Source organism: Apteryx mantelli, chromosome 2, assembly GCF_036417845.1.
Source record: "Apteryx mantelli isolate bAptMan1 chromosome 2, bAptMan1.hap1, whole genome shotgun sequence".
Taxonomy (NCBI): Eukaryota; Metazoa; Chordata; class Aves; order Apterygiformes; family Apterygidae; genus Apteryx; species Apteryx mantelli.
Window position 1 is genome coordinate 31317141 of NC_089979.1, and position 121896 is coordinate 31439036.

Here is a 121896-nt window from a genome sequence, read left to right on the forward strand (position 1 = left end):
CATCCATTGTGGCCCAAAGCACAGAACACCAAGGATGCAATTCATTCATGGCATAATAGCACTAACACACTCATCTAGCCAACTGTCACAGAGTTATGCTAGACATAAATTTGTCCAGGGAGTTCAAAAGTAAAGAATCTAGATAAAAGGAGATAAAGCACATACCTCTAGCAAATACTTCCCTCTCCATGAATTTCATTCTGCTTTGAAATCAGAACTGTAATAACTTATCACAAGGAAAGGAGAAAAGGCAGCAAGAGTTAGGGCCTTCATTATTAAACATCAACAGTAAAACAAGACAAAAAAAGGGTATATGTAGCTAGTCATCTTTACTGGAGTTGCTAAAAGGTAAGAAAATATGGAAATATGAGTGTAGAAAATCATATTCTTAGTGAAGTCTGGTGAACAGAAAGAACATGAGCATCATCAGAGAAAGCTTCCATCGCCAAACAGGGTGTTCCTTTCCTTGTTTTTTCTGGGATCGTATTAGACTCTACAAATGTTCTTAAAGATGACAGGATTTAAAAGTGGTCATTACTTGGTGAGGGAGACTCTAAGTATTCACATCGCCTTCATTTTTTGGGACTATAAAGACAAATGAACCTTCCCTCTTGTATTCTTATTCCAGTTCTTTTCTGCTGTCTTTTAAACTTGTTGAATCTTGTGTAGAAACTTCAGTACAGGGACAATATCTTATATGTTCCTTGACTGCATAACATATTAGTGTCCAGTGCTAACTGAAATATCTGAGAGGTGCAGAAAACAAATAATAATTCTGTATAACCTATGGGCACCTCTTGTGCACAGACCAGTTGACAAAGGTGTAAGTGGCTGCTAGAATGTACTACTTTACCATCAAAATCATTTCACTACAAGATTTTGCTATTCAGATTTTACCCAGCATTAAAACTACAACTTATGTCAACAAGATTATAGGAGAGATCTCGTCTGCCCTCTTCCATAGGTTAAAATTGCACGATTTATTAATATGATCAAATTTTCACTGGTTTTAGATTCATGCAAAACAGTAGAAAAGCCAATCTGACTCCACTGGAAATAAAAAAAAAATTAATCTATTGGACTGACATAACTGTGCATCAGCCTCTGAGAAGAAAGAAATCTGGAATCTTGATTACTAATAATCAAAACATGCAAAATTTTAAGGCTACTTAGTATGATGTGTATATCTGTTGTATGCAAATAATAATGTAGGCAAAGTTCCAATAAGGAACAACTTGCAGTGACTAATCGATGCAGGAGTATGTGTACCAGTAGGAGCAGGCCAGTTCCTCACTCAACTGTCAGATGGCTGAGATATTTTTCAAGGGATAAATATGTACAAGAGTGATTATAGCAACAGATGCTAACTTTAAGAGCTTGGGCTTCACATCAAAATGTTGATCCAGCTCAAATCAAAATGGCCAAAGCATTTCCAAAGGGAGATCTGACATCTCCTGGGCCACATTTCTCAGATCAAGAGTGGGTATATTGATAGCAGTCCAGAGTGTCTTCTGTACAGGCAGGAGCTATGCTCTCAGGGCCTGTAATTTCCCGAAGGTCCAGCCACTTAAAGCATTCAGTATGGAGAGTTAAAAAAAAGAATCTATTCTCTCTTTGGAAGGAAGTACGCTATGAAATTATCACAGGAAAAGTTGATTCAGTTCTTCGCTGAGCACAAGAGTTTGTGGCATCAGAATGTTTTCCTTGGTTATGTATAGGGCTAGCTGCAATACTCATTTCAGGTTTAAGGGTGTATTGAAACAGATCAAAACAAACACACCAAACAAATGAGACTCTGGTTCCCTGACTGCCATGACAACTGAATGAGTAAAAGAAGTTTGTATGTAAATGCGTTAGGGAGAGATGTAAATCTGCCACCCAACCATATTTGCCTGTGGTCAGACTTTCTATAATTCTTCCTCCAAGGAACCTGCCTTCAATATTGCTAAGCCCCAGTGCTCACAGATCACAAATCAACACTACAGAAGTCATGGGATTTTAGAGGTTCTCCACTTTCTGAGTCTTTCTGGCTCATTTCATATTCTTTTCAGCAACCATGAACCTCAGAGAACTTTAAGATTACTGCAGAGCAAAGGGAAACTGTTCAGCCTCCTGCTTCTAGTAGCATGGTCTCTAGGAAAAAAATGCCAAATGCTGTGAGAGTCTGAGATGAGATCCTCTTTTCCTGATGGAGCACTGGAGATACAGCTAGGAGAAGAAAAGGGGAAACTTGGGACAGCTCTCTGAGGTGAGCAAAGTGGGCATACAGTGCAGAGACCCTAAAACTTAGAGACTATTTTGGGAATATGTGCAGAGGATTACTTGCAGTGAGGAATTAACATACCATGAAAGAAGAAGAAAACAGAAGAGTTGTTAACCAACATTGCAGGGCACATGATGACTCTTGGAGACATCAGCTCTTTAAGGGGAGAGGGAGCATCATTTGGTCCCACAAATTTGTCCGCCAGAAAACCTGCACTGAGACAGTACCCTGTTCCGAACATCAGAGCCTAAAGCTCCTATCCAGATCTTGAGCTAAGGAAGGACCCCCCTTCCTTGATTGTACTACCTCCTCTGTCAACTTCCAGCTATACTAAGTTAGTAACTAATCTACCACAAGAATCCTTCTCCCTCCCCTGCCTGTTCCATATAACATAACCCAATGTACATGCTTTTGTCTGTACATATATGCACAGATGCACACACAACTGCACTTAAAATGAATTATGTATGCTTACTATAAATCATTAGATATCAGATTATTGAGTTTGGGATGAATTACTTTGATTTTCATAGTTTCCAAAAAATGACTGAAGAAAAGATTAAATGCCACAAATTATTTTAGTAAAGATAAGTGACATGAGTAATAATACCACACAGGGTCAAGGAGAGTAGAACGGGCACAAACTGCAGTTCTCTCCTCCTTTTACTGGACAGAGCCTACAAATTGTGTCAAGTTGTGTGTTGTTTTTGTGAGATGATGAAGTGATTTTTGCTGCCTCTGAGGCTGACCATCCCAAACTCTTTTTGCATTGCAGCCTAACACTGGGTTGAAAGTAACTGCATTTGCAGGGATGAGAGGCACAGTGCCACCTACCTACTGGCTGCAATTAAGAATGTTATTTCTCACACATTTATTTCATGAGGTGAAAACTAAAAGCGTGTTAGCTGTCTTCAGTTATGGATATTTTTATGTGGAATGCTGCTTAGATTTAAAAGTGCCGGATTAGACTATCAAGCACCTTTTGACAACAACAGAAAAGATGAGGGTGCACTGAGGAATACTAATACTGGAAAACTAGGAACATCTTGATTGTTAATTCTGCTGAAGTTAGCAGAGCAAAGCAGGAAAAAAAAAGTCTTTTTCTTTTCCTTTTCGTAACCCCTAGGCGTCATAAATGCATCACACTTCCTTATTGTCTATTTGCTCAGGAAATCACTGCTGACATCTCACCTAAGAATTTATTATCATTTCAGTCAGGCTGTCTTTCACTTATTTTGAAGATTTCTTGGATTTTTACCAGCTTTAAATGATATTGAAAGTGAGCAGATGAACATTAAATTAAAAGGTTAATTGAAACTGAAATATTGCACTGGCACAGTTAATTTTTTCAGTTAAAAAGTTTTTTAGCTTAATTGAATACTTACAGAACCAAGACAAAAAAAGCTGTACATGTGTTTCCACACACACAACAATAAATATACTTGTGTTCCAAAGATAAATAGCCACTAGTATTCCTTTAAAACAGTGGCCTAGGAAAGTGTGTTTCCAAAACAAGAAACTTTTTTCTGTACCCAAAGGCCAAATCTTTTATGATTTCCCAAGCAGTCACCAATTTCTTTTAGAATTCCCTAGGATTTATATGTACACTGAAGTCTTGAAAGGTGTCACAATGAAGAGTTCACCTCGTATGAATACTTGGGCCAGCAAATACTCAAAGATCTTCTGCTTGACAGACAGTGACCAACTATATGATTCACTCGTCTTCTTACTGGACTTTCTGAGACTGACCAGCAAGATACCCATGAAGAAGAGTTACTAGAGAAATATGTCTGCTTTTTTTTTTTTTTTTTCCTGATTGGAGAGGTGGTCAAGCTCTCCTAGTGGAAGGAAAGGGAAAGAGCCATTCATTTCTGCTTTCCTGAATGAAGCCAGTTTTCATGGTGGTTGGCTTTTCTAGGGAGCCTAATTTAGCAGCACTGTCAAATGAAGATTTTTGTCCTTTGAAGTAGCTGTATTCTTAGCCTGGGGGGCAACCTTAACAGTAGTAGTGCAACCAATATCAAACTGATCAGATTACCTTTATGAACTCAAAAGTTTTTTAGCCAGAGGAAGTACTTGCAGTATATTCCAAAATAATGAGTAATACATGTTATTTGGAATATGTTTAAACACGAGAAATGTGCTTTAATTGGATTATTTTAAAGAGGTTTGTGTTTGAAAATATCTAAGGTTAATAAAAATTATATTGTGTAATTTCCTATTCAAAGAAATGTTATGACCCTAAATAGCAACAGAAATAGAATCTTTTAGGCAATATCTAATAGACAGTATGTTTTAAATTCTACTTTATCCCAGGTGCTAGTTCTTTGACAGGATTTCCATCATTAGGCTTTCAGGAATACAGTTAAATGCTAAGGTCTTGAAACTATGGTAATTTTTAATCTTTAGCAAGCAACCAGTTAGACTTCATTGGCTTTATAGCATTTAAACCTCTCTTCAGATTTTACTAAGTATTTTGCCCGTTATAGCAACTGCCTCAGTTACCTAGATGGATACGCCAGGACCAGTATCATACCAAAAACACCAGTCTGTGATAAGTGGGAAGCGTGCTTTTATCCCAGAAATGGTTTTATGCATTTAGCTGCATTAGCATTTTGCACACTGCACTGCAGGAGTGGAGACACTAGGTGGTCTGGGGCATCGAGGTGGATGGACAGGTCAGGATGCCTCCTGTTTGTCTGGCTGGAAGTGTTGATAGTAGCTCTCTCCAAAAAGAGTTTTTCCCCACCCATTAACTAGCTGGGTCAGTTTTGTGCAACTTAAATGCCCTACCTCATGTGGCTTGACAGGTGAAGCCTAGTCCTTTTTCTTTTAATCAGAAAAGCTACTGTTTGATTTTGATCATCTTTTGTAAGCCATGCCATTCTCTTTCTTCATGCAGCGAACAGGCAGCTCCCATATTAGCAGTTGCCCGAGAGAGACTAGATGTCCAAATGCTTCTCTGATGCTTTGCTTGAAACTGATGCATTGCTTACAAGTAGGCTGTCCTAGAGTCCCTGTTATTCAGGTTTTATTTCATGTGGCTAGAGTATCCATTCCATGTTGGAAACATAACTTGCAAGCTCTGAAAACCCTCTGTGCAAGGGTGGAAATCAGGGACTTCAGTGGGCTTTGAAGAAAGCCCTTATTATCTCAAAGTGAAAGGGATTGGTATGTACCCCTTAACTTCAAGACTGTATGTTCATTATCTTTTCCTGCTCCTCCTGTATTCCTACTGTCTTCCACTGTCTGCCATACTATTCCCTTCTCCTATTCATCATGTCTCATTCCCCATTCTTCACTCCTTCCTCCACCCTCGCTCCATATATGCACTTTTTTGCCTCTGTTGTGCTATTCCCTGGAGCAGACTCACATTTTCCAACTGCCAAATGTTCTTTCTTCAAATCCATCCTTTAATATTTGTGCAGTGAATCTTTTTCTTGCTCTCATCACCAATAATCCTTGCTCTTTTTCATTCCTTGAATTGTTTCCTTATGTCTTGTCTTATGTTTGTCCTGTCTGCAGCGGCAAGTTTTTTGTATGTTCGTAAAGCACAGTTTAAATATATGGTTCTGTACGAATGTTGATTATTATCAGCATTCTAGCTGCAAATATTTCTATGCTTTATATGGAGGTATTCAGAGATACTAACTGGACCTCACATGCGCTCATTCATATCTTTGTCTTGTCCTGGTAAAGCAGTCTATTTGGTTTCCTGTGTATCTGAGTGAAATGAGGCTTCGCTGAGGCCCAACTTGTTGTCAGTTAGGGAAAAAGTGCTGAAACAGGGGAGGCGCTTTCCCTGTGCCAGAAGTCTCCTATAACGCAGCCCCCGTCACTCTTGAAGAGAAGCCGTTCCTTGGAGAGGCTGTGACCAAAGCGTACTCCCCTGAGCTGTGTGCCTGGGTTTGCGTGGCTGCCTTGTGGACATCTCCGGGTTGCCGAGGGGTGACAGCTTTTCCAAGTGTGCCCACCTGGCTACAAAGGGCGTTTCGAGCTGTCGGCATACTTGGACACACAGAGTCCTGCGTGATCGGGAAGGTGACATCTGGAGATGCCAGGGGCAGTGGCACCAGGCCCGGTGTCTGAACAGAGTCTTGTCTTCAGGGCAGCTGTCAAAGGGCAGTAGAGAGATGCCCTAAAAGCACTTAAGTTAAAAAGTCACTTATTTCTGAAGTGTCCCTAAGTGCTAGTTTACTATAAACTTGGAAACTGCTTGCCTAATTACTGAGATAATGCAAAATAGGAAAACGAGCCCAGTGTCTGCACTTTGGACACTGAACGATGTTTTTTTGGAAGAAAAAGTGTGTGTATGGGCGAATGAGAGAAGGTGATGGGCAGGTTCATGGGCACAGAGACATGGGACTCCCTATTTGAAAAAGAATAAACCTGTGGTTGCAGCTACACCATGTGTAAGGAGATGAAACCTGCTCCTGCCGTGCTTCTTTTTCCTGTCGTTGCTGCACCTCACTGCTGAGTCCCCTTTTCAGAATGATTTTATTACAGTGATATATTAAATGCAGGAACATAGTGTAATCCTGAGCCATGATTAGAAGCTGAAGAAGGAAGATGTTTTAAGCTAGCCATTAGTAGGGGTTTCTTCTCCCAGTTGGCAATGTAAAAGTCTGTAACTCACATAAATAACCTAAAAGACTGAAAGCAGAATGAAATAATTATTCATTTTGGGTCAGGTTTTGATTTTAAAGAGCCTAAGTGTAATTATTCTGGCACCAGGGACCTTCTAATGGTTTTAAGGCAAACAGAGCTGGCTATAACAGGAAACCTTGTGTCTTCAAAACAGAGAGCAAAGTGGTGAGGCTGAAGTCCCATTAGCCAGAGCTCCACCAGCTCCGATTTGCACTGGGTCTGGGTAGTTGCAGGACTGGATGAGCTTAACTGCCTTCCTGACAGTCTTCCAGTTGTCAGGGGAAAAAAATTGATAATTGAGCCTTTCACCTCAATTTTCTTTAAATGCCTCTAACCCACCAACTTTTACAGCAGAAATAAGGGTTCTTAGACAAGAGCTTGAAGAGAAAATCTCCCTTGCAGCAGACATTTTGGATCGACACATTTGGATTGTGTCAGGCAAGCAGTGAAGTGTCTTCTTTGAAGGCTTTTTTTTTTACAGACTGCTAGCTGCTCCCTCTCAGTTAAATAAGGGGCACATCTCAGCATGTTTAACTGAATTGTGCAGAGAGAGTTAAGTGATTTAAAACTATTGAAATTGTAGGAGTCATTTTTTGAAGGCAGAAAATGTATCAGGTAGATGCAGGAGTAGATCTTGCAGTTCAGAAATATTTTTGAATGGCAGAATATCCTTGGCCCTTAAGTTCTGAGCAAAGTTCAAGGAAATCCTTCCAAAAAGCAGATTCAGAATTTAACCAGGACATTCTGTTCCCTTTTGTCTTTCTAAAACCTGGGAAATAACAAGCAGTTCAGTCAGCAGTCCAGCACTGTAATTAGTGTAAGCTCAAAAAATGTTTTTCAGCTTCTCAGTTCTCTGGATAGTCCAGTCATGACTGAGCAAAGTAGCGATTATCTACAGATTTGAGAATAGTGACACAAGAAGCAGAAAGTGCTTTTGCTTCCTTTTGTTAGGTTCACATCTATATATTTGAAATCTGTCCAAAATGCAAGATAATACAAAGTTATAAATAAATTAAGGACAATGTTGCAATGATCTCAGGAGTCTGGAAAAAAAAATTAACCTTTCTGTCTGTATATTTATCCACAATATCCTGCCATTGTCTGTAATATTCACTAATCAAAAGTATTATGTATAAATTATAATTTCTGATAGAAATAAAATACTCTAGGCAGTGTATTTTAAAGTGAGTGCTGTACCACGTGACAGAATATTTCTTCTTAATAATATTACTGATCTCGAGTTAATGTCAAGCCATGAAATAAATATTGTGCTATTGTACAAGTTGGAAAGAGAAAATAAAAATTTGAATACCCATTCCAGTTTCTGAAATTCTCATGTTTTAAGGAAATATCACTAGGGCTGTAAGAGCATTCTGCCTGGGAAAATGCTCCCATGTTGCTTTCTGCTATGACTGGTGAGATACAAAGAAAAGGATCCCATTGGTGTGCTGGAGACAGAACAGAGCATAACTCTGCTGTCTTGAACAGATTCCATCTGTCTTTGGAAGCTAGTTGCAAAGGGCAAGACTGTGTGAGCTATTGCTAATTATAGTCCTGGCCCTTTAAATTCCTTTTGTGTCAGATGAAAAACTGGTATGTAAAAATACCTGCAGGACAGGAAGAAAATTTCAAATGGTTATGCCTGCATTCTAAAATAACTTTTTTCCCCACCATGATTTCTTGCATAAAAATAGCCAATATTTTAAACCTCTCTCCATTCTGAGAGTGTCCCATTCAATCTCTGTGCTTTTTCGTGCTCTCTTTTCTGTACTCACCATTTAGTAGATACATTTTTCCTATCAAAATTCTGTACAGCTAAGGAATAGATTACTTTTATTGGAATCAGTGACTGAAATTATTACATCAAGGTCATTAGGTTAATTTCCTATCTTTGTAAAACAGCGTATAATTTTAAATCCAAGATTATCTGAAGTGGATAAAGATGGAAAAATGAGCTGGTATAATGATGCATGAAATCTCCCATCAGCAAGCATTTCACATCTGCCACTTAAGGATGAACAGGATTGTGTCATTTATAACAAATGCCACTTTTTTCATTGAGAATCTTGCAATAATTAACGAAAGCGACTGTCAATCCACACATCACCTTAATTCACTGTTTACCAACTATTTTTTGTGATGTTGCCATTCTGTTGTCTTGGTTCTCTCTTGGTTGTGATCTCTTCATATTACAATTTAACCTTGCAGCATTCTAATTTTAACACTGCAACACTACAAAATATACAAACATACTGACTAGACTGTGGTTTCAATAGAAGGTATATACTTTTTTTGCCCAGCTTGATTTTAGGGGGAGAATGAGATCTCTTCCATATGAAAGGTAGACACCTAATGGACGTCTTTCAATATGTGCAGAAATAGAGGTAACCTAAATCACAGGTTGCTTTTGAAAACATAAGCCGTTATGGCTAAAATTAACTGTAGGTAAAATCCTGGCAAAATTGACTTCACTGTCATTAAAGTCAATGACAGCCTTCCATTGATTTAAGTGGAACTGGGATTATACTCTATATTTTATACAGAAGAAGAGGAAGAGCTTTTACTTTTTCTTGCATACAGACACATGCACCCTTTCTGTTCCCTTTTCTGCTACAAATGTATTGTGCTGGAAAAGAGCCACTTAAAGTTCACAACCTTTACGAAAGATGTCATGCCAGTAGCAGAGAAGCATTAATCAGTGAAGGACAAGTATGGTTGTATATGTCAGCCAATATTTTTCATTCCAAAAAAAGAGGGTATTTTGATTGACAGTGCTGCAGCAAAAAACTCTGTAGATTTTGTGCTTTAGCTTCAAAAGGCTTCCTCTCCCAGTTTTGAAAGTAGAAAATTCAGACATATTTACTGAGGCTTTTGAATTCAGTGCAAAACATTTTCCATAAAATGGTATGCAGGTTGCATTTGTGAAAATAAATTGTTACAGCAATTTAAAACAATGTATTGGATATCATCTTAAGGGAATATGTCTGCAGCCAGCTAAGCCAATAACGGCCTGTAATACTTTTCGGAATAAATGGCTTCTCACTCTTAACCATGTGTGCTTGCACAGACAGACTTCAGTTCTGCCCCTTCTCCATGACAGAAATCTGAAGAGCAGAGAGAGGTGTCAGGTCTATCTTGTTCCAGGTGTTTATGCTGAGAAAGGTTGCCTGTAGACCCAGAAGCAAAGGAACAACTAATACTACATTTTACAATGGATGACTTTAAGAAGCAGGGGTTATACCAGGGTGCCTGCCATGTTTTCAAAATAAAATTTGCTGTGGTTGTTCCAGCCAAGATAAATTTGTCGCAATGTTTTGTGGCCAGGAGTCTTCAAATGCAAGTCTCCCTAAGTCTGTTGTACATTGTTCTAGGCAAAACTGTGTTCCAGCCCACCCAAAAAAACTAAACCCCTTGTTTTAAAGCGCATTTACCTTCCCACAGAATTACCTGCATGGAGTACAAGAAGGCATTCCAGTTTACTGAGAAAAAAGGAGTAAAAGACATTTTTCTTTTTCAAAGCCACCCTTTAAAAGAGATGGAAAGTATAGGCTAAAGCCCCTTTCTTTACAAATCTGTATTTTTTTTTCCTCATAAATATCAGCACAAACAGCTGCATATGCTGAAGTTTGCATTTGCTGCAGTAGACCCATGACTTGAAGAACAAGTGAAAAATCTTTCTGCCATGGGAAGAGGCAGTCCAAATGCTGTGTCTCTTCTGTAAGGACAGGAAATTTGACTAGAAATCTTTTTCAGAAAAGGTTATTCTGAGTATCTGTTGCCCCCAGGAAGCTTAAAGGTTTACTTTTAAAGCATTTTCTATCCTATATGCATTCAGGTGTTATTTATTTTGAAAACAGTATTTGCAATACCAGGGAAACATATATAAAACAAACCAGCTTTCATCCTGTTATAACCAAATGTGTGTAGATGTGACCTATGTTTTTTCAGTGCGCATGAGGAGAATGGGAGGAAAAAAGAAGTGCTTTTCCCTTTTTTTTTTTTTGTTCTAGAAGCTATCTGGACAGAAGAAATATAGAGTTTTCAGGGTATCTTTATCATTTTGATAAAAGATGAGTGGCAGGATGGAGAGAGGTGCCGCTTCCCTGGGAGGAATATTCAGTGTGGTATGTCCCTCTGTAAAAGCGGGAAGCCGAGCGGCTAGCATGGAAGTATTTCTTCTCTGACACAGGGGTGTTAGAGAGAAGTGCTAAGTTTAATCCAGATGTGAGTGCTTTTCCTTTTTGCCCACAAGAACTGTAATAGGAAAAAAAACACTCTGTTCTTTGGACATTTGAGAGATTACTGTGTCTGTTTTGTTCTAATCCTTTGCTGTATGGAAAACTGAGCAAGCAAGACAAAGGTGTGTGATGTGTATTTCTGATCCTGGCAAATACATATTATTCAAGTCTGCTCATATAAAAAAATTTTTGTCTATTTTCACCTAGCTTTTCTGTTGCAGTCTTAAAGGTGAACAGAAATCATTCACATCTGAAGTCTTAAGAGCAGCTCACATAAAACAGTTCAAGGGGCTCAGTTCTCAGTACTGTTCAAGAGTTTGCTTCATGTCATTGCTGTTGCTGGCAGATGCAGCAACTTCCAGGTGCATCAGAATGTTGATTCTCCAACTCTTTCATTTTTATGTGCATTAGTTTATCATTTTTATGCCTATGCATTTTTACAGTGGTATAAATTTATATTGTTCTAAATTTTTTAAAGTTTTTTAATGTTTCAAATCTCCCCCTCCAAGACAGTAACACCTTTTCTGTTTATACAGTTTCAGCAGATCACTCAGAAGAAAGCAAATTTTGCTGTTTGTGTCTCAACCTTGAGTAGTTTTCTTATATAACTAACATAATTTTCAAAAATACGTATTGGTTTTCTCCCTAATGCACAATCTTAGACACAAATAAAGTTTGAAGGAAGGGAGCCCATTAAATTTTTTGTCCTCATTACTTTGACCTTCTTAATGCCACAGGTTATATATAGCTCCATGAGTGCTATGTTTAAAACCTTTGCAGGCAGACTGACTCTGTCAGGAACTGGGGGTTGCTGCTACTTTGGAGCATGATCTGTTCCAGCCTGGTCTCTGGTCGATCCTTTGATGCTTCTGCCCTTAGAAGCCCCTCTCATATGACCGGCTCATATAACTGACAAATACTTGTCACCAGAAGTGCTACTCTGTACCACTTTTCTACATCAACCAAATCTCTGTGACATTATGCAGGAAAACGCCAATAGATGATGCTACTTTAAATGGCCTGTTGCTGATACTGTGAGGAATGACTGGCACTTGATACATACGAATGGTCGTGGCACTGGGGATTGCCAGTGGAAGTCCTTTCAGTACTTCTCCTCAGCTGAAGAAAAATGGGGTATAGACAAGGAACACCATCAAAATGCCTTTCTTTGCCAAATATTTCAACACCTTACAGCATGTAAGGCCATTCCTTGGAAAGATACTTGCGCACTCTGGCTGTTATACAGATAAGATCTGGTGGTGAAAAGTAGAATTTTCCAGAAGAGAAGAGGACCATATTCACCAATTTGCCATATTAGATCACTCATTTTGTATTGTCACAGAGTTACAAGAAACAAGAGATTCAACCTGAAATAATGAAGCAAAAATTTATACAAGAAGCAATTACAATTTATTTTTTAAAAATTGTAAATGCTGGAGAAAAAGTCTCTCTGCCTCTTTCAAGTTAACTTCCCACCTCATTTGTGTTGTAAAACCACACTTCCGCAGGGCTTGCTTGTAACCAGACCTGCAGCTAAATATTTACCCAATAGATTTTGTTAAAGCTGTTTCAGTGCCTCTGGAAATGAATTCACGTCTCTAATTCCTACATACCATTTGCCTCTGGGCACCTGTAGTGAAATGTGGATATTAGAAGAGCTGAAATAGAGTGGAGATAACCGATAACATGAGTCAATAGGTAATGAATTGGGAAAACAGAATGATCCTTTGTCTCTCCAGGGTTTGTAAACAGACATTTTTTAGCAGAAACACCAGACTGGACTGGGGTATTTTGGTTCCCTCACACGGCGCTTGAGAAGTAGTTTCAGTTGGATGTTGTCAGGATTTCTGCACCTCCCAGTTCACCTCCGGCTCCTCCCAATTTCAATCTCTTGGAGAGAAAGCGATGCTTTTCGGGAAGTGCCGCCAACACCTGCAGTGATGGGTGAGGTGAAAAAGAAAGACAAGCACTTCTGGGGGGATCATCAGCGGCACACAGTGACAGCCCACGTTGCCTCGCTGTATCTGGAGCAGGACAGACACTGTCTGCTTGGGAAGTGCCGTGGTCAGGGGACAACACAAGCCCCTTGTCAACCACTGAGTGTAAGCAGTCTGCTTGGCACAACAGGCTGCAGCAGGCCAGATGCAGTCTGGAGGGCCTGAGGGTTGGCCACTATCCCCACCAGAATGTATGCTGGATAATCCCACCAGTTTCTCTTGGCCACTTGGCGTGTTACATCTGTGTTAATTCATCTCATCTGTTAGTCCTGCCCTTCTGTGCTTAGTCCTGGTTCTCCTCTCCTGAACTGATTTCTGCTCCTGCTGCTGATTTTGCTGCAAATCTGTCTTGCCTCTTGCCTTGGATCCTACTGCAAAGGACTCCCCTAGTTTCCTGAGGCGCAGCCCCACCTCTGACCACATGTATCACCCAGAGCTGGGACACATTACACTCCTAGCTTCTCAGATTTCTGATCCTGACTGGTTTTAACCTGGCTGCCTGAATCCAGTGTGGTCCTTAGTTCCTCCAAGCTGATACCTCTTAATGCTACCTCGTGACTGCAGAGCAAGGCTGACCATTGTTTCTCTGTCTGTCATGCAGAAGGTTTGCCTTCCCCTTGCACATTGCAAAGGCCATCACTGAAGGCCAAGGCCAGGGGCAGTTCTCTTGCAGAGCGCTGGGCTGGTGTACCCCCGTTCAGGGGCAGGTTTGTAATCGGAGAATTGGAAGAAGCTGCTCCAGAAAGTTCTGCTGTGTTGGGATTCTGCGTGTAAGTCGAGCACCCTGTAAAAACTGCCAGTTAATTTAGCTCAGTCCAAGAAATCACCCTGTCAGAACATCTTTTAGTAGAAGATGAAGAACATCTAATGAGGCCCTTGTCTGAGGGTTTCACCTGCTCCCTTTTACGAAGGAAGAAGCACCTTCTTCACAACACTGCCCCTACTCTTATTACCCTGTGTCTTCTGTATGCTTTACTGGTGCATAATGTATTGCCTTCTCACAGGCAAAAGGAAAGTTATGCAATTCTTTAGTCCATTTCATGTTTCAGCCTTTGGAGTCTGCTCAGCTCGAGGAGGAGATCTGAGCCCAGTGTCCAGAACGCAGCTGTACCGTTTGCTCCACTCCTTTGCTCTCCGTTCACACTGCAGGCTGGGACAAGGCACAGAGTCCTTAGCTCTCACTGAGTGAATCTGCTGCAGACGTCACAACTTTGTGATATAATTCAAGGGAAATCTGAGAGGCAGAAATCATCAATAGAGGCGATGTGGAGGGTTTGGGAGAGAAGGGGCAACAGAAAGGTAATAGTGAAGGCAGAAGGAGCAATGGGGGAATAGGATGGGTTTGATGTGCTAGTCTGTTTTAAAGGCTGTACATTTAAAAAATCAGAATATGAAAGATATTCCGATAAGAGGAAAGATGGGAGGAAAAAAAGCCCTTTTATATGTCTAGATAATGGAAGATTATCCTCTGCTGATAAAACTCCGCTACATGCTACTTTATGCAATCTGAGACTCTGGCCCAGAAACGTTCTTAGAACCTCCTTTTCACCTCATTGAAAATACAGGCTTGGGCCTACAGTACGTATTGTAAAGATTTATTGGGCTAGTTTTAAAAACCACAGCCTACAGGGAATTTACCACCTCTCTTGAGAGACAATCCACAGCCTAGGACATCTTTCACTTCAGAGTTCTCCTGCTGAGATCCAACATTTTCTATGTTAAAATATCACTCCTTTGTTCCTAATTAAACCCTGTGCATCACACCTAATAATTCAGCTCTATCCTCAACATTAGCAGCATACAGCTATTTGAAGGATTTTATTCCTGGTTCATCAATGCTTAACAAAACTGTCTAGATTTGATTGTATTCTCTTCCCAGAAATGAGGCCCTCCAGTCTCCACCCTCTGATTATTTCCCCGTCTCTCCTCCCAGCTCCTTCCATGCTGTCGATAGCTTTCAGACAACCTGGTGCCTAAACCAGAATGTAATATTTGAGTGTGGTTGAACCAGAGCCAAACAGAGGGAGAAAATCTCTTGCTTCCGGCTCTGATGTGATATGACATAACGCAGACCAAAATACACTGCGGCTTTTTTTGCTAGAATAGGCAGAAGAATGTTAGAGATGGTCTGAGAATTAAGCAAATGGCACTTGAACTTATCCTTGTTTGCAAATACTGTTAAGCAGCTTAGTTTAAATCCACTTATTACCAACTTAAACTACTTCAATTTAGATGCCTTTGTACCAATTTAAGTATCTGCTCCATCTACCAGCAGGGCTCAAATTGGACCTGTTTTTTCAGGGCAGTGTTGTGACGCTTCTAACGAACATGGAGTTGTTCTCCTCGATTTCAGGTGGTGGCGTTCTCTGAGGTAAATGGTTGCCGTTTTGAAAGTGGTCAGTCATTCTGCACACCGTCAGAGCATCATGCCAGCGAGCTGCCTCCTGGTTTAGTAGAGGATTATAAACAGTGGCTCTGCGAGGAAAAGTTGTCTGTAGCTACCTGGTGGCTGTAATTCCCCAGATAAATGTGCCTCTCACCTCTTACAGTCAATTCAAGTATGTCTTCTCGTCAGAATTCAAGCCTAGAGAGATTATGGCTCTCTGAGAGGATTCCTATAATACTCGCGCTCTTGTGGGCCCGGTTTGCTCTCCCCTTGTACTACCCGTGATTACTGCAGCAGGTCTCGCTGAGGTGCAGCTCCTCTGGATCTGTGGCAGGTCATTAGAGGTGTCCAGTAGCTATTACTGAAAGAATTTATGTAATGTTTTATCTACTCAGAACCAAATTTCAGATAAAAATTAACCTTTAGCAGTTTGCATTCCTACCTATCTCCCCCAGAATATATTATGTCTTGCAAGTTAGTAGAGATCCTAGTGTCTGGGGCATTTCTGTAGGTTGTTCCCTTGTTTTCACCCTGACCATCATGGGATGCTCTTCTTCCACCAGCTGTGAACCTTTCTGATTGTTGATGGCTGCTTTGATTTTTGGTGACCAGTCTTAGCAAAATACATATGAAACTGTGTTGGATCCTGGAAATAGCACCTTCACAACTAGAAACTGAGTGATTGTAATTGCTCCACTGAGTGTTTTTTGAGACAACTTACCTAAAAGTACTGTGTGTGCAGCTTTTCAAAAACCTCCTGCTCAATGCAACCATGACATAAGGCCAGGAAAGTCCAGTACAGCTGTATAGTAACTTGCAGTCTTACTGATTAGGTCTCATATAGTATCTTGAAAAATTTAGAGGTGAGTGGTCTTGGATTATTGTGCATTATGCTGTCTGTCACAGCCAGCATAATTAAAACCTTCATACAATCTCGTGCCAGGATGACGTATGTCAGATTTTCACAGTCTGCAGGCCCAGAAATGAGACTCGGTTCAGACAGGACGGAGCCGCGTTTTGTTCGTGTGTTAGGCTCTGGTCACTGCTACAGCAGCACTCTCCAGTGAGCGCCTTGCAGAGGTGGCTGTGCTGCTCGCACATCTTGCAGCAGCAGCCTGTGCCCTGACCGTTTGTTTTCTAAGGAAGGAAAACTGAAACTCCCTTATGTTTTGTGGAGTAGAAACAGTTTCCTGTCCATGAGCAGCTGTGCAAGAATTGTTACTTTGCACAGCTCATACAAGCTCAATCCACAAAATTGGAAGAAATAATACACTGTGGCCTCCAATATTAACTTGTGGTAGGTCACTGCATTAACTGGTTTCATTGAGCTGGGTTCTGATCCTTTTTATTCATTCATTTATATTGAATAGCCTCATCGAAATCAATAGTAATTCTCCCAGGGTAAAATACTATCCTGCACAGGTAAAAATGTTTTCTTGAAACTATTAATTCCTCCTAGTAATGGGAAGCATACAGCATGTAAAACATTCATCTTTCTGTATTGCCTTAGGTCTGCATTTAAATGTAAACTGTTGGTTTTATACCAAATGTATGTATAGTAATAGATATCTGAGCAGAAATTAGAGGAAAATGGGACCTGTTATTGGTATTGCAAAATTAGTTTGAGGTAGTTTAGTCTTGTGTGAAACACAACAGAAGCGTGTACAGCCTTAAAGTGCTATGTGACTGGGATTTCCCGTTCTTCCCTTTGCTTTCTTCACACTTTGTCCTCACCATCTGAAAGGTAAATCCAGGACACTGAAATTTCTCTAGCTAAATGTCTGCTCACAAGCATGAGGATACACATATTTCTACGAGCTTTTTTTTGTTTGTTTGTTTATGCTGCCTTGGGGGGATTTTTATAACCCAAATGTTCTTTCACAGTATAATTAATACTGTTTTATTGAAAATGTTCCTCTTCAAGCATAATTTGTTGTTTACAACAGTAATTTGAGTTTAGCAGGATCCAGCCAGTGATAGAGGTAATGTGTATATCTGAGAAGAAAGAATAGGATCAGTAAAACCTACATAGCAGCATATTTCTCCTTTGTCCATGTAGAAGCGTCACCAGACATTAGCTTTGCATTCAGTATTTCAAAAATTAGCATTCTGTTCTGGCTTCCTATATAAGACTATTTTCTACATAATTGTATTTCATTTTCTTGTGTACACTACTGTAATAATGTTATTGCATAATAAAAAAAGTCAGATTTTAATTAGATTAAAAGTAATTCGGTGTATTAGTTTTTTTATTTGAGAAAATAAACTAGCCTATAGTGCATAGCTCTCCTATAGTGCAAATCTTTCCATTTTTTTCATTACCATTTGCTTTCATTTCCTTTTTTTTCATTTCATTTTTTTTCTTGCATTATTTTAAGTTATTCCAGCCCTTCACTGCCTTACATTTAACATTTTGATGTTGTAGTGAGGACATAAGATGCCTGACTTACCATTTATTAAATGCATGGTTTTGCTAAAACTCTTGCCCGTAATAAATAGCTACACCTTATTAATCACTACCATGGATTAACCAGACTAATGTGAAAGGTATGGTAACATTGTATGAGAGTAGTTCAGCAACTGGAGGCCTAAATTTACTGTGAGGCAAAGACAGAATATATTTGCACCAAAGACAGTTTTATAACACAAAAGCTTATGCTAACCTTCTGTGGTAACATATTAGAGGAATAACCAGTCCTGTATGACTGACAGAAAATGGAGTTCTCTCCTCCACTTCACTTTTATACAGATGTCCTAAACAGCTTCTCAACATACATCCAAATAATGAAGAGGAGGAGGATGAAAGAGAGAAAGATTCTTCTCTTTTTCTACCCCCTTCTCTTTAATTACTTAACTCTTTTTGCCTTCCAAGTGACCTCTGTACCCTGCAAACTTCTCCATCACATGCAGAGGTATGTTCTTGGTTAGATACATCTCTGCATGTGATTAAAGCCTGTCTTGTACTGGAAAGTATTCTGTCTCCTCCTTGAAGTGCCATTTCTGAGTACCTTCTCTTTACTATACATTGTTTGTATGCTATCTTTTTTGTTAGATATCCATTAGAGACTCAACAGGAAAAAATTGACCCCAAATCAGCAGTCCATTCCTTTTCAACTAAGTACTCAGTGAGCACTTGTTAAAATCCCAGTGACTACAATGGAATTTAAGCATAGGCTTTAAGTCTAATGTGTGTATAAAGGCTTTAGTGAATAAGGACAGATTAAAAAATGCTTTTGTTGAACTGGAGCCTTTCTGAGTTTGCCTTTCCTATGTGTTCACTGCTAGAAGCCTTGGAAATGTTTATATTTGACTGTAATTTGTGGTCACTTATATTAGATATCTCATTCCTTGGATTTTTTCTACTATTTTTTCTCTTATCATGCAGCACTGCCAGCCTACTTGTTATATCTCTATTGGATTTAATGATTGTATTTCTTTACCACTATGTGATTATTCATGGATATGCATGTGCAGGCAGACAGGTATGGAATGAGAATATAGACATACTGATTTTAATCATTATGACTTTGAGATAGTTAATGTCTCAGCTGAATATCTTGAGGGCTCAAGTATTATAGCTAGGGCTGCCGAATGAAATCATTTTTAAAATACATGTGGAATTTGTTTTCCCGCCACAGAGGTATAGTCTTAGACTTCTGTCCATAAATGTGATCTGTACATGAAAACAGAATTAAAAGTAACAAACTGCTTTCTGCTCTTAGGGAATCTTCAGCTGAATATAGGTACCAAAATGATCAAGTTTTACCATGTTTACCCAAGTCATCAGGCCACTCACAGAAGGGATACAGCCAGGTATAAAAGAGAAAATCTCTCATTCCTTATTCTCCAACAATACCTAGTTACTAAAACACCTTTTTCAGATATGAATTAAATCAGCCTGTAGGCTGCTCTAACTTGCATTAAGGATCTGATTTCTCTCTGCATGAGAGTCACACAGATCCAATAATCAAAGATTTTTTTTTTGACTCAGAAGACATAGTTACCCAAAATATGCTCACAGATTCAATAGCTGCCATTCTAGTGCCGTTCTTCTATTCTAGTGCCTGCTGTTGCTGAACTTCAAGATAATTTAACAGCTACCATTAGAATGTATGTGAACATTTTCATCAGTGCCGTATCATTCTTTCATTTGCAATTTATTTTCCACCTTTCTCCCAGTTTGATCTGGAGAGACTTGGATTTCCATGGGAACGTTTTTAAAGATACTTTTTTTAGCTATGTTGTTATTTAGATATAATTTAGACTACTTTTTTATGAATCTATTTGTTATAACATTTCAGAAAATGAAAAAGCAGAAAAAGGCCAAGGGGATCTGTTTCATGGATAAGGATGAAAAAGTTTAAACTCTTCTAGGTTCTCAGTTCAATACTGGAGAACTCTTCTCAGTACATAAGGTTGTTACAACTTCTCTCAAACAATGACTATTCACTTAATAGCCAAAGCTATTGATCGGATATGGTGACAAAGACCAAGGGCCCCCCTATTAATTAATTTGCTTGTTTGACTACTGAGCAATACTTAATTTTAGTAAAAGATTTTCACAGTACATGCAAAAGAACTCAATAATTTCAATTGCCTAGGAATGTATCTTCTCCCACAGCCATCACTTGCTTTATTTAGAGGTTTTTTAACTCTAAGGAGACGAAAGTGCCTACTGTCATACAGCAAATAATCATCAAATCCCTATTTACAAAAACTGAGAACTTACTTTATTAAAATTGGCAGAAGCCGGGAAATGCTTCCCAACACAATTGTATCACTGACAGCTTACTCAGATGAATTTGGGTTTAATTATGCCAGCAGAAGAAGAACTGAAAGATTTTTTTGATTAAGTAGGAGTTGAATTACATGTGAAATCCTGCAGCCTCCTTTGTGGCTTTACAATGGCATGTGAAAGGGCTGAGAGAAGACCAGAGTACCAAAGGAAGGAGCTATCAGTTACATGCTTCCTGTAATAGGTCCAAACTTCTTATTCCTGGAGTTTCATTAAAGTTTTCCCTACTAAGTATTCTTTTTGGCTAACTGACTGAATGAAGTACAATAGCAAATTTGAGTTTTTAGAGGTAATCAATACTGTATTGAACCTGTTTTTTAGATAAATAGTATAAAAATTTATGCTGGGGGAAAAACTAAGATTTGGGTGCAATTTAGATCCTGATGAAGGCATGACAGAACTCCATCAACAGTTTAACACATCAGACAAGCAGGTTTGGTGCTGCATATTGTAAATGTTTGTGTCTGAGTTTGGGGGTTTTCTTTTTTTTCTGGAATGTGTTTTTAGTGCAACAGAAAAGAAATGACTGTTAGGGGAACGTATTGCTAACTACCCCTCAGCGCGAGAGAGGCTCTGAAACATTGTAGTCGAATATAAAGGAAATCAATATCAGTTTATTTGTTTTAAAGTTTTTAATAAAACTTAAAAAAAGCATAATTTAAAAATAGTATTTGAAGAGAACTTTGAAGAGCTGTATTTAAATCCCTACTAGTTAGCTAGAATCAATCTCTGCTGTTTTTCAGAACCGTTTATTAGAAGTGATATCAATGAAGCACTGCAGAGTGATTTTTTGGAGCTCACCAAAATAGTTTTATTGGGTCATTTTATACTCTCAAAGGGTGCAAACGTATTTGAAGCACTAAGCATTTTTTTACACTGTTTCATCCAATAGAGCAGTTTCTCGTAGTGCCAGGAAGGCTGACTCTAAGAGGGCGGAATTGAAAAAATATATCTGCTAACTTGTGCAAGACACAGTTTTGTCAAGTTTCACACATTTATTGTAAGTCTCAAGTTTTTTTTTTTAAATGCCTTTCATGTCTGGAGTAGTAAGGTTCTCTGTTATGTAAGAGAAGCCCTCCTTCTTAGTGTTGCAGAGAAAAGCTGAACATTGTATTCTATGAGCTTTCATAAAAAGCAGAATAATAATGATTTTAGGATTGATTTTGTCCTCATTAACATCTTCAATTCCTAAACTTGATAATGTTTAGTATACAAGGAAAATCACTGGTGGTTCGTTTGTTGCCTGAAGCCAAAGAATTGTGATAGCCTTTGTTAAGTTTCTGGTTCTATACAATATTAATTTTGAAATTAGTATATTTTGACTCTCACATTTTATATCTTCTAATTGTGCTTATTTTTTCTTAGTGTTGAACTCTTTCACAAATTTTTTAGACTTCACAGATAAGATTTACATAACACACAGTCGTCTTTGAAGTATGCAGCATGAGTTGCAGTGCATGCCTTGTTAGGCATTTTTGACAATTTCCTACAAAGAATATGGAGCTCCCGAAAGGGGAACTGATAAAAAATCTGTTGTAAAATTCTTTCTTAAAAATGAAGGACTCATGTTGCTAAACAAATAAAGAGATTTTCAATTTCTTATAATATAAAAATTGCAAAACATGGCAAAAATAAGCAGAGGCAGGCTTGCTGAGGCTCATGTTGGATATGAGCTTAGAAACATTTTTTTTTCTCCTTCACTGTAAAAAGCTCATCTAGAGAAAATACAAACAAGCACTGTAAGTGCAATGCAATTATATCTAGCCTCAGGAAAGAGCACTGAACAATTTTATTATAGTGCCAAAGATTTGTCCTGGAATATAAAGTTGAGGGAGACCTATTAGAGCCCTGCTTCATTAAAAGAAGTGGAACAAGGCACCAATTCATAAGGCACCAATAAATCCATTACAGGGGAGAGGGCTCTAAAATGGCCCTTCATGATTCTAGTTACTAACTTCAAGGATTGCTGAGGTTGGTGACTTTGCAAATATGGTTTCAGCTAGCACTCATTGTCCCCTTTAACCTCCTATACTCCAGGCCAAATTCACTTTGAAATAAGTAGCCACAACTCTAGTTATCTGAGCAGCACCCACCTACCATGACTGAATTTGGAAAAGACGGGAGAAGGGGGAAAAAACTATAGGTTTAAAGTGCGGTCTCTCATATTACTATGAATCCTGCATGTACAGTGCTCCATTCCTGCTTCTTGACTAGAGTTTTTAAGTTCTTCATAAAATCACTGTAAGCTAGACGCTAGAGGGCACTTTCATTTCCATAAATCAAAACTTCTGGTGCTGATAAATCCTGAAAAGAAATAGCAGTTTGTTGTATAAGGAGGACATTTTGAATAAAACTGTCCCAAGCAATGGCAGATGGGTAGCCTGTACTAAAGAAAAAATGTTGCCACTGTCTAGTCAAAGCTGGGTTTAAATATTGACTGGCTGCTTAGGATCAAATTTGTCAGTGACATGAAAAATATCTGTTGAGAAACCAGCACATTTCTATTTATCCTAATGCTTTGAATTGCCAAAGATACCTAAGCAAATGTCTAAACTTAAGTCCTTTGGCATTTTGTGAAAGAAAAAAAAAAAGTTGTTTATATCAAGAGTTGAAGAATTACACATCAGGGAAATACAAACTGTTCAGATAAAGGATGCTCTAGCCTTGTTCATTTATTCTACCAAGTGATGATATTCTTTCCCCAAATGGTCTCAGGATACCCACTGTTGATTTTACCATTCTGGAGCAAAGCTTCCAGTTAGAAGTTGCAGCCCAGAGCAGTCTCACGCACCTCAGAGCCACAGCCAGCACCGCTGGACAAGGCTCAAGCAGTCAGATGTGTTATTCCTTTTCCTTTATGCTTGTTCCAGTGTAGAAAGAAACTTTTATCCAGTCCGAATGACAGGCTCTAATGTCTCTGGTCACAGTTCTGACCCCCTTCTGTCAAAGACAGAAAAGTGCGCAGCTGCATCACAGCCATCGCATGGGACTTTATAAATTTTTCTTCTGCAGTCAATCACTTTCAGCATATGGTTTTCCTGACTGGCATGCTTCTTGATTCCCTTTGGTGCTTCAGCTGTCATGGGAGAACAGGACGGGGCTTTACCAAAGTGTTAGTGGGGTGGCTTTTCTTACAGTCATCACATTGTGTACGTACGTGTGGGTAAAGTTATGAATTTTTGACAATCCCCTGTTAAGTTTATGGAACTCTCAGGAGCAGAGCTCCTTAAACAGGTAAACAGTCCATTAATTTTGTTGTTGTTTTTTTGGCAGCTAATGATTTTAAATGGTAGGTGGCACTGCTTTTACCAAGCATAGAGAATAGCTCAAGAAATAGAAATATACTTACTACAGGAAGGATGACTTAGAACAGAGGTTAATAAAATAAACTATTTATACGATAAATACTAAAACAAGGAAAACACGTATGAGAGACAGAAAGATTATTACAGTATTCATAAATCAAAGCAGCACAATAGCAAAGGAAAGAAAAACAAGGCACATAGCTTTCACCTTCTATATGTTATATGATATTCCCTTCCAGATTTTATAAACAAATATTTATATTAAAAATAGACCAGCTATGCTTCGGATATATGATAAGCATGAAGATAAAACTGTAATTGAAAGAGTTCAGACCAGAATAAACTATTTTTTTTTTATTGTTTTCCCTCAAGCTCTTCTAAAGTGGTCATAAAAGTATTCAGCTCAATGTATTGCATCAATCACCTGTATTTTTTCAGAGACTGGAAACCATACACTTGGAACAATTTCTGCTCTGGAATGTCTGTAATACACTGAAGCCTTAATACCTTGCTAATCAGTACCATACCAATTAGCCCACGACAAGAATTCTAATGAGATGTGCAGTAGGTGTTCTCCCTACCTGCAGTAGAAAAGTTATCTCCTTGGGAGAAAAGTGAAGGGAAAAAGATAGTGGAGGAGATCAATAGAAGACAAATCTAATCTAATCGTTGGTACATGAAGAGTATACGTAAATTAATACTTTTCAAAGTTATGTCTTTCATAATTTATTCTATTTTGTAAAATATATTGAAGTTCACTTTGTGATTTCCTCTTTTCCACCACAGAACAAAATGTACTTTTTTTTTCTCTGATTTGTCATCTGTTATAAGCAAAAAGAGAAATATTGGAACATGACTATAGTCAATTATGCTCATGGGCAGCCCCAAGGACTGAGCTGAGGGCATCCCAAGCTCAAAGCCAGAGTCTTTGTAATTTGAGTTATAGAGCTGAGCTGTGTACCTGGGAGCTGGAATAAGGTGAACAAGGCTAAAAAGGGAGATACACAACACCCAATGACCAATGTCACTAGCTTAGCCTTGGCCCTGGCACATTCTAGAGATAAAAATGCATAAAAAAGGATTGAAAGACCTGGATGACTGCATTCCTGTCAATAGGGACTCAAAAATAACCATATTGATGATCATCGTCTATCATTTTTCTTCTATCAGAACAGGATGCAGAGGGGGTATAGAAGATATTTATCTGAAATTACTGCCACCCATTAGTTCTCATTAGCTTAATGGCATACATCCTGTTGTATAGAATTTTAAGATTGTCATTTGGATTAAAGACTATTTTAAAATGTATCTGCAATATACCTGGTACAATGAGATTCTTAAATGTATAAACACAAAGTCTGTAGATAATTTTAAAACCTGGCCACAGCTATGACAGTAAAACATTCCAGTGTAATTGTATTCTTGTCTTTGAGGAGCCACCAAATAAAAGGATGCAGGAGACCTGGGGCTTTTCTTTACTCTGCCTCAGACTTCCTTAGAGACCATTGTCAGGCCCCATACTCTCTGTATATCTTTGTTTCCACAACTGTGAAAAGGGTAATGCTATTTCAGCAGATAATGGGACATGCTGAAAAATGATGACCAGATCCAGAAAACACTTCATCTGAAGAGATATAAACATCAATAAAAGTAAGAGGAGGATAAATTGCACTAAAGGGAAAAGCAGTTAATGATTTTTGCCCCATTGAAAGGATACTTTAGTAATGAGCCCTCTGAAGGAAACTGAGATCTTGCTGTACAAGTTACATTATTTAAAAACAATACAATTTTTACTCGATTTTAACAGGGAAAGTTCTTCCACATGGTGAATATGGGCACAGATCAGCACCATGCCAGTGGATGCTCTGCAGATATTTTAAAACCAAGAACTAAGGAACATTTTTATTCAAGTTGTAGTGTGAAGAAAGGGAGAATGAAGTTGCACCCCTTTTGCATTTGTTTTCTGTAAAGACTGTAGCAAGTTAGTGTTTTGAATGTTTGTGACACAAGCGACTGATGAATGCTAGAGAACATTTGTGGAATGAAAATAGCAAATTAACAAATGAGCAAAAATCTGTAAGATTTAAGAGTAAGTTGTATCAGGAAACTGAAAGAAGATGATGTAATCCTTCTGCCAAAACAAAATGACCCAGTCTTGGTCAATTAATACAAACAGTATATTATCTGAAAATTAGTTGTACGTTGTTTGTAGAATAACTCTGAATACAGGACAAGTCAGAGAAAATTATGATGGCCTACAAACCACTCTACCACTAATAAAAATCTAAAAACGTATTTGCTCTGGAGTATTCACTCAACTGTCTTGCTTGGTAGAAGATATATTATTTTTAAAGGGTTTCATTAACCTACCTGAGCTACGAGATCTGGTGATTTACCACAGCAAATTTGTCTACTGCTAGAAGTTCAATTAGAAACACAAGGAGCTGGGGAACCCAAGTTAGCGTTAATGGGATTACACAGTTTTTCATCTTTTATTGGCAGTGATTTAAAGCTGATCCACGTAAAAAAGATACTACTACTTGCTGCCTATTTAGTATGCAGGTGGTGTATCTGAAGGTATATCCTGGTGTTTTGCAGACAGATGTGAGCCTTCCCTGACACCTCTGAGCTAGCAAGACGTGACCTTGCTCTGGCTCAGAGGCCGCGTGGCCACTTCAGTAAAGCGCTATATGGACGGCTGGTATCTCTGCAGAGAGGCAGGATGTATTAGCTCAGGCTTAATGCCACGCTGCTCACATCTGTGTCACTCCCAGCCAAATTAGGGCATGGGAGTGAACTTGGATCTACCTGCAAGCATGATGCAGCCATACCCTTTGGACACTTCCTAGCAGGACTGCAGCTCACATCACAACATGTCCACCATAAACAGCACTTTAGTGGAGCCTTTATCAGTACTGTCAGGACTGAATAGACTATTTGGAAAAGACAGTTATAATGTACCAGCACTTCACTTGAACAGTGCATTTAAAAAAAAAAGAAAATAAAAGCTCTTACATGACTGAATTTCTTTCTCCGATAAATGAACGGAAGCTGGTCTTCTATCCTGAGTCTTTTGGTGAGGCAGATGGTAGACATCAGCATCCAGTACTATTAGCCTTCCTATTAAATATATATGTGGGTTTGCTGTGGGAGACATTGGAATATTTTGGATTGCATGCCTCTACAGAGCATCTTCCTTTTATCCCAGGTGGCCGAATTTTATTTTACATAATCTAGTTGAGATAAGGATGTAGATTAAAAATGCATGTAGATTAAATGTAGATTAAAAATGATAAGGATGTAGATTAAAAGGGTCAGAAGCCCTTACCAGATTTAGCAGATAGGGAAGGATATTGGTTTGCTAGAGTAATTATCTATAGGAAGTTCTGAAGGTTACCCTGTTTTCATTTTTTAAGTGTTACTAAAGATGCTTATTTTCACTCTGAAGTCTTTTACTGTTTGAATGCTGTCTGTGTAAGAAGTCATCTCTTTTCTATATGCTGTATCCAGCTGCAGCCCTCCTACTAATAATCCCAAGATTTGTATATCTGAGAACTGAGGGAAGAAAATATTCTTGCTTCTGAGCTTTTTATTGGAATTCATTTAATCAGAGCCATACTGTCTTGAATTTGAGTGACTATTTCAAGTGTATTTACTTGAGTAAACAGAGGATGTTATGTTGAGGAGTATGGATTTAGTTGCCCTTGTGTTATTTTTTCTATCTCCTCTGCCTAGAATTGGCTAGAAAAGCATTTTCTAAACTGTAAAATAATTTCTGAATTTTTATGATTTCTTCTCTCTTACATAATTTAAACTAAAGATTCCTTACTTAAGAAAATGTAAACTGAGTTTTGGAGCTCACGTTATATAAGTCAGTTAGTTAAATCAAGCAGAAAAACTGAACATTGCCTTCGGGAGAGAGAGAGAGGGAAAACAAATGTTTGAAAGCAGAAGCTAGGAAACCGAGGACAATTTTGGGACCAGCTTCCCCCGAAACCATGCCACAGAGAGGCTGGCAAAAGGCACTGTGTACACGTGAAGCACCAGTCAACTTAAAAGGTTTTCCAGAATCATTATAAATATTTAGATATGTATTTTTGGTCTGTGAATAGTTCTCAATATATCATATGATTTTGTCTTCCAGAATGATTGAAGATTGTGGGAAAAGAGGAAATACCATGGCAGAAAGAAGGCAGCTGTTTGCAGAAATGCGTAAGTACTTCCTAGATGTGTTTCACTGTGATAGATAAAGCCAGTTGCAATGCAATGTCAGTAAAATTTATGTAAACTTTCCATCCCAAGCATCTGACATCTCCATTTCACAAATGCTTTTTATATTTTGAGACTAAAACTACAGGAAAATGGGCTGATTTGACCAAATACCAGGGAAGAGGGATTTTCCACACCAGCTTCTGTGACTATTCATTTAATCAATGGCCTCTTGAGCCAAAAATGCTGAAATATACAGCTAGCAATGAAGAGAGAAAAAAAAGAAATTCCAAAAGATGACATCTTTCTGAGAGTCTCATATACCACATATCCCACTTCAGTGTATTTTTTATAGTCTCTAGTGAAGCTGTGTGTTCCTTGCAGAATAATATGTTATGGGTGTACTATATTAACCAGTCTTCCTGCACTTCTTTTAACAGTGTTCACATATATCATTTCTCATACAATGCTCTATTTTTCAAGGAGGTTGTCTATGTATATATGAGGTTTGAGACAGACACCCTTTTACTAGATTTACCTAAGCTTCGTCTGTAATTATTAAGCCTCCTATTATTTATGGTTTGCAATATAGTAAAAATGACAGAACAGTGGTACTTTGATTGTTATGAATATTTATTTTTTGAAATATGTCTTAAGGTTAGCACTAGGAGCAGGTTATCCAGATCTATCCTGTTTGCCAAGACTTTGGTTCTCTGAACTTGAAGATACAAGGCAAAGAGGAGCAGAATTAAAGGAGCAAAGTTTCCAGAGCTGTTTCTCTAAAATATGAAGTGTTTTGGAGAATCCATCCTTTTAAGATCTTGCTTCTCTTAGTTTTAAATTTTGAAGCATTTACAAATTATCTACATGTTTTAAACATTTAAGTGACCACCATTTCTCAGAACTGCCATCCAGGAAAATTTTGCATAGGCATTGGTATTGTTTTTCAGTAGGCTGTTTCTCGAATAGGACAGAATTCCTCTTTTTTTTAATTCTTCTTCATCCTTTGGGGACTCTGAGCTGAGCATTAATGAGACTTGGGCAACTGTGTACACTAAAAGGCAAGGTCTGCTCAGGGGAATTATATCTGTTCAGGACTGTTCTCCAGAGGTGAGGCCCAGCACAACGGAACGACCTACATCTGCACTCCTAAGCCCTCCAGAATGAGGACTCCACATTCAGATTGCCTGTTGAAAATGGTCCAGCTTTGCTGGAGGCCGTCCTAACAGTGTCGCAATTTGGATGATGAAGTTGGCTGGCTGGCTGTGTAGCAGAGAGGTGCCTATATGTCCACTAGCTCTGTTGTGCCCTATAATCATTTCAATATCACACAAGGTTTTCTGATGTAACTCAGCTGGATATTCCCCTTGTCCCTTTTATACAACATCTTGGACCAGTGAAGGGAAGGGGTGTTCTTTGGCCAGAAGCAAGAAAAATAGGATGATGCACTCCTCCACTGTCAGAACGTGCTATACTTTTAATTAGAGTTATATAAAGGACTTGGTCTTGTATCGGCTAAAGTCAATGGCAAAACTCCCATTAACTTCAGTTAGTTTGAAGTGCTCCTAAAACAGAAAGTACTTTGTACTTGCTGAAGAATTTGCTATGAGGTTTTATGCTTTGTTCCCACAGTTTTGAAGGCTGTTTTGCTCTTTGTGGGTTGCTTTGGGGGAGTGAGAAAATTATGAGAATTTACAATAAGCAGCTGGAGGAGTAGGAGGGATTATTTTTCTGTACTGTACACAAATAGTTATTTTCTACTATTTTTTTCTTTCACATTTTTAGTATTTCGACATAGTTACTTTGCGCTGGGTTTATCTCACATGTGCTTTCCTTTTCCATTCGCCTGCCTCCCTTCATCCTCTTACTATACATGCACTAAGAGAACCAGGCTCCAACTACACAAAAAACAGAGAGGAAGATATTCAAGATTTGAGGAAGACTAAGTATGTCTGAGACAAAGCAACACTGACATTCAGCAAATGCTCATTTGTGCTTTTTAAGGAGTCTCTTCAATTCCTGTGGTATAAAGAGTGTGTTTAACTGAAACAGAAGTTCATCCTTCTGTCATGGCACTCAGGTCCCCTCAGCTGTGTGAAACCCCACAAAATTAATGTTTAACAAAAAGCATGTGCTCCACATGCCCTACATACTGTGTGGGTCATGCAAAGTTTCTCAAAACTATAACAAACATAAGCTTCTGTCAAAAAGTTAAACTCCACAACCTGCCAACATTAGAGAAAGAAAATATGTGCAATAGAGGACTTCACTAGTGTTTTCAGTTCTTACCTAACTGTGAGTCTGTAGACTCTTTGCCTAGACTGTGGAGTCTGTAAATAAAACCCCACAATATTTTCAGAAAGCGGAACAAGTTCGAGGCTACACAAGAGAGCAAAAAACCCACCCATTCCTGTCTTTCTAAGTAGGAAACGTGTTCTGAACAAGGAGTAGATGACTTTAACTCTCCTTTTACATTTTGGGCAGTGTGTAGGTTTTCCTTTATTTAGAGCAATTTAGTTTAACTCTCTTTATTTCTTTTTCTGTGGAAGACTCATCACTCTAGTTCCAAATTATAAACCTTTGTGAGTTAGTATCATAACCGATATCATTTTCTATAGAGTCCTGTGGTCAAATTTTAGATTATGTCTTATATCTCAAAATACACCCCTGAATGTCAAAATCAATAGGCTACTCTTAGTCTTACCTGACATGCTCACACTGCAGACTGCTCTGATGAAAAGAGTTCAAAATATACATTGTTTCTGTGCTGCCAAAAGATATTATCCAGTACAAAAACAGCAGTCAAAGCTTGCAATGTATGCCCTTATTATTTTTTTCAAACTGCCAACAGTATTACATGAGAGAGGAATATTCAAAAGAAACCGAGTGAAACACTACCATGGGGCAAAGGGGGTGAGCGGCCACTGGCAGTCCTGCAGGCAAATTACAAATTCAGAGTTTCATTTGCCATATTCAGTCCCACACATCTTTCTCACTTATTTTTCGGCACTCTGCATGTAATTGAAGTCATTTTCCTACAGAAGTTATTTGACAAATAGATCTCAGACTGTGGCAAAACGTGAATCATGATTAAATTAAACGTAAAGATGTAGCAATAGTACATTTCCTTTGTTTTCCAGGGATTTATCAACAAAAACACCTACTCCTAAAATAATACAATCCACAACTGTATGTGCAAATAGTAAAAATGGCAACATTATTGCCTGTGAATTCATTAATTTGTGCTTAATACTGCAACCTAGAAAATACATTGAGCCAGAGTCACACTTTGCTTTGAATTTTTGCGTCTCATTAAAGGCTGAAGTTTTATAAAGGATCACTAAAAGCTTTTATTTGTAACTTTCACATTAAAAGGGAAAAAGTTAAATTCATGTTACACATTGGTCCTATTAAAAAAGGAAAGACCTAGTGTTACAAGTGTGATTCTCCTCTTTTCCAGAAAAGGAGTTTTTACAGAAACTGTCAAAAAGATACTAATGGAGAAGAGAAAAACTGTATAATTTAACAATAAAGCATATGATGAGAAAAAATAAAAAACTTTCCAGACCTGACGTTAAGTAGTTGAGGGTAGCTTCTTTCAGGAGCAGATGGTGTTAAGACAGCCAACTGGCAAAAGGAAATACATGAGAGCCCTGGGAAGATGGTGTGGGAGAATCCGGTCAAGAAAAGAGCAGAGTCTGGGGAGGAGGAAGAATATAATTCTCATTTTCATCTCACAGGTCAGAGCACACTTGAAATGTTTGGGTCCAGAGGATGCTAGATTGTTCAAGAAAGTGTGGGTGAATGATGCCGTCATGGCCGTATGTACAACAGGGAAGCTGAGTGGCCAATCTAATAATGTCAAGATGAATCTCAAAGAACGCATTTGGGAAACGTTTAAAAGCAGAACAGGGCCATATTTCACTCCACTCTACTTAGAGACTAAGTGTACCTTGTTTGGATGTGTTTCATGTGCACAGTTTCTTAAGAAGCTCCATTATTTGTAGTTCAGTACCTTTTCCACAGAGGAGGCTGCTCGGCTGAATAAAACATTTCTTTCTCTTTTATTATAGGAGCGATCACAATGAAAAAACAAATAAGCAAAGATTTAATTGAATGTGTGTCTGAAATATGCTATATAGAGTGATAATTAGTAAACAGTCCTGTATTTCATAGGCCACATTGTAGCTATGCAACAACACTTCTTTGTGTAAAACATACCAGCCAAGAAGAAGCATTTAAATAACAGTCTACTCATCTACTTTTTGAGGTTTTTTTGGAAAGTGTTACGAATCATACACAGCAGCAGGATGCCTAAAGGCACAGTGCCAGATCCTGCCCCACGTTCTGGCCCCTCTATGCTGCTCCTGTATGCGAAGTAGCTACCAGCCAGAGTAAGAGCAGCGCAGCTGGTTCCTATGCCCCATCTCCTCCCAGGCCTGGCCAGCATTAAACGAGGTGGGCAGGAAAGGGCAACACCACAGCCCGTCTCAGTGCCACCTACACCCATCTCCTAGGCAGCTGCTTTGGAAATTTTGCCAGGTCTTTAAGTTGGAGCAGCCAGGGCCAAGTCATGTGTGAAACAGCTAGCTGCCTATTCAAGGTTTCCATTGCAGTGAGCATATCACTGCAAAATGGAGAGTGCCTCTCACTCCTCGCAGTATTTTTTGCCCCCTTCTGCAGGTTGCTGTTTAGCAATCTTTTAGTTATGGCGTGATGCTGTTTCTAATTCGGTCTGCTGGCAGTACCTTGTTCTGTACTGGCATGTCAGCCGAAGATATTTGTTCTGATCTTTGTTGTTAAATATTAAAATGAGATGGAGGTTTTCCCTGCTGTTGGAGCCTGGCCAGTGTGTCTTTTAGCCTGCAGCTTGACCAGATTGTTCCTCAAAGTGACAGACACAGTAGGCCGACTGTTCCCTGCCTTCCTTCATAAAAGTCTTTTAACACTGTAGCTCCTACCATTCCCCCTCCTTTCTCCCCCACCACTCGCCTCACTGCAAAGGAGATAGCCTTGGAAATTGTTAAGCAGAAGCAGCTCCCGGGTCCTCTTTGTTCTCTGGCTTTGCTGCTCACAGAGATACACAGGTCATTTTCCGTACAACTGTCACTATTATTCTCTTCCACTAGGGGCTCAAGATCTGGATCGCATTCGTTTATCCACCTACAGAACAGCCTGCAAGCTTAGATTTGTTCAGAAGAAATGCAACTGTAAGTATGGCAGTGTTTGCTCCCTGTTGCCGTTGGTAGCTTCCCGCTGCACTCACGTCCTACCCTTCAGCTCCATCACCAGAGGGGTCGGTCTGATCATACATGGCGGAAAGCACTAATCAGAGGGCCTGGACAGTTTTTAAATATTAACGTGTTTATACAAGGGTCTTGTCTCAAACATGCTAATGATTTCAGTCGCAGAAGGGTGAGTTTTGATGCAGGCCACAGCTTTAATTAGTTAAACATATTAACTACATTGTTTAACTTTCTTGTAAATAACATTTGGGGGTTCCAGCAATATCCTGCAAAATAAGTGCTTTTATAGCAAATGCATGGAGGAGAAATGGTGTTTATAGTTCTCGTCTATTTGGGGTGCCGCAAGGTAAGTACAATGTCAGTCAACCTCTTTCTTTTCAGAAGGCCACCAAGAGAGACCTCTTCGAAGAGGACAAACCTGCTCATAATCTCAACATGTCTTTCTTCCTCTTTTTAGGCTTCACTCTTGAGAAGTTTCCCACTTGATTAGTGGTATTTCTTTTAATGTATCTTCTAAGATTCAGTCTTTCTTCCTTTACAGTTATGGCTTCTATTAGCACATTTATGAGAAGAGCTATGAATATGAAGTGGAAATACATATAAAAACTGTAGAGGATTATGTCATTTGTTCTCCATTTTGTTTTGCAAACACTTAGAATGGTGGCTTTAATTTTATGTGTTTTACTGGACCCTTCTACACTAAGTTTAAAAAAAATCTGAACCAGGGGAACTCTTGTCAGCAGTAGCAGCAGGGAGGGGGCTAGTGAAAAAAAACCAGGAGTCCAACAGTTATTTTAGCCTTTGTATCTAAGCTGGAGTGACAGCCTGCCCACGCTTGTGCTACTCACAGTGATAAGAACGCTAACAAGGGTTCGGTGTGGCTAGAGCTTAACCGCCCGTGAGAGAGTGCCTAGCTTTGAGGTCACATCTATCTGCATTACAGAAAATGTTTAGCTTATGCTGTCCAAACATACTGGAGAGACCAAGCTGCAAGGAAAAGCATTTGGAGAGTATTTATTAGGCTATTAGCCAAGGAGTTAGCCTTTCAATCACTTCTCCGGCACATTTCTCTTATTTTTAATATGTGTTTAACCAAAGTATGAGTTGAAGGATTAGTATCACAGTACAAGCAGGCTGCCAGACACAAAACTTAGGAGGGGGTCAGTACCTGCCCAGCCACTGTCTTCTTACTTTTAGAAGGAAATGCACCAAAAGATACTAATATTCTGTATTCATGTGTTTCTCTTATTTTTTTAAATTTTGTGTTTAAGAGGAAGAAATTTTCAATACACAGCAGATGAAAAACAAGGGTACAATATCCTCATTGCTGGGAGTGACTGTTTGGCTAAAAGTATTGGTAGTTATCCGTAACTTTGTTCCTCTTATTTATCAAATGTGATCTGCTTTTGTGAAACTGTTGCCTTTGTTCCTAGTATACAGATCGAATACATGAACCCTTCAGTTTGCCAGTTTGAGCCAAGTCACTCATGGGCAGTACTTGCCATCTGGTTGCTGTTGATAACCTTGGGGAAGTGATCTGCTGATCTTATATCAAGACTTACACTGTCTCAACTTGTTCTGAAAAAAAAAAAAGATTTAAACAAAAATGTCATCCTAAGAATTAAGTTCTTTGCAACTTAAGGAATGATTCCTGTTGCTCTGGAGTGGCTGAATTATGTACATCTTCTTCACTGTCAAGTACAGTTTTCTTCTCTGTTTCTGTTAGACTGCTGTTCTCCCAGATGGCATTCTGGGAGAACCCAGATGGATTAGTGGGAAGAGAAATCATTCATCTACCTGGTGTGCTTTCAAGCTCTACACAACGGCTGTGCCAGACACAACTTCTAAACATAGAACCACTCAACCAAGTACTGCCCCAAAGTGGTTAATATCAGACCTCTTGCCAATGCCAGCTACTCTTTTTTTTTCCCCCTACAGATATTGCCATTATGCACCACCCAGTAGTAGGTTCAGGAAAAAAAAAAAGTGGCATGGGAAAAAAAAAAACCTTTCTGCTGCATCTGAGCTGCTTCATTTAAGGGAAGTTATAAGAAGAAAAAGCTCAAAGACTCACAGTGTATAGCACCTCTGGTCACTCAGGCCGTCCTTGGCTTCTTTTAGCTGTGCTCTCCTGCCCTGCCCCAACTAGCTCTTCACTCCCTCATGACAGACCAGACTTACTGGGAAAAATTGCTTGGAGAAAGTGTATTTAAGGGATTCTTTTAAAGAACTCATTTAATAAATTGCAGGGAGCTGCTCTTGGCTATACCCTGAAAGTGTATGAGGATGGAAGCAGAGGGCACCTCTGCACAATTGTCACCATACACACTCCCACTCAGATGGGAAGATGTCATCTTGATATAACAGTGACTTGCAGACAGATGGTTATCCATAGCATTCACACATGGAAGAGGCTGTCCTAAAACAAGGCATGAGTGACCAATGACAACACTTGCACATATCTAACAACATTCACCAGTATTCAGGAACCATCAAAAAGCACAATTTTTAGTTATCCCCAGCCATCACTGTGTAGTTGGTTTATTTTAATATTTGATTTCAGTGAATTTATTAAGACCCAATTGTTTATACAGAAATGCCAGCTGAGATTAAATACCATGTTCGCATGCAAATTCCCTCTGGGCTATGGTGGCAGCAGGAGTGGAACATAACAACATATTGTAATCAAAACCATTATACAGTTAAACATCACTCACTAATACAGAACTGTACAGCTGGAAAACTACTGTTGTCCCTGATAGACTTCTCTGAACACGTTGTGAGATTATTCCATAATGCTGGCTGCAGAACAGCAAATTTTGCTGATATCCCTAGATCAGAGTAAATCACTGGCAGTTGAAAGTCCTGAATTTAAAGCCATGCTGATGATTGTATTATGGGACTTAATTAATGCAGGCAAAAAGGGAGTTCATTTCTCTGACCATTTAATTCCAAAACCTTAGGGTTTTGGGGTCTTTGTTTCTCCCTTCAATATTCTCCTGCATGAGTAATTTTTTTTCTTTTTTTTGCTTTGTTTTGTCTTATCCAGATGTTACTTCAGTTGTTTCCACATAGGGAGCACAGCTGCCACGACTGTATTAGAGACCTTGTGACTGTCCAAGGTGCTCTCTTCCACCTCCCTCTTGTTTTCCCTCCTACTTCCTTTAGGCTTAAGTAGTCACATCCCTGAGGCATGGAGGCATGTCAGCTTGATTTCCATACATGCTCTTGGGTGCCTCTCTGATCTGATCTGCCTTTTTACATTTGTTTTAAGTTAGAATAATTTCTCACCCTCCCAAAATATAATAATTTCACACTGAGAATGAATGACAGTTATCGAAAACACACTATTTTTAGGTGCTTTTCTTAAAGCTGTTTTCATTCTGTACTTTTATACCTCCTGTAACGCTACAGCAAACTGCTGAGACTGATTTTATCCTAGAAACTGACAGTATGGGTAACAAATAATGAGATCAGGCTCTGTGAGTTATTGGCCTTTATCAGGATGGCAATCACATTTTAAGATTTATTTGATTAAAACAAAATAAAATTAATAGTGTTTTATTTTCTATACTGGGCTGACACTTCAAAGTGTCATTTTAACCAATCCCATTCAACATGCCATTCACCCCAAACTGAAAAGTCTTAATACCAGGCACTGGTAGTAGAAGCAAAGAATATGAATATCCTGATTCCACCCTGAAAGTGGTGCTGTGCACCTCTACATTATCCAGTGACTTAGGAAGTCACTGGTAGACCCAAGTTCAACTTTTTCTTCTGCATGAGAAATTATGCATTGATCTTACCTTTCCAAAAAGTTCCTAAACATAAAGCTGGAGGATACTTAGAAGCATTCCTGTTTTTTGTTGATACTTATCCACCAAGTCTTTCAAATTAATGTGTTAAGCCATCTAGGAATTGACAACTGCTTCTCTTTACTTAAATGAGACCACTTGCCACCGTAGTATAAAGACATTCTTTCCTTGGCTCAGTGAATATTTATTTTCTCTAAAGTGAAACAGAGTCCACAAGAAATGCTCAATGGTGGTACACTCTATGCACAAGAATTTCATGAAGATCCCTGCCATGGCAGGAAGCCATCATTCTCAACATCCTGCCTTTCGTTCTGAAGGTCTATAATTTAGTGGTTGCCCCTCAGTTTTGTTTTGTTAGGATCATCATCAGAAATACAGCCACAAAATTATCGTGATTGTAGAATTGTTCAGATTAAATAAATTAATCCTTTGTCTTTCCAGGGTTCCATGGTTAATGTTCTCTTCTTATTGTTGGGTTTTAACATATATTTCATTCCATCTTGGAAGCGATAAAGCACAAGGTAGATTCAGGCTGGGTCACAGAGCAATCAGGCTGAATGACAAGCAACGTTGCCTACTTGAGGGAGTGCAAAAGGTCTGTCTGGCTGCAATTTGAAACATTATTTCCTGGGAGAACAATCTTCTTCTTGAATTTCTGATCAGTGTATTCTTATATTGTAAAACCCTTTGTGATCAGACTTCTAAGAGACTTGCTTAAAAATCCCATCACTTGAAAAAAAACAGTGTGGTTTCTTATTTTTGTTCTTCTCTGTTGACCGTCTTGGATATTCTCTGATTATTATCATTATTATTATTATTACATAAATACAGAAGTTGGAAACATTTGTTTTCTGTTTTAACGGAAGCTGAGGTTCATAATCATTCACATGACTCCATGAGAGAGAACTTTAAAAAAGAAAAAAAGAAAAGCACTCTGTAATATAAGAGCATCAATACCATTGTGTAACTTACTAATTCTGGTATCCTGCAGTACTTGAATAATGGAAAAAAACATGAGTTAATGGTTTTAAAAACTTTTTTATTCCTTTGTCTTTACCAGCTACTTAGAGATTAAATGCTCTACCAGAACTGCTAGTACCATTCCATATGGGTTTCCAAGCAACTATGGGAAAAGGATGCATATATTATACATTCTGCATTATGCATCAATTATTTAATCAAAAGTTCAAAAGGGCTTGATTTAGCATATTCCCTGCAGACACATCCTTCATAAGGATTTCAGTCCGTAAGTGTTCACTCACAGCACAATATCGTGAAAATGGGTTTAAATTTTCTCTTCTTTTCCCTTTAACTATATAACTTTATTAATATACTTGACAGCTCATAGTGGCTGTTAGACAGCTGATGTATAACCTGTGTATTTGGTATGTTCATGGAGAGACCACTGTTACAAATTCAGCTTCTTTCTCAATGTTAGCAGAAAGTGGATTGCTACTACATAAGAGGTAGTGGCATCTCAGATGTCCCCAATTATTTGCTTTTAAAGGCTACCACTGTAATTCTGTCTCATAAAAGATTAATCCAAGTACTGTCAGTGGACATTTGGAATTCATTTTGTTGTCAGAAAGAGTCAAACAAAAATCTGTATCTTAAACTCTCAAATTTTCATTTCCTTAGAGATTGATTTTTCAAACATACCTGTGATTCCAAGTGGCTCCCATTAAGAACCGAGTTGCAGAAAATTGCCAGCTAATATTATTTTGTCCTTTACAGAGGAAAATGACTGAATTGGCCACCTTTGAATCAGAAGCAGGCAGGTGCGTTGGCTAGGCCCTGTCCCAAACATACCGACACACTGCCCTCTGCTAGACAAGTAGCTTGGCCCTGGCTTGATGCACACAGCTTTTGTAATTGGATCACAGTTCAAGATCTTTCCTCACCCACTTCTTGAACTCTGTCAAACCTGCCATTCACTGTGCTACTCTTGATGGCTTTTTTGAGACAGGTTTAAGGTGGGACAGTCTGCTCACCAGCTGGTATCTCTGAACATCTGTTGCTGGTAACAGATGTCAGTCACTTTTTGATCCGGCGTGCTTTGGATTAGTTACCCCAAACCAGAAAGTTTGTATATCCCATTTTCCTTGGTCCTCCTAATGAACACCTCAAACAAAAGAGTATAAACAATTATTAGGTTTGGTTTGGTACTCTTTTAAACATACACAATTGCAAAATATATGCAGGCATCCAATCTCATGCAAACAGACTGATACCTCGGTGATAACAGGATCACCGTATCTTCTGAGGGCTGCTGCTTCTTCACGTGAGAGCTTCTCCTTCTTTCTCCATCTCAGTTTTTCCCTAGAGTGTTGCTTTGATTTTTCAGTCCCCTCCGTTATCTTTTCCCTGTCTCTTCCTCAGCATCATGTAATCACATGTGGTGTTCACTTTATCTCTGACTTCTGTATAGCTCTCACCCTCTTGGCTGCTCTCTCCTTTCCTGTTATCCTCTTGACTGCAAGCACCTTTTCTTCAGGCAAACCCTCTCTTACCGTGAGCCTGTGCACCCTTTCGCTGTTCTCTTTGGATTTGTCCCGTTCCAGGTATTGTGCCAGGCTGCCCTGCTGTCATGTGAGGGAGGCCTCATGTGCCGGAATGCATTAGGCTGTGTGACTTCTGCCTGCTGCATGTTGCTTGTTTGCTCATTTTTTCCCACATGACACCATATTTACATTAGAAAGGGAAAAAATATGTCTTCCTTGGAGCAGACATCAGAGCCTTTGTTCCCAGGGAGCTTCATTCCACCATCCTGAGCCAGCTTGCCTCCATTCACAGCTCCAAGGTCTTGGCAGTGAGGTGTGAGCTGAGGCTGTACCTGCTTTTTTTTGGACAGCAGAAGACGATTTTGATGTCCCTGCAGAAATTTGTTTTCCTGAGAAGATAAGCTGCAGCATTTTGCCCAATCCATGTACTATAGCACATTGCATTCAGTGTTCTTCTTCATTGTGCCTGCTGAACTGGGTTTTTCTGTTGAGGTTTCTTTGTCCCATTCCAGTTTTGGTGCTGTCACACAGCCCCGGCGAATGCCCTGCGCAGCTTTCCTCCGCTGTACTTGAACGATCCGCACCATCTCCCTGCCTAAGCAGTGAGCTCCTCTGTGGCCACCCATAGACAGTCTGGTCTGCCTCCAACCCTTCTTCCTTCCCTGCTTTGTTCCTTTCCAGCCTCTTTCTCCAGTAACTTCTACAAATAAAACCACACAGAGCTAGCAGGGAGGCTGGCTGGCTGCAGTGAAGGCTCTCAGCAATTACATGCTTCTTTAGATGAAGACAATAAATTTTCCACAGAAGGAAAGTCAGAGTGTGGAGCTGAATTTCATTTTTACTATAATTCTCCCTTTTACTTCAGTAATTCTGGAAGAGTGTTTTTTTCTTTCTGACCCTGTGTTAATTTTTTTTCAAAGAGCTATATCAAAAGTCAGTTTGTGTACCTCTGATGCTACCGTTCAACCTCATAATACCCAGAGGATCCAAAGACAAGCTTGAGCTTAACCATTATCTTATATTTTTACCCACCAGCTGCAGCTAGGATCATTTTCTGTAAGTCTTACTAGAAGCTTTCATACAGCATATACCTGGTATGCTAAGGACAAAGTGTGAGAACAGATGATGTGAGACATAAATTTTTTTTCCTGCTTTTATAAGTGTGAAGAGACTGTACAATGTAGTGTCCTCAGTGTGATGTTCTTAATCTAACTCTGGGAGTCCACACAATGAATATTCAGCTTCCTAGGGCTGATGATTTTATGATATACAGTGACTTTACTGAAGCAGTTGAATTAAGCCATTTTAGCCCAAATTCAAACTGAATTACATCTATGGTACTGTTGCATCATAGCAGAGTTCTAGCAGTGGAACTGAGAGCAGTCTTTGGCCCATCTCTGTGCAGTCTGGCTAATTTTAATAAAAGTTCTGGGTACTCTGAGCATTTTCTTAGTTCACACAGTAGATGGATAGATGGATGTCTCCCTTTCTGGCAAAAGTAAATTGAAAGTAACTCTGTTGAACTCATTGGCCTTACTGTGGCATGAGAAAAGGAATGAACCAGGCCCTCAGCGTATACTGTTTGAGAAGGCTGAACTCAATTTCTTATAAATGAAGCAGACACTAGTATCATACTGCATCTCTTGTGAAGGTGCTGATCTTCCCCTAGTTTCATTTTCCACATTTCATTTTGTCTCCATTGAAAAATCTACGTTTCGCCTGTGCCTTGAAACTCTTATTTTGTCTTGAATTTGCAGGATATCTTTAAGGATTGCATGTGTAAGATAAAGGATGACAGATAAGTGGACATGTATATCAAGACTCTTACTCCATCTAGGGGCCCTGGCAACAACATTAAAGAGTCACACAGAGGAAAAAGGATAGATGTATGGTACTTTACCTAACTCCCATTTATCTGTCATTTTTTATTTTGCATTTTTCTTTCCTTGCTCATCGTTGCTGATTGCTGAGCTATGTTTGTGTCAGCTGGAGCTTTTCGCCTCTTCTTGGCCTATTCTTCATGCCTGTCTCCTTAAGAGATGCAATGTTTTAGTGTGTGATACCATAAACTGCTGAAACGTGAGCTTCTGCAACAGCTTCCTCGTCCTGGAGTTCTGGTTCCTGAGCAAACCAGCTGGGGCACTGGCACGCGGAAAGGTTCTTGCAGGAGACATTGCTTTGAAAATTAGTGATGGCAGGAGGGCAATGTGGAAAGATTATGTGAACACAAAGCCAGATTTTAGTCAAATATTCTGTACAGTTTGTTCGAATGAGACATTGTCAACTCAAACCAATTTGATAAGAGCGACAGATCCTCAGGATACCAGGAACCATTTCTCCCTATCTCAGAGCTGATTATAGCTCAAATCCCAAAAGATTTTTAGGCAAATAAAAATGTAATAGGTGTTTACGTACCTATGAAAGCTTGAACCTCTGGCAGTAATTAGCACCTCCATTGCCAATCTCAGCAAAAGGTTAAATAAGACTAGAGTCTGGACTATCCTTATGACTTCAGATGCATTTTCCGCAGTCCTGTGCATCCCAAGAATGTCCTACTTCATATCAGTGCTCTCTCACTCAGCAGCTGAGGCTGATGTTGGCATTTTCTCCTAATACATCAAAGTGCTCCCACCAACACTATGGATTAACCCACACTCTTCAAGAGAGAAGAGAGAAGCTTATGCCAGCACTCTGTAGAGTCTCTCTTCTGTTCTGCGGGTGAAAAGTTCTGGTATCAGGCAATTTACCCAAGTGTGAAGTTCAGCTCAAATATTTCTCTAATAATTTTAGTAGATAAAAATGTAACAGGCCAGATTTGGTCCTTATTATGTAAGAAATTATTTAAGCTAATGGAGAAAAGAATATGCATATATAAAAAATATTACAGCTTTCATATTCAAGGAAATATGCAAATCCTAATTCATTAGTATTCTGTATGTTGTATTGCTGTTTACAGTCTTGCCAACCCTAAATGATTAGAAAAATTAAAGAATTAAAAAAAAACAGGAGTCACACCCTGAATGTTCATCAGGGTGTGATGAACACAGGAGGGTGTTCATCAAACAGTTTTAAATGAATAATAGATGCTGGTTCTTTTTCTGTGACCTTTGTGATATGACTGAACCTTAAAGGTTGAGAAAGTAATCTCAGCTTTTTTTCTATAGCCATGAGGGAAGAAATTGTTATAAAGAAACATTAAATTGAATATTCTTTTGTCATCACGGGCTTCCAGCATTAGGGTTTTTAAAGAAAATAGCAGTTTCTGTGAGACTGGGGACAATATCCATAGAGCTGGTAACACATATTACTTCAAAATTAATGAAAAATATAAATCACCTGATTTGTCAACTTTTACATTCACTTTACTCTTGCTTTTTGGTGGTAATAGTGCCAGAGCATGATGTAGGCCTCTAGTGGTACAGAGTTATTTTGAAGGGGGGAGTAGTTGGGTGTGATTATATCAAAGGAAAAAAACTAAAGTTATTAAGGAAAAGAACTAAAGTTATTTAAGAGAGAAAGATGTGATATTAGCTAGATGTGGCATTCGAAAAAATAAACATATAAATCTGGAGGAGATTATATCACCATGATAAGGATATTCAACACACAAATATTCTGCCCATTCCTGCTCCCAGATTTTCATTTTTTTACCCATCACATGTCATAGCCTGTATCGGATATTCACACTGCCAAATCGCCAAGCTCATATTCTTTATTCAGCTAAATACATATACAAGGCTATTTTCTGGAGAAAGCAGTGGAAACTCACAGCCTTTGATTTGGGTTAGCTTGCTTGACATTGTGCCAATATAGAGTTAAAATTTGACAGCAATTGCAATACTGCGTTTGCTAAAATACGCCCAGTAGTGCCATCCAGTGGTCAGGACTATGGTTACCAGAAGGCTTGTGCACAGTATCCTGCCTGTTTTGTAAAAGCTGGCTTGTCTTGTCTTGGGTTGTTACACAGAATGAGCGTTGTGCCAGGCACAAATTAAGGTCTTCTTCTCATATGTTCAGCCATTTCTGAACTTCTGATTTAGTCTCCTAAATGGAAGTGCTGGAATGCGGCTTTTTGATTTTTTGGTGGTTCTTTCATTGTCTGGAAATATTTTTTGAAAGTCTACATAATTCAGTTTCTGTTACCAGAGGGATAGCAGAGATGGTACTTGAAAATCAGCTCCAGGTATAGCATCACCTTGCCTTGGAGTTTCTTTTACCACCTTCTGGGAGTGCAGAAGCTATTCCCTAATATATTGTTTGCTGTGATATATTACAGAAGAATTATATTAGAATTTGAAAGGCTGTAATCTTACTTATTGAAATATGCCCTCAGATGTAAGGCAAATGACCAAATACACATCATATGCATTTACTGACCAAGTTTTTTTGCCTCATGTCCCCATGAATTCTTGTGTTTTGCTATTTTAAAGCTAACACTCGCAAAACCCATTTAAAGAACTATTCAGTTACATGTTGGCATGATCTCACAGTGCCTCATATAAAAACCTTTCTTATTAAAATAATATTATGGTTGGATATCAATAATAATAGAAACGTATACTCTAGGAATGCTGCTGTCTGTTTTGGGGGGGAATTTACTAAGTTTCTGGCTGTATGAAATATATGGATCCACAGGTCTGCTATTTATTCATTGGTCTTTAACTTGTAAGTGAAGATGTGTTCAAGTCTTAAAACAGGTAATTGATATGTAATTAATGGATTTAAGCCATGTGGCTTCCTAGCAACAGTGCAGTGTTTTAACTGAGTTGTCTCTTCCATAACATCATAACATTAAGAGTCTTAGAGTTAGATTTTTTTAGTGTTTGGAGTGTTTCCCTTTAAAAAAGGAAACACTTTCCCAGCTCCTGGGTGACAAGTACATGACAACTGCTTGCCCAGCCCAGCACTACGGGATGCGTCACCACGGGTCCCTTGCGCAGAGCTGACTGGCATTAGTGCTGCTCCCTGGCAAGGCTGCTGGCCTCTGCTGCCACCCACACAGAGCCCTTCAGGCTTCAGTTAAATTTAGGTGAAACAGAACAGGCAGAAAATGACAGCAGGGGGAGAATGAGCTTTATTGTAAATGAAATTAATATAAAAGAGAAGAATTTTACTGCAGATCTTCTTTAGGCCATCTTACACCTTGGTGATTTTGTCAGATGCCATATTAAAGATAAAAAGACCGCATTTCAGTGTATTGTTATCTTAATGGTTCTTTTTCATCACTCAGTAATAGCACTTGGCTGAGTTGACAGACACTGCCAACTTGCCACATTTGTTTAATGTGGTATAGTGATCAGACTCTCAAAAGGTTTTAGAATAACTCATTTTTCACGCTGGGCAGAACAGAAGGTGAAGATACAGGGATACAAGTCTGGGTATGTGGAGGGGACAACCTCTGAAACATTAAAAAAAAAAACAAAAAAAACCCTAATGCCTCAGTTCTGTTCCTCATGTCCTTTTGTTTTGGGTGGTCATCTACAGATATCCAGACATCCAGCAGCCAGGGCTGGCAGCTATCTGGAAATGTCTCATGTGCATGCATTGTGCAGTTGCCATGCTCATGCACAGAAACTCCAGTTCCTGCTCGATAGTAGCTCCTTGTACAGATTCAACATACAATTTGGCACAACGTCCAGCATGTCCTATGTGGTATGTGCCACAAATAGACTGGTGATCTGCATGTGTTCAGTGAGTCCAAACACATCCAAATTACTGCACACACACAGTAGTTCATAAGAAAGATATTTCTGTTGGCTGGTCTGAATGTCTAGCTTCTTCTGCACTCACTCCTCCTCACTCTGGGTGTTCAGCATTTGAGTGGGCAGGAAGACAAAGGTAGCCTTACTCCAACTTTCCACTAAACAAGTGCTTACCACACAGCTGCTCACTCTCACAGTGCAAGAGGAAAGGTAAGTTAGAGGAGGAATCCATGCACAGGATAAGGAAACTAAATTAAACTAAATGAAATTATGATCTCCTTCAGAGATCCCTTAGCATTCAAATGAAAGCTTGAGGGACTCCACAACCTCTGTGATCAATCTGTTCCAGAGTTCAATCACCTAGAAATCAAGTGAAATAGCAAGAGGCAATGAAATACATTTTGACATTAACACATGCAAATACATGCTCACAACCTCAATGTCAACCACTCTTGTTTTTTGCGCAACAGCGGTGACCAGCCCAAGAGCTGTTAGTAACCTGCAGAGTATCCGGAAGTAGCCCAACACACACAAGCTGTTTGGGGCAGCTGCCTAGCAGATGTCCAGCTGTGCTAGAGATCACTTGCCTGTATAAACTGTGTCTGGCAGCAGAGGATTACAAGGGAGGTAGTCAAGGAGCCTGAGAGATGTGGGAGCAGGAATAGGAATGCACAGGACACTTCCAGGTACAGACTGAGCACAGGTACAGGTAGTTGGCCAATGAGTGTAGCCTGGGTGTGCCAGGCCATGTAGGGTGACAGCTGTCACCTGATACACCCAGCCAAAGAGTTTGTGGCCCAGCCAAGACTATCACCTGGCAGCACCTGAATGCTGCTTTGCTCCAGGTTCTGCCAGCTACAAGGGTTGCAGGGAAAGGACCTGTGATTTTTCTACCAGTTAAGAAAAGTACTTTTGTCTCCTGAGCCAAAAAGGTTGGCCACCTCCATTTTAGTCCTAAACAGAGCAACAGCCTGGTACGTTTCTTGTTGATGGGATTTGGCACCAAGGAATGTAAAAGACTGCAGACCATCATAGCTGGCACAATGATATACATAGTGGCAGGACACGCAGCTAAAGCTTTCAGTGTGCATGCTGCATCTGATTGATTTGAGGGGCAGCTTGGCCACAAGCAGATGTAGTTTAATGGGAAAATACACCTTGCTCTGTGCGCCGTTACCCTCCTGGCAGCAGGAAAGGGAAAGACAAACAGAAAGAGTGAGTAACTTTCCAGGGCTTGATAGCAATGATGATGATAAATGGCTCCAATACCCTCATTTGTAATGGGTTCATAGATAATAATCAAAAAAAGAAGAATTGTCTAACATATTTTATAATATTTTTAGGATTGTTAGGTAAGGAAGCATAAATCTTTCACTTATAATGAAAGCCATGTGAAATACCTGACATACATCCAAGTCCCATTGATTTCAAATAACAGTACTAGCATGTTTAAACTCAGGCATGTCTGTAAGAGCTTTGCTGACCTAAAAGTTTAGTGAAATATATATTTAGATTTTGGAAACAATGTAAATTAATACTTTTTAAAAGTATCAAGGAGAAATTTTGTCATACTCTCTATTGGGCATGTTTAACTTAGAAGTAGTTAGCCCTACAGTATGTTAAGTAAATTTGACTTGATTATTAAAGCCCTATTTGAGCCACTTCCCCTGTTTGCTTACATGTAGTCTCCCCTTCTATGTTCATTTAGTAATAAATGGAAAGATAATATTGTAGAGTTTATAGTTCAGGTAAAGTACAAAAAATGCAATAGAAGTGATGAGGATTTTAGTATACGTAAATCAATTTAATATTGGGAAAACTTAAGCACACAGACTTTTTAATTATTTTTTTTAAACTACTTAGAAGATAAACTTCCAGTACACTTTTTTTTGTTATGCTTGCTATGCTTGCTTAACTGATTTTTGAAGTAGTCTGCCTCCTTTGAGATTAGTGATGTATGAAAGATTATCTATATCTCACAGTCTTTCTGTAATTCTAAAGAACTGCATGATGGAAAGAAGACTGCATTTTTGCTGTGTAAAAAAATTTTAATTCCTTTGCTTTCAGTTGAAAGAAAATGCAGTTAGTCCATCTCTTCTCTCACATTTTGGCTATTAAGATACCTTTATCTACCAAACAGAAAATTACTAGTTACAAGTAGCCAATAAATTAAAAGTATGTTGATTTCCTGTTAATGAGAAGACTAACTAAAGCTTCGAGAAAAGAAGGAAGATTAAAATCAGTTAAACATATATCTTTTGATATATCATATCATATATATCAATTGACATATATCTTCATAGTAAACAACATATTTTTCTCCTGAATTCTCCTCTCTCTGAATGTATCCACAGTACATCTACTCCACAAATTAACCCGTTGACAGAAATATAAGATGGTGGAATTCTGCACTGTAGCTTCTAATTACTGTATTTGACTGTAATAAAGTAGCCCTAATAATAGTGAAAGGTGTTCTGAACACAGGTAAAGGCAGAAGGGGAGGATGTAATACGTGAGAGGTGTCTAAAAACCTTATAGTTAGCAGAAAATATAAAACTCCTTTCAAATTGAGTCAGCACTCTTTCATTCACACGTAGATACTAGAGAGACAGACTAATTAATTTGCAATATACTGGCAAGAATCACTCTCTAAATATTGTTTTAACGGTTAAATATTGTTTAACAGGTCTAAATATTGTTTTAACAGGTTTAAATATTGTTTTAACAGGTTTAACAGGTTAAGGGGTTCACTTATGGAAAAAAATATTCAGAATATATTTTTGGATATTAATTTTAATTCTCTGTGATTCAGTCAGCATCTCCTCAAAGCAGGCATTTGTTACTAATGATTGCTGTGGAGAAGGAGCGAATGGCAGCCATCTGTAACGCTGTTCATCTGCGTCGTCCCACTTCTGTCTGGATACTGAATTTTGTTTACACTCACTAATCACTGTTACGGAATGTGCTCAAATATGAAACTCTCTATAACAGTGTTTAAGTATTGCTTAATCTCGTAAAAGTTAAATTAGCAGATAGTTTTTGCCGTAGAAGATCTAGTAATGCAGATATTTATCTTAGCCATGACTTTAAAAATTACATAACAGATAATCTAAGGGAAAATGTATATCTTAGCAGTTGCCTGTGGAAGTCATCTATATTTTTTTTCAGACAGCAAGCAAATGAGGGATATCTATAGCTGGATAGCTATGCTATTTACAGAGTGTGAGGCCTTTCTGAAGGGTCCTCGAAGATTGGCTGGGCTATATAATTTTGAATTGCTTTATGCGTAGATGCTCGATAGATGCAGCTTTTTCTCCTGATTGCCTCCTGATCATCCTGTGACACTGAAAAACAACTGCTAGATTTCTACAGTTTTAGAGATCCATTTCACAACAGGCATCTTTTTCATACTGAGAAGTAACTCCCTTTTCAGAGGGAAATGTGGCTAAGGCAACAAAAGCAGTAAAAGCAACAGAAATAAAAAATTAAGAACAAATTTATAAAGTTTGATTTTGTTGAAGGAATTTATGCAGGTTTTAGGAGGAAGAAAGTTTTCTTGCATCTGTAAGCTAGTTGTACTGCAAACATTTCTTGTAACCATCATAGAAATTAGATTCAGGTTTTATTGTATCGCAGGGGCAAACAAAGTAAGAAGAAATGCCATCTGCAGTGAAATTAAGATAATCTCAAGAGTGGATAAATAAATAAATTACCATAGCAGATACTGTAGAAAATGGGTAGCAGAGAAGATGGAAATTAAAATGAGTGTAATTAAAAAGAATGTAAGCTTGTGCAAAGTTTGCAGAGTTGGTGTTCCGTAATTACATTAAAAAAAGCACAAGGCTACAGATATTTTGTTAGCTGTAGATTAAAACTGGTGTGAATTCCTAATAGTACAAATGAATAGAGTAGAGTTTGCAGGGGCCCATGTTTTCCTCTGCCTTTTCCCAGTGTTGGTAGGTTGACTTTGCAACATGATGCAGTATGTAAGAGTCTACTTATTATGTAAGTAAATGTCAAAAAAAATAGGATTCTGAGTGGTCACTAGGGCACTACATCTAATTGCAATCTGCACAAGGCCAAGGTATTCAGGACAAGAGGCTGCGACTTTGACATGATCTGATAGTTCTTCTTACAGATTAAAATATTTATTATTCATATTTCACATAAAACCTAAATTATTCTAGGCCATGTAACAGTCAAAACAGAAAAGACAGCTTTTCTTAATGTTTAAAGAACATGGAGTGGGATTCATCTTGGTTAATTTTACTAGAACTGAGGTTATATATCTCACGTAAACTTGTTGCTTTAGGCTTTCTCTGTGGTCAAAAAAATAATAGTGGTACTTTTGAGGAACTGTTCATCCCACCTGTCCAAACAGCTGCTGGAAGATGCCCTTTTCTTTCATTGATGTTAGAAGGAGCCTTGAGCACCAGGTGAAACTAGATACCTAATTTTTGACATTCAAGTTTAGGTGAGGTTAATTCTTGTCCATGACAACTGACTTAAATAAAGCCCAGAGACTTGAGTTCTATATACAACAGTATAACAAACTGTCCTTGTGATTTTGAGCTAGTCATTTAAATATATTCAAAATTAGCAGAGCATCTTTAAAAACCTGGGTTTTGTCCATCTTTCATTTTCTGCATGCATAAAGTATTACCTTCCAGCCTCTGTAAAGAGGTTTGAAATTCATGAGTAAAATGTGAAAGAAAATTGTGCAGTAGAATTGTTGTTTATTCAGCTTCAAGTGGAACCAAAGTGTTTCTGAAAAAAAAGTCCAAGTAAAATTATTTATAGTACAAATGCACAGCAGTTCCTCAAGACTGATGTTTTACAGTGGGTGGGGGACTGTCACTGCAATATAATTTCCAATAAGTAATTTTCTTAGGCTTGTGCCTTATCTTTGTGGCATACCAGTGAATACTGGAATAGCCTGTGAGGCTTTCAGGTTAAAGTTAACACTACAGCCAATATTTTTTTCCCCTGAAATGTGTTAGTGTACTGATATTATTAGCCACCTCTGCTAGTCTCTGGATATCTCCCTTCCAAGGAACAGGATCAAAACTAACTCTGAATATGACTGTTTTCTGTAAAATACAATATTAGTGGGAAGAGAAGAAACCCATGAAAATCAGACAGCCACTTAAAATCAGTACTGGATCATGTGAAGAATAAAGACGCCAAGCCCCGCTTCAGCTTTACACCTTATGCCAGGCATTTTCCTCCATGCTCTGTTATTCAGGTGTTTTTTACTACTAGGGTATTGTTATTAAAGTGAAATTGCTGTGTGACATTGTCACAGTTAGGGAGTCCAGATGTCTGGTTCATTCTCCTTGGATGTTCCCTTGTTAATGCTAGGGAAACCTTTGCCATTCCTCCTGACTGCAGGAGGAAATCAAACAAACATATGGTAAGAACAACAGCCTTACTCTTTTGTTCATCTGTGCTGATCAGGTTCAGAGCTGTTTGTGAGGTACCCCCTACCCCCAAACAGACCTGATGATGAGTTGTTATCCTTTATATTCCCTTTTTCCCTCCCATGTTCTTCCTCTCCACCACCCTCATCCACTCCCAAATAAACAGCCTGTCCCTGTTTATTCTTTTCCCATTGGACTCAATTTTGCTGATTTTACTTCCTTATTTGGTATTTGTGATATTCTTGCCCTGGTAATTTCTGCCTTGGTTAGCAATTCCATTAAGCTAGTTCCCCCATTGATGCTGTTTCTAAGGTTGCTATCTTTTTAGTGTAGCCTCAAGTCAAGGTTAGCCATCTGCATATATATTTCTTCCTTTTTGCTATCTGTAATGCCTTGTGATTTCTCATGTTGTTATCTTTTGAGTGTAGCTACAGGTCACATTTGACCATCTGCACGCACACCCTAACACCCAGAAACCAGCCTGGTGAAACTGCTGGTGGAAGCACCTGCTCCTTGATCTGCTTAGTCTGAATTACCAGAAAGACCATCCTCGGAGCCAGTGACAGCTAGAACTTGACTGAAACATCATGCTTAGCCTTCTGCTTTCTGCCTACACTTCCCCTCTTAATAAGACCACAAAATATGTGCACATATTCCAGGCCTGTTGCTGCATCTTTGGCATATAGCTCCGTATTTCTTGCTTGATTGCCTTCCCCTGGTGGTCCTGAGTAGGAAACAGTCATTAATTCTTTTCTCCAGGACCACACAATGATCTGGTTTCTGGTGACTTCTCTTCTTCCCTACCTAATCTTTCCCTTGAGCTTATTTACTGGCCATGGGGGGAAACTTTCTCAAAAAGAGTCAGTTATTATGGGCAGGCTGTCTTCTCTGGGACTGTTCATATCCCATTTACCCAGATTACGTTAGAGACAACTCAACAGTGAAAAGCATTTAGTTGAATGGGAATGGGAATGACTCATTAAAAGCATCTGAGGTCTATGCCAGAATTTTTACTGGGAAGATGCTCTTCCTCTAGACTGAAAGAAAGGAAGAATTCAGAGGTTGTGTGCTCCACCTGACTGGCTTAATTCAGGAGAACACTCTAAGACATCCTCCTGACATCATACAAGGTCACGTGTAAAAGTTTCCTTTTAATACAAAGGCCAAAAAACAATTAGGTATCACCATGGAATTGTATCTTGCAGTTTTTCCCAATTACTTGCTAATGAATAGTAAGAAGTAGAAAAATGCCATGTCTAATGCCAAAAGCAGTTGCTGCTGCTGCTGCTGCCACTCACCTGCAATCTGTATCTTCCTGCATGGGCACTGCAGCCTACACATGCAGTAGCAGGGCATTAGAGATTTTTTTTTTTCCTAAGGTAGACATAAAATAATGCAATCATAAAGAAAAATTGTAGACTAAGTAAAAAGATGATATATCTAAAAAGATGATATATCTAGTTTCATTTATCTAGCTAGTGTCAGCTTACATTTGTCTGCCACAAGACCACCATGCCACATTGCAGCCTTCAAGACACTGCCTGCAAACTAAGCAAGTGAAAATATAATGATAATTATTAGAATTAAATTTCTCTGTCCACAATAAAATGCATCTCCTCCAAGATTCAGGTGATGCTTGATATGTCATAAGACATAGCACCATGCTAAGTAAAAGAACTATACAGCACTTTCTCCTGTAAAAAAGAGAATTTACACCTTGAACCTCATGATTTGTTTCTTATTGGCAGTTCAGTAGGAAAGTAGGTAATACTCAAGATAAAAGAGATGATTCTTTGAGTTCTGGTTTGAACTAAATCCAAATTTTGAATGAGTGTAGTTTTTTTAATGTTTGGCATGGTCCACCACTTCTAGAAATGAAAATCTGTAGCAAGTTGATCATATTGTCAAAATAACAATGCTATGCAAATAGGATTTCTGTTTGGTTACAATATGAGAGATGAGCAGAGATTGTCCTTTAAGCTGTCCTCTCAGGCAAAAACAGCCCCTATGAAATTTAGCTTAGGCTAGGACTTTATCAGAGAAAGAGATTTAACAAATCACTTGGTAATTGTATTTAGAAGACCAAAATATGACTTTAGGATTGCTTCATCACGTGTTCTTTTTTTAAATGTAGCTTGTCTGCCCTGACTCAATTACAATTCTTTTTCTGTCAAATATTTTGCTTTTGGTACAAATAGCTGAAAAGAATTTTCAGAAATTCCCATGGCTTTTTATTAAGCACTTAGTATTCCTAGGATCTTCTGAAAAATCCATCTGCTATGCAAATTAATACCTAAGAATAATTTCTGAATGGATATTCATAGAGTTCAGAAAAACAATTAGCATGTGCTTACCTTCCACTGATTTCAGTAGGTTATAGATTTTTACTTGACTGCTTTATACAATGAAGAATGGTTTCCTGAACTGAAGCTGTACTTATTACAACTCAGAATATCAGTACATTGGTTGCTTATTAACAGATTTGAGTTTTCTTTGCTCTTTTCCCCACCTCTCTCTGAGTTTAAATCTCAGTGATGGAAAATACTTTTGTTCATTTAAGTATTTCTCAAGCACAGTCCACAGGATTGTAGGATGAGATGACTTTTTTTCTCAGTTGTTTTTGGGAGTGTGTGTCGCTGATGACTCTTTGTGTGCTGTACCCTAGTGCACCTGGTGGACATTTGGAATGTGATAGAAGCGTTGCGAGAAAATGCCCTTAACAACCTGGATCCCAACATAGAACTGAATGTGGCTCGCCTCGAAGCTGTGATTTCAACTATTTTCTACCAGCTCAACAAACGGATGCCAACTACCCACCAGATCAATGTGGAGCAGTCTATCAGCTTACTGCTCAACTTTTTGCTAGCAGCCTTTGATCCGTAAGTTTCTGTGCTTCCTTCCTTTCCTGACTGGTGAAAGGATTTTACTAGCTCTGGAAATATCTTTGAAAAACAGTTGAACAAGCTAAAATTTCTGACCCAAATAATGAACATGTGAATAGTTCTAACTAGAGACAGAAACTAAAATTAAGAACCTCTATTTTCACTTCTGTTGAGCCAAAGTCAGAACAACTCTGTTTTCATCTAGTTACTCAGACTTGTTCCAGGTGTTATTGAAGAACAGTTATCTACAGAAACAAATTTACTTCCACTTCTAATCTGCGTTGTTACTAATTGACATACCAGTGGCTGACACCACTGCAATGGTTCTGTAGCAGTGACATGGGTTAATAACTCAATATTTTGAGACAACTTACTTTCCTTCAAATTCTTGCAGCTGTAAGCAATTTTTTTCTGGCTCTTACCAGTGCAGCATAGTTTCAAGTCCATGGCAGAAACAGGGTAAAGATCTGGAGTTGGCAGTGAAATTCATGTTGTATATTACTGCATGGTACCTGTATTACAAAAAGGATGAGTTTAAGATAGAGTGACCTACTTACCTTTCAAGGATACCATGTATACATATTAGTGTTACTGAATACATAGACATCAGCCTATATTTGAAATCTGCAAAACCAGATAATTGAGAACAATGGTTAAGTCTGAAAGATGCAAATTACCTATTGCCTTTTTATGGCCTATATTTTGAAAATTCACCAGCTGAAAACATTGGCCATGAAGCATTAAAATAAAGATCCTTCCCTTCTCCCCTTCTCTCTTTCCTGTCCCCTCGTTTGATGGACTTCTTGCTTGGTATTGTGCACCTTTCAGAGAGAGATCAACCGGGCCGGCTTAGTCGCCATGGCAACAGCCGAGCAAAAAGGTAGTGGTTCCACATGAGAGGGCTGCAGAGGCACCCTGTGCCTGCCTGCAGCCTCCCCTCCAGCCCCTCAGAGGGGAAAAAAAAAGAAGTCAGTCACTTGTGAAACTGTAGCCTTCAGGAATATTTTTTATCACCTCAAGGGCAGTAAAACAAGGAACAGGCATTTTAATTTATACAGTTGTGGCTGTGACAAGAACACTAAAGGACAAGGAAAATGGCTAGACACATGCATTGGTACATGCTGCAAGCAAACTGCTTCCTGACGGAGAGGCACAGGGAAAGACCTAGGACCACAGTGGCAAGATTTGTGATAACAGGCTTGCATTGTAGCTCACTGTACCAGGGGTAAAAATGTCAGCTAGACGCCAAGGCTACTTACAGCAAAAGGGAGAAAAAGATTTTACTCCTCTGTGCTGAAATAGTGAATATACTTAAAAGGGGAAGGTTTTGCTTTCCCTGAAAACATCAAATGCTCTGCATTTTGTGACCTATTTCTGGGCCCTCGTCAGAAACTGCTGGGGGTGAGGAGAACGTAACTCTCGCTCAGTTCTCCGAGCAGCTCCTCCGTCTGACTCGCTGCCTCTGAGCTGGGTGCACAGCATGCCTTTCCTAGAAGGACAGAGACACCCTAAGGAGCCCCAAGAAGAGGCCTTCAGCTTTGGTATCCTATCCGTGATAGGAACAGGATGTTTATCACTGTTTTAAATGCATCATATTGGTTGAGTTGAGATTCAACTGGGTTGAGATTCAGGTCCAGTCTAAGAAATCTAAGTTCACATGTCTATGTGTGAGCTATGTGTCTATATTCTCTTTATAGTCAAAGAAAACTTACTCGGTATAGTCTGTTGAGCCCAGGGAGCGATTCAGCTTATCAACAGAGCTTGTCTGCTCCCTTGGCTTCGTGGAGATTGGTATCAACTAGATATCTCTTGATTATAATGGGATGTTGGCCACCTATCACAAATACAGACATATCAGTGTCTGATTTTCAAACAGTATCTGAGTCCCATCATTAGTATGATCCAGATAATCTATGTTTTGGGTCAGGTGTTTGTTTAGCATGCAGCCCAGACCACTGATGGTCCAGATTTCCCACTATCTGAGCAGGATTGCTCCTACATGCTAGAGGGGATAATGTGAGAGCTGTCTTGGATCTAAACAGATCTGACATCTCTGCTTCCTGTGTGGCTACTTTCCTGCTGCTCCCTGCAGTAGAAAAGAAAGGTCCTTCTCTGCTGAAGGCTACAAGTCAGTAGAGGAATGAGCAAGGTCTTTTCTTGTATTCCCAAGCTCACAGAGAAGCAAATATTGCATATAGGGGAAAACAGGCATGGAAGAGAGAGGCTGAAGTTTTTTTCTCATTTTCGCTTCCCCATTTAGAGAAACTGGGCAGTTAAACTAAGTTGCCTGCACTCTTTTGAAAGATGAGAACTCTGATGAAAAAAAAAAAGGGGGTTACTTTGTACGCACTAAAATCACAATATTCACTCCTAAAATAATCCTGTTATCTCTCCTGTTTCTTAACTTTGTGTTTTCAGCAAATGGTTGACTTCTCAAAACATGCTATCCAAGGCTTCCAGGATGTTACTGAAGAATTATTTTTTCTGTTTATTAATGAATGTTAAGATGATCACATTTGATTTTATAAATTCAACCAGACAACAACAACAACAAAAAACTCAAAATCATGAAAAATTAAAAACGGTTTTCTAAGGCCAAACCAGCATAATAGCTCTTCAGTATAAATGAGAAGGCTGTTCTAAGTGATCACAGACTTTTTTTCACATTTGTGGCTATGCAGTGATGCCTGCTTCTGCTGTACCACAGGCAGTTCCCCAAAAGATTGTTGTTTTTTATGTCCCATTTGAAATACAAAGGGGGTAACAGACACAGAGTGGAGAAGTGTTTTTTGGACTTAGACTTTCTTATATGAAAGGACTACAAGGGTGAAGTTAATATGTGATTTAAACTCTAATCGGCCTACCACCCTCTCATTTTTGTAGCTCTTGTTAATAGATACTGCCCTGAGTGTCCTGTGCTGGCAATCTGTCTGCTAGTAATAGGCTGAAGATCCTCCAAGCTTTAAACAGAGCTTCTTCCTTCTTCCATTTATAGCCCACTGAAAACCTGGAAGGTTTCTCTGCTCTCTGGCAAGGAGTATTTCCCTAGGCCTGAAATACAGTTATCTTCTCAAGAGCTAGCACCTGGCTACTAAAACTTAGAGGAATCACAGTGCAATGCCATGGCATATGGGCCAGCCTGCTCACTGTCCTGAAAATTCATCCCAACTTTAGGAAACCCAGATTTTTTCAAGGCGTTGGGGATTCCTTAGACCTTCAGATAACTATATCTCCCTGCTGCTCAGCCCTGAAGAGAGGAAGAAATGGGGAGGTATCACGTGACTTTGGGTGTGGTGCTCCACTCTAGCCTTCATGCTAAACCAAAATGCAACCTTATAAAACTGAAAGTTAATAATATAAAATTCATGAACAGAAATGCCATTCCCGTTAATTTGCTGTTAGTATATGGAAATTTCTGTCACACAGCAGAAGAGCCTAATAGAAAAAAACAAACAGTGAACAGAGTGAGAAGGTTGGGCTTTCAAGAAGCTGGACAAAAACGTGCCTAATTTACATGTTTAGCTGCACATGTGGGCAATAGCTTTCACTCCAAGGAGTAAGATTATTAACTGGGGTTGTGAGATTACAGCATACTTCCTTCACACAATTACATATAGCAAGATGGCAAGTACAAACCTCTGAAAATTTCAGCCCAGGCCTTTGTCAAAGCCTAGCTAGTTGACTAGGTGGAGTATCAGCCTCATCTAGTGAAGCAGGTCCTCAAAAGGCTTGTTTTAAACAGACTGTAAATATTCTGTGCTAGATCATCTCACTCACTATCGCAGTACCACTACTCTTGCCACAAAGTTTAACTGACAAGGAGATAACAGCTAATTTTCCCTGTCGCTTGACATACTTGTGTTAAAAATGGAGCTGTGAGCTCTGGACTATGAAACTCACAAAATCTAAATGCCAGGACTTGACTTCTACAAAGAAAAGATGAAATATTCATGCCATTTTTTAATCAAATGTGCATTAGAATCATACTGAAGTCAAAGTGTAAAGATGTTCAGTACCTGTCTTAGAAGTGACTTCTTGTTTGTCTGCCTATTTGGAGCTGTGGAACGTTTAATTCCCTCTCTTCTCCATCTTTGCTGCTCATTGGAAGTGATACAGTCCAGCTGGCCTCTAAGAAAGAAGTCCTGCAAAAAGTGCATTTCAGAGATTTGTTTTTACACATTTCACTCTGCTAAATGAAAGAGTTCTGCTTGATTCCAATAATTTCCTTACCAAAACATGTTTGTAAAAATGGGATTTTTTATTTATAGCCTCTGACAATTCAGAGTTCCTTGCCGTAATTTAGGTGGGTGGTAGGAGTCCCACAAGTAACCAAAGAAATTCTGTTACTTTTGGAAAAGATAACATAACTTAAAGAGCTGGGGGAGCACCAGGGAAAACTTTATACTTCATGCCTAGTTAATGAGAAAAGTTGTATTTTCTCAGTGCCCATTTAATGGGACATGTTAGCTACTTGTACAGATATGATGATATCTCTTTATAGCTTTCCCCACCAGGTTTTCCCTTACAGCTGTCTCAGTATGAGAATTGCTAGAAATCTTTACAAGTGCCAGTGTCATTCGGTACCACTCTTATTGCTGAACTAAAAGGCTACATATTCAAGCCCTAAATTTAGACTTAGCCTTAGCTGGTCTATGGATTCTATCAGGCAATCTATAGGGCTTCCTTGCTCTGGAGAGAGGCTGTCTATCTCCATAGGCATACACTTAAAGAGGAAACTGTCTGCTCTGCTCTAATGTCTGAAATCATGTATTATTTTTTGCCCTTTCTTTCTTTTTGTCCCAAGCAGCAGGAGATAACCTTAGTGGCCCAGCCACCATTCCCTTTTCTAAGTACTCTGTCCCATGTTGTTGCTAAGTACGTATCAACTTCAAGATCAGTATGAGAGGTGTTATATAAAACCAAAATACTTTCTGTCCTCTCCTATTTCCACAAGTGAAATTTATATCTCTTTGCATTAGCCAGCCTAAAGCCTCACTCAGGGAGCACTGAGTTCAATAGAAAACTGCATGCTGCTGTCAGCCACAGCATCTGCATCTGCTTTTATGCAGCAGCACTTCAGTAAAGCAGCCCGAGTACTGCCCATCAAGGAGATCTGTAGAGCTTAGCAGTAGCTTAGGGCATTTCTGGATCCAAGCGATATTGGAAAGTCTTAGGCCTCAGTATCCTGCCTATTCATCAGTCATATATATTTATACATGCATGTGGGTATATGTATGCACACACACATGCATACACATATATTTCAGGAGACCAATTGAATTTATACTGGCTTTAGTGATGGTTTTATGAATACAAATGACTGATACCAAGTACAGTGTCAAAACTAATCAACTCAAACTGAGAGATTGAAGAGATAAATGAAATCTTCACTATTTCTATTCCTTTGTTCCGCAACTTGTTTGAATGTGGGAAAAAACAATGGCTCTGGGGTGGAAAGCTGAAGGTGAGTTGATGTGTCTGCCATTCAAGAATATAATCCTGTTAGTAAATGTAACTAAACCTACTGGGATAAATATCTAAATCTGAAGCACTTCCACATGGGCTTAAATTCTTCATCTAGTTCTTTCATTGCTTCTTAATAATGCAGTTGCTTCCACTGAGCATTTATTTTTCTGAACTCTAATAACTCTTTTAAAAGCCAGTAAAAACCTCATGATATACACTGAGTGCAGAAAAATTCCCAAAGATCTAAAGGGTATCATGCACAAAAAGAACACAAAAGGGCCAAATTCTCAGCCATAGCTACAGCATTACTAAGTGCCAGTTTGCACAAATGAGAATCTAGCCAATGAAGAATGGAAATACAAGAGATTGAAATAGATTCTGAGGTATTTATATTGTGATTTTAGTCTTATGATGTCAGTCAAAGACAACACAACGTAATGAAAAAGAAAATGTGCACCAAGCCCGGCATTGAAGAACATAGTAAAGATTTATTTCTTAAATACTGAAGCAGTGAGTTTATTTCTTTCTGTCTGCATCTCTAGTTGATATTCTGACAAACAGCAGAATTTTAAATGCATATAAAAATATTTAGAATGAATATTTAGAATCATGTATTACGCTGAGCTGGAACTAAATCCAATTCACTGAACTGTAAACACTATTAGCTAGCCAAGCTTAGGGAACTGACTCATTTTGTAAAGTCTGAGTGACTTACAGTGAATATAGCAGTGAAGCATGTAGCATGCTTTAATATAACCAAATGAATATACCATTCATGTCTACTACATATGCTACTGTGTTAGTCTGGTTTGGGGTAAGCAGAGAGATACAGTCAAAGGCTCTGTGTCTTTCCAGAATCAGTTATCTTTTTGTCCTGATCAGATGCAATATTTTTCGTTAAAATTCTGAGTGACAAGCAACAGAGTAATTTCATAAATATTGATGGACAGCTAAATTTCCATATATTGCTGTTGCCGGTGCAGTTAGAGAATCTTATGCAAGAGATAATTATATCTATTTTAATAGGAAATCCCTTATAAATATAATGTCCCCTAATAGAATAGAGCCTGAAGGTCACAGAAAATGTATAACTTTTTGCCTCTATGGCATACTCTTGTGTGTATTTGAGGTTTAATAATGTTATTCATTTTAGGTTGAAAGGTTTAATAACATTATTCATTGTCAGTTGAAAATAGCAGACATGCAAGCCAGAAGAGGGCCAGGCATAGCCACAGTTTGACTAAACTGGGGACAAGACTCTTCTGCATGTCACAGCAAACACCCTTTGCTTATTCTGGATGCAGGTTCATTGCCCAGTTTTCAAAAAAATTCTTGCTAAAGTTCATTGAAGTCGTGTATCATTTAAAAGGCAACTGTTGGGACTTATTAAGGGGTACAATAGCCAGCTTGTGCAATCATGTGATCCTCTTCTGCTTTTTTCATTTTTTTCCCCAGAGTGTTGATTTTTGCACTCATTTGCAATCTTCTAGGAACAGAAGATACACAATGCACTTAGGATAGGGAGGCCATGATTGTGACAGGTGCCTTTCAGTGCTGCTATAGCACAAACAGCAGGAATACTAATCATCTCAATGCATAATGAGTTAAGGAGTTTAATACTGAGATTCATATACATCAATACATCTGGTCTGAAATCTTCACAGCGCAATGTGCTGATGTGCTGTATGTTCCCACAAAACAAACTTTGATTTTAAAGGTCTTATATCTTCATATGTGAATCCACATATAGTGTGCATTACAATATGTCATGTCAGTGATGTACACTTTAAATGGAATGCTGTCTTTATTACAAAATATGACTACTTTCTACTGTTGAACAGGGAAGGACATGGTAAAATTTCTGTTTTTGCTGTCAAAATGGCCTTGGCGACTCTTTGTGGAGGAAAGATCATGGACAAATTAAGATGTAAGTCTTCTGGGGGGCATATTTACCTGCTAATCATTGTTGTACTTGGAGAGATAACAGTACAGGTAGGAAAACAGGGAAATAGAGTAAGTTATAGTTTCATAGCTGGGTTTGGGATCTGAGCTAGCTACACCTCCAAGTAAGTCCAGCTAATTGTTTGACTGAGCTTCATAACAGACTTTATAGTTCTGAAGACCAGTCACATATATTCTAGTTCTGATTAGTGAAAATTTGATTTTTTTCTTTGGGGTGATTCATGATACAGTCAGATACCTCAAATGTTCAACATCGTGAAGCATCATTTAGCAATTTCTTCAAACTTTTTTTAATAATATCTCTCTCATTTCACACTTAAAAGTACAGTATTATTATGTACTATTTATATTTCTTTCCCTAAGGCACAAATTAATTCCATGTATTTTGCAGAATGGCTTCTCCTTTCACAGGATCTGTTCCTAGTTCCCAAATGGCCAAGACAAAGTCTAGTTGGAGCAGCATTTTTCTGTTTAGTGCTATGATGTCTCTAGCTCAGGTCCAGAACACCGTTTTCCAGACTTTTTGACCAAAGGATTAATGTCAACCTTCAGCTTCCTCTGAGCCTTCTACCACAGCCAGAGGAAATTAAGTTTACAAACTGTTGTTGATTAGAGTTGACAAGTAGAGATTCCCAGATGCTAATTTAGGCTTCCAGGTTTGGTGCCCTTTTTTAGTATATTATTTCTAGATAGCTATTCAAATACAGAATGGCTGTAAATGAACACAGTTTGTTCCCTAGGACAATTTAAGAATAAGGAGCAGGGTCTGTCCAGTGGAAGACTGGAGTATGATGCTGATTTTCTGTTAGTGGTTCCAGGGTCCTGCCCTTAGAACAGCCGTTGCAGGTTCATGGAAAGGAAGCTGTTGCCATCACAGCTTGAAAAATGATAAATGTCCCTTTGTCTGTGATCCCCTGCCGAGTTTAGGAACCTTTTAAATAAGGTGAAAAGTGAAGGCTGAGAAAGGAGAAACACGCATCTCTGAAGTAATAAAACTTTGGGGTATTTTTATAAGTGAACAAAAAAACAAAAAAGGCTAATGGGTCAAATAATGCATTTCAAAGATCTTCAGTTTCTTGGGTGTCCAGAACAATAAATAAGTTTTTGAACTCACTGGCAAGATTTAGATGTGGTAAACTGGCAATAGGCAAAAAGTTGATGTTGCATATCTTGTCAAATCAGATCCCCCTTGTCTGATTAAATTATTTTAAATTATTAAATTATTAAATTAAATTATTTAAAATTTAAATTAAATTATTGCCTCATGCATTAGACTTCACTTAAAAAGAATGACCACACACAGTGGAGGAAACAGGGATATTTTAATGCCAAAATAAGCTACTTTCTTATATGTATCATTCTCTTTGGTTTCTGTTAAGTGGGGTTAAATTAAAGGTAGTACTGGATGTTTCCATAAGCAGAAATTGTTTATCACTTTTGGTTCAAGTCAATGTTACTGAATTTAAGAGCAAACCTGTAGCTCAGACTGAAGTAGCTTTCTCCTTTTCTTGTCTTTTTCTCTCTCAGATATTTTCTCAATGATTTCAGACTCCAGTGGAGTGATGGTTTATGGCAGATACGACATGTTTCTGCGGGAGGTTCTCAAACTGCCCACTGCTGTTTTCGAAGGGCCTTCATTTGGTTATACTGAGCAATCAGCAAAATCCTGTTTCTCGCAACAGGTAAAGAGAGAGCAAACATCCTAGACAGTGGTTGTCAGTCACACCTCTAAGCAAACTGCGGCCCTCTCCCTGTCTTACACATACATGCATATTCACCCAGGAAATGCATGGGTGGGTGGAGGGGAGATTCACTTTTCTAACCTCTGGCACATAGGTTAGTTAGGTACGTGTGCTAGGAAGCTAGTCTCTGTAGGATTCCCTATATAATTATTTGAGAGAGAGGGGTTTAGCCAAAAAGTGATTCAGAACAGGAACCCAATTTAGATGTTCCTGAATTAGGGAGCCTGAAGAGACTAACCTCCTAATTTAAACACCTACATTAGATTCTTACATTTAGGTGATGTGAATTCCTCAGGGCATGCAATCCTTCAATGCAACTAGTTGTTGTTGTTACAGCACAAATTAGACTTTAACTTCACCATATTAAGCCCAGCTCTCACCAAAAATCAAGCTACATTGTTCAAATGAGGTGTTACACACACGGGAAGTTTGGCAATGAATGGAAAATTCTCTCTTAAACCTTTACTGAAAATGAAAGTCAGTAGGCAATGCAATCATCTCCCAAATAATTTTAAGTAGTAGTGCTTGCATATTTGAAGATAATCTTGTTTCACAGAGGCAGATTTAAGCCACCACTTCATATTTTTTTGAAGAATTTACATAGTGAAATGACTTTTGGTAGTTTCATGTTAAAATAATAAAACAGTGCTCTGGCTTGGCAGCAGAGCATTTGAGCCTTGAACATTAGACATGGTATTATTAAAGATCAGAAAGCAATTTCTCCTTCTTTCTTGGAAAATGTCATTCAGGCTTCAATTTCTATCTAGGCAGCCGTCAAAAATGGTGCTTTCCTTGACCTTTTATCCAAATGACAGCAAACCAGATATATGAAGTTGTTTTAAGAAACAAATAGTTTCGAAACAGGCACTAGAGGGTTTCATTCACAGTCTCCATTTAAAGCTAATTAGAGCTAGGTTTCTGATTGATGTAGGTACACAGTGTATTTACAAAGAAGCCAGTTTGCATCTGTAGTCAGCCAAGCACTTTTGTAAATCTAGACTAATATTTCACTTACTTACATTCACTTAATTTAATTCTCATATTTTGCTGCACCAGGCATGAACTAGAGTTTTGAAATGAAACTCTAAACAACATACCCCTATGACACTGTGATAAATGATACCCACAGAGTCTTAGTCGCACCTTAGGTCATTCAGTCTTTCATATCATGCTTAGCATTATCAAAAATTGATACCTTGGGATAAGTTTGACACTTCCTATGTTGTTCTAAGCATTCATGAAATTCAAGTATTCCAATGGAGTTCTTTGGTCAGATAAAATAGAAACAAATATTACACATCTCTGAGTATAGGATTTTTCCTTACATTATTAACATGTGATTTTCCAGTCCAGTTTTTAAAGTTTCAAGTGAGGGAATTTTTTTCGGTTTGCATTAGGTTGTACATCCAAAAGATCTTACTATTAACATGTTCCTCCTGATTTCTAATACATTTTTTTTGTCTTTATTGTTTCCATTTCTTTATAGTTTTAAGCCTCAAAATATCACTTTCCGGGCAAACTTGTTCATTTCAGTGTAGCATAGTGTCTAAAAAATGTGATTAGGTTGAACGATTCATCTGGAAAAAGATGTGTAACAGATTATTGGTACTGTGGTTATCCATGGAAACACTTATGCATCTGCTTTTAAACCTAGACCCTGCCTTCCCTAGCACAGAACGTTCGGGCATATTTCTGACTGAATACACATACTCTGCTGTGTAAATGAGGCCTCTCACACAAGTCCATGAATCACCTTTTTTTGTTCAGTACTTCAGTGCATTTTGAGTCAGTCTGGATCTAGTCAGTGTCCCCCATGGAGTGAAAGGGGGAGTGAGCAGGTTGCTCAGGTATCCCCTTTTGTTTGCTCTCAGTGTGCATCACTTTTGCCTACCAGAAGCCTTTCAGCCCGCTAGTATGTAGATTCCTCAATTTTCAGGAAGAAAAATTTCTGTGAATGATTTTCTGCTCAGGATGTCAAATCTCTTTCAATTTGCATTCCATTTGCAGAAATGTTTGGTTGTTTTGCATTGCACTGATTTATTTGATTAAACCATGTGTTTTCCTCTGTCTTTGAACCACTACTAGAGGGAATGGCTGTTCAAAATAGAAATGACAATGTTTCCTCATAAGCAAATTTATGGAACAGAAATGCCAGAACAAGTGATTTAACGTTTCAGAATACAGATCTGGGGCTCAAAAAGGAGTTTTATAGCCACCATTTTCCCCCATGGGTAGAATTAATGTGATATTATATTGCCTTCATACTAAAAAGTGTTATTATAATAGAAAACACTTTCTTTCTCTTTTTTTATCCCAAGCTAAAAAGATAGACACTAACTTCATTTTGTTATCACTTGGCTAAGTGTTGTTCCACAAACCCAGACTCCATCTGCATGCAGCATATATTTAGAAAACAGCTTTCAGTTTCAACTTCCCAGCAGCTGATAAAAAGCTGCGGGAGGAAAATATGCCTTTTATAATGTATGGAAATTGCTCTGCTGGTGTCCTTTTAAGGGACACTGCTCTCTCTAATCCATAAAATCAGTGACCACCAAAGGAGTTTGGCCATAAAGCTGTCAGGAAAGCCAAGTTGCTTTATTTAGTGCAAATAAGGTTTTAAATTATAGCTGCATTCAAAAGCTAATCCATTGTGGAAAAGCTGTCTTGTCTCCCCATTGCTTGTTCAGAGCAGTTCTGTGCCAACTTCAAGAGCAGAGAGAAGACTTTGGGCTACTCTTTGCAATATGGGACATTGGATGACCCTCCTTTCCTAATTTTAGTTTTGCCTTTTCTCCTTCAGTTTTCAGTTCTGCTGCAGACAACACTGACATTTGCTGATGGCATTGGTCAGCAAAGCCATGCCAAACATCCACTGTAGATCTCCATCAGAAAGATCCTTTTCTGTGAGCTGATACTTATAGCATAGGATTCTTATTAGGGAAATGTTTATCCACTCTCCAAAGATGGGAAGACCATTCATATCATAAGCAGATGGTAGCTATTCTGATACTACATTGACACAGGCTGATTTGTGGGACTGGTACAGCTTTGATTACTCTTACAGGACTACGTGTTTGGGCTTTCATACTGCAGGTTTTGTGGGAAAAGGTAATATTTCAGTGAGACCTAAAGCTCATATTCTGGCTATTTCTGTTCATTAAAGAATCAAGAACACTGATCATCGCAACTAGTCTGAAGTGTTTTCTCTTAAGGGCAGAAATTTGTATATATTTCCCAATATCCTGCAATATTTCAACCGTGAAACTGTTACAGAGTGAGATGTTGTCCAGTGATCCCTCCATGTGTAAGAGCAATGATTTTCTTTGCATCTGGCTGCAATTGTATATAAATGCTGGAAATCTCTACCTGGAAATCTCAGCTCTTAAAAGCACTCCACAACACACAGAGATGATACATGTTACTGCATAGCTGCTGTTTTTCTTTCTTATGGGGTAACCACAGTGCTTTAGCAAGTTAAAACAGTATCTTATGCAATCAATCAGATATAAAAATTTAGCAGTTCCTCTGGATATGAGGATGCTACTTAAATATTTATGTCTATAAAGTATATCTGTGGGCATTCTCAACAGGGCTCAATATTTTTGTATCTTAATTTCAGCTGCTGGTTTCTTAAGGACTCTCCGTCCTTGACCAACTGATAACTGTGTAGTTTAGTAAACACTATGTAGCCAGTATATCACACAGGAAAGAGCAAGTATTTATGGTGGACATATCAGGACAAAATATCACATATATGTCTCAAAAACAACTGCAGTAAAATTTGTGATGACTTTTTCCAGACTTCTAAGAAACTTAAGCTCTTAGATTCCACATTTAAAATCAACAGGGATATTTTAGAGTTGAAATCTCTTTGAAAGACAATGGGGCATAGACTTTTAAGTGCTTAAGGGTACAGACAGGTCATGAACAGTCAAGTCAGCTGCAGTCCCTGAGTGTATGCAAATGCTTACAATGTCCCACAGTCAGAGCTCACCCATGACCAGTTACCATGGTTCAACAGACAACCAGTAGTTTCTTAAATCACACTAACTCATTCTTCTGTGATGGTCTGTCCATACCCTACATTGTTTCTGAAATTATACCCCCTTGTCATTTTTTTCTTTCATTTTCTCTGTTGGAGTAGTATCAGTCATTGTTTGTAGGGCTTTTCATTTGAAAATTGACAATACATAGTAATGCCTATATGCACATGTATTTGTTATTTGGTACTCAAAACATTTAAGAACCTGAAAAGTTGAATGTGAGCATTATTCACAAAGGATCTTTAGGCAATGACTTTTTTAGAAGAGAATCTTGAAGTGAATAAGAACTAGGTGTCACTGTCCCAGCCTCATGACAAGGACTGCTAGTCAGTCCTCATTAATATACTTTGTAACTATTAAAAATAGTGTGTAAACTCTTTGGTAATATCAATTGTTCTTTTTAGTAAATCAGGGTTACAAGTAAACAGTATCTGAAGCATGTTCCCAAGTGTTTTTATAAGAACAAGCTAAAATCATTTTGATATGTCTGATTACTAATGTTTTGTGCATGTTTGTTTGCTTATTTGAGCAGAAAAAAGTCACATTAAACACTTTCTTGGATACTCTCATGTCTGATCCCCCGCCACAGTGTCTAGTGTGGTTACCACTTCTGCATCGACTGGCAAATGTTGAAAATGGTAAGTAACAGCTGCTGCCCAAGAAAGTAAGAGTTACAGCAGTAAAGTTTTTTGCAATGATTTTCTCACTCTGTGGGTGATTTTGTAGGAGCTACTATACTGCGGTCATTGAATCCATATGCCATTTTTAAAGTCAGCAGTAAAACATATAAAGAATCCTGTTGGTGATTCAGCCAGGAACATGGCTTATTTTTTTCTGTGCTCAAGAAATTATCCTGACCATGTCCTCTCCTCCTGTGTTCTGGATAAGCAAAGAGTGATAGGACTCAATCCATCCACACACTTACATTTGGTAAACAATCAAGCCACAACTTTTATTAGCTATGACATATGGCAGTGGAGAAGGAACAGCTTGGCAGTTTCCGTTCATGCAATATACTTGGCAGGAGAAGTCCAGCGCAGTGTAAAACAGTAGCCAAAAGGTCCTTAAGCTTACACTGCCAGACAATATACTCAGAAAAGGAGCAAGGAAGCTCCAGATTCCTCCTTATCTTTTGCTTGTGTGGAGGATAAGGACTCGACTGTCTCTTTCTGCTCAAGTACTTTCCCCAAAATGAGTAGATCTCCTATTTTAAGATAGGAAGGGAGCACATGGTGCAGATTGCATGTCCATGGACAGTAACATCTTTCTCAGCCTTGCAACTTCTTCTTGAGCACCTTGGGAAAAGTAAGCTCACAAACTCATGATTGTAGAGGCCCTCCAGCCAAACCCTTCAGGTACTGTCTCTGTAGAGGATGTAGACCATGTTACCACACTGAAACTGCAGGGGCAGAGCTAGAAAACCTCTGGATCTCATTGCAGTGTGTGGCTACCAAATTGCAAACTCTGTATAGTTCCCCACGTAGTTCTGGAAGAGTTCCCTGGCACCAAACCAGCCTGCTTCTGCTGTCCAGAAAGGACCAGCATTGCCAATACTGAATAGAAAAAAATGACAATACGTGAATCCTTATTGTCTTGTTCAGCTGGGTGTACTTGTTCCTAATGTGACATTTCTTGCTCATAATCATTAGGAGGAAATGGTGCTGACAATCATTATTCCAACACTGTATATCTAGAAAAAGGACAGAGGACATTTATACAGAAAATGTTAAAAATATTAATTTAGAAATATAAATAGATTTCTTTACAACAAACAATTTTGCCGCCCTGTTTTTTGCCTCAGAGGTTGTGTAAGCTTGTGTAAGATGCTTGTTGAATATTCCTGGCTTGTTACTCCCTTGAAGGTTTACCTCTAGCATAACTGAAGCTTTGGGACACTGTAGGGAAAAAGAAGTGGGGAGGCAGGAGGCAGAAAATGTCATATATGCTCACACTTGGAGAATAAAAATATTTATACTGTACTACCAACAAGAATATGGGGCTATATAGGAAAGTGGGGGTGCCCAGCTATTTTTTTGGTGCTGCAAGCAGAAGGAGGAAGTTGTATTCGTGTACCAAATCACCACTGCAGTTAGAGGCAACAAGGCGGGTAGGATGATGTTGCCACGTCCTTTTTGTCTACAGTCCCAGCTATCAATCCCACCTTCCTCAAGCTCTTGTCATCCACCCCTGTCCCGCACCAGCTTTCCACCATTTCCCACCCCTTTGTGCTGCAAAATGCTGGCAGGGAAATATAAACCTGACACACTGCACTTACCACAAATCCTCCCAGATGGAGCCCTAAGACAGAAAAACAGAACATGCCCGAGAGAAACAAGATGTACAGTACCCCTTGGTAAATTTGGTACGTGCTGTAGTGAGGAGAGAGGAAGAGAAAGGGCAGTATTGCCGGGAAAGTGGTTCAAAATGTTGTGGTTGGTGGAAGAAGTCACTGAGCCTTAATGTGCTCAGTCATTTGAATCCTCATTATTATCTGCTTCTGAGTGGAATAAAGAACAAGACCAGCTTGGTCCCTGCTATGGACCAATTTTCAAATGTAGGCATCCAAAGCTACATTTGTAAATCCATGTCTAGATACCTAAATGCTGTCAGTTGTACAGATGAGCCACAGGTAATTAGAAGAGACGACTATATGAAAATGTATAAAATACATTTTGTGCTTCTGATAATCAGACACCCGAGTTTGACTTTTACTCTGAGGCTCGTTGCTTCAGCTGCTCGCGGTACAGCCAAACTCCCCGCAGTGATACAGCTGAAAGGCTGAGGTGGATTTTCTCAGTTATGTATTTCCTCTGTAGTGTATTCAGTTAAACACTGTTTAAACACATTTTTTTGCTGCTGTACAGAGGCGGTGGAGGCGTCAGTTCAGATGATCAAGGGTTCGGGGCCCAATGTAGTAACATTGCTGGTAGCTCAGAGAGGGTTCCTCGCGGACCGGTCGAGCTCGCGCAGGGAAATCTCCGTGGGTCGGAGCTGCAACTGGCACTCGTTGTCGAAAGTTGCTGTAAAGGAGGAAGGGGTTCGCTCTCCGTTTGGGGCTTGTTCTTGAGACACTTCCCTGCGGTGCCTCGGGCCAGCCTGACTGTGCGACATCTCTCCGGTGCAGTCTTCCACCCCGTTGAGTGCTCGTACTGCCACAGCGAGAGCATGATGGGCTTTCGCTACCGGTGCCAGCAGTGCCACAATTACCAGCTCTGTCAGGACTGCTTCTGGAGAGGACACGCCGGCGGTTCCCACAGCAACCAGCACCAGATGAAAGAGTACACGTCATGGGTAAGGGCCGGCTCGCGCCTCGCTGCGCACCGCGTTCACCCCGGCAGGCACGAGGAGCCTGCGGCCGGGCCCGGGGCCTCTGCGCGCGGAGCAGGCAGGATAGAGCGGAGGTGGGAAGCGGCTGTCCTGAGGGCGGCTTGGAGGCGCCAGCAGTCCGGCCACGCAGCGGAGGCCGTGCTCACAGTAAGTTTTGCTCTCGGCAGGGCGCGCGGTGGAGCAACGCTCGGCCTGCGGCCGGCGCTCTCTGCGTGGTGCACTGCTGGCTGCACGCGAATGGCGCGACGAACGCTTAACACGCGTTCGTCAGCATTTCCAGTTGAGTGGCTGCAGCATATGCGTAGCATTTGGTACGGGCCTGGCACGGTAAACTTGAGCGTGGTCGCAGAACCATCGCGGTGTTTACTGCAGGGAAAACCACATGTCAGCGCTTCTCGTTGTTAAACAAAATAATTCAACACTTTTGCTAAGCTGACAGAAAAGCACCAACAACTACCTCAGCCTTCTCAGAAGAGCGCTAAGCGCCCCATGCATGGGAGCAAACTCCCCACAGAAGCCCTCGGTCACTGGGAAACCCCATCCTCCAGGGTCCGAAGCTAGAGACTGTCAGCAGAGAAACTCCCAAATATGACAAAAGTATATGGTTATAAAAAAGAGCATGATGCATGCAGCCAAAACTCGTGTGCCTACAGGGCTTTGTGTGTATTTTCTAACAAAGTCCCCAAGCTTGCCACACGCAGTCGCAGCCCTGAGCCTTTCAACATCTGCCTTTCCATTGCTGGGGCAGGCAAGGGTTAAATTTAAGTGGTTTGCTCTGTATGCCTGTCACATGGCCCTGCACTGCCTCCTAGCAGTTCTGGGTCTGTGAATGTGTTAGTGGGTCCTAATCGCTTCTTGTTGCATAGACATGGCTGACTTGAGTGTAGTCTCTGAATAGGGAGGTGCCCACTACACAGCTCTTATTCCACCCTAATAGCAATGTGTGCTGCAAAATCATTTCTTGCTGTAGCAAGAGAGCTGTAATTATAGGCAGGAAATCATTTCAAAACTTAGGATTTCTGCTCAGCAAAAGCCAAAACGTGACTGCATGCCTAGCGGTTCCAAATGTTTTGTTGTCGGAAACAAATGTTTTTCGTCAAGTTTGAAATTGCATTTCTATAGTGCTATTAGCATTTGTTCAAAACAGGTTAGCATTCTGCATAAAGCTCCTGTTTCGAGCTTCACATGCAGGTTGAAGGTGTTCATGTACACAGTGGAATTCAACTGATCTGTATTCAGAGTGAAATTGCATTTATAGTGAAAAAGAGAGAAAGCCTGAATTTTACATATTTAGATTGGAATTCTGTAATAGAAATATTCCGTTATTATCTTGATTACAGTAATAACTTTGTGGGATGCGTGTGTGCATCTATAATACCATTCCTGCTAAGTTCTAAAAATATTTTAACATTTCAGCACATTGAGCTGTATTTTGGGGGAGGATACAGCGTAAGAATCATTAGCCTCTGTTTTACTGGTGGAGAAGCTGAATCACAGAGAGGTGTGTTGAATTCCCTGGGAATCTCTCACAGAGCCTGGAAGAGATCCCAGCTCTCCGAGCCCTGTGTAGTTGCAGGATCACCCTTCCTTAGAAAAGGACCTGTGATTGGGAAGATGGCTTCTTTATTAATGTGTTCAACTGTAAAGAATGTCAAAACAAAACTAGAGAGCAAAAAATGGTGATTTTTGTTTAGACTTGCCCTGTTGGAAGATTTGAGGCTGAAAAGCATGCTTTTTGCACAGAGCCTCTCAGGTTTTTGGTATCAATGGAAGTATTTCAGCCTCTTTTTGCTTGCTGTTGCCATGCCGGTGCAATTCAGGCCACGCTGTGTCTGAAATTTCCCTGTCCCTGTTGCTTTCCCCAGCGTAGTGGGGGCCAGGGCTTCTAGGGGAGACAAGAGGGGAGCTTTGGATCAACAGTTAATGAGTACAGGACACTGAGGAAGGAAATACTAGTGAGGAGGGAAGACTATAACAGCCTTGTATCTGGCCCATAACTGGAAAGGAAACAGTGTCTCGTGCAGTATATCTATATGGACAGGCACAAATTTCTTCAGCTTGCACTCTAAGCTGGCGAGTTGCACTCAAGTCAGCTCCAGTCCAGAAGACATTAACTCTGTGCCATCCTTCACTATTCAATATTACCCAAGTTATGGCATTGCAAAGAACCCATGGCAAACTGCATCTATCCATATAGATATACCTCCCCAAGCCTACCTAAGGGCCACTGAAGGAAAGAGTAATCTGCATGGTCTTTGGCTTAGTAGGCTCTTGGGGCACTGGTGGGGAAGGGAAATGGGGGGTATAAGGCTATATGAATATAAGCAGTAGAGCTACCTATTGTTTTGTGCTTCCTTCAGTAGAAACAGTATGCACCTTACTTGTCCGGATTACCTCTACCTTCCTTGTTCCTCCCAGAAATCACCTGCTAAGAAGCTAACTAATGCACTTAGCAAGTCTTTAAGCTGTGCTTCCAGCCGTGAACCTTTGCACCCAATGTTCCCTGACCAGCCTGAAAAACCTCTAAACCTGGCTCACATTGTGTAAGTATCTGTGTGCTGTAGAGAAAGCAAGCTTTGTTTGAGGTGTGGCTTACACCTAGTGTAGATAAGATAATGCTGAATAAAATGGAAGGCAGCTGTGTCAGATCAAGTTCAATGCATCACAAATGCAAATTCACTGATAGAGGTATTTGGTATAAAAGTGTTATTCTGTGTGACTTAACTTGAAAAGTTGGTGGAATATGTTCATATTACCTACACAAATACTGGGACACAATGTTTGTGTATTCCCATTCTCCTAGGAAGTGGAGAAGAAATGGCCCTGCAATTTCATATAGTTCCAGTATTTAGCACTTTGGGATGTATTCATGCTTAGGACATTTGTTTTGTCATCTCTCTAAACTTCAGTGTAACTCATGTATGTCTTACAATGAGGCACTAGAGAAAAGTGAAGCCTGACCAGTTTTCTTGAAATCGATGTCAGTTCTCACTGACTTAAGTGGAACTGTGATTTCACCTGGCCCTGAAGACTAGCTATGTGATTCTGCATAAGATTTGTGTCTTTAATTACAAAGCAATTTGAAAAGGTTCCTTTATCTTTACAGTTTGATGTCTTGGGGGAGCAAAAGCAGTGTTTGGTAAAGTAGTTTGTGTCATTAATTTTTCTCTGCAGGAATCAAGCAACGCAAAGCAGAGAGAAAATGTAATTGTGCAGGGTGGGGAAATCATCACTTCAGTTGTTTTTACTCTAAAGTGTGTCCACCATCTGTACGAGCAGTTGCTCAAATTTTCTCATCTATCAGTTTGTTACCTTTGTTCCTTGGTTCCTTAAAAGAAAAGAAAAAGTTGATTTTTCCTGAAATCTTTGGAAAATTTAAGACATCGGTAGGGAAAAAGTTTGGAAAAGTTTGAAAAATTTGGAAAAATTATTCCAAAAATACAAGCTTTCAAGTATTTCTCTTGAGACTGTTCTGTTATATTTCTTAAGAAAAGATCTTTCCTAACCACCTTCCTAAGGGCCCTGAATGAAGCCTTTCAGGTAACAGCCCTTATAGTTGTATTTGTGTGCTGTATATCTGAGTTACTGGATACTGAAACTATTCCCATCTGTAATTATTATATGTATTTACAATTGTCAGTACTGAACATTTTTATGTAGCATCTTTAAGGATAAGTGCCCATGGGCCATTGTGGGCTGTATGACACATTGAGAATTCATCTAACCTACCTGACATTTTAAGGATAAATCATACTGATGGTCTTCCTTGCGTGGGATACGCATAATGGGACTTTTCCAAGGCAGAAAAGAGTGCTCTGCTTTTAAAATGTGAGGTGCCTCTGACAGAGATTTAATTCCAAGTCCTTGTTACACTGATAGTTAAAATCAATGTAGATCTTTATAGCAGTGTAATGGGGGCACATTGTTCTCTGGAATATTTCATTTAGAGATGGATTTGCTGAGATGCCGTGCTACTGAGCATGTTATAAAAGCCTAGCTCTGTTGGTGAGTCAGTGATAATTTCACAGGGCAGATTCTGGCCGTCCTTAAGAGAAATGGAAAGAGACAGGGAGCGTGAAGTTGAAACAGAAGCATCTGCTTCACGTTGCCTGGAGGCCTTCTAAGGCCTTGGTGTATGGCGACAGATAGCAGGTAGTAAAAACTGGGCTACTGCAAATGAAGGAAATGCATTTAGGCAAGGCAAGGCAAGGCAAGGCAAAGAGAAGGTACCATAGTTGAGTAGGATCTGTTCCAAATCTTTGCTGTGAAATTATCACCTTCCCTTCTTCCTAAATACACAGACATAATTTAGAGTGATTGAATGTGAGAATGAGTAACCATCTATTTTGTTTTGTGATATAGTTTCTCTTTATCAGTAGATTGAAAGCAATGTAACTATATTGTGTATAATGATACATGAGTGACAAACCAGTAGCTTGTGGTGGTAGCATGATCTACAGTGCAATTCACATGAATTAACTGAGGGGAAAGATATGCTACAGTACCTCATTGAGAATACCTTCTTGCTGATGTGATTTTTATTTTTAAATGTAATGGAATATAAGACGTGAGAAACAGCTCTGAGCAAGAATCCAGGCAAAAAGCTTTTATACATGCATTTAACAGAAGAATTCTGGCAACAAAATGGTATTCTTTTTTCAGTAGTTTCTACGTTAAATGAGGACAAATACTCTCTGCATTTCATACTGCCTTTCCTTTTCATTGTTCTTCCACCTTTGAGTGATAACATGCAGAAAGACTGCACAATTTTTCTGTTTTATGGGTGCCACAGAGAATTTTCAATTAAGTAAAAAACACATCTAAAGCACATTTGGAATGATGTAAGAAATAATTATCAGTGTGTGGTTAATCTGATGGAGGAACTTCTGAGGGGTCATTTTGCCTTTCTATAAAAAAGATTGGCAACAAAAAAGAAACACCAAGCTATACAGATGACAAATGACATTACTAGTGTGTCACAGAGGGATTTTTAAATGCATGCTGCACTGGCCTGTCTTTATTTCCATATAAGCCCATGGGACCATTATTTTTGGCATCAGTGTGAAGAGATTAGACCAGCATGGAGCACTTTGGAAATTTTGTTATTTAATTTGTTGTTTTAGTGTAAGTATGTGCTATGCTATAACATGCATTTATTACACAGCCTATTCAGTAAGTATGTTTTTAAGTATTTTCTGCCTCCTTGGGCAGAGTTGATTTGGTATCATAAGTTCATTTTCATCAGGAAGCTTAATCACTCACTTTCAGAAGTTAGGCTTAACCACTTCACTTCCAGAAGTTTAGAAATAAACTCCAGATGATATAGATTTATAGTCAATTGCTAAGAGTTTTCCTTTGGTTTACCATAAAGTCTGTTGTTCTTGTCTTTCCATGTCACATGTCAGATTTTATACTTGAATATCCATTTAATATTCAAGTTTAACATGAGGAATGTGATGGTGGACACCAGCCTTTAAGCAACTTGCCTTGGGAAAGCTCAGATTCATTTTAATAATAGTTTTCTTGACATAAGAATTGAAAAAAAAATGCTAATCACAAAATATTAGCAAAGCCTTAGAGTTTATAGGCATTTGTACAGAAGAGCAACTCTGCTCTTGTAAACAGCATCAATGACTTTTTATGCATAGACTCTCTTGTGCTTTTTGCAGAATCAGGGTTATAAGAATGAAGTATGTCCAGTGCCTTACTTTTACCACATACATTTTAAACTGACAATTTAATTAATGATCTCTTTTCCATTTCATTTTGGCTGCAAAAGAGATACTTGGTGAGTATTTTTCTTCTTTAGTACACTTGTTGGAGAAAAAAGCTTGAAAAAATCTATAATTTCATCATTATGAATCCCTAACTTTATCAGAGTCCAGACCCAAAGAAATAACTGCTTTTGAATACGGCAATGTAGTGAAAGGAAGGAGCTCTTTTGGGTGTTAGAAGCTCTCCCTTCCACCTATATTTTAGGATAGAGCTTAGAGAAGACAGGAACCTGAGAAGTGGATATGTGGTGATCTGCTGAGATTCATGGGCACAGTGTACCCCCTTCCCCCTCAGGCAACAGAGGTGAATCGGATACACACCAAACTGGAGCCCAAGCTGGTGTAGCCCCCACTAGGAACCACCACGATGGCAGACCCCCACCTCTGCACCCTTCCTGCCCCCTTGCTCTGGGAGTGCTACTCAGGGGCCAGCCTCTCCCCCCTTCTCCCGTTGCGGTCTAGGATTGCACAGCCCAGCATTGGACCCCTCTTCCAGAAACCCCAGCCTGTGCAGAATCAGTGACTGAATATATTCACTGAGCAGTGATTACACTATGAAAAGAAAAAAAGCAATATAATGGTAGTTGCATGTAGTTGGTATGAAATGTTGCTCCTAAATCAATTACCAGTTTACAATTCCCAGTCAGCAAAATACCAGTTGCTTACCAATTAAATAAGATCAGTTTCTAAATATTCCTTCGAAGTTTACTTTCAAATTTCTCTATATTTCAAGACTCATACCAAAGGGACCTTTCTATTTCTATTGGCACCCCGCTTGGCCTCATCCAAGTTTTTCCTAGTTCTGATGAACTGGTCCATGAAAAATAATATTACACACTTCTCTGTTAGGCCATAAGTACAGTGAGTCATCTGTTTCTCAGATCAGTGACCAACTATATCTGGAGTTTATTGTATGGTTCTGCAGACAGTGGGTTAGGTTAAAAGTATATTTTCTTATAATGGAACAACATGCAAAACCTTACATGTTTCTGTACCCCATTTTAAACTTCTTAAAATCAGTAGGATATTTTCATGCTGAGAAATCACTTTGGAATTGTCAGAGAAGACATTCATGTTTTTTTCTAACAGATACAAATTAAGAAAGGAAATAATGTACTAATAGCTCACTTTTATGCAGAACTGGCTTTCTTAATATCTTATACAGAGTTCGGATGACTGATTGTCCTGCAATATCAGAGCACAGTGAATTTTCTGGAGATGGCTACTATATTTTGATTTGCACATTTGCAGAATTCAAAAAGCAAAATAGTTCTTTCACAGAGCTTAAAGGAGATAATAACCAACTTGAAACCTAGGGAATCTACAGTCTGAATTATATATGGCTTCAGGTTCAGTTTATACCCAGTTGAAATCCCTGTGATTCTAATATTGTATTTTTCTGTTTTTTCCAAAATGTGTGTATTTTTTTGCCCAGTGTTGCATAAGAAGTCCATTTAGAAGAGAAAATTTCTCTTTGATGGATACAGAAAAACAGATTATGCACAAAATGTTTTTTTAAACTAGAAGATAAAAAGGAAGCAGAGGAAAATATTCCTTCTCCTTTCATTTTTAGTAAGAGCAGGAAATAAAGAATGTAATAATAAAGCCATAAGTATTAATGTGTCCTTTCTAACTAGCTACGTATTTTAAATTTTGGTTTTGAGATGTTGAATACCAGTTGAAAAGCTTTAAAGTTAAACCAGTTTTATACTATACATAATTTATGGGGCACTCTAGGGTATGGGTACCCTGTGGTCACTGTGTGGATATGGAGGCACGGAGTTTAGTGCAGGTGATCATATGAAAAGCTGTGTAGTTCACTGGCAGTTACCCCTGCAAATCTCCATGCTGCCACAGCTAACCTACTATGCGTGCTCAGCCTAGCTAGTTGAAAGCAGTGACTGCACTATAGGCTGCAGGCTCTGGAAAGAAAAAATGGCATAGTAATTATTTTCCAAAATAAGAAAAAGGATCAAGCAAGTTACTTAAAATTCACCTCAGAATACACACAAACATTATTTCCTTCCAGAACGAAGTAACAGTGTGTTTTTGTTGACTTCTGGTTAAAAATACCACATCTTTAGTTTGGAACTATTGCTATTTAAAGCAGAAGATGCCAATACTAAATCACTGTAAACAAGATCATTTAGTTCTCTGTAAATACTGTTGCTGGTACAAAATTAATACAATTGGATATTTTACATTCTTCTAGGCCCCCCCGACCTGTAACCAGCATGAACGATACACTCTTCTCCCACTCTGTTCCCTCAGGAAGTCCTTTTGCAAACCGAAGGTGAGTTCTTATCCTAACTTGTATTAAACCACTATACGAGGAAGGTGGAGGTTTCTATTTTAAATTCCCTTTTTCCCCAGAACAGTAACACCCAATTAACAGAATTTGAGCAGAGAAATGCATCAGTCATTTTGGACAGATACCCAGATATCAGCTCCAGATTGCTTGATGGGGACCTGGAGTTAGGACACCCCAAAGTCCACCACAGAGCATAGAGCTTCAGTTCTTATTTGAACCGCTAAGTCTCATTAAAGGTGCTCAGGTGCAACCTAGGCACCCTCCAACAGGGGCTGAAAATGGGCTGTTGGTGACAAGCCATTTTGCAGATGTAGCAGCGCTGTAGGAGTAGAAACTGGGTCCTGCATGACATTGCCTACTGGGAATGCCTACATCAGGCATGGCAGTACCATGCAGAGATACCTCTGCAAGCTCTGAACAGGCTCACTCGCCCACCAGAAGCAATACAGGCTCAGTAACTTATTGGCCCACATTAGTGAACCTCTGTATCTCAGCAGAGTTTATTATCCTGTTCACTAATGCAGCCATGTGACTTTCAGTGCCTGAGCTAGCTCAGCCATCACAGCATAGCACTACTTTGTGTCCTGTACATGCACCTAGTGAGTAGAAAGAGTAGCTTGCCACCTGGGAGAGTATGAGCCAAAGTTTAGGTCATGTCACAAGTGGAAATGAATTACATATATCACTGAAACTATTTGGAGGATGCAGAAGAAAAAATCCCTTTGACATATATTGCATGTCCAAATCTGTATAATTTATATTTCCAATATGTGCCTCCTGATTAAATAAATATGGCCATAACAGCTGGTATGTGATCTGTAGAGCATAGAACAGAGAAAATGTGTTCATTGATGCTGAAGATAAATTTGGCAATCACTAAGAAGGGCTTAGAATGGGACCCCCAGGAACAGCCATCCCTAACCTGGAGAATGATTCAAATTCAGTCCTGAATTTTGTAGCATAATCTAGTGTCATAGATTCATTTCAACTACTAAATAAAAATCCCTTAATAATAAGTTTTGAAGTCTTCATATGAAATGTATTCATCCTGCAGACCAATTTTGAGAAGTGCCAGTGTACTTGTTTGCTATCCTGAGAGGTATCGGTATGTTCCTTGTAAGACCATGTTACAGTTTTCTCAAATGCAATAAAATTGCAATAGCATTAGTGCTGACTCTTCCCTTTTCTGGCCCAGTGATTTAGTTTCAACCCTTATTGCTACTTGGCAAATAAGATAACCTCAGACACTGCAAATTCATTCAGCCAATGGATTTTTCCATCCAGCAAGCATTTTAAGATAGCAAGACTTCCTTACTCCTGTTAAACCAGAGTTCTATTAAAGACTACAAGAGAGAAAGAATAGTCTTGGAGTATGGTGACCCTTCAGGAAACAAAGCAGATAAGAGTGGTCAGAAACAAAGAAAAGGTTTCCCTTTCCCAAAGAAAAGGTGCTTGCAGCTGAGTATGTACATTCTGGCTCACAGCCAAAATATGCGTGTAGCATTCACTAACTGTTTTACCCCATCTATGTAAGCCTACCAGTGCACATAGATGAGAAGATGGCAGAAAAATAACTTCTTGCTTCATTGAGAAAGATGAGCAATATGTCTTCTTTGAGTGCATTTTATCGCTTGGTTCTTGCTGTATGTGTCCATGCTTCAGTGTTCCCAAATAATCCAACACAATCTCTGGGTATGCATGGCTATTTTTAACACCAAAAACAAATCCACAGGGTGCCACACTGCAATATCTTCTAAAGAGTGGAAGTGTTTTACTACTACTTTGATTTATGAACTGTGTTACTGGGGGTAATAAACTCTTATTGTTATCATAGTGCACCTTGCTGCTGGGTATGTCTACAATGCCTGTTGAAGGCCAACCCCAAAGCAGCCCCCAAAACCAGATCGGCAGTCTGTATAGACAGTGAGACTGGCAAATTTATTTCTATTGTTGTAGTATACAGGATTCCATGTGCCAGAGCCAACCAGGATAACCTGTCTGGGGTGCCTCCAAGACAGGTCATTAAGAGCAATGTTGACATAGCTGTTATTTCTGTTTGTCCCAAGAAGTCCCTGTGCTAATTCAGAGAAAAGTTTGCTTTACCATTTAGGTTAGGCACCTACAGTAAGGTTTACAGTAGTATCTACCATGCTACTTGTTTTGTTTTACATATGAAAAATTCCTGACTATTTTACTTCTGTGTTCTTTAACAATTCAAGGTACTGTCTTTAACTGTCAGGATTAAATGTATATAATTCCTGGGCCACTAGAATTCCTTTTCTCGTAGAACAAGGACTGATTGATGGAGAATCCCCTAAAAGCAGGAGACATTAAAAAAAAACTCAGACCACAGATAGCCAGACTTCCTTATATGTGTGCAGCATAACATCCTTATAGCGCAAAAAGTTTCCATAATGCTGTGGTCAGTTCTGACGTTTTTTAGTCAGTACAGTACCCTGATATGTAAAACAATACTTTATATTAAAAGCTATTTTAACTTTTGCTTCATCAACCTAGTGGGATTTTAAGTGCATCACAAATTGTTCTCATTACTTTTATTTTGAATGCTTATAAATTTAAATACATTTTTTTAATTAAAAAGAAAAAAAGCCAAATCTGTATTCTTTCACTGTGATTAGAAATTGCATTTATTGTACTGAATGCAGTTTGAACAGGCTACTCTCTGTGTATATTTTCAGGGGTATTAACAAGGTTTCATTGTTTGACTCATTCAGGTTACTTGGGGGTATAAATGTAGCCAGTCCTGTGGCTGATGAGCATTCTCTTATAAAGCTGTATGTAAATCAGCTTCACAACAATTCACGGTCAGTATGAGAGCACTAACCCACTAATTGCTGTAGTTCTGTAGCTCATGCACTACATCATTAGCAATTCCACTAAATTACTAAGCATATTCTTAAAGGAGGCTCTGGTGGGCTAGAGGATTTCTGTGGCTTTAATTAATCTTTTGATTGGGCTTCCTGCTGGCTGTGGGCTTTGCCAACTTTTCTTGCTTTTGCACAGCACAAATCTTTTATTTTACCCTTTCACTTAGGATTACAGGTAATATTGTGTATCTGGAGGAAGCTGGAAGCATTTTTTCTTGAAAACCAAAAAGTGCACCTTTCTGTTTTCATCTTCAGTGTATGACTTTACTGTTCCATTCTTAACAGAGGTATGAAAGAGACTCTCACGGTAATTTGGAAGCCATTCCCAGTCTCACAGCCTGCTGGTTCATCTTTTTCCACGGTGCTTGCTGCTGCTGATTACCATTCTGCAGTTAGCTCTGCTTGCCAACAGCCTTCCCAAGACCGCTTTGCTTTGCTTTTCAAAATGGCCACAGATACAACTAAATCCTACTGAAGCTGATGAAGGCTTCCTGTTAACTTAGAGAATTTGGGATTTGGTTGTCACACCCTTTTCCCAGCATTCTCTCTCATCTCAGTGATCTAAAGGAAGCGCTTATTTCTTTTTGCATAAAAGACATGTGCAGTAGAATGAGAACAGCTCCCCAGTTTTTTTCTGTGGAGTATAATGACCTTTTTTTCTTTTTTTGATTAGTCCTTGAACATTAACTACAATTTAGTAAGAAAGTACAGAGACCAAGGTACTTTTCTCCTAAATACCAACTTCTTCAATCTGTATTAGGCTAATAATAAAATCTTCATTCATTCTTTTAGGTTTTACTATTATTATTGCCCTGGGAAAATCAGGCCTCATTAGTGGAAGCTCATTCTATCATACATCATAGAAATAGACTTTGACAGCTCTGTTTGCAGTTCTGCTGATTTTATATTAAATGCTCCATGATTCATATTATGATAAAAATTGTACAAACTGAGAGTAAACTGTCTAGCTGAACATAATCAACACTAAAAGCTCTGTTGGCTCTGTTTTTCACTGCAGACAATGTGTTGTAATCTAGTCCAGAGGTTCCAGATAGCTTTAAAGAAAGATTTTATGCAATTAGAAAGTTTATACAAAAGAGAATTGGCACAGAGTCATTTGCAGCATGCTCAAGGTATTTATTTCAGATAGTCGTGTTCACATAAGAACATGACCATTCACTAACCGTTTCCCCGTGCAGCAGGAGATGTTGAATTCAGCACACCAAGTCGTTTTGCTGCTGGAAATGAATATGTTATCATAAGTTCAGCAAAATATCATCTTTATTTCTGGATTCATGGGTAAAAAAGGAAATGAACTGAGAAGAAAAAGAATCTTATTAAAGAAAGATCTTTGATAACTAGTGAAATCGATGATGAATTGTAGGGAACAGCTGAAAGGAGATTGAACATAATATGTTATTTGCAGTTTAGCTGAGTTCAAAGCACCAATTTTGGGTAGGTGCACAATTATGCTAAAATTCAAAGGAGATCAGATCCAGTCTTTCCCTGAGATGCTTCTTAGTTTTTTCAAGCTACTTCAAAATTAAAGTCCCTTTAAAATTTCTCAGCTTGCTTTTCTTAGTTTGAGCCACCATGTCCGTAAGAGATCTTCTGCTAGTCGATTGCCATAGCAATTACAAATACCTTTCTTCTAAATGTAGACAGTGTACAAATTGATATCAACAATATGTTAGGCCTAGCTGATTCCTTTACTTCCCTCTGTATAGCTCAGGAACAACTTTAAAGTATTTATGTATATAGAAAATAAGAGACAAAAAAATCTGTGATCTTCTCCCTAATACCAAATCACTGTCATTTGCTGTGCTGGCAGTTTATATATGATTAAATCCACAAGTCCTGTACTTTTTTTTTACTGTAGCTAATACTCAGTTTTTAGTCTCGCTTGTTTTGTGATCTCTGTTTACCTAGAGGGCAGCAGAACAAGGGAATATTGCTACAGAGTAGGTAATGCCCTTCCAAGCCCAATGGACTGGATATGTTATATCGAAACAAGTAAATTGAGCATTGTAGAAACTGTTGTCCAGTCAAGAGAGAAAACTACACCCAACTGAATTAACATTTTTTTCCTTATTTGGATTCTTTTGTTCTCCAGGTGCAGTCTGTCAGGCTGCCTTTAAGCTACCCTAATAGTGGACACAATCTCTTTCTCTCTCTTCATAAGTCTCCTTTAAACTATCTAATTATAGGGCTTATGGTGGGATAAGATGAAACAACGGTTTTTACCTGCATTTTTCTAAGCCCCCTCCACAGCTAATAAATTTAGATCTTCTTAAGAAGGAATAAACTGGAATAAACAGAGTGATACAGCACATTCTGATTAACTTGAAATTACTTGTAAATCTGTGGTAGATAAAAAGAATGCATTACAGTATCAAATGCCCCAAACCAGTGAGAAATTGAGTCATAATTAATGCTGAGTCAGAGTATGGTGCCTTTTTTGACCTCCATGTAAAATCTAAAAAAATTTCAGTATTCTAAATGGGCATAGGGCACTGAGAGAGGTTAGGCCAAATTTTTGGACAACAGCTAGGTTTAGAGCAAAACATGATGGTTACTGCTGTTGTCCATGTTTCCATCTTTTAAGAGTATAGTATACTTGAATGGTGTGTTGTCTTTGTATGTTATTTTCAGAACAAGATGAGAATCCTCCTTATTTTACTGGCTAGTATTCTGCCTGCTAAAGGAAAGGTTTATCCATCTGATTGTTCAGCAGCTAGGTAGACTCTAAAGAGGGTACAACGTTTACATCTGTAGTTAGGTCTACATCTTTGCAGACATCTGCTCAGAACTGGCAGGTTTGTCTCTTATTTTGAATGGGAAATCATCCTTTGGCAGCTCATTTTAACAGGAGTATATCTTAAAAAGATATGTTGTAGTCAGTGGAGCCCAAATTCACTGTGGTCTAAAAATTTAAGACACTATCCAAAGCAATCTCTGAATCATTAGCTATAACTTGGGGAATTTATGGAGGGTGTAGGAGGTTGCAGAAGACCAAGAAGGACAAATGTAGATTCTTCAAAAGGAAGGAAGGTTAAAGGCGGAAACAGGGACAAAAATCTAAGGGATTATACAACTGGCAGCCTAACCTTGGTATCCAAAGATATTGAAATTATGAAACAATTAGTAAGCACCTGCAGGATAATAAGCCAAGGAGAAATAGCCAACATGGATTTGTCAAGAGCAAATTATGTCACACCAACCTAATTGCTTTCATTGACAGAATAACTAGTCCAGTGGGTAAAAAGGAAACAGCAGATGTGATATATCTTGACCTTAAAAAGACTTTTGATATAGTCCCAGAAGACACTTTCAGATGTGGAAATGTGGGCTAGGGGAAATTAGTATGAGGTCAATGAACAAGTGGTTGAAAATCAGTAATTAAATTTTCAGTAGTTGGCTGTCAGTCTAGGAGGATGTATCAGCTAGGATTGTTGAAGTCTATCCTAAGTCAAACACTATCCTGCATTTCTAGTAATGATCTAGATGGAGCAATAGAGTGAGTGTATGCAATTTGTAGATTATACAAAGGTTGAAAGAGTTATGGGAAGAAGTGCTTGGACAGTAGCTTCCAAATTTAAAAATGAGCTAAATTACAGTGCTGGTAATTGATCTCCAAATGATCTGAAATCAGTTAGAGAAAACTCAGTAATGACAAGTGAAAAGTGCTATAGTAAGGAAGCAAATAATCAAATGCACAGAGAAAAGATGGAGAGTGAATAAATGCATAGAAATATTGTAAAAAAGGACCTTGCAGTTGCGGTGAACCACAAATTAATTCAAGTCAGCAATATGATGGTTAGATTGAGTCTGATTCTGGGATGTCAGGTGAAAAGTCATTATCCCGCATTACACTGAAGAGGCATCTGCCTGGATCCAGCATAGGGCTCGGCCCTGGAACAAATATGCTGGCCAGCACGAGAGAGTCCAGAGGAGAGACCCAAACATCAAAAAACCTTAGACAACATTACTGCTTAGAAAAGGTTGAGCTATTTAAGTTTAATTAAACTACTAAGAAGGAAATGGAGGCAAGACACGATAACAGTTGTCCAAGAGGCAAAGTTTGCTTGCTTGTCCCCCCTACCCTACCTCATTTATTTCTGGAGCTTGGGGGAGGAGAGCTTACAGTTAGTAGGGCACCATCACACTGCAGTTTTTGAAAGCTAAGCACAAAATCTGCCCCAAGGTCTTCAGTCTCTGTTTTTGACAGAGATTTTGTCTTTACTTAAGAACTGAACACTGCATTTTTGGCTAATACGGCACACTGTACCCCTTTTCCTTCTGTAACTGGGAAGAAAACACAGTGAAAAATGTACCCTTCTAGATAGCCTGGAGCATGTTTATCTGTGTTTATATTGCTTCTAGAGAAGTACGACACAGATATAAATAGCATGGTGATGGACATAGAAATGGGGAGCAAACATTTTTTCTTGCTGTGAAGTATTGCATTTTATTCAGCTACCTTCCAGACTGAATATAAAGCAACAGGGTTGGGATTCTTAGGACACCCTTTGGGTTCAGTCCTCTTCAGAACTTGTCCAATAACCTGGACCTCTCAAAGAGAGAGGAATGGCACACACCTACTCCTAGTGAATTCTCTGTTTGTCCTACTAGTAAAATTTTTGGTCTTCAGTCCATCAGAAACACATCTGCTCAGATTTATCATGCATCACATTTGGGTAGCGTCATTCATATTTCTGGAGAAAAAAGCTCAGTGTAGCATCTGCCCATACACACACACACACGCACAAACATATACACACATATGAACGCACATCTGGATGCACAGGCGCATGCATGCTCACACACTGGTCATTTGATCAAAGCTATTTACAGTATCAGTAGCCATACCAAAAGATAAATGTGAATAATTTTAAAAAAGAAGAATGTGTTTGAAAAAGAAGAATATATTTTTTGTTTTGCATTGTCACTTTAAACCAAAAACGCTGTAGCAGGAAAGAAAAACTAACAATTTAATCTCTCCATTTTTAGCCACTTATCTTAAAAATTATTAAAATGAGTATTTTAACAGTGGGAAATACGCAGTTACTGCAATCCATTAAATATTGTAATTAGAAAAAAAGTTGACATTATGGAATCACGAAAAAATGTCTGATAAATGGAATATGATGAAAAATGTATTTTTTTAAATCAACAGAAGAACAGTGCTTTCTCAAAATTAAATTGGTGTATCCTATCATCAGATATAAATAAGCACACTTCCATAGATTATTGAAATTATCATACAGCAAATATGGAGAAAAGCAGTTTAGCTGTTATGATGAAGCTTCCCCAGCTTGAAAGCTGCAATGCAAATGATGTTTATCTCAGACTCCACCTGGAAACTACATAAGCCTTCAGCTTTCCATTCGGGAGAGAAACACATTTTGTTTGTCTTTTTTATAGGGAAGGCTTTCTAGTTTGCTTCTGGAGAACAAGGAGGAAAATCCCGCATTCCTGATTCCTCATTTTCTGAAGTTTTCTAAAATTTTTGTAAAGCTTTTTTTTTTAATTTTTACTCAGTCCTGGGCTCTTGAATGAGTTTCTCCAAACTCTATTCTGTAATGAATTTCCAACATCACTCTGTTTACCCTCTTCTAAGGTTACCTGTCTTATTAACTAGCTCTCCTTACAAGAATACTGAAGTAGAGCAGAGCAAACTGCTGGCTAGGGCTGCTCCAGCTTTCTTGAAAGGCAAAGGGTAAGTTAAAGAGAGAGTATGCTCATAGCTTGCACTAACACAGCTAAACCAAAAACTTTTCCTCTTTTCCCCTGCTTTTAATATATCCTATAAACATATTTTCTGAGAAAATTAGAGTAATCGATTAACCAACTGAGCTAAGTAAGGCATGTTTAAATATATTTATATACACCTGGATGTGTGAGATCTTGATCAGACACTTCCAAGCAAATCTAACTTATGCTTTCAGTATGTTAATCATCTGTGTAAGGGATGTATATTTAATGTATATATACAGTATATAACATATTAAAGCAAAAATAGCTGACCTCACAGTCTGCTTTTTTTTTTTTTTTTTTTAATAAGTGGTCTTGTACAGCTCCAGTCCCTGGCCTGATCTTGCATCTCATTGATATCTGTGGCTGGCTCTGTAATTGAGTTGAATTCCACCATCCTGAACCATTAAAAGATTTAATATATAAATTACAACAGTAGCAACATAATTTCTGCACTTGGTATTTTTTTCTAAGAACACTTAATTATTCACTCCTAAAATCCCATTTCACAGTCTTACTTGCTCCTGCTTTCTCTGTTTATTTCCCTCTGTCTGTCCGAACTGCACCCTCTCTCCCCCAACCCCATTCCAGGTTACAGTACAGCCTCGATGTTGCAGACAGGCTGGCCGATGAACATGTACTCATCGGGTTGTATGTCAACATGCTCCAGAGCAACCCCACACGGTTAGTGCAGGTTTGGCACCTTTGGGGAACCCAGCAAAGGGACGTTGGTCGGCCAAATACACGCACTGTTTCCTCATGGCTACAAGCTGCAGCAGCTCTTTATGAGCATTAATCTAAAGGGAACGTGTATGCATATGGGGTATGTCCTCCCAAATTTGGTGGATTGTGGCAATTGCTGTTATTCTCTCTAGTGATGTTAAATAGCCAAGTAATGTAAATAATTGCTTAGTTAAGAATGACCATACAAACTGATTTGGGATACTGTGCACTAGTCAGTGCAGTATTCTTTGATGGTACTAAAATCTTCATACAGCGATGACTAACAGGTCCACATTTTCAAGGAATTCATTTTTGAGGTGATTTTTGATACATAATTTGTAGCCTCGCCTTACCATGCAAGTAAGAAATAGTATGCAAATAATGATAATAACAATAATAGGAAATTGTTTATTATCCTAGTGAAGAAAGGAGTTCATTTCATTTTTTACTTACATCAGGCAGTGGTTTTAAATCTGACTTCTGCATTGTTTAAATCCGTGTATAAATTTGCCCTTATCTTTCATTCAGACTCAAAATGGGTGTCTTGAACATAGTTGATTATTTCTGCCAGAGTGAACCCAAAACTTTGTCTACTAAAACATCTGCAGTGCTAACACTTGTAGATGATGGCATGACGGCATCGCAGCAGGCCATCCAGGGAGGGGAAATGCTGTCTGGCCTCTGCAAGTGCAAGGAAACCCTCTACCTTGCAGGCCTGCACCAGAGAGATTGTGAGAAGTGTCGTGTATGGCCCTGGAAAACAGGGCGGGGGATACACTTTATAGTGTTTCTTACAAAAATATGGCCAGGATATTTTTCACTCATAATGAACCCTTTGGTTTTCCCTACTGCTATTATAGAATATTTCCCAGGTTAGGAGAAACTGTCAGTGTACTCTTATACGTGCAAAAGGCCATGGGTAACTTCTTTTGGGAGGGTGAATACAGTGATTCTCTGCAGTCTTGCAAAATCCACTTCTGTGTGTAGCTCCAGTTGAAAATGACGGTAGTTTGTCTTGTAACTATGCACAGGGGAGAGAAGAGTCTGCCTTTTTTGTTCACGATCTGCTTCTCTACCCTGTGTCCCATTGGAATTTGCCAGTAGGGAAAAAGAAGACAAAACTAGCTTTTAGTGAGGAGAATGAAAACCAGTTCTTCCAAATGAAACCATTTTGAAGGAGAATTTCATTCCTCATACAGCACTACCAGAAAGCAAGCTTATTTAGTAGTATTTACACAGAAGCTGTGAAAACAAGCAGATGGGGCATATGTTTAGACCAGTCATTGCCCACCCATGACTGAAGAGGACAAGAAGCCACTACTTCTAGGTCAACTTTGACAGGAAGAAGAAAGTGTGGCCTTGCCTGCTCTAATTGACTTACTCAATATGGTTGTTCAGAGGTCAGCAAAAACTGGACCTGGTTTAGAGGCATTTTCTGATGTGAGGCTACAGCTGCCATATCCAGGATTCATTTAGCTTCAGAGAGGAGCACCAGTTAGCTCCCCCTGTGAGTGAGACCCTTATCTTTATCACCTTAATTCTCTAAATTTTATCCAAAATAGTTCCACCAGTTCCTTCACACTTTAGACCCAAATCACCCAGTCATAGTACATTTATATCTGAATATACATGTGCAAATTATGTGCTGTAACATCTTTCAAATTTAATGTTTCTGAAGGATGAATGGAGAATGGCTGGTAATGGCCTTAATTGTTTAAATAACTGATGCAAAGTACAGTACATAACATCTGATTACTGACATTAAATCATTGCAGTCACAGCATCCTCAATTAAAAACAGTCTCAGTCATTTATATGAGATACCAATTAGATTTTGACAGAAACTTAACTGAGAGGGACAGCAGTCTTATTCATGCATCAAATTTTCCATTGCCATTTTCTGCTCTGCTGCTAAGAGACTGATAGTAGAGAAAGGGAGTAGTTACATTTTGGGAAAGACAAGAAAAGCAAACAAAATGTTGCCATCCTGAAGGTCCTGTGTGACACCAGTTTTCAGGACAGATAGGTGTCCCATCTGTGGTAGTTCATCTACTCTACGTCATACAGGCTGTGGCTGCATTTTCAAGCAAATGTGAACTCGTTGTAGCCATGCACCAAAGCAGCTAGATTCAGTTCACTCAAAACTCATACAGCTGTGTTAGGATGGTGCTGAGCTCAAGTTAATTTACCCTGCAGTTCAGCAGGATTTGAAAACTTGAGTAAAACACGTAACTAACCATAATGAGGTAACTTTTGATTTAGAGTTGGATTGCAGCTAGACAGCTCAGAAGACAAGCAGAATTCTTTCATATCTCCCTGCAAAACAGCACGTATACATACCCATGAGTGCCAAGGCATATTCTCAAGTGATACTAGCATTCAAATATGGCAAATGCAATGGTTGTAGCTGGACCTTCAACTAAAAGAAAAATTTACAAAAATCTATTGTGAGCATAATACATAAAAGTATCTTGACAGCCATAAAGTGACATCTCAAAACAAAACTAATGTTTTAGCTACTGCATCAGGCTAATTTATGTTAGCTAATGATCAGCCCAATATTGTCCAGGATCTCTTTTTTCTATTTTAAGTGTTCCTAGTACTTATATTTGATTTTTTGATTGTTAGTTAATTTTCACTGTTTATTTTTATTTTTCATCTGCAGTTACTTGATACTAAAACAAGATGTACAAGTCCTTCCTTCCATCCCTCACAGGCTAATAAGCTCTTTTATGGCTTTTTTTTAGAATCCAGTGCTGCAGGTGAAATTTAGAAACAAGAAGAAGATTTACTTCATTATTTATAGTAACTGTATGGGTTAAAAAAAGCAACACTTATCCAGATGTTTTGGTTGCTGTAGTATTAAATTTTGTTTTATCATATGAGACCAATATTGATACTTAGTTTAGTTTAGTTTTAATATCTGGTTTTAAAAAAGGCTCTTTTTAATTGCAAATTGGTTTCTTTTCATTCATTTATGTTAGAAACTTTACCTAGTTTTCAATATTAATTCCACATATTTCAGTTTTGTTCTCTTCAGCTGCAGAAATAAATAAGACAAATAGTAGAGCATTTTCATTCTATAAAATTGATTTCAGATTTTTGGAGACATTGTAATATACCGTGAAGAACAGGAGTGAGTCATATTGCTGTGCTATAAAAGTGCTGTGCTGTGCTGTTTCATGTTATTTCATCAGTTATCAGTTTATTAAGGGAGAATGTACAACAGCTAAGTTAGCTAGGAAGGCTGCTCTGTCTTTGACCTAGCTGTGGAGAAGGCAACACTTTTCTGTGGGACAGCTTAGAGCTGGAGTCTAAGTCTAACGCATGCATCAAAATACCTGAGATGATACACTTCTATTCTGAATCTCCTCTTGAGAGAGGAAAAGAGTTCAGACTGACTACAGAGGAGCATCCAAACAATTTTAAAAAATGTCACAGACAAACAATCCTCAGAATGCATTTGGCAGGTTGATGTGGTTCGGACATTGTACTTATAGCCTTGATGCTTAGAAACCTACCCTTTATTTTGTCACTATTTTTCATAATAAATTCAAAATAAATTATGCATTTTGTTATGAATTAAAAGACAGCTTGAATTTGTAGAAAAGAGCATGTCAGGAAAGCCACAGAGTTTAATTTTATGAAAAACTGGCATTTCTGAGACATTTCTAACCAATGCTGACATAATTTTAAGAATATCAGGGGACAGCCATACCACCTATTGCAGGGCACCTCTTGCACAGGACAGGCTAATTTGACACATATAAAGCATGAGAAATAGTTATGATCCTCTGGCGCTCCTCTTCACAGGCTGTCATATTTTTGGTCCTTTGCCTGGAGCCTTTAAGATCCATTTTTTATGCCTTTGAACTGTAAAATATTACACAGTTCAACTAAAGTCTAAAAAAGGAAGCCTTATAGCCCTGTTGTACAGGCAATAATATTGGATATCTACTCTGCATCTGAATGATAATAATTCTGCCAGACCAATTATTGGCAATCTTTATAATGTCTTTAAAGAAATGCTCACTAAAGGAGAAGCAGTTTTAAAATGATTGTTTAACTTTAAAAAAAAAAGGATCAGAAGCAGAATATTTAAACACTTGTGAAATGCAGAATTTCTTTCAAAAAGGTGCCCTCTTTTGAGGGTCCCAAATTCTTCACACATATCTGTAGTATTTTAACGCATGCATGTATTTCAATTCATTTGTCCATAAAGTTGCTGAAGTAAAACAGAAGTGAATTATGGCAAATCAGAGCTCTGAGACATAAAAATCTTGGCATTCAAGGCTAGTGCTTTACATACCTCTGTGCTTAATGATCGCATAGAATAGGTACATTTCAGAATTAAATTTATCTCAGACATTGCAGTCTAATTTACAAAGCTTTGTGACCAGTGATTTGTGACATTCATAGACCAAATTTCACATACTGAAATAGATGTAGATCTATTTTATAGTATTCATCTACACCTAGATGTATATCAAAGACATTAAACAACAAATACAGGGATCATAAGAATCAAAAAGTTGTGGTGGTTTGATTCATTCAATAAAGTCATTGTTTCACGGGTTAACTCAAATCTCAGAACTATGCTGCAGATTGCTGTTATGCCAACAAGTGGAGCCATAATCCATTATTTTTCCAGGGTGGATAATACAGTTGCACATTGCTGTAAAAATGAGAATTGATGCTGAATGCTTGCTGTTTTCACAGCCATCTGTTAGGATGCGATGTCTTAGTCATTATGGAAAAATTAAAAATGAATTATATTGTTATGAAATTAATCCTTATTACCTGGTTTGTGTAATTTTATGTGTCTAAGAGTTGCTTCCCCCTCTCTTTCTCTCCTCATGTCAGGATGGTAGGCTGGGGTATGTAAGAAGCACAGCTGTTGTTTATAAATTTAAAAAGTTTAGAAAACCACTTTTAGGTTGAGTCTTTTCAGAAATTAAATAGTTTGTATGTTGTCTTCCTACTAGAGTCTGAGTAAGAGTAGGATCAAGCTGTATATGTAACAAAATAAATTACACGTAACCAAAACTAAGAAAGTAGTGCTTATCTACCACCTGAAGCCTTATGTAGAGCCTGCCTCACAAGCTTGGCTTGCAACGAACGCCGCTGTGGCTGATTTCTCATAGCTTTGGTAGATTTCTAAACTTCGTGTTTGTGGTCTCACAGGTTATCGTTAGAGTGAGAAGAATATTTTGTCTCTTTTCCATTACCTCAGCAAGTCATAAAAAATCCATATGACTCCCAACCTTAGTTTAATGATCAGTGAATATCAACCACTACTCATCTTTCAAATATAACTTCTAAATCCCAGCAGAATTAATCAAGCCAGCCAAAAGCTGCACACTGTAGTTCCCTGAGGTACCTGAGGATATGAACTCACTGAGAAATTTGAAGCATTTGAAGAAATGCTTTCTTTTCCTTTGAAAGATGCTGATTCTTCAAAAGAACTTTTTGCACAAAAATGTTTTTCAGTGCTGTTTTCATCTGGAAGGCTTTTTGGGTTCAAGACATGATTTCTGGCAAAACTTAGAATCTAAGATGCCCAAGTCCAAAATAACTCTTGTTTTGTGCAGTCCTCTGAGGTGTGAATCTAGTTCTCCAGCCACCAGGTGCATGCCCTAATCAGCCCATGGGTAGGGAGGCATGTTTCTCTTGCCCTTTGGCCAAAACATCAAAACAATTTGAAGAAAAGAGGTCAGACTTACCTCTGTCTGGGATAGTCTGCCGTGCTGTCTTATATTCCATACAGTAAAACATTCTTCTCACCTCTTATTAGGGACTTCTTTTTTTCTCTTGTATATACTAAATATACAATGCAATATGGGATTCTAAAGATGTTACCTAGGGTCAAGTAAATCTTCTTCATACTCCTTTTTTTTTCCTTTGTATTAGTTTTGGTAGTTATTTGCAAACTTATAAATATTAGAAATAATAAAGCTTCCCACTTTATTATCTTTTTCCTGCTCATCTGACAAAAAATAGCCTCCATTTATAATAAGGACAGCTGGCAAGGGTTTAACCTGTAAGAAGTGTTTGCCTTTCCTTTCTTAGAAAAACGATGTAATTAGTTGAAATATTTTAAAGCAATTTAGCATATTTCCTGTAAGTTCTTACTCTTTGCTAATTTTTTTTTTGTTGAGATTCTACACATGATGAAAGCAGAGTCCCTTCATAGATGTTAGTGAGTGCTAGTAGATATTTGCATCCTGGTAGCATGGGTTGACTCCAGTTTAAAATCAGTGAAAGTTTGGGGTCACTGGTGTGCCATTTGGTGGTTCTCTGAAATCTTACTCCTAAATATCAAGAAACCAAGAGTAAAAGAGAGTTTGATTATAAATTCACAGATCAGTGGTTCCAAACCTGTGGTCCACTAGGCTTTGGTAAGTGCCTCGCAGAACTGTCCTAAATTTGTTTTCTGTTACAAATTTGACAAAGCTTCTGCTTTCGTCCACAAGAAATGCTGAAGTTCACAATAAGCTATTTTCCAAAAAGTAATCACTATTCTAGGTGATACAACAAAGCTGAGAAGTAAAATCAAATGCTGTTGGTCCTAAACACATTCCTATGTGGACAGAGCAGCCTGCCAGTTGCATCCATCATGGCCCTGGCCGGGGCTCACAGGCTGCTGCTCTTTCCCTCTAAGGGAAGATCTGTCTGGCCCTTAGAGCTGATCCTACCAGAGAAGTTCCCCACCCACCTCTCCCCATTGCTCAGTTAACATCTTTCATTTTAAACATTTTGGCAATATTTTTCTTCTAAATTCTGCACTGAGGTTGTGTGAATGGACAATGTGGCGAAGTGATTGTCATTTTTACTGTGCATTAACATATCTTTCCTCCTTCCCACCCCAACACCAAGCAGCATGCTCGACAGTACAAGTCGTCTGGATGAAGAGCATAAACTGATCGCCAGGTATGCAGCAAGGCTGGCAGCAGAAACTTCTTCATCAGTAAGTGTTTTAATTAAAGGAAGGTACTTTCCTTCTGTATTGTTTCAGGGGCTTGACAAGATCAGGGAAATTATATCTGACAACCCCAATTATTCGTGGATTATTTTCCCTATCCTTTTCATCAGATTCTGTTATGCTTTATGACTAATACTGCCATGCAGGTCATTTAAACCAAAGAATCCACATGCTAATGCATATAATCTATATACTAATGTAAGGGTATTTAAACAATTACAGAAAAGGGAATCTGACATCTTGAACTCAAGCAAGACTGGAAAATATTGGCTGGACTAGCTTTGGTTAAAGGTTAATGATTTACTGCAGCAAAAAAAAAAGTGAAGGTGAATCCATTTTACTCTTTAGTTCAAATATCACAGCCACTAGGGTCCTAAGTGCTGAGGATTTTAAAGAATGATCTTCAACAGGGTGACTGTAATGACCCACTGCATTAGCCCTGGCTCCCATTTTCATTTTAGAGCAATGATTATTCTCATCTATGTATCCCAAGATAGAAGGCAGTGACAGGCTAAAACCTCACTAACTATATTCAGGAATAAAAGAGAATGAAGCAGGAACATAATTGAAGTATATAAAATCTTAAATGGCATAAATAAGGTCAGCCTAGTTACTTTTTTTTCTATCTCAGCACATTTGATAGAACAAGGAATCATAAATGATAGCTAAGTGAAAAGCATCGAGTCCAGAATGTCAGGAAGCATATTTTCACACTGAGATTTACACTGTCGGGCCAATTGAAAGGGCAAAATTGGGCAACGCTGTTCATGTAAAAACACTGAGTCACATTCATCCCAAGGGAAGTCAGTGAGGATGAGTCTGCCGCCCAGTGCAGCCCTCTGTCCTGTAAGATTTCACACTACCTGCAGCAGCGGGAGAAGAGAGCAGAGCACAGATTCTGATGGTCTTTCAGCCCATCCCAACTCAATCCCTTTCAGATGCATGACATAGTGTGGCTCAGATTTGAGGCAACCTGCGGGTGGTTGCTTTGTCACTGAAGGACAGCAATTTCCTATGCAAAGTAAATTCCCTGTTAATAATGTCTCTGGGTAGAAACTGCAGCATCTGGGGTATCTAACATATGTCCCCAATCTGTGGGGAAATTTAGGACATCATAGTATTTAAGCAAATTTTAAATAGATCTGGTTTGGAGTGATGTTTTGAATTTCTCTTTGCCATCCAGGTACCCATTTTTCTGTGCCTTTCAAATAAAACAGAAAAAATAAAAAGTGAAGGTTTCAGTGTACAGAAATCTTTCAGGAGCACAAGGGTGGTATCACAATTTTTGAAAGCCACATTAATAGCAGAGTATAAAAATTTTGAAAGCTTTGCTGGCATTCATTCTGTTTCTCGAGGAACCAAATGTATTAATAACACTGCACCTTCGGGATAAAGATCCTGGTTCCCTCCGTATCAATTGTTACATCCATTAGCGTGCATCAGTTCTTCTTTTTTATGCTCTCTTTCTTGATGGCCAGAATGTTAATGAGAAAATGCACAGGGAGCAGAAAAACTAGTAAGTGATTACAGACACACATTTTCCCTCACAGATAGTCTTAGTACTAACAAAGTTTAGCATGGAGATGTCTGTTCTTATCTTCTGAGGGCCAACTCCTGCAAGGTGCTGCCTCCAAGGCAGTGCTTGGCATCACTTAAAATTGGGCTCCAGAGTTACACTCTACAGTTTTCTGAAAGATAGAAACACTCCCATTTTTTGCAGGTCATGGTAATAACTCAGCAGAGTACTTTTTTAATTTCTGATTCTTCCATGCTAGAGTTAAGAATACGTGGATCTCTTTAATAGTTATGAAACTCTAAATGTCTTTTGAATTCTGGAACTGCATTGTCATTGATAAAATGCTGAAATATGGGAGTGTGAACAAACAACCAATATTTTATTGCTGATAAACATGACAGTCATACTTTACTGGACAAATAGTCCAGTAAAGCTATAGTGAGTTCTGCCTAGTTTGGTAAGAAGTAATTTAATTCCCACTTCACTTTATTGGAAAAAAGTATTCTGTTATGTCTTAAGGACTGGAGAAAGAGCTTTTCTGCAAATTTCCCAGAACAGTTTTTAGTTGAACTCCTAGTGTATGCTAGTTATTCCTTTCTCAATGCAGCCTTCTCTTTCACAACAGCAGCAGGGACAGCAGAGAGGAGCATCAGATATCTCTTTCACCATTGATGCAAATAAGCAACAAAGGCAGCTGATTGCAGAGCTTGAAAATAAAAACCGGTAAGCATCCACAAAGTGCCTGGTTTTGTTCAGTCCCATATATTGCATGTGTTTAACTGGTTCTTAACACTTTTTATCTCCTACTTCTATACAATTTACTTACATACACACATGCATATGCCCCCCGCTACAAAAAGCACAGGGCATGAAAATAGCCACAGAATGTGACAAAGGCTATAAGATCCATAGGCAATCTGTGTTTTAAATAGTACTATTAAATGACATGATATAATCATTGATACTTTACTATTTTCAGCAACTATTTATTCAGTTAAAAAAAAAAGTCCTGTTTCAAAACCAGATTAACTTTAAATTGTAGAACTGTAGAACTGTAACGTGAAATAATAGAAAGATCTGTCATACTGGTAATATTATGTTCCCCTGCTTTTATTTGTGAAGAAGGTGATTAAAGCTCTCCAGAACACAATCTGTCTGAGAAAAATAGGATTTTTTTTGCAAAAAGGTTAGCAGTAAGTTAGGCTGGTGATCAAATCAGAAACTAGTTACAGATGTAACTGACACTGAGAGAGAGTGTTTGGGAGAAACAGGCTAGCCACCCAAAAAAAGGAGATCACCATGGCTTCATTGGTGTCTGTGGAGTGACACCCATTTGTTATCAGCAGAGGATCTGGCCTTAGGTCTCAGACTGCCTGATGTCATGAAATGTGTGATGGCAGAGCTCTGTTTTTACTGCTGGACTGTGAAATACAGGACAACCCAAACCAGATGGTTTCCTATTCCAAACTGCACTGCCTTCTGTCACAGTGTAATGATCTACCACCTCCACTCTTGTTTTGTCTTTATAGTTTGAGTCTGCCTCCTGGCCATCTGATATCCAACACATTGTGAAGAAGAGAAAAAAATTCACAAAGGTTTCAACCTTCCGCTGTGAAGCCTTATACTATAGTTCTGACAGCACTCCAATGTTGGGAATTCAGTCATAACAAGCCCTATTAAAGTACTTCTCCGTGAATTGCTGACCGCTCTCAAATCTGTAGTTACACTAAAAGTATTTTTTTCAGTGCAAAATAATTTGTCTGATACTGAAGATGGTCCAGATATTATTCTAGTTTTTGTTAAGTTCATGTGATGCTTGAAATATTCATGGAGAAGAATTAGAGTTAAGGAGTTATTTAACTAAGCATATAACTATTTCATGTCTACGTCTGATTTTAGGGGTCATGAAGAATTTTTTCCTTTTATGGTCAAGTTCTAAAAGTTTATTTTAAAAATATCCAGAAACCTGTCCCAGTGTAGAGAGCTTCACCAAACTTTTTGTCAGTTAGAGCTCAGTCATTATGTCCATATTGGTGAAGAGCTGCTTGCAGTTACACTTTTTCTCCTCTTGCAATGTGCAGACAGCTGGTTTCATGGAAGTGTACTGACTTTGAGTTGTCTTCTTATTCTCCTCCCCAAGAGAAATCCTACAGGAGATCCAGAGGCTGCGGCTTGAACATGAGCAGGCATCTCAGCCCACACCGGAGAAGGCACAACAAAATCCCACTCTCCTTGCAGAGCTCCGGCTCCTGAGGTAAGCGCACAGCAGTAATATTGTCAGGAATTCCTGGGGCCGATATTTAACGATAAGGGAAGAAATATGAGACAACCGTCACTTAAAGTTTGGGAACAATGTGCATTTTATTCCCCATTTCAGTGCAGGCTGTTGTCATGAAAATAACTAAGCTTATGCTTTAAACAGCATGCATGAGGAATCTCACATATGACTCATCTACATTAAATTAAGCATGTGCATTAGTGTTTGCAGAGTTAGGCCCTCAGGTCATTTGGTGTAGGTCCCCACAGCCATGTCCAAATATCATTAATTATGTGGGGAAAAAACTGTTATTCTCTCAGAACAAATGCTTCTGCAAAGACTTCTCATTTATGTTGAAGTATGTTTGGAGTTACATGAAAATACAGCCAGAATTAGACATTAAATCTTTGGAAATTTCCCCCATGTGTTGAACTCTAAGAAGAGGTCAGTCCTCTTCACTGTGCAAAACCGGGCTCCTAAATTATACTCCATGTCATGTCAGAAGTGAGGAATAATGCCATTTGCAGCAGCTGAAGATTTAGAGAATTATTTAATTGTCCCACCAAACTAAAAACATTGATATGTGTGTGCGTGCATGCTAATTAAGATATTTTAAATAGATACACTAATTGCCATGTATATTGCATTGAAGGAAAACAATTGTTGTTGGCCCAGATCTGTAGGCTTCCTGGAAGTTCTGAAGTTTTGTGTAGTGAGAGCCAGATTGGGAATCCAGCAAGAACCATTCAAAACACTTTGCTTATATAAAGAATAGAGTATAAATACTTTCTTTCTAGTGAAATAATGTTAGATTAAATTTTATCCCTCCATACAGTAGTTTTCTTGTGAGAAAACTAAAGAAAACTTTTGGCCACATATCTGCTTCTTTCTCTCACAAATAGTATTTTAGGTGGCTAAGTCATAACTGAAGGAAATTACTGTAAAAAACTGTGGTAAAGTCTTTCTTTACAAATACTATATGGTTTTACTGTTGAGTTTTACACACTATAAAATATTTTCCTGTTTCACAAATAATTACTTTTGCTATCCAGTCTGAAGCCAAATTAGCTTCTTCCTTTATATGAACGATTTTAGTATGTAATTAATCCTAGATACCTACAGGCAAGTGACATTCTGTGAGAGCTGAAGAAATAAAACTGAATGTGATCAAAATGCACACACTGCACAAAATATACTATTCCTGTAGCTCTTTCTGTGCATCAAGTCTATTTTAAGCAGGTTTAGGAGATTAGTATTACCCCTAAAAAAAATCAAATGATTGCGCAGTGTTAGTGGCTTGACTACTTAATTTTCCCTCCTTTCAAGTTGCTACATATCTTAAAAGCATAATAACCTTATTTAAATTTACTGACATAGGATGTCCCTAGGGCACTGATGCTGAGTTCCTCAATTACAATATCTTTTCTGATTTAATATGCAGTATCAGACACAGCAAAAAACTTTTAATCTGTGGACTTGTACTGCTTTGCATACCATCCAAAATGTTCACCAGTTGAAAGTTAAAAGATTTTCTTTTGATTTACTGTGGAATTTTGGCAAAATCTAAAATTATGTACATTTAAGGTGTCCTGAAGCTGTTCTTATCATGTGTAGAACAGCAGAACTTCACAAAAATCAAAGAGCAGCACTGATGCACACCAGTTAACCCACAGATTTTGGAGCTTAAAGCAATTAGGGCATTAGCTTATTTTAGTTCATATAATATTAAGAAATGCTAGAATCTGTAAATTATTTTGTGGGTGCCTGTACCAGCATCTCTCACTAGCTGCTATACTGTTGCAGATGCTGAAATGAATTTCTGAACATTACAATCCTTCACATTACTAGCACTGTCCTTGAGACAGGTTGCAAAGCCCATTACTTCTAAGAACTTGCTCTGGAGTACCACTGGAGAAAAAAATAAGAGGAATGACCTGTAAATTGTATATAACTTAGACTGCCTCTTCCTGTAGAATGAATCTAAAACCCACTAGGACCTGCCACTTTAAATTACAGGAATAGTGGATCTTATTTTTATTACCACTCTCTTAAACTCAGTTGCCTTTGTACAATTCACAGCATTTCCCACCATTAAGTGCTCAGAAAAGAAAATCCAGCAGAGACAGTTTGTAGCAGAAAGGAGATTAATCCTCCAGAAGAGTAAATTCAGCCTGGCAGTGTTAATATCTGATCCTAATATATAGGAGAGAGATAGCTCATGTGTGCTATCACGTAGAAATCAGTGATGTTTATGAGTAACTGCTCACACAACCTACATAGAAGATTCAAAATCATGGTTTCATATTTCCTTACATATAGGAAACATATTTAGTATTGTTGATTCTGATCCTCTTTCACCTGGGAGAGAAAAAAATGTCACATTTTACAGGTAGTACAAGGTTCATGACATAATATTTTTATGATATTTGTAACACAGTACTGTATAAAAAATACCCAATACATACCTTTCTCAACAGTAATATTGCTAATTATATCACAGCTTCCAGGAGGCAACAATTATATTTAGCATTCATTTGGAAACCTCTCCTACAATTCAGTGATGATTCACAGTATGCAAGCCAGGGCAGAGCTGTACCCCATCTGGTACCCGCCTCCAGTGCCCTGGAGGTGTACAAAATCAAAGCTGTTCCCATTTATGTGGACACAAACTGGCTGTCACACTTGGAGTGGATCAGTATTCGCACTGCCACAGGACCAGCATTGGCCTCAGAGTCCAAAGAGCTATTTTCAACCAGTTATAGCTCCACTATGTGATAGTCTTACTCTAGCTTTTGGAGAAAACAGAAACAATGCAGATCACTGTGGTATTCTGGCTGAATTTCTGAACTCTCTTGGCTTCTCTGATATCTTGCTCTGTTCCATGCCTCTGCTGTAGTTTCATGCCATTCAGGGCATCATTTTATATTTTTCCGACAGTTAGTGAGTTGGTTATTGACTAGAGAGATTCAAAGACAAAAAATCAAATCACTGTCAGGCATTCCCACAAGAGAAAACATACCCAGATATGTCTGAACCTCATTTGCTGTTTGGAGAAGGGTATGTGTCAGTGTCTGTCTCTTCCCTAATCACTATACTCTGTCCTTAAGTATTCTTAATATGAGGGAATGCTTTCATGTAGCCTCACTTTTTAGGTACTATGCTGAATTCAAAGAAAGGGTTTGCTTTCCTGCAGTCCCTAGGTACTACCTCACAGTAGCACTGGGGAAACGATGTAGTTAACAAGTTGAAATGCTGACATTATGAGGGATAAGCTCTGATCCTGAATCTTATTTCTCAGACAGCGGAAGGATGAGCTGGAACAGAGGATGTCTGCTCTCCAGGAAAGCCGGAGAGAGCTTATGGTTCAGTTAGAAGGCCTCATGAAACTACTGAAGGTAAGGACCTCTGCTTGTCGTTAACAAGGAGAAAAGGCACAGCAGAGCAAGAGAAGAGCGGGAAGAGAATTGACAACAAAATTCATCAGAACTTGACTATTTCCTCCCATAAAAGTTGGCTTTGTTTCCTTCCCTTTCTATTTTTCGCTTTGGTCTTTAATTCAGGGGTTTCAAATGATACTGAGATTATGTTGTTCATGCAGTAATACCACATCATCATTGTCATCTACTGCTAAGTGGATGAAACAGTAGAGAGAGGCTCAGTACTACTGAAGAATTAATACAGTTCTTTGAACGATGTGGTGCAGCATGACATACAGTCCTGTTTTGCTAACTTGCAGAAAGATACAGCAGCATCTCTGGATTTCAGGCTAGTAATCCCTGGATCAGCCATTCAACAATGTTGAAAACCAAAATATGTTGTGGCAGGTCCAGTTTCAGGTGTTTTTATAGTTTTCTCTCTTGAGGACATAAAATACATAACAAATGGATGAGAAAAGAACAAAATGACAAGTACGATGAGATAACTAATGCCTCAGAAAAAACAACTTGGCGCCCAAGCTGGCAGTACAGAACTGTTTTTGCTGGTTCCTTTAACTTTGCCTCTTCTGTTGCTAATTCTGTCAGACATGTGATCTGACAATCACATATGACTATCTAACCTTAGAGATGGTTCACAGTCTGCAAGCCAGGGCAGAGCTGTACCCCATCCTGTACCCACCTCCAGTGTACAAAATCAATCCCAGTAATCCCATTATCCCAATAATACTTGATTGTTTTCTTAAATACAGAAGCAAGCCCTTGTTAAAAAGATGAATCACACCTTTGCACCTCTCACTTAAAAATGGAGATCTCAAAAAGTACTTGTATTTTAAAGACAGACTAGGGTAAGATGGAAAACGTATCTTTATTTGCAAAGTCTTGCCCCATTTTGGCTGATATGCCTCAGAACAGATCAGGCCAGAAATTCACTCTGGAAGAAACAACTCTGAATGGCATGAGTGTTTTGTTGTTGGCCATTCTAGATAAAATGTGTGCATGGTAATGCAGTGCAACTTGGGTCAAACTTGGCTCTGGCCGGAGCAGAAAGAATTTCACTGAAATCCATGAAACACCACCTGTTTGCATCAAAGGATGAGTTTGGACCCTTGTGTCATTTGCACCTCCCCAGGCACAGCCTTCTGCAGGCCCCTGAGCAGCAGAGCCAACCAAGTGGGCAGCAGAGTCTCAGGAGCTAGCAGTAGCCAGAGTACTTTTCCTCTACCTGGGAAATGCTGTGGTGCTACAACTAGGGGTAAGGGCAGTGTGTTGCCATTGCACTGACTCAACAAAGAGAATTTTTGGTAGGAAATTTTACTAGCTTTCTGCACACTTTGTACAGTGCTGGTATTTCAAAGTGGCCAGAGCTAAGTGTAACCTGGACCCATATTTTCAACTATCTCAATTTTAACTTCACCCTGTGCTCAAGTTTGCCTTTCTTCTTCTACTCTTCACTTACATCCTGGCTAATCTAATGTGCTGATCCTCTTTCCCTTTAGGAAGAAGAAATGAAACAGGTAATAAGTTACCTGCTTATAGGAGACGTCACTAACTCTTAAATGTGATTGTATTCCTGTGATTTATTTTACTACCTTTGCTTGAAATGTGTGCCTACTCTTCAGACCAAAATTTATATTCTGCACTTCTTTCACATAATATTTTCAAGTATTTTGGAGCAATTTTCACAATTAAAGATTGCTGCCTCTTGGTTCCATCAGCAGAAGCACAGTCAAAAATCTGATATATTCTGTCTATATGGTAGAGCATGCAGAGTTTGTAGGTAATGCTCAACTTCATAAAAACTAGCATTTGGGCTAATTTTTTTAAAAGCATCAGTCACTCTGTTGCAGCAAGAAAATGTGACCAAACAGCACCTCTGTATAAGGTCTGTCTTTCTGGTTCTGCATAATAGTATTAAAAGATCTTCTATTTGCAAAAGAAAAGTCCCCAACATGACAAGACTTTCCATATCATACAAAATAGTCACTGGACAGTACTAAGTGAAAGTACATTTTAAGGCTATTATGAGGTATCAACTTTCCTCCACAGAGTAATAGTCTCACTGAATACCGAGTGATGATGCTAAGGAGTTACTCCCAGAATTTCCATGAAATGTTCCCCATTAAACTATGCCAATCCACAATCTGTTGAAAGATACAGAATTAAATTAATTTCTGGAGGAATTTGTTTGGAATGAGCAGTCTGGCAATTCATTTAATGCTTATGAACTTTCTATTTCTCTGCTGCCCTTCCTTGAGAAAGGGTAATGAGGACATCGTGTATGTATAATTTCCTTGTCATTTGTTAAGGTTATGGGATGGACTTTCCCAATATGTGATCCCTCTTCAATTCCGGCAGAGGGAGCAATGATCTAAAACTCCTGTAAAGCAATTCAAACAATTTATCCTAAGCATACATGAAACTTGATGATGATAAACTTTTTGCTGTCTAGCAAGGGTTAATTAAAAATCTGTAACTTGTTGACTAGGGATAGTGAATTAAAAAAATACATTAAGTTTTCCTAAAAGACACCAGTACATTGACAGCTGCAACCAATTAAAATATAAAAGCTGAAGCTGTCTACATTTCTGCACTGTCTGTCGTAGCTTTCCCTTCCTCCCTTTTCAGCATGCCTTAGTCCTCAGCCGATGGGGCTAACTAAGTTTGGGAGCAATTTGGTGCTTGATATCTCTGCTGAGATTACCAAGGAGTTGCTTACTGCTGGTTATCTTAGCAGATTTTCAGGCAGCTAGCTCTAGTCCATGAAAACTGTGTTTCTCCCAATTCCAGGTAAGCAGGAATCCAATTCTAATAACATTCCATTCCCACCAACCTGGGTTGAATTGGATCTAGCTAAGCAAAATATAATAAAAGTGTTCACCTCTTCTAAATCAGTCATTCTCTAATATTCTCCTATTTCAACTTTCTTTTCATCGTTTCTGTCCAATATTGCACAAATAATATAAAAACAAGAAGTTTTTAGCTGGATAGGAGAATCCAAATACTTCCTTTCTCTGTGCTACCCAAACAGTTTGTTCAAAAATGGAAAGCTACAGATAAGAGAGCATTGTTTATCATAAACACAAGATGTCAAGCGTAACTATAAAGTAGACTCAAAACTAAGCACTGGTGAACAGTTTTTTACATTTCTCCTGTGGGAAAATTCCAGAGGAGAAATATTGGCAGGCACCCATTATTTTTAGTAAATAAAATGCCCATTATGTAGTTCATTCCTTAAATGTGACTTGATTATAGAAACAAGTTTAATCCATTTTTTTCTCATCTTCTCTGAAAGTTCCCACTGTTGTTAGTGTTCCCTCGAACTGCCATTGAAGGCAACAGGAAGCTGAGGAAAAGGGGCAAGCAGAAGAGAACTGGGAGCAAGAAGTTCTTCGTTTCATAGCTCTTCTGTTTCATAGAGGAGTTGGGGGCATGGCAGCAGATAGCTGTAGCTGCCAGATGTCCTGCCTGATGTGCAGGAGGTATGGCCTTCGAGGGCCTGAGGGCATCACCAGGTTGCTGTGCGCCCTGTCTCTGGGGGACTAGCATCATTCAACCAGCTGGAAGCAGACCAAGGGTGGCTGACTTCTCAGCTGGCCACCCCAGGGTTTGATTTCTGCTAGAGCAGGTACAGAGGAGAAACAACAGGGCATCTGGCCCTTATATTTTCAACCACCCTTTCATCCATCATTTAAATATTTTAAAACTGATCATTAAAAAAAATTGTAAGTATTAAATCCTCCATTCTCTTATCAGTACTGTGCTTATTTCTCATGACCTAATTTGCCACGTTGTCTCTCCAGTGATAATGTCTCTTAAGAAAGGGGAGAGAGGAGAAAAGAAAAAATAGCTTAGTATTCTAAAACATTATTTATGATTAGGGGCAGGATTTTTTTAAAAATCTCAAAGAGCAATGCTGCACTCATTCTGTAATGGGCTGCTATTGACTTTTTTAGAATAGATTCCTCAAAACAGGTCTGGGCTGGCAATCAAAAGAAATGGCATGGAAAGAGTTAAGAAATCCTTCCGAATTCTCAAAATAAACACAGAGTGAGGGAAACACCAGCCTTAATGTTATTTTTCACTGTAAACAAACAGGCGCATATGTTCTAGTTCCTGTTTTAAAAGCACTCAGGCCACTTCAATCACTGCCCTGTACTGAACACCGATTTTCAGTCATGACAAGAGGTGTGTAGTTTAGTTTAGGTTTGAGAGTTTGTTTTTCCTTATGTGGATGCACATTCTAGGGGCTTTGAAGCAGTCAATGAAAAGTGCACTGTGTCTCTCGGTATCACTCACCCAGCTGCAGTTGTAAAAAATATTATTTTGTAAAGTCTGTTTGAATTTCAACTAAGTGATACTAACCATGAGGTGCTAACAGCATGACATTTTATATGACTGGTATTAAAACATTTTAACTTCCAGCAGCTGAACCCATAACAGGAATCTAAATTGTCCTATCCCCATAGTATTTGGGCAGTGCCTGAGTATATCCTGTAGAGCGAAGAATTTAATAGTGTATGATTTAGTAGTGGCTTAAAATAGTTCTCTGGCTCAGAATAAAAAGCATTAAGCTATATTATTTATTGAGAGTATCAGATTTTATGTGACTAAGAGGTTGCATGTACATTTTAAAACTTTATGGCATGAACTTTTTCTGTAAAGGAGGCAGAGGCTCAGGTATGAGTACACAGATGAGCTAAAATGGAAGCATTCTGATTAAAGAAACTATTTTAGTTCCTTACCCAGACTGAAAGCTGCTTCAGTGGTAGCTTCTTTCTGCTTCTCAAAGTTTGAATGATTTACCTTTTATCAAACACGCATGTGAATTGGGGGAATGAAAGAAGGAAGATGGAGGGGGGACAAGGCCTCTTCTTTGGTATTTATTAATTTGGATTTTTTTTTGATTTAGCGGTCTGACATTTTCCCAAGCTTCAGGAAAGTCAGATGTGAACTTGTATTTTCCTACCTACTATTATTTTCTACGCACCATCGTTGCTGTCCCCTAGCAAACAACTGACTTCAATAGGTTTCTTTTAGCAAAATTAACATTACCCAACTAATCTACAAACAGCATGATGCCTCTGAGGTGAGGGATGGGTGACAAGGACAGCAGGCCAAGTCTCTTGCAAAGACCTATTTAACCATTTGTGATTGTTTTCCAGACCCAAGGGGCAGGCTCCCCTCGTTCCTCACCCAGCCACACTATCAGCCGACCTATTCCCATGCCCATCAGGTCTGCCTCTGCCTGCTCCACCCCAACCCACACACCTCAGGACTCGCTGACTGGGGTGGGAGGAGATGTGCAGGAAGCCTTTGCACAAAGTAAGTTCATTAGTAGCTTGCATGAGGTACTCAGAGACTACTTTGAGACTCCTTATTTCTTCTGGTTAATGGCCAAATGGACTTGAGTTTCTGAGTTGCATAGAAAGAACAAAACAGAAAGAACAGCTGTGTTTTACCAATGAAAGTCAACTTTGTCTGCCATCAGACTTTGCTCTCAAGGCAAGCAGGTAAGTGGAAACCATTTAGAACCAGACAGTGATGCCAGCAAATGGATTTGGTGGTAAGAGGGAATTTTAATGCAAGATGGTCAAAGCAATTATCAGTACTCTACTAATCAGAATATAAAGAACTGTTACTGACTTCAGCAAGGTTTTGTGAGTGGGTTTGTTTTTAAATAAAGACTCTGCTAAAGAATAGATAATAGAATCATAGAATAATTTTGGTGGGAAGGTCATCTCATTCTGCCTCATGCTCCAAGAAAGCCGGCTTCGAAGTGAGATCAGATGGTTCAGGCCTTATCCAGTTGTTTTGAATATCTCCAAGCATGAATTTTCCACAGCCCATGTTCCAGTGTTTGTCCACACTTCACTGTGTAAATTTTTGTCCTTGTATCTGGTTGGAATTTCCTTCGATGCAGCTTGTGACTGTCATCCCTTCTCTTTTTGCTTCAAGCCTGTGAGATGAGTCTGTCTAGACTAGACAGGAATCTAGTCTGGAAGTTTAGGTGAACACTTTCTTAGCGTTTCCAGAAAAATGACATAGGCTGTATTGTGTTTCTCATTCCCCTTTCCACTCTCTTGTCAAGTAACAAGAAATGTTAAACTGTTTTGAATTTCTAAGGCCACGGATTAAATGATTATGTTGAATACAGAAGAAAGTAAATAGTCCATGAGACCTGAATGAGGAAATATTCCTTCTTTCTCTAAACTGCTTTCTGCTAAAATATTTATATTGCTTCAGTTCTTTTATTTGAGCAAATTTTTGCTCTGTTTCACCAATACAAATCAAAATATAAGTGGCGTTCTGAAGTTCCACTGCTGCGGTGGATGCATATTTGTCCCCAAGAGCCCAGTTCTGCCTTCCCATGTGCCCTACCCTTTGCCTTCCGTGGGAATTGTGTTTATGTACCTTTTGGCAAGGTTGAATCTGTAACGCAATCAAGAAATTTCTACTAAAATGCTGGTAAATTCATGTTTTAAACATGTTTTACTAAGGCATAATTCCTAGGCCCAGCATAGCAGGTTGCTGTATACCTCATTTGCTGTGAGAAAAGAAACAAACAAGAAACATTTTTCTTCTTTTTGCTGTGAAAAATTGAGAGAGGCAAAAATATGGACCCTAACCCCCATGATATTATAGAACACTTTCTTCTAGAACTAAGACTAGGAGAAATAATTTAGTGGCTACAATAAAATATCCATAAATAATTACTTAACCTGCCTCAGGCAAATGTTTCTTAAGCACATAAATGTATTCTGTTCAAGAGAAAAAGCAATATAAAAAGATACAATGATCACATTTTAAAACTATTGCATTTGATAAATATCTAGCTTTATGTCATTACTTCCCATATTCTCTAGTTAGGAAGGTCAAAACCAGAGAACTTGAAATCCGCCATTCTGTCACATGTTGACATATATCATTGTGAGTGTGTGCGTGGGTTGAACGATGACGTCTCCCTTCTGCGCCGTACCAACAGAGATCTGTTTTTTATACACATAACACAGACCAGCCATGGTTAGAGCACTGTTTCTCATGTTTTTTCTCTTCTTTCATAGTGCTTCAATAGTTCAAAGATACAAAAACTGAAAAGGCTCTAGGGAGGGAGAGGCTATCTGAGTGTTTGTGTGTGTGTGTTTGTGTGTATGCATAAGAGAGAGATTAACTACTTTGATCTACATTCCAGTAATCATTTGCTAACTGTGATATATTAAAAAGAACCTCTTTAGGATTTGGGGGCGTTTTTAAAAATGTATAGTATAACAGTCAGTCAGTTTTAAAGAATCTATAGCAGTCAAATCCTGCCACTTCCTAGGAAGAATCCAGTCTAAAAGATTAGAGATTCTATGGGACGTATAGATTATTCAGCTACAATAGGAACTGTGTTTGGGATTTGGGAGAGTTAAGCACATATTACCCACAGTCCACTCCTAGGGAACAATTATTGCACTCAGCTCACCAGAATCTTTCATGTTTGATGGTTAAGGGAATATTGCCAGGTTCAGCAGGGAACCACTTCTAGATTATTAGAATGAGTTTAAAAGCAGCTTAGGGCTGTTTGGAGAGGGGATAGTGTTTCCTTTATTAAAAAAAAAAAAAGGTAAATTATGGACTGTACAAGAAAATCTTTGAGCTACAGAAGAGACTGAGTGGAGAGGAGAGAGGGAATGGAGAAAAATCCCTATCAGTCTTGACGAGGTCAAGTATGTTTCTTCAACATTTGCCATAATAATCTGGGAAATACCTGACAATAATGGTGTCATTAAACAGAACTGTGGGAACTTAGAGAAAACATTTAATTCCTCCCTCCTCCCCCATGGACATTTTAAATGAGTTCACATTGGATTTAATCTTCCAGGCCTGGTCTGCTAGTGTCACCACACAAATGTGAGCTTGATGGCAATGAATAATCTCCACATTTCTGGCATTGTGATTAAATGAAGCATGAGGGTAGGTTTCTGCTCTTGCATGCAGCATAAGAAAATGAGGCCGTTCTGCAGAGAACTCTTCTGCACACGTCTCTTGTAAGGGCTTTGATACCCTGAAATATCACAATGGCAGCTCTGGGCAGGGCTAAAACTGCTTTGAGCAGGAAAACATATGGCTTGTGAAGAATATTAACACTGTGTTTTGTCTGTCTCTTGCTTCAGGTGCAAGACGGAACTTAAGAAATGATTTGCTGGTGGCAGCAGATTCAATCACCAACACCATGTCTTCTTTGGTAAAAGAGCTAAATTCTGGTGAGTGAGGCTAAAGAGGGAAGATAGTCCTTGCATTGTCATTTCATATGTATTTTAAAAATTGGGAGCTAAGAAAAAATAAATGAGCAAAAAAGCAATGTAATATAGCTTCAAAGATGTTTATGCTTTTAGAAAAAAAAAATTGAAATAGCTTCAGGAATACAGCAGTTTTGAAAGCCATGAATGCAGAGAAGTGGTTATCTATAATGAAAATTCTTTGAGAAATTTGCTCATGGATCTGTGTTGAAATAGTCTTTTCAAGGAATCGTTGTGCCTGAGAGTGCCTTTGGTCAGTGGGGGTCAAAACACCCTAATTGCATAGCATCTTTCCATTCCATAAAAAAAAAGTATCCATTTAAATGGATGGCTGGGTTGGTATGGGAGACAGATTTCACTCTTCAGAAATTTGGCTCAATATAGACTGTATAGGATCTGTTGTAAAATGTGGTATATAGAATACTTATAAAAAATATCTCACTTAATAAGCCAAATAAGCAAAAGCTTCACTATTCTATCCCACAACAAGAAGAAAACTGTAAGCTCTGAAAATATGCATAGAATAGTATATTGACATTCCCTAATAGAAGATGGCATTCTAAATTGGAAAGACAGAAATGTACAGAGAAATAAGCAAGTGTATTTACCCTTGAGAAAGTTAAATGGAGACACCTTTTTGCTTCACAGAAGTGGGCAGTGAGACAGAAAGCAACGTGGATTCAGAATTTGGACGGACTCATTTTGATGATCTTGTTCCATCGCCAACTTCTGAGAAGGCTTTCCTCGCACAGATCCATGCCCGCAAACCGGGGTACATTCACAGTGCTGCCGCCACTGGTTCCATGCGCAGTGACATGTGGGTACCTTCTTGATTCATCACTTTAATCTCATTCTTTTTATTCTGTTACCCTTGAAGACAATGTGCAGCATGTAATAGTTTCTCTCCTTCTCAACCATTTGATTACCAAAAATTGCCTAAATCCAAGTGAGGACAACTTTATGACTAGATAATAGTGATCTCTGTAAGCTCTAAAAGCTAGAACTTAGGATATACTCAGGAGTGGGTCTTCTCGAATCCAATGTGGAACACTCTGGCTTCACTGAGGCAGTGGGACATGTGCTCCCTAGTGTGCCCTGCAGTCCTAGTCCCTGCCTATCCAGACTGAGGAGCCTGTTGGAGCACACTGAAAAAGAGAAGTTTTTTATGGAAAAGACAAGATGTTTTTTTGACCAGCTCCATTTTTTGACCCTGAACCTTTCCATCAGAGACAATGGGCATCTTTCCAGCTATTTTTAGTTCAACCTCTTACTCTTGTATCACTCTCAAAGAAATTTTGAGGACTTTTGTTACTGATTTCAGTAGCCTTATACCCCAAAAACACCTTCAGCAGAAAACTCCCTTTGGTCTACTTCATGGATACCAGACCACTGGAGAGGGGACAGACTGACAGGAAAATGATAATTAATGGGCATCTGCTCTCCTCATAGCTTACAGAAAAGGGAAGTTTTATTCACCCCAAATGTCATTCATCTCAGGAAGCTATTTATTAATAATTGTCTTTAGGGTTACAGAAGATGGAGACCCCTATGTCAGAGCAGATGATGAAAATTATGAGAATGACTCAGTCCGCCAGCTGGAGAACGAACTGAAGATGGAGGAATACCTGAAGCAGAAGCTGCAGGATGAGGCATACCAGGTGAGAAGAGGACACTGGCTGTCCATACGTCTCCGTATGTGAGAAACAATAATTTTGGTGATGTTAAGCTGAGTTTTTGTTATATGTAGATTTTTTTTCAGTAGTGAAAAGCATTCCTAATGGCTCCACTGTGAACTGAAGCTCAAGTACAGTCTGTGTGTCATTGTCATTTTCAGAACCTGGAAGGAGAGGAAAGGGTCTGAAATGAACTAAATCCCAGAGGACCAGGTATTCAACAAGCATCTAGTACAGTGAAGCCTGAACACTTGTCGTTAAACACCTCCTAAGGAAGTTTTCAAAAGGCATTTGTTTAAGCATCCAATAAAAACTAATTTGACAGAAGGGTTTGGCATTCTCTAAGTATCCTCTCCCTTCTGGTTAATGGTCTCTATTTCTGCCTGATAGAATGAACTATTGCCAGTTTTTAAGTTTTCTGACTCGGATCATCCTAATATAAAGATCATTATTTCTTACGATGTTACTAGTAATATCAGTAGCAGGGCACACCCAGTTCAGTTGTAGGGGAGCAGGTTTAAAGCAAGCAAAAATAAGCACTTCCCCACATGATGAATGTTTAGATGTTGGAACTCATCACTGTAAGGTACAGTAGATGCTAAAAATATAAATGGACTAAAAAAAGGATTAAACAGATACTGAGAGATCAGGTGTATGGAAATGAAGTTCAAACCTTCTGGTCAGGAGTTCTTTAAACTACTGATTGCTGGGAGCTAACATGATGTAGCCTTTTTTCTGGTAGTTTTTCTGTAGTATCTACCACTGGTCACTTTGGAAACAAGATTGGAAAGTGGGAAATTTCTGTTTAGAATATCCTGTTGAACAGTGGCCAGCTGAACTATTTTACATCAAACCTCTGGAACTCATAACAAGCTTTTTACTATTCATACTCACAGGTACAATGTGTTCCTCTGGATAGCCAAAAAAAGGTGGTGGCTGTAGCTATCATAATGCAACTGTCAGCTGAAAAAAACTGTGAGGAAGAACTCCTACTAAGGTTGCAGTATGGTAACCTCAGTAACAATATTTTACGTTATTAAATATCTCACTTTGTGTAAAAGCAGCACATTTAGAAAAACTTGTAGATGTAGTGTAGCATGGAAGATGGTTGGTCAAAACCCACTCTTGTTATTTCGTGTCACCTTATCTCCAAGCAAGATTTTCAAGCAAAACTCTAAATTAATAAAGGATGAGCAGAACACTCAGGATGCACAAGGGAATCTGGAACAGGGAACCTCAAAGGAGACTTCTTTTTCTCTCTTTTTTTGGAGCATGTTGTAAATAACAAGTATTTGTTCCAGAAAAAAAAAAAAACACATCTAGTGCACAAGTCTAAATGCTAACAGTGCTTATCCTCCCACGTCTGCTAGCAGTTGCGTTCTTGGATGGATGTGTTGTATAATACACTTTTCACTGGGCTTATTTTCTGGGTCCACAATTGTTCTCTTTACTTCTAGGCTTGTGCATGGCTTTCTTCAGAATAATACACTGCCTGGCTGCTCACTGGCTTAATTTGTCATCTTCTTGTTTTCTATCCTTTGTTATCTACAGGTCAGTTTGCAAAGTTGAGTGCAATATCCTTCTCTCTCTCCTCTCAAGTAAGTATCAATATAATGTTTGGAATGAATACTCATAATGTGTTGTTCACTTGCACTGCACCTCGTGTTTCCTGAGTTTATGTGATGCTGCTTTTTTTTTCTGCTTTTAACCTGTGTTAGGATGCCTGAACATCACAAAATCATTTCTAGTAATACAAATGAAATGTGGTCATAGTCCTGAGGATTCTTGTTAAGGCACCACCCTTTTTATCTTCTTCCACTATCAACCGTAGGAGAAGGAATGTGGACTTTTCATCTCTTGGGATGATGACAAACATATTAGCCAGTACAGAGGAAGCTTATACAGCAGTTAAGGAATCATTATAATTCAGGAGGCCTGAGTTCAGCTCCTTACCTGCTTGAGTCTTCCTAGGATAATTGAAATAAATTAGTTCTGGTGAGATCCAGAACATCTACTCTAGTGTATAAAACAGGAGTTAGGCAAACATCAAAGAAAGCAATCCATGAGCTACTTAACCTTAGAGGTGCTCTCATATGCATTGCAGAAATTTAAAATGCCCTAATCCAAGCTGCAAGGTACCTAACTGCTCTCTAGGGTGTGGCAATCCAGAGATAAGGCAAGAAAGTGTGTAAGTTCCCTGTTGGACCATATTCAGGCCATGTTCTCCACCCATGCCAGCCTCACAGTTGCAGCACTGAGTTTAATGTCACGTTGGCAACTGCATTTTCATTCAGAAACACAGACAAAGACTATTTTTACAAAGTAGCCTGTTATTACAAACATTTGCCCAGGAAATAGGAGACCACAGATTTCCTTCCTGCCTCATCTGAAGTTGTGGACTCTGCATTTCTGACTTCCTAGGAGAGTGCAGTACCCCACTGCAGAGCCAGCAGCGAGAGGATGCTGTCCATCCTGCTGTGATGTTGAACCATGTGGTAACGGGGTAGGGAAGGGAGGATCAGTCAGAAGGGGCCTGACCCTCATCAGCAAACTGAGCTCCTTCCTCAGAGCCAGAACTAAAGGCAACTCCTTGGTCAACTATCAAATGGGCAGTCATGTTCAGATAAGCAAAACCAGCGAACCAGCCTGTGCCAGCTTTAGCAGGAGTTCATTTTGTTAGTTTTAGCATGCCGTGGTTCATGCTAGAGCTGCCAGCATTTCAGTAAAGGATGAAACCCTCCTTATTTATATAGCAATTTTGATGGCAAAATTTGACCCTAAGTCTAGGGTTTTGCAACTTCTGATGATGCTAGAATTTGGGTGTTAAGATGTGAACCTTGGGAAAGCAGTGTGCAGTCTTCATTGTTAAAAGATGTTAGGTATTTCTGAAGCATCTTTCTCAGTGTCTCTAACAGCTAAAGCAGAATAAATGGATATGAAAAGCAAATAAACAGCAACACCGAGAGTACCATAAATAAATAACTTCTCATAACGTTGCCCCTCAGGTTACATTCATTTTCTCAGTAGCCCTGTTAGAAATTTGAGTAGAGCTGTGTAGATTTTCCTAAACATAGACAGCCAGAAAACAAGTTTTCTTCTTTTATTTTGTTGCAGTTTTCAGTTACAGATCAGGTCACATGAAAAGGAAAATTGATCTTTTGATAGTAATGTATGTGTGTATATGTATGTATAGGAAGTTATATATAACTGAATTTAATTGTAAGTATGAATTACCATTAATTTAAAGGATAGAAGCATTCAGACAAATTATTTGCAATATTAAGCTAAAATTTTCACTATTTCTTGATTAGATTTAAAAGGTTGGGTCAATTTCTTTTAAGATTTAATTTTTAACTTCCCCACTTTCTGCTTTCCGCTGGAAGAAGCAGTGTTAACACAGTGATGTGGGGAAATGCATGCTGCTGTACTGCCTAGCTTTCTTGAAAATACATATCCTGGCTCAAATTAGCAGAGATGTGAGTCTGAGTTATCTCACCTCCTGGATGCTTTTGAAGCATTTTGAAGGCCTGTGAGAGACAAAATTTTTAAAGCATTGTGTTCCAGCTGAAGCCCATAGTCAAACTCCTCTTGGCCCCCAGGGGAGTACTTCAGTCAAGAACAAACACTGAAACATCTGCGCCAGCTCTAAAAGCCTGGCCCTATAGAAATTAGCAGCAAACACCAGTGAACTTGGGACTTCATCTAGTCCTTATCCACAGAAACAAACTCTGTATTATCATATATTGTGATAAATATATCTGCACACGATTAAACGAGAGTAAAGATTAGTCTTCTCAAGAGTCAGGCTGTTTTGAATACGGAAGACTAATGTATCTTGTGTATTTTATTTAGTACTAATATAGTAGTCTTAGAAAATTAAATCCAAATTTGTTCATAAAGGCCACAATGCCTAAAGCAGTTTTGCAGTTTGGGGTGGGCTCTTTCCTGAAGCTAACCAACTACATCACATCATGAGGGGACTTTGAAACGCACATTGCTTTTGCTTGGGAACCTTTGAGATGTACACAGAAGACTTCTACTTCTAAAATACTGTTATTTAACCAATAATGATAAAAATACTGTCAGTATTGTATTGCCTAGATGGTCATATAAGGCAAAAAGCCAACTGATCTTTTTACCTCAGAACAATATCACCTGTGGGTTTATTAGCAAAAAAGGTGGGGAAAATCAAATCAGTTTATTATAGCTTGATATGAGTGATATTGCCACTGATAGCCAGCCACAGAGTTTTGTTCGTTTCTTTATTTATCAGTCATGGGCAAATGGTGGTGATGGCATTTGTTTAAGGCTCTTTGTGTTCTATTTGCATTTTTTAAAAGTACTATGTACAATTCTCTGGAATTGATTTTGAAATAACGTCTAGTATAAATATAACAAATTCTCAAGTGATCAGGCAGGTTCCAGTAATCTATAAAATATATATGTTTTCAGTTTACTTTTTACATTAGATGTATTTTAATACCACTTGTCTTGATCTTAATGGAGTAAAAATGTGAATCTGAGATTGTTTTCAGCAAGCACTAGGCAAAACTTGAAATTAGGAGAACATGCAACTTTTTGACATTATTTTACTTAAAAATAATCTGTATCCCACCGATAGCAGTTGCTTTTCTGCCAAGGATACCAATAGGAGCAGAAAGCTTCAATTTCTGGAAGTGGTTAAATAATTGTCATTTTCAATAAAGAGTTGTCCACTTGTGGACATGCTCCCATGAGAAATGCAATTTCCTAGATTTCCTAAAGCAATGCTTTCTTAGTGCTGCCATAGCAACATTTTAGTTAGCCGCATTCAGTTCATTCATATGCATTATTATAACAAAAAAGGAGGTGTAGAAAGCTAATAAAAGCCCAGCCTAAAGCATCCACTTGTAAAGAAGTATAGGGGAGAGTCTTTATTAGAAGCTTTTTTCTGAATTTTTTAACTGCAATTAAATTTTCTTTATGCTGACAAAAACATGTAATAACTACAGTTGAAGACTCAGTTCCATTCCTTCTCCAAAACCTCTCACTTGCTCAAAACTTTGTTCAAAACAAATTCTTTTGGGCCTTGGGGGATTTTGGGGGGCAGGGGTGATAGTTTCCATTAAAAAGGTAACTGAATTGTTCTGTGTTGGAAAAGGCAGAAATTTCTCAAATACAAAAAAGCCAATCCCCCCAACTTTTTGATATGAAGGCATTATTAAAAACTAACTTATTTCTTGCAACTTCACTGTTTTTCCAGGACAGAAATCTTTTTGAGTAACACAGTAATGTTTCCTCTCATCTTCCCCCTTTTCTCCAAAATCCCTTTTCATGTTTACCGACAATGACTCTGATTGCCACAATTCAGGTGAGAAAACCCATGGGTCTTGGGAAATCATGGTGTCAGTTCAGTCTGCCTAGTATGCCTTTGTGAGAAGGGTTGTTTATTAGGCCAAGGGACAAAGTGTGACAGATGATTTGTTAAAGGGCTGTGAAAACCCAACTGCCCTACATTTCTGTTTTTTTTCCAGGAAGGAAATAAGATTTTGGAGCTAGTATGCATTTCACTGACCATTGACATTTTCAGCTGTTTAACTTATTTGAAGTTCATGCACTGGGGTTCACTCCTAGCACGGGCTTCATGCCAGCACTCAGGCAATCGCAGAACCGCAGACATGATGGCTGGCAGGGACCCGTGAAGGTCGCCTGGTCCAGTCTCCCGCTTGAAACGGGACTAACTCCACCATAAGACCATATCAGCCATGGATTTGTCTGGCAAAGGCTTGAAAACTTCCACAGATGAAAATTTCACCACCTCTCTGGGCAATCTGCTCCAGTGCAGTGCCACCCTCCTCATGAATTTTTTTCCTGATGTCCAACCTGAACCTCCCAAAATGCAATTTGTGTTATTTTTCCTTCTTGTATCCTCCAGTACTACCAAGAAGATTTTGGCTTTGTTATCCTGGTAACTACCCTTCAAATAGCTGCTGACTATAGCTGCTATAGCTGCTAGTTTCCTCAGCATTTTCTTCACAAAAGTCAGTGATGCTGTGGTGAAGAAGCAGGATACAGGCGCTAGACAGAATCACATCTATAAGGCACTCTCTACTAGCACAACCCAATGATTCAGTGTCTTTTTTTTTGTTGTTTTCCTAAGAAGTACATAAGAAAACAGCATTACATGGACCATTCTATTTGAAAATAAGAGAAGGCTGACAACACAGTAATTTTCAAAATATTTTGCTACAGAATTCAGTCAGCTATATTTTCTTTTTTCTCTTTTTGTTTCTCCTTAAGTCCTGCTCTTCTTAGCGTGTAGTACAGAAGGTGCAAATGGACTGTGACCAAGTTAACTAGGATGAAGAAGCTTTCATTTTGTGACTTTTTAAGTTATACAAATAGGGATTTTGGGGGGAAATCACTGAATGATGAGTATCAGGGAAAAACAATTGGATTAAGCTGTAAATACTAAAGTGCCAAGAAACAGTCTTATAACATGACAAATCACTTGAGTCTTGGAATTAGTTCTGGCACTTCCAAAATGCTACAGTGAATCTAGAGTTCTGAGGTTCATTAGTACTCATTATTTCTGGTAAGAAAAATCTCCTTTCCATCCCACTGCTGGGTGTGGAACAGAAAGAATCCCTGAGAGAATTTAGAATAACCCTCTCCACACTCAGCAAAGATAAGTAATTTATCCAGAAAATTAGAAAAATAACAGATATTTAGCAGTACTATCTATGCATCTTAATGCATCCAGCATTTCACAAGCCACTCTTATTTTGCTTTTGCAGTTTATAATGATACCATCAAGAAATATGGGATGTACCTATATTTACCTACCCTTTAAATTGATTAAATAAAAATCAATATCACACAGCTTAGCAATGACCTCTTCCATGCCTTTCATTTTCATTTTTTGGCTGAATTGTGAAAAGTAAAATGTTCCTTTGCTAAGATTTCCAAATTAGTTTGCAGACTTAACTGATGCAGATGCATGTCAGATTTTAAAAAAATACTTACTCAAATGTACCTCAGAATTTTTTGTTAACCTCTCATTATATTTGCACTGAATGTTTCTTTTTTATTTATCAACAAAATGTTAGTGCTAGGTCTTTTTTAACCACCTGACAAGGAGATACTAAATTAAGATCATCATACCATAGACATTGAAGGAATCTGATGGAAGCATCTCTGCTTGAATAATTACTACAATCAAATAATGTCAGGAAGGAGAAGCAAGCTAAACTAACTGACCTTTCCTGATTCATCAGATTTAATTTAGCTCTTTTTTGCTAAAGCTATTTGCATTTCATCTCTCATCTTGTAGACCAGATTTACAGCAGAAAGGAGTAGAAGAGAATCTATGTCAGTAGAGTTTGGTCTTTTCTGTTGTTATCAGATCTCATGCAGGGCAAATTGGTTCTCTGTCTGAGATGGTTCAAGAGAAAAGGGGTGAGCTCCTTAACTTTGAAAAGGTCAGATGTGCAAACAGGATGAGAAAACAGTGTCCCTAGGATGAATATTCCAAAAGAAAAGGCTTGCAATATTTAGCTGAATGTAGACCCTCACATACTTCCGAGAAAGAGCAGCAGTTGTTTATCAAACATTTTCCATTACCAAATACAACTTTGATGCCTCCAGTTCTAGAAATTCAAGATATTTATTGATTCTTCAGGATATGGAAAAGCACCACAGAGAAACTGGTGCACCAGAAGATTAGGCTGTTTATGAGCTATAGCACCCAGAATTATTCCTTTAAGAAACTGAATTTCTTTTTAGACATATGAAGTGAAATATACCCAAACATGTAAATTAAGGGTGAGACATTTACACCCAAGGCAAGGCTCATGGTGGGAAGGTGGTGACTGACTGCTGAGTGGCTGAACTTTCTGTGCTGAAGGGGAATAATCCATGGTTTGGCTACTAATAATCTATTTATAGACCAACCTGGAAGGCTGAAATAGAAGGGAAAGTGGAAACATCTGCAAATCTGTGTTAATGCAGACCCAGTTTCTGCAGTATCCTACATGCAGAGCACAGAACAGTCTTCTCACCCATGCTAAGAGGACTTTCCAACTTCCCAAGTGCCTTGTAAATTTCGATTTACAGCTTAAATACCTAGGGCTCATCTAGGTAGAATGGCTTTTCCACTTTTTTTAAGTTTTTTTCAGGTGATAACTGAAAGAATTGGCCAGCTATTCTTTTTTTTGTCTTGATAAAGCAGCATGCAGAGGCTTTACTTGCTCTACCAGGGTGCGTATGTGCACACAGTTGCAGCATCTTAAACCAGCACTCTTTGTAAAAAGTTTCCCTAAACATTTCTCAACAGGCAAGCTGCAGTCAGACAGACAATGAGAGCTACGTAAGAACTGATGATGAGGAGAGCTGCTTTCAGCCAGATGATGAAAAAAACTTAGCTGCAAACTTCACAGAAGAATGGAACCAACAGGTGCAGTGTCTCTTGACAAAAAATTCAAATAACTGAGGACTGTAGCACAGTACTTTTCTTTTAAGAGTTGTAGTTTGTAGATGTGTGTTTTGACAAAAAGACTTTTGTTTAAAGCTAACTTATATTAGCTACATCTGCTGTAACATGGCTCATTACCGGTGAAGAACACAGACTGAAGTATGTACTGCTGTTACAAATAGTGGCAGTATTAATAACTCACATAAACCCTTTGCACATGATATTGAACCTGTTCAGTTTACAATGACAATACTGTTTATAGATAGAAAATTGATTTCTGAATACTTTGAGATTTTAGTAGATCAGTTTACTATACACTGTACATTTTTTCCACAGAAAAGATAAAAAGCTACAATTATGCATTTAACACTGAATGATTATACTCCTGAGTGTATATATCTAGTAGCCCAAAAACAAAGTACCAGACTATATTTGCAATTTGTTTGCAAGTCTTTTAATAGACTTATACAAAATGTACTAAAATAATAATAATATAATTAATAATAATAATAATAAAAAGCCTCTCTAATTTAGGGCTAATGTGTAACTTAGGAATGTTTTCTTTCAAAATAATATAACAAATCAGCCATAGAAGTTAGTGTAAATATTTTTTTTTTCCAAATAGATATCATATACAAAAGGTGACATTCAAATGATATAGAATCTAGTTTTTAAATCAGCACAGATCTTCTTAAAACTGTGAACTATGTTTTGAAATACTCGTTGCTAAAGCTGTTTATAAACCACAGGTGCCATAAGATCCCTGAACTGACTGATGTTATGTATAATCTTCCATGGTATTGTTTCATTGATGTTTTAGCTTTAGTAAGCATGTGTTCAACAAATCAGCTCTTTCCATTCCCCTGGCCCTCCGACTCCCCACTTCATTACATTATTTTTGAGGCCTTCAGCTTTAAATGTACAGGCTTAAAGTGCGCTTGCGACTATTTTATTTTTATTTCCGAATGTGTATTGCCTTAGCCAGCCACGAGATGTTCTGCATGCACTCTTGGAAATGTGTAGTGAGACTCTTTCAGAGCTGGATGGAGAATTAGCTATCAGTGAAAAGCACAAGAAAAGTGGTGGATTTTTTTGAAAGAACAGGCATACAGTTACGGAATTGGAGTTTTGTCCATTTTAGTAACTTCTGAGCATAACGGAATTTCTGGAGAAAGGGGACTAATCTGACCATTTTGGATTATGAAGTGAGCCTGCTAGCTAAAAGGTGTTTGCTCTGCTGTTACTACAGATCTACAGGTAGTTCTGAGCAGGGATTGACACAAAATAGCTGGAATATCCTCCACACAGGATATTGCTTGGAAATTAAGATTACACCTGCACTGCCATGCGATGAAATTAGAGCTGGTCCAGGTACATTAGAGCTAGAATTAGAGCCAGTCCAGAAGCAGGACAGCAACATCAGCACAATGTTATGTGCTGGCTGCACAGCCCTATTGAGAAGCACAGTGTGTTACCTTGGGACCACCTCTGTGCTAAGGTAATATTACTATGTTAACATAATATTACGGCTTCCAGTATCTGGCTGACCTGAAGTGACACTGTCTAGCAACCCTGAAAACATTAGCGTTTCATACAGATATTCCACCAGCACAGTCTGCCTACAGCAAGTGATGAGATACTCATCTAAAGCAGGTTAAAATGTTTGGTCTGTCCTCTGTTTCATGGTTACATACATCCTAGGATGTATGCTGCCATATTTACATTAGACTGCTATGTAGCTCAGCCCAGTAATTTCATTTGCCATTTGCGTGCATTCTCTAGGCTCTTGACTGTTTCCCTGGGCACTATGTGTTAGGGAATGAATATCTGTATGAAAGAGCTACCATTTTTCACTTTCATATTGTATTATTACTTATGCAGGTCTCTTGTCCACATTTCCATGCA

General features: G+C 38.7%; 1 protein-coding gene across 2 annotated transcripts; it reads left to right on the forward strand.

The window, feature by feature from the left end:
* The first annotated feature begins 27758 nt into the window (after positions 1–27758).
* On the forward strand, positions 27759–119893 carry DTNA (dystrobrevin alpha). 2 transcript variants are annotated; one of them, XM_013954712.2, is made up of 19 exons: positions 27759–27843; positions 32970–33050; positions 53190–53403; positions 60714–60799; positions 62362–62516; positions 67152–67257; positions 69744–69910; positions 72365–72489; positions 77933–78013; positions 94275–94362; positions 96519–96616; positions 98034–98147; positions 101449–101545; positions 106750–106909; positions 109741–109830; positions 110515–110683; positions 111392–111524; positions 113091–113137; positions 119854–119893. In XM_013954712.2, exons 1-18 carry the CDS (start codon positions 27759–27761, stop codon positions 113106–113108), a joined length of 2067 nt encoding a protein of 688 aa, XP_013810166.1. In that variant the 3' UTR covers positions 113109–113137; positions 119854–119893. The 2 variants fall into 2 exon arrangements, with proteins under 2 accessions (XP_013810166.1, XP_067148419.1); XM_067292318.1 differs by having other exon boundaries at positions 96522–96616.
* The last annotated feature ends 2003 nt before the right edge of the window (positions 119894–121896 follow it).

Bases quoted from the DNA above. Each gene is read 5' to 3' on its own strand.
- DTNA (XM_013954712.2), top strand. From the start codon at position 27,759: ATGATTTTGTCTTCCAGAATGATTGAAGATTGTGGGAAAAGAGGAAAT. The intron at 78,014-94,274 runs GTGAGTTCTTAT...AACACCAAGCAG, and splicing joins AGTCCTTTTGCAAACCGAAG to CATGCTCGACAGTACAAGTC. The intron at 109,831-110,514 runs GTGAGTGAGGCT...TTTGCTTCACAG, and splicing joins GGTAAAAGAGCTAAATTCTG to AAGTGGGCAGTGAGACAGAA.